General features: G+C 38.2%; 4 protein-coding genes and 1 pseudogene across 18 annotated transcripts; 3 read left to right on the forward strand and 2 right to left on the reverse strand.

Annotated features, from left to right (window-relative positions):
- Positions 1 to 22,095: 22,095 nt before the first annotated feature.
- On the forward strand, positions 22,096 to 25,611 carry LOC130462668 (uncharacterized). 15 transcript variants are annotated; one of them, XM_056831411.1, is made up of 6 exons: positions 22,096 to 22,315; positions 22,697 to 22,821; positions 22,916 to 23,054; positions 23,320 to 23,367; positions 23,810 to 23,885; positions 25,333 to 25,611. In XM_056831411.1, the coding sequence occupies exons 3-6, from the start codon at positions 22,924 to 22,926 to the stop codon at positions 25,405 to 25,407; spliced, it is 330 nt and encodes a 109-aa protein (XP_056687389.1). In that variant the 5' UTR covers positions 22,096 to 22,315; positions 22,697 to 22,821; positions 22,916 to 22,923; the 3' UTR covers positions 25,408 to 25,611. The 15 variants fall into 15 exon arrangements, 2 of the variants coding, with proteins under 2 accessions (XP_056687389.1, XP_056687390.1); XM_056831412.1 differs by lacking the exon at positions 22,096 to 22,315 and adding an exon at positions 22,340 to 22,563; XR_008923302.1 differs by lacking the exon at positions 22,096 to 22,315 and having other exon boundaries at positions 22,570 to 22,821; positions 23,810 to 23,912.
- Positions 25,612 to 55,598: 29,987 nt separating this feature from the next.
- Positions 55,599 to 57,031, forward strand: LOC110797488 (uncharacterized). The gene is made up of 3 exons (XM_022002598.2): positions 55,599 to 55,794; positions 55,971 to 56,024; positions 56,232 to 57,031. Exons 1-3 carry the CDS (start codon positions 55,599 to 55,601, stop codon positions 57,029 to 57,031), a joined length of 1,050 nt encoding a protein of 349 aa, XP_021858290.2.
- Positions 57,032 to 74,834: 17,803 nt separating this feature from the next.
- Positions 74,835 to 77,357, forward strand: LOC110797500 (stem-specific protein TSJT1). The gene is made up of 4 exons (XM_022002612.2): positions 74,835 to 75,172; positions 76,004 to 76,244; positions 76,360 to 76,480; positions 76,895 to 77,357. The coding sequence occupies exons 1-4, from the start codon at positions 74,952 to 74,954 to the stop codon at positions 77,086 to 77,088; spliced, it is 777 nt and encodes a 258-aa protein (XP_021858304.1). The 5' UTR covers positions 74,835 to 74,951; the 3' UTR covers positions 77,089 to 77,357.
- Positions 77,358 to 82,744: 5,387 nt separating this feature from the next.
- Positions 82,745 to 85,158, reverse strand: LOC110797499 (cytochrome P450 81Q32-like; annotated as a pseudogene).
- A 20,337-nt stretch (positions 85,159 to 105,495) lies between these two features.
- Positions 105,496 to 116,682, reverse strand: LOC110797498 (uncharacterized). Its single transcript, XM_022002611.2, has 12 exons — positions 116,301 to 116,682; positions 116,118 to 116,202; positions 114,513 to 114,643; positions 114,331 to 114,433; positions 114,191 to 114,205; positions 112,770 to 112,912; positions 112,469 to 112,670; positions 111,297 to 111,371; positions 109,849 to 109,962; positions 108,818 to 108,862; positions 106,247 to 106,345; positions 105,496 to 105,901 (listed from the first exon to the last, which is right to left on the reverse strand). Exons 1-12 carry the CDS (start codon positions 116,573 to 116,575, stop codon positions 105,881 to 105,883), a joined length of 1,308 nt encoding a protein of 435 aa, XP_021858303.1. The 5' UTR covers positions 116,576 to 116,682; the 3' UTR covers positions 105,496 to 105,880.
- Positions 116,683 to 144,179: the final 27,497 nt, after the last annotated feature.

The raw sequence follows: 144,179 nt of genomic DNA on the forward strand, positions 1-144,179 counted from the left end.
CTTCGGGCATCGCCTCTTCTAGGACATACTCCTTTTCTTCATGCATAAGAACTATTTGCAAGTTCCTTTGCTAGTCAAGGAAGTTTTTCCCTTTCAACTTCTCCTTTTCGAGAATTGATCGAATGTTGAATGAATTGTTGTTTGCCATATTTAAAACTACAATTGAAAAGAATAAACAAATAAATAACCATACACAGTTTCTCTTAATAAACTTAAATTCTAGCATACATGCATAATTCAATGTTCATTAAGCATTTTATTCAAGTTATGTGTTCCGGCAGGTGTGAATAAAATGATTCCAAGATCCTAAAATCATTGAAGAACTAAGCACAGTTTGTCGACTTAATCCTAAAACATCTTAGGTAAGCAAAAGCCTTTTGCTAATAGTCTAGAAACTATTCTTGGTTGATAGGTACGTCTAAGAACTTATTAGGTAAACCTATCGATTTTGCCACGACATAAAAGGACTCCTTACTTATATCGTTGAGTTTCACCAAAACTAACATGTACTCACAATTATTTGTGTACCTTGCCCCTTTAGGACCAATAAGTAACACCTCGCTGAGCGAAAACTATTACTAGATTGATGTAAAGGATATCCAAGCAAGTGTATATTTTGGCATGGCACCTTTTAACTCAATTTTTAAGTTTGGAACTTAAGGCTCTTACTATGTTGGTTAGATTTTAAGTGAACTAAAATCCTTAATCATGCAACATAATCAAGCTTTTGATCTCATGCATTTTAAGACATATTTAAAAGCAATAAATAACTTAAAACATGCATAAGATAAATGTGATCTAGTATGGCCCGACTTCATCTTGAAGCTTTAACTTCAAAGTCCGTCTTGAAAATCTCCGTGGGAGGCACCATTTTCTTCAAATAGAATAAGCTATAATTAAAACTAATTACAACTATTTGATGGTACGCAGACCATATTTGAATTGAAAAACAACTTTGGTACTTTAGACCAATTACATTCAAATTAATGGTACGCAGACCATATTTTCTATCCTATTTGGGCCATACTAGTCACTTCATAACCTGCAAAACAGTACATATACAATATATACCATTCACCCATTCATTATCATGAATGGCCCACATAGCTGGTTAGTAAAACACTTTATGCATCACATAAACATTTGCAGCAATTAATCAAGGGCACCAATAATCTACAAATTATTCAGTCCTTATTAATTCTAATCAAGTTGTTTTAACCTTAATGTTTTGTAGACCTAATCAAGAGTTTATGACTAAAAAGGGCTCCCACTTAAACCAATAAATTCATATGCTTTACTAATTTTAAACATAAAATTGTATTTCTAGTCTAACCGGAAACATACAAATTTAATTAAAATTTAAAGCTCATATAAATTTATAATTGAATCCAAAAAGTTTAATTTAATTTCAGTCGTATTTAAATTAATTCATGATTTTAATTTTACTAAAATAATTAGAATAAAAAAAATTTATTAAAATTACAATATTCAAAATTAAAATCCAAGAAAATAATTTAAATTATTAATTTTAAAATTAATTAAAATTACGTAAACTGAAAATTTCAAATTAAAAATTTCAAAACGATCTAATCGCAACGCAACAACCTCACGCATCGCACGCCCATGGGCCACACGCACACAGCCATCGCTGGCCATGTGCGCGCAGCCCATGCGTTGCGTCGCATCGCTGCTGCTCACCATCGCAAGGCATCACGCATGGTGGTGCTCGCTGCGCGCGCCAGCGCTCGACGCACGAGCATGCTGCCGCAGCCCATCGTTGGGCGCAGCGCTCGTCGCACGTCGCAACACGCACCCGCACGCCATCGCTGGGCGCAGCGCTCGTCGCACGCACAACAAGCACTCGCACGCCATCGCTGGGCGCAGCGCTCGTCGCACGCACAACAGCGCTCGCTGCGCGCGAGCGATCGATGCTTGGCGCAGCACTCGTGGCACGCGAGCTTGCGCTCGCTGCGCGCGAGGCTCCGCACGCTTGCGCTCGCTGCGCGCGAGGCTCCGCACGCTTGTGCGAGGCAGTGCACGCTGTGGCGCAGCTCGCTTGCTACCCACACGCGACTGCTCGTGCCTTGCTCTCGCCCTCGCCCATTCGCCCATTGCACACAGCCCACGACACAAGGCAGGGCTGCTGCCTTGTGCTCGTGCACCATGGCCTTGCTGATTGCTTTCGTACCGCATGGGCGACGAGCTCCCTTGCTCGTCGTCACATGCCCGCACTATACAACACCCCTTAAGGGTAACACGTAGCGTCCATTGCTTTGTGCGTGCAAGTTATATGAGCGAATCGCATAAAAATTTAAAATTTATATTCAAAATTAATGACAAATTAATAAATAATATTAATTTCATAATTTTAGGGCGAAAAATCGAAAATTTATTATTCAATTGATTTCCGATTAACATGGATTCAAGTCTAGGTCATAAAAATTTAAAATTTAACATAAATTTACAATTTTTATGGTGGTTTTTAATCATAGGTATCTAATTAAATTATAATTAATTATGAAAATCAAGTTAATTCTAAATTATTCCAATTTTCAACAAATTAATCATAATTACAAATTAGATTGCATAATTAACAAGGTTAGGCATTCAAACTTGTTAAACATATACAGTAGGTCAATCAAAAATTCAAGATTTATCAACAAGAATCGCAAATATTTAATTTAACATCTTAAATTTACGAAATTTTGCATTCGAAAAACTAAAACCTTCGAAAAGTCATAGTTAGGCTTCGAATTTGAGAATTCTGGGTTCGGCCGAAAAATACTTTTTTTGTCAAAATTTTAGAATGCCTTTTACATACGGAATTGACACAAAAATCACTCGATTTGTATGAGTAACGAAGAAACTGCTGAAAAACTGCGTACGTATAATTAAATAAACGCAATTTGCAATTAATTAACAATTACGAAAATTAATCACCCCTTTTAATTCTTGCAAATTTGTAATATTTAACCATGTTCATGCAATTTAGATTATGAAAATAATAAGAGGCTCGTGATACCACTGTTAGGTTATGATACATATGACAATTCATAAATCATGCGGAAAAACCATAAAGCCAGGAAAACATATTATTTACACATAATCATTTAGCATAGTTTAGATGCATACTCTTTGTTGCGTGCCTTCCCTAGCTGCGCCCGAACCGAACAAGAACAAGTCTTTAGGACTCCAAGTGTCGTCCCTCCGTAGATAGTCCACAGCACGTCCGGATCCGCCTTAAGATTGACCAACTAGAATCACCCTTAAGGTACTACTTATTTTCGGCTAAATGGGCAAGAGTTATGGCTGATTTTTTTGCTTAAAAATCCTAGCTTTGAATACTTGAAATCTTGTGTATAAATAATGACCCTAGGCCCTTATTTATAGAGGTATGGAAAAGGAATTGTAATCCTACTAGGATGTGGATTTGTTAATTAGAACTTTATTAGGACTCTAAATAACAAAGCAATTCTAATAAGATTAGGATTTTAATCTTCGCACGAATCCTAATAGAATTAGGATTTCCCGCACACGCATCGTACAAGTCGTGCACCCGCGCAGGCCTTGCGGCCCACGACAAGCGCACAGCCCATTTGCGGTGCTGCGTGCGCGCGCGCGCCCTTGGCTGGGCCTGGCCTTGCGCTGGGCCTGGTCGAGGCGTGCGTTGCTGCGTGCGGCTCGCTGGGCGATGGCCTGGCTTCGTGCTGGGCCTTCGTCTAGCGGGCCTCGTCCGATGCTTATTCGTACGATACGCTTCCGATTAAATTCCCGATTCCGGAATTCATTTCCGATACGAACAACATTTAATATTTCCGATTCCGGAATTAATTTCCGTTTCGAACAAATATTTAATATTTCCGTTTCCGGAATTATTTTCCGATTCCGATAATATTTCCGATTCTGACAATATTTCCGATTCCGGCAATATTTCCATTTCCGATAATATTTTCCGATACGTACCATGTTTCCGTTTCCGGCAACATCTACGACTTGGATAATATTTATATTTCCGATACGATCCATATTTCCGTTTCCGGCAATATCATCGTTTCCGGAGTATTCATTTCTTGCCTGTGACGATCTCAGCTCCCACTGAAACCAAGATCCGTCGATTCCGAATATCCATAGATGGAGTATTTAATGCCATTAAATACTTGATCCGTTTACGTACTATTTGTGTGACCCTACGGGTTCAGTCAAGAGTAAGTTGTGGATTAATATCATTAATTCCACTTGAACTGAAGCGGCCTCTAGCTAGGCATTCAGCTCACTTGATCTCACTGAATTATTAACTTGTTAATTAATACTGAACCGCATTTATTAGACTTAACATAGAATGCATACTTGGACCAAGGGCATTATTTCCTTCAACATGCGCGGCGTATGCACCCCCCTATTGGTGAAAAAAGGTATCCTTAGTCCCAACTCCCGAGGGAGCCGAGATTCGTTATGAGGTTCTGCCCGTTCACATTAATATGCTGATTTTCAGGTCGTCCCAACTTGATGGGGAAATAAACGCGGGGTAGGATCGTTTCACCCTTCGGCTATTTTGATTACCTACAAGCACGAGTATTTCCTTCACTATCCCCAGTGGAGTCGTCACTTGGAGGGGGTCGAAAAAGCACGAGGCTAATGCGTGACCTCGTCCCTCGTGGGTGTGACGATTCTTTTTATTCAATCAAGTGTAATTGGATTCCCTGTGAGTATACACCCAATTGACTAGTAATATAGGAGTCGCCATTCAGTTTTTAACGACAATGAGAAAAATTGACAAAACCCGGTTATCGTGACATAAAGGGAGTGCAATTATGTTTGACCACGACGGCCGTAGGTTCCCTTGTGATCCCTGGTGTGGGGATCTCTCAATATACACCCGCAAGGTAGAGATTGAGGGTTCGGGGGACTGTAACTACCGAGAGGAGTACTTTGCTCGTCGATAACTCCAGAGGCAGGATATCCTTACTAGCTCAGCATAAATAATTGAAGGGACATGCGTTAACTATTAAACTAATCTGAGTTGATTTTAGCAATATGCAACATATAATACTAATTCGATCGTGATTATCTTATTTAAATAGTATTAAGGGGCCTAGCATGATAATCAGATTTCCCAAAAATATTATATTTGTTAGGCGTGATAGAACAATCAGATTAGGTTAGTTTAACAGTTCATAAAAAGGGCGAGGAAAGCAGTTAATGTTAGGTTATGATTCATATGACAAAACATAAATCATGCGGAAGAACCATAAAGCCAGGAAAGCATATTATTTACACATAATCATTTAGCATAGTTTAGATGCATACACTTTGTTGCGTGCCCTCCCTAGCTGCGCCCGAACCGAACAAGAACAAGTCTTTAGGACTCCAAGTGTCGTCCCTCCGTAGATAGTCCACAGCACGTCCGGATCCGCCTTAAGCTTGACCAACTAGAATCGCCCTTAAGGTACTTAGAATTTTCGGCTATTGTAGGCAATTATGTGACTGAATTTTTGCTCTCAAAAATCACTTTGAATACTTGAATACTTTTTAATTGTATATATAAATTATGACCCTAGGCACCTATTTATAGAGGTATGGAAAGGAACTGGAATCCTATTAGGATACGAATTAATTAAACTAGAATCCTAATAGAATTCTTATTTAATTAATTCATCCTTTTAGGTTTAGGAATTTAATCATATGTCGAAACCTGATAGCTTTAGGATTCGTATAGCACACAAACACACACACGCACGCACAGCAGCCCACGAGGGGCGCCATGCGCGCGCGCGCAGCCCGCGAGCTCGCAGCCCATTGCCACGAGGCCCACACGCTGCCGCAGCTTTGGCGCGCGCTGGGCCTGCCTTGCGGTGGGCCTGGCGCAGCCTTGGCTGGTGCGTTGTGGCGCGCTGGCTTGCTGGGCGATGGCCCGGCTTCGTGCTGGGCCTTCGTCTGGCAGGCCTCGTCCGATGCTAATTCGTACGATACGCTTCCGATTAATTTCCCGATTCCGGAATTCATTTCCGATACGAACAATATTTAATATTTCCGATTCCGGAATTAATTTCCGTTTCGAACAAATATTTAATATTTCCGTTTCCGGAATTATTTTCCGATTCCGATAATATTTCCGATTCTGACAATATTTCCGTTTCCGGCAATATTTCCGATTCCGGCAATATTTCCATTTCCGATAATATTTTCCGATACGTACCATGTTTCCGTTTCCGGCAACATCTACGACTTGGATAATATTTATATTTCCGATACGATCCATATTTCCGTTTCCGGCAATATCATCGTTTCCGGAGTATTCATTTCTTGCCTGTGACGATCTCAGCTCCCACTGAAACCAAGATCCGTCGATTCCGAATATCCATAGATGGAGTATTTAATGCCATTAAATACTTGATCCGTTTACGTACTATTTGTGTGACCCTACGGGTTCAGTCAAGAGTAAGCTGTGGATTAATATCATTAATTCCACTTGAACTGAAGCGGCCTCTAGCTAGGCATTCAGCTCACTTGATCTCACTGAATTATTAACTTGTTAATTAATACTGAACCGCACTTATTAGACTTAACATAGAATGCATACTTGGACCAAGGGCATTATTTCCTTCAGTCTCCCACTTGTCCTTAGGGACAAGTGTGCATTTCCTAATTCCTTTGTCGCTCGATGCTTGCTCTTGAACATAAGGTAAGAGTTGTCATCCTTATTATGTCCAGAGGTGTTCCTCGGTTTCAGAGTTCAACTGATCAAATAAACAGATAATCATAGCCTATGATTCATCCGAGCACGGCCATGCATTTCACTGTTTCTAGCTCTCCGAGTGGCCTTGTACAACTTTTAAGCATCTCATCCCGATTTATGGGAGGACAATCCCAATCTTGCGATCTTGAGATTAGACTTCGTTTGATAGGTGATTACCTGAGCGTTGCCTTTATAGCCTCCTTTTACGGTGCGACGGTTGGTCAACGTCAAAGCAACCAGTTCTCAAACAAGTAATCTCAAATCACTCAGGTATTGAGGATTTAGTGTCTAATAATTTTAATGAAATTTACTTATGACAGATTTTCATCTCTTACAGTAAAATTTCATAGGTCTTGTCCGATACTAGTCTTCCCAAAGTAAGTATCTATGCAAATGATTATGACATTGCCATATCCACATAGTTCAAGAAACAGAACTACTAGTCATCTTGCATTCTAGTCGTCTAACGTTTTCTATGCATCCAATTTTATAGAAAACTCCGACCAGGGACCATTTTCAACTTTTGACATTCAAGTTCACTTGATAGACATTTCTTAGTCACAGGACTGGTCCTGACAGTCTATCTTGAATATATTGTCAAATTGAAGGGACTCATTATTTAATACTAAACCAAGATTAAATGGAATATGAAAATACATTTCATATATGATAAATGTTCAACCCCAATGTTTTACAACCATGGGCCTCAAACCCATCTTTAAAACAATTCATGGAATTCAAAGCTATGCTTGATTTCCGGTGCCACAATGTGAGTGTTGTTTCTCACTTGTTGCATAGGTTTAGTTATCATGCTTTGCCAATCTTAATATCCTTTTCATCGAATGTTGTTCGAGATAGATGATAAGATCTTTTCAGTTTGTTTATTTTGTGATCTAGTCTTTCTTGCTACAATAGTGGTTCTACGCATTTTTCAATGAAGAACTATTAAGTCAACAGACATGTGATCTACCCAAGTTCAGTGAAGAACTCTTTAACTTAAACAACCCTGTTTCATTGCTTCTTAGGCAATAATTACTTTTACTTCAACTGTATAGGTTGCTAGTGATGCTTTGTTTGGATTTGCTTATCCAAGCAGTTCAAAGATATGTGGAATACTTTCCAGCTGTATCTTAGAACATAGAAATTAATATTTCAATATCCCACGCAACAACTCATGGTCTCCAATCCATGTTGCCATTTCAAAACACGATGCTCTATAGCTCGTCCTTATCAATGGTTAACTCCAAAGGGTCTTGCTTGATCCTTTGCCAGTGTTTATGCGTGTAGCATCAATTATTTAGCATATCTTTATTTCCTTGAATCAAGAACTATTCCTATGTACCTTTTCAAGTACCATAAGTATTCTTAATCTCAATCTAGTTGATCTTCACTTAGATCAATAGAGATTGGTATATGTTCGTCATGCCTAAAGTCATACGATACGTTTTTGGCGATCCTCATATTATATCATACATGATAAATTCTTTTGCAGAATAATTTCCAATTTAATTCTATTCATGTAACTTTAGCTCATTCAATTTCAGTAGATACTGAATCCAGCTAAATTCTTTGATATATAATATAGGTTAAGAATCTTACTCAGATCCTTTGATGTTTAACTTAGTAAATGCTTATACATAGTTCAAACATTCTTTACTTAGATTTATTCACATGGGTCGTATATCTCCAATGGAGTATTTCGTGTTTGATTTAGTAAATGCCATTACTTAATCCAAAACAATAATATAAAATCTTTGTAAATAGATCTTAATACCCAGTATGTACTAAGTTCCGCCATGGTCCATCATTGATGAATAATCTCAAATCTAAGTCATTAGCATTTGAATGTTATTTCTCAATAGAGAGATATGTGTGTGATACACATAGGACCAAATAAGTTTTTATGTACTCCCACTAAACTTCTTATACATCTATAAGAATCATGTATATTTTATGAAACTAAAATGCTTATTAGCTTCACTTAAAATACAGTTCCAATTCCCAATTGCTTGCTTAAATCTGTACTTAGATTTTATAAGCTAGCTTTCCTTTTCAAGCATTTATTTGGATCCACAAATTCTCTGACATACCATGTACATAGTTTATTCCAACATTTGATTGAGGAATACGTTTTGTCATCCAATTGCTATATGTACCAATATGCAATCATTGCTTGAATTATAGACTTGAGCATTACGATTATGCATGAGGTTTCAACACAATCCACACCGTGAATTTGCTTGTAACTTTTAGCAACTAATCTAGCTTTGTGTTGTGAACACAATTCAATTTTTGATGGTTTTTATCCTTTAAAACAAACTTGCAACCAATAGGTGTGAAACTATTCTTGCAAATCAACAAAATTTCAATTTTGTCATCAAAACATTGAGTATGTTTTATGGCCTCTAACCATTTAAAACATTTGAGTCTATATATGGCCTCTAACCATTTTAGGGAATCTGGGTTTCGTCATAGCTTTCTTACAGGTCACAAACTCATTAATCTACATGATAATAGTTTGACTGCAAGTTGTAGGTTTCTTCACTATCTAATAGAAGAATTGCATAGTTTCAGTGACCTGATCTCTATGTTTCTTCACTATCTAATAGAAGAATCGCATAGTTTCAGTGACTTGAATTCTATGCCTACTTGGGTATAGAACATCAAACAATAGAATATCAATAGCCACTTGAAAGTCCTTTGAATATTCTGTTCTCCTTGAAGCACTTGTAAAGTCTTCTAAGAGATGTCTATTCTTTAAAGCCACTTGTAAAGTCCTTACAGAATAAGTTCGGATTTTCTAAAGCACTTCGAAAAGCCTCCGGAATGTCCGTTTATGTTTGTTGTTCGCCTCGAAGACTTTCGAGGTCTATTTTCTCCCACTTGTCATTTTGGAAACGAATCTCCAAAAGGACATTATTTCGAGCAAACAAACATTATGTTCTCAAAAATTCGTGGTAGAAACAATACCCTTGTGTTTCATTTGAATAAATCACAATGAAACATATATCTATACTTGGGCCTTAGTTTGTCGAATGACAAACACTAAGCTCCCACTGAGTTTTGCAACTCTCTAGATATATTTTATGAAAAGTTATTCTGAAATTACTTTTCAATAGCTTTGACGAATTTGGTTTAGTTTGGTGGTAGTTGAGCATTTTGTTTTAGAAATTATAGGAAAAGTCTTTATGATTCATCATTAATCGAATCAAGTACTAACTGACTTCGATTATTCCAACTAAGATATGCCATATCTTATGGACCTAGATTGTGAAATTACAACACACAATCATTGATGATCATATTTGGTCTCAAGTAATCATCAACATGATCTAACCTAGATCTTTATGATTTCTTGCCAAGTGGATTTTATACTTCTGACTCTTTGAACTAGCCAAACAGATTCAACTTATATCACATTTGAGTAAATAAACCTATATTCACTCAAATCCATGTGAAATAATAAAGTCATAAAATCTTTCTTTAGCTTTGAACTCTATTGTCTAGGCGTTCTAACAATAGTCATATCTTTTGTTACTTTCAACAAGTAAGACTAGTTGTCTTAAAATGATCTAGAAATTAATCAACTTTCAAAAGTCCATCAAAATAGAGCTTTTGAAAGTTAACTTGTTGATATGGTCTAAGCAACAATGCCAAAGATTAGTGGAACTCAAATCAAGGGGTTGATTTGAACCTAGTAAAGTTCTTTAAAGAGTTGTTTGTTTTAATCAAGCATATTGACTCAACCTGTAATTGACCATTTCATTCAAATAAACAAACAAACATTGTTTTTGTTTTTCTTGAATGTGAGTCTTTCTGTGTTTGAAAACAGAAATTTAGGTATGTTGATTATGGAACAAAATAGCCATTAAGTTCCAGCCTTTGAAAGGACTTAAAACAAACTAGATGACCCTACAACTAATGTAGCATTGCCATGCTTCATTTCCCACTTGTAGGTCATTAGTGTATCCTAGCTTCCATTGTTTGAGTTATTACCGAAGTAAGAACCTCAAGAGGTATATGATACCAAGGAAGTTTGATTCCTAGGTCACTTCTCTTTAAACATAAACTTATAGGTAGAAACGGAATTATAAATTCCTTTCATTTGTTCCTTTGTTTTCCTATTTCTTGTACCTTTTCTTATAGTCTTAAGAATTGAATTCTTTAGTGTTGACTTTTATACTTTGTTAGACATGTCCAATGTCACCCCAACAAGGTTCTTACCATTTAATTTATGTTGAATATTAAGTTTCAACTAGATGATCTTACCAGAAGCTTCTAAAGTTCTCTAAGCATCGATCTATTCGAATGTCTAGGGACTAGACTCATTCGAGAATTAAATGGACAAAGATATTAGGTTGTTAACCATTGGTAAAGCTGAGCGTATTAAACTCAATGCTTTATGATCTCAAAACTACAGTGTATTTTGAATTCACAAGCACCAATTGGTTTGCCATTCGACTTTGATACTCGAAAACAACCATAAAAGTCGCTAAAAGAAACGTACATTTTAAATTGCTCATTTTCTCTCATTTCCATGAATCGTTCTTGGATTCATTACCAATCGAGGAAATTTACTGTTACCCTTCTAAAAGGATTTATTGCAGTGCAAGATATTTAATTATAAACAATAATTAAAACATTCATTGAAGCATGCAAAGTCTAAACATTTATCATGAATAATAACTTGAAAATGAAAGCAATCATGCAATTTAAACAAGTCATTAGCATTTTATTCGAATTATGTGTTCCGGCAGGTGTGAATAAAATGATTCCAAGACCCTAAAACCATTGAAGAATTAAGCACAGTTTGTCGACTCAATTCTAAAACATTTTAGGTAAGCAAAAGCCTTTTGCTAATAGTCTAGAAACTATTCTTGGTTGATAGGTACGTCTAAGAACTTATTAGGTAAACCTATCGATTTTGCCACGACATAAAAGGACTCCTTACTTATATCGTTGAGTTTCACCAAAACTAACATGTATTCACAATTACTTGTGTACCTTGCCCCTTTAGGACCAATAAGTAACACCTCGCTGAGCGAAAACTATTACTAGATTGATGTAAAGGATATCCAAGCAAGTGTATATTTTGGCATGGCACCTTTTAACTCAATTTTTAAGTTTGGAACTTAAGGCTCTTACTATGTTGGTTAGATTTTAAGTGAACTAAAATCCTTAATCATGCAACATAATTAAGCTTTGATCTCATGCATTTTAAGACATATTTAAAAGCAATAAATAACTTAAAACATTGCATAAGATAAATGTGATCTAGTATGGCCCGACTTCATCTTGAAGCTTTAACTTCAAAGTCCGTCTTGAAAATCTCCGTGGGAGGCACCATTTTCTTCAAATAGGATAAGCTATAATTAAAACTAATTACAACTATTTGATGGTACGCATACCATATTTGAATTGAAAAACAACTTTGGTACTTTAGACCAATTACATTCAAATTAATGGTACGCAGACCATATTTTCTATCCTATTTGGGCCATACTAGTCACTTCATAACCTGCAAACAAGTACATATACAATATATACCATTCACCCATTCATTAACATGAATGGCCCACATAGCTGGTTAGTAAAACACATTATGCATCACGTAAACATTTGCAGCAATTAATCAAGGGCACCAATAATCTACAAATTATTCAGTCCTTATTAATTCTAATCAAGTTGTTTTAACCTTAAGGATTTGTAGACCTAATCAAGAGTTTATGACTAAAACGGGCTCCCACTTAAACCAATAAATTCATATGCTTTACTAATTTTAAACATAAAAATGTATTTCTAGTCTAACCGGAAACATACAAATTTAATTAAAATTTAAAGCTCATATAAATTTATAATTGAATCCAAAAAGTTTAATTTAATTTCAGTCGTATTTAAATTAATTCATGATTTTAATTTTTAGAAAAATAATTAGAATAAATAAAATTTATTATAATTACAATATTCAAAATTAAAATCCAAGAAAATAATTTAAATTATTAATTTTAAAATTAATTAAAATTACGTAAACTGAAAATTTCAAATTAAAATTTCAAAACGATCTAATCGCAACGCAAAAATCCCACGCAACGCACGCCCATGGGCCACACGCACACAGCCATCGCTGGCCATGTGCGCGCAGCCCATGCGATGCGTCGCATCGCTGCTGCTCACAATCGCAAGGCATCACGCGAGCTGGTGCTCGCTGCGCGCGCCAGCGCTCGATTTATGCGAGCCATCGCTCGCTGCGCGCCTGCCTTTCCCGCACGCGAGCTTGCGCTCATCGCACGAGGCAGCAGTATGCGAGCTGGCGCTCGCTGCGCGCGAGCCATCGACGCTGTGCGTAGCGCTCGTGGAACGCGAGCTTGCGCTCGCTGCGCGCGAGGCTCCGCATGCTTGCGCGAGGCAGTGCGCGCTGTGGCGCAGCACGCTTGCTGCCCACACGCGACTGCTCATGCCTTGCTCTCGCCCCTGCCCATGCGCCCATTGCTCACAGCCCACGACACAAGGCAGGGCTGTTGCCTTGTGCTCGTGCACCATGCCCTTGCTCGCTGCATTCGTACCGCATGGGCGACGAGCTTCCTTGCTCGTCGTCGCATGCCCGCACTATACAACACCCCTTAAGGGTAACACGTAGCGTCCATTGCTTGGTGCGTGCAAGTTATATGAGCGAATCGCATAAAAATTAAAATTTTTATTCAAAATTAATGAGAAATTAATAAATAATATTAATTTCATAATTTTAGGGCGAAAAATCGAAAATTTATTATTTAATTGATTTCCGATTAACATGGATTCAAGTCTAGGTCATAAAAATTTAAAATTTAACACAAATTTACAATTTTTATGGTGGTTTTTAATCATAGGTATCTAATTAAATTATAACTAATTATGAAAATCAAATTAATTCTAAATTATTCCAATTTTCAACAAATTAATCATAATTACAAATTAGATTGCATAATTAACAAGGCTAGGCATTCAAACTTGTTAAACATATACAGTAGGTCAATCAAAAATTTAAGATTTATCAACAAGAATCGCAAATATTTAATTTAACATCTTAAATTTACGAAATTTTGCATTCGAAAAACTAAAACCTCCGAAAAGTCATAGTTAGGCTTCGAATTTGAGAATTCTGGGTTCGGCCGAAAAATACCATTTGTCAAAATTTTAGAATGCCTTTTACATGCGGAATTGACACAAAAATCACTCGATTTGGATGAGTAACGAAGAAACTGCCGAAAAACTGCGTACGTATAATTAAATAAACGCAATTTGCAATTAATTAACAATTACGAAAATTAATCACCCCTTTTAATTCTTGCAAATTTGTAAAATTAACCATGTTTATGCAATTTAGATTATGAAAATAATAAGAGGCTCTGATACCACTGTTAGGTTATGATTCATATGACAAAACATAAATCATGCGGAAAAACCATAAAGCTAGGAAAGCATATTATTTACACATAATCATGTAGCATAGTTTAGATGCATACACTTTGTTGCGTGCCCTCCCTAGCTGCGCCCGAACCGAACAAGAACAAGTCTTTAGGACTCCAAGTGTCGTCCCTCCGTAGATAGTCCACAGCACGTCCGGATCTGCCTTAAGCTTGACCAACTAGAATCGCCCTTAAGGTACTTAGAATTTTCGGCTATTGTAGGCAATTATGTGACTGAATTTTTGCTCTCAAAAATACCTTTGAATACTTGAATACTTTTTAATTGTATATATAAATTATGACCCTAGGCACCTATTTATAGAGGTATGAAAAGGAACTGGAATCCTATTAGGATACGAATTAATTAAACTAGAATCCTAATAGAATTCTTATTTAATTAATTCATCCTTTTAGGTTTAGGAATTTAATCATATGTCGAAACCTGATAGCTTTAGGATTCGTATAGCACACAAACACACACACGCACGTACAGCAGCCCACGAGGGGCGCCATGCGCGCGCGCGCAGCCCGCGAGCTCGCAGCCCATTGCCACGAGGCCCACACGCTGCCGCAGCTTTGGCGCGCGCTAGGCCTGCCTTGCGGTGGGCCTGGCGCAGCCTTGGCTGGTGCGTTGTGGCGCGCTGGCTTGCTGGGCGATGGCCCGGCTTCGTGCTGGGCCTTCGTCTGGCAGGCCTCGTCCGATGCTAATTCGTACGATACGCTTCCGATTAATTTCCCGATTCCGGAATTCATTTCCGATACGAACAATATTTAATATTTCCGATTCCGGAATTAATTTCCGTTTCGAACAAATATTTAATATTTCCGTTTCCGGAATTATTTTCCGATTCCGATAATATTTCCGATTCTGACAATATTTCCGTTTCCGGCAATATTTCCGATTCCGGCAATATTTCCATTTCCGATAATATTTTCCGATACGTACCATGTTTCCGTTTCCGACAACATCTACGACTTGGATAATATTTATATTTCCGATACGATCCATATTTCCGTTTCCGGCAATATCATCGTTTCCGGAGTATTCATTTCTTGCCTGTGACGATCTCAGCTCCCACTGAAACCAAGATCCGTCGATTCCGAATATCCATAGATGGAGTATTTAATGCCATTAAATACTTGATCCGTTTACGTACTATTTGTGTGACCCTACGGGTTCAGTCAAGAGTAAGCTGTGGATTAATATCATTAATTCCACTTGAACTGAAGCGGCCTCTAGCTAGGCATTCAGCTCACTTGATCTCACTGAATTATTAACTTGTTAATTAATACTGAACCGCACTTATTAGACTTAACATAGAATGCATACTTGGACCAAGGGCATTATTTCCTTCAGTTAAATCATCGAAAAGGGATACATTACGACGCACCCTTGAGAGGTGCGTCTTGGTTCTCAGAAAACTAACCACTTTGACTTTGCTATTTCTCCTTTTTATTTAACGAATCTCAATTATGGGACAGGATATGTTCTGTTCGATTTATGGATCGATTGCGACAGAACGCGTGAACAGTTTCGCAGCGTGAGGCTTAGGCTAAGGGTTGGAGTCAATACTCAGAACATAATTATGTGTTGTTGTGTGTTCTTTTTCACGTCGAACTTAAGGGTCTATTTATAGGAAAGAGTGGCGTAGAAAGATAGTTTTTCAGGAATTTGAATACGAAACGTATTAGGAAAAGAATCCGTCCTAGGTATTTTCGGCGCCCAGCTCTGGGCGTTGGAATTTTCGGCGCCCAGGGCTGGGCGTTGGAAATAGGGTCTGGCAGAATTCTTTGTCAGATTGGACTCTAGAGTACGGAGTTCATTAAGATACTTAATCCGAGTTATTTGGTGCGTATCAACTTACGACGGAATGCGTCTGGGCCCTTTACGAACTCTAGGTTCGTTATGAGTTTAATTAGTACGTTAACTCTTTTATCGAACTGCGATAGGAATAGAATTCCTTTCATAATTTCTATCTCTTTTAGGATTTATGTTGGAGTGCAACACCTAATTCTGACAGGTTTCTATCTTTTTATTCTTACTACTTTTAGCAACTACCCTTTACGGCAGTTACTATTTTTAGCAGGTTTCCATAAATAGCAGGTTTCTATAAATAGCAGGTTTCGGGTGAAATGAAAAGGGGAATTGAGATTCGTTTATTTTATAGGAGATGCGTTGTCAAGTGGAGATTTATGCTTTCATCATCGAACCTTTCCCTTTCAGGAATGGGGACAAAAGTAGGTGTCTACAGTTCTTGCATTTATTTCTTTTTTCTCTTTTTTAGTGCTTTGATTTTGCTCGTATTTAAAATCACTTTTGGGGCTAATTCGGAGGCCCTTTTGACTGTTAGCGTGAGACGCATTTTTGTCCGGATTAATTTTTTCTATCCGTGACTCGAAACGGCTTTGAAAATGGAGTTAAGGTGTGGAAGATATGAAAATCTTTGTGTAGGCTTTTTGGGTGGATTGAGGTGCGCGTTGTTAGTGAAGGGTATGATGGAATTAGGTTTTATGAATCTGTTTTTTTTTTTTTTGGTAACATTTGCATTGTTTTGGATTTTGATTTCCTTTGATTTCTTTGGGTTGCATGGATTGACTCTTTATGATAACACTGGTTGACTTTCTAGGTTTTTGGGGATATGAATGGGATGGTGCGGTTTATTTTCGGGAACTGGTTCCCATGGCACTATTTCAAGACCGAGTGGGCCTCGTTTGTTGGACCTAGAGTGGGCCACCTCTTTATATTTTTGTATTTTGCAAGTACATTTGGTGTTCACTTAGTGTTAGAATAAAATTTTAGGAGAAATATTACGCCTTTATTAATTTGGAAAGTAAGGAAAACACACTGGAACAAACTTGACCTATATTCTAAGGGGTCTTTCACTACAACAAAAACATACAAACTTAGACGGAATAACATCGACGGTTCATAAAAGGGTCGCAGCAATTATTTGGGCACGGATATTAGTTTGCAAATATCGACGAACTAAATCGTCGAAACATATTAGGACGCTGTTGTGAGTCGCTATGTGCAAATAAAATACACGTGTCCCCCACGTATCAGCTAATCCCGCTAAACTAAAACTTTTTGCTTAAAATTTTAACCAACTCCCCCCTAATCCCGCTTAATTCTCCCATACCTGCTCCCAAATGACTTTTGAAATATTTTCAAAGCCGCTTAATTTTCTCACTCATGAAACCCTCAACTCATCTCTCTCATCTCAACTGACTCACCCCTGCGCCTTCACCACTTTCAACAAAATCCCAGATTGTTCTCAACAGATCGATCTACTCCACCCAATTAAGTATGTATTTCGCAAATTAATGTGATTGTAATTTTTGCAGATTTATTTGATTTTCGTAATTGCAATACCTTCATTTCTCTCGCCTTTTTCTTCATATTGTCTAGGGTTTCCTTGGTTGAGCTCGAAAGTTCAACTTCAATGGGTGGAGGAAAGAGACGATGGCATGATGTTGGAACTGTACACTCTATTGGCAGATTCAAGAAGAAAAGGTTTGTTCTTATTTTTATCTTTCTTTTTAAACTCAGTATATTTGCTGAATATTTTGTCTAATTTTTTTTTGCTTGGGTCTGAACTTAGAGGCAAGAATTAATTTTGTTTGCAGTAGATCTTCCTTTTTTTTCCCTTCTTTTTTGTTTTCTTGCAAATTAGGGTTTATTCGAAATGATTAGGATTTTAATCTCAAAATTTGCGATTTCAATGTTAATCCTATTCTCCGTACGAAATTACGATTTTATGACTCCCTCCGTCCCTTAATACTCGCACCGGTTTGACCTGTGCGGAGTTTAAGACACTTGAATTGACTTATTAAATTAATGGGTGTTAGTTGATAGTGGGGTATTTTTTTAATATAGTTAGTGGAAATGTGCTAGGGGTGGGGAATGGTGAGTGAGGAGTGTGAATTTTAAAATGATTTTTTGTAGGGAGTAGGGGTGTAGGTGGGGTAGTAAGTAAGTGTGAGAAATATTATAATATTGGTAAAAATTTCCATTTATAGAAGCGGTGCAAGTATTAAGGAACGTCCCAAAAAGAAAAGTGGTGCGAGTATTAAGGGATGGAGGGAGTACTTTTTATGTGTTAACTTCAATCTTTCTCTTAATCATGCTACTAAAAAGCTGGTTTTGTCTCTAAGACTCTGATAAGAAAAATATTCAGAGTAAACAAAAAAGACCTGTAGAATTGTGCTTGATGCTTGCTGCTTGCTGCTGTATCTTCTCTTGCTGAGTAGATTCGTTGTTTCTTAACATCTTTTTAAGATCCTTAGTCAGCCATCTCAATTGTTACAGTCTTTCTTTAGATAGGACATAGAAATGGTGGTTTCACCAAGAGTGATCTCCTTAAAACTTTTCTTTCTGTCAGAGGAGCTGCTTTGCTGGTCGAAGCTGCTGAAATGGGATATTTATTCGTATTCTTCTATCTGATTTAATTGTATGTTGTACCAGGGTGCTAAGGATAATTTTGAGTTGGCTTTAGAAGTTGACAATTCAAATACCAATGCACGCTACTGGTTCTCCAAGCTACACCTTAAATACCATGTCCCAGGGGCATGCAAAGCAGTGGGAGTTACATTCTAGACGTGATTACTTTTTAATGTGTTAACTGCAATCTTTCTCTTAATCATGCTACTGAAAAGCTGGTTTTATCTTCAAAACTCTGATAAGAAAAATATTGAGAGTAAACAAAAAAGACCTGTAGAATTGTGCTTGATACTTGTTGTTGTCTCTTCTCTTGCTGAGTAGATTCGTTGTTTCTTAACGTGTTTTTAAGATCCTTAGTCAGCCATCTCAATTGTTACAGTCTTTCTTTAGATAGGACATAGAAATGGTGGTTTCACCAAGAGTGATCTCCTTAAAACTTTTCTTTCTGTCAGAGGAGCTGCTTTGCTGGTGGAAGCTGCTGAAATGGGATATTTATTCGTATTCTTCTATCTGATTTAATTGTATGCTATACCAGGGTGCTAAGGAGAATTTTGAGTTGGCTTTAGAAGTTGACAATTCAAATACCAATGCACGCTACTGGTTGTCCAAGCTACACCTTAAATACCATGTCTCAGGGGCATGCAAAGCAGTGTGAGTTACATTCTGGACGTGATAACTTTTTATGTGTTAACTGCAATCTTTCTCTTAATCATGCTACTGAAAAGCTGGTTATATCTTTAAGACTCTGATAAGAAAAATATTGAGAGTAAACAAAAAACACCTGTAGAATTGTGCTTGATGCTTGCTGCTGTCTCTTCTCTTGCTGAGTAGATTCGTTGTTTCTTAACATGTTTTTAAGATCCTTAGTCAACCATCTCAATTATTACAGTCTTTCTTTAGATAGGACATAGAAATGGTGGTTTCACCAAGAGTGATCTCCTTAAAACTTTTCTTTCTGTCAGAGGAGATGCTTTGCTGGTGGAAGCTGCTGAAATAGGATATTTATTCGTATTCTTTTATCTGATTTAATTGTATGCTATACCAGGGTGCTAAGGAGAATTTTGAGTTGGCTTTAGAAGTTGACAATTCAAATACCAATGCACGCTACTGGTTGTCCAAGCTACACCTTAAATACCATGTCCCGGGGGCATGCAAAGCAGTGTGAGTTACATTCTAGACGTGATTACTTTTTATGTGTTAACTGCAATATTTCTCTTAATCATGCTACTGAAAAGCTGGTTTTATCTCTAGGACTCTGATAAGAAAAATATTGAGAGTAAACAAAAAAAAGACATGTAGAATTGTGCTTGGTGCTTGCTGCTGTCTCTTCTCTTGCTGAGTAGATTGGTTGTTTCTTAACATGTTTTTAAGATCCTTAGTCAGCCATCTCAATTGTTACAGTCTTTCTTTAAATAGGACATAGAAATGGTGGTTTCACCAAGTTCACTATTTTTCGGTTGAGCTTTGAGTTTCTTTAGTATGACATGTGAAGCCTTGAAGGGGTTCAAATTTGTTAGTTTTTTTTATTTTTTTTATTTTTTTATTTGTGATGAATTGAATTATTATTGCTTATAAGTTCGTGTGAAATCTTCAAAATGTGTTTCTATAATAGACTATACGAAGTATTTGTTTAAAATTTGACTTTAATCATTCTTGTTCTTAATGCCTTGCCAATAGTTTTATGATGTATGAAATCGAGAACGCTTTTATTCTTTGTGTAAAATCAGCTAGGTGTTTCGTCAGCTTTCAATGTGCTAATTAATTTGGGTGGATTTGGTTAAATGACACTGCTTTCTATTGTACTGAGGTAATTGGTTTTCGATCACAAAGTTGATGACTTGATTGGGTTTGCATATCGTAGACAGGTAGGCCGGACTCTGGAACACTATCTTGTTCTTGTGACACCTTTTTTGTTGTCTTCCAAGTGTTTCCAATCATTTACGTGGTTTCTTCTTGCGTTGGGTTGGGGTGATGGAATGATTTTTTTTTTCAGTTAAGCTAGAGCAAATTCTGCCATGGGTTGGCAGTGGAAGAAAGTTTAACTACTTTGGAATTACAAACATGAAAGATGCATTTGTAATAGTTACCATTAATCTTATACGGAGTAATTTTCTTTACTTACTCTAATATTTGAATTCTCATGTACTACGTGCCCTTGAGATATATACAACTTCTATTATCCCTAATAATGTCATCTGTTAAAAGGTTGGAGTTGTTTCTTGTGAGTTTAATGTGGGTAACATATAATGTTTTATAAACGTGTCTTGCTTATTTTCTTGCATAGAGCCTATATGTTATTGGTTTATCTTTGTTATTTATTGATCTGACCAGTGTATACAGTAGTCACTTGATTGGGAGTTAGCAGTTTAATTTTCAGTCGCTCAACATGGAAAATTAGGATATTTCCATTTTGTTGTTTTGCCTGCATTTTATGAGTAGTGACTCTAGTGAGTGCTTACGCTCTTCTTTGTCACTCTCTATATCAGGAGGCACTTGGACACACATTATTTACTTGTTATCAAGCAGAATTGTAGATTCTTGTGCATTTTTCCTACTTAATCTGAATACTAGTGTGGTGTTTTATAGTTGTGAGTTTTGGTTTCCCAATATAACATTGAAGATACTGAAATAAAGATGGGAGATTTTGGAGCATGAAATTAGATGGTTAGTTCATTTAAATCTATGGAATTTTGTGTGATAATGGCAGGCATGTTCGGAAACTAATTGAACTTCAATCAAAGCTTCTAAAAGTATTATAAGCAAAAATTGACACAATTGCATCCTGATACCCTTATACTTGGAGAATAAATTGTGTTATTTTTGAAGCAAATTCTTTAAAATCAGGGTCATTTGTGAATCTAATATGTTTAACAAGTTTGTTTCTTTACTTTGACAGGTTATTAAGAAGGATTTAACAAATGGTACTGAGTCTCTACTGTAACAAGTAAGATTGACTACTTTGTAACATTTATATGATAATTGATGTATCCATGAAAAATTTAGAAGTTTGACTGTGTAGCATAAGTATGGAATATGGAGGTCTCCATTTGAGCACGGTCATAGAAAACATTGTTATACCAGTGATATTTTTTTTCATATAGGTTCTGTAACCTGGAGAAAGAATTGATGGGGATATTTGGACGTGGGGAGGCCAAAGGGGGTATAGATGGGATGATGGAGTCTATTCAGGTGTAAGGTAAGTAGTGATCTCTTCCAATTCAGGTGGAGTCCATTGCATCCAGTTTGAGTACGATAACAATGGCCATGCTATTTGGTCTGACAAGTATGGTGGCAACTCTGGTACCAGGACTTCTATCAAATCTACTGTAGAGTTTTTCACCTTGCAAGAGTACCTTGTGGTTATTTTGACATAATTGCAAGCTGCTTAATGAGTTAGTTTTTGCTTGGATAAACTCTTATCCTGTGGCTGAAACATGTTGATTTCGCCACTTATGACTACCTTAAGACTAGGCACAATAATACCTTCTTTCGGCTGCACAGTGACATTATCTTGATCTTTGGATCCATAATGGTCTTGTGATTCAATCAGTCAGTATCCGTCATAGCCCCAACCAATATTCTTCAGAGGTTGAGAGACATTGAAACACCAGAGAGTAGCTTTCTGTTTCCTAAATATATAATTTTGATAAGTTATACTTTTTAGCTTAGAAATATGCTTAGGAGTTCCTAAAGGTATGTACCTACTTATATTGAAAATCCGCTTTTGTTTTATAGTCACAAAGTTTTAAAAATGTTCTTAGAAGTGATATTGTTTTGTTCCTGTTCTTGGTATACTACTTCTTACTGAAGCTAGAAAAAACGAGTATCTTAGAAGTAAATCATGCTATGGGATGACGTTGATAGTAGCTGTAGTACTTATTTGTGGAGAACTTATTCTGGAAGTCTATATAGTTATTATCCTATTCACAAGTTATTGTGGGGTGAGGACATTTTTGTTATTGGGTCTGCTTCCGACTTATTGCAGTTCCTTCTGCAGCCTACATGATATTACATTGGTATGCCTGTAGTGTTATCGTTTTTTCTGTGTTTACTGATGCTTTATGTATGTTGAAGGGTTCCGCTTTTGAGAAACAACTATGGTGAGGCTACCAAATCTAATTCTAGTGATTCTACCACCTTCCGCCGTCCTCTTTCGCCGCATCTACCCAATTCCCGTGGCTCTCTTTCCCAAACCCTAGGTACAATATTCTTCTCAATTTTCAATTCACGGACCCATATTTTTCAATTTCATATTTGCAAATAGTAACTTGTGTGAATTTTGTAATTTTCTAGGAGCCTTGATGTATTCACGGCGGAAACCGCAGCTCACCCCTCACCTTCTCCGTAGTTTGTTGGAGAGTTTTTCACATCATTATATGTTTTTGGTTCACCACCTCTATGATTCGTCGGGTATGCCAAAAATTTCTTCCAGGTTTGTTTTTTTTCACTTTTGTTTTTTAAATTTGTATACTTCAACTTTATTTCCTATAGATTTACAATATGTTTGAGGAAATTCAGTAGATTTATATGAAAATGCAATTCAACCTATTATTTTTATACTTTAAATTTAGGGTTTAGTTCTGTTGTACTTTTTTTGCTTTCGAGGGAAACCGTTGTTGTATTTTATTGATCTGGTTTTTTTTGTACTTTACTATATCATCTCATACAAGTAAATGCACATTTTTTTTGGCAATTAGGAATCTTACTGATGATCCTTACTTGAGCCTTTTCAGGAAGGTAAATAGGTAATTCCTCCTGTTTTTGTTACATTGGTATTGTTGCTCCTCATCTTATCAAGTAATTTACCTGTGCTGATTTCTCCACTTCTGACTCCCCTATGATCATGTGTAAAAACAAAAACAATTGCCAGTTGGGAGATGAAAATTGATTGCTCTTTAAGTCCTATTGGTCTTGAAATTAAATTAGTGAATATTTGTCATAGCTCATTCCAATACTCTTAGAAGTTTGAGAGACTTCGAAACACCATAGTGTAGTTTTTCCTCCTTCATAAATCTAGTATTTTTTTATTAGTTATAATCTATCAGCTTAGATATATTCTTAGGAATTCCTAAAAGTTGTACCTCCTTACACTATATTGAATGTAATGTATGCTTTTGTCTATATACGTAACTTTTTTTGTGCCATGAACCTTTGTTCTGATAACCCAAACTTTATATTCTGTTGCAGGTATAGTAGTTTAGAGTACTATCTTTCTCAAGCTAGATATTCCTATATTTTCTTCCTACCCAGTACCCAATCTATGGTATAATATGGCTCCCTTCTGTACAAGGTTTGTGTTGTTGTTTAATGAAATTGGAGTTCTAATTTTTTTGGTCGCGTACTAGGATGCATCTTAAACACACAATTGTCCCTACACTTATCTGTTTGCTATTTTAATTAATTTATTACATGGATGATGGACCTAATTTACTTTTTAAGAAATTCTTGAGAAAGTAAAACTAGACTCATGTCTGCCGAGTTTAAACAAATAATATTACAGCATTTGAGTGTTGTAGCAGCTCTCTGTTGCTGTTGCACTATCCTCTAGTTTAACGCTTCACTATTAGACATTTGATGAGTTGTCTTTTCTCTTTCATTGAATTAAAGCATATAGTTTTGTATGAAGACAAATTAGGTGGCAATGGAGAATCACTTTTGACTGCCAAAGTGGTAATTCTGACATTGTTGATATTTTTACTAATGAAAATGTTATATGTTCTTTGACCACATGGAGTACTGAGAGGATATGTCATGTATTTCTGTAGAGAGTTATGCCAAAGTGGTTGGTTTGTTCTCTTTAGGTTTTGGGTGAATATTGAACTTTATCCCTTCCTTTCATCTTATATGCATCTTCCCTTAAGTCCATATGATTTTAAGTGAGTATTGAACTTTATCCCTTCCTTTCTTTTATATTTATCTTCCCTCAAGTCCATATGATTTGGGTGAGTATTGAACTTTATCGCTTCCTATCATTTTATATTGATCCCGTTAGATAAAAGAAGACTCTAGAACAATGCCAATATACCAATGAGGTGTGCAACAAGAATTGATTGGATTTGTTTGATTATTGTCTTAAAAGGACAGGTCGTCACGTGAAAGATCCTAAATTGCTATAACAAATATTTATGGTATGTTTAACTTGAGTTACTTTTATGTAACCAAAGATTCAAGCCTTTTGAGAGAATGAGCTCAAGCACTTCTAAGTTCTAATAACACTGTATTAAAATTTAGAATTAAGGACTACAATTTCTTGTTTTGACATTTTTGTCTGTTGAAGAAAGGGGAATATATATGTGTAAGATACTAACATGGGTGAATATTTACACAATTTTTGTCTGCAGGAGTATCAATTTATGTATTCCTGCTTAATTTCTAGCTTAGAATGTTAAAATAGAGAGTTAGGCCGCTGGTAATCAACTTCATGGAATCCATATCTCTAGCTGTGATACCTAGACTTTTTTATTCTATGTTTCATTTTCTACGGAGATACCTGGACCTTTTTTTAATAATGTTCATGTATGATTGAATTTGTTGAACTATAAGTTATCTCATCATTCAAAGATCGCATATTGAATAAGTGTTTGCTTGATCTACCTTGAAAAATATAATTTGAGTTATTCAAATGATATTGTTAATTTTCCTTTGATTTTAAAATGTGTTCATCATGCTTTGTATATATATATATTTGACATATTAAATTTTCTTTGCAGATTATTGATGATTCAAGTGGTAATGGTATATGTAGATCAAGATCAACAAGTTATCTTGAAGCTAAGCTAGCATAGCAATAGGTTTACTTGGTGATTAGTTTGTACGTAGTCAAGAAGTAGTTTTTATTTAGTTTTGGACTATCTTGTAGACAAAATGATGTTAGGAAGTTGTTTTTGTTTTAACATATTCCTTTTATTTCGGTTAACTAGACTCTGGAAATTAATTTAATGTATGAATGATTTATATTGTTATATATCACTTTTTCTAAATTAATCAAAGCACGACGTTACAGTGTTTTATGATAACGTAGTAGAATATTCGATTATTATCATCTAAGGTCAATATATATTTTTATAAATAATTTGTGATTTTAGATTAATTGATATATATATATATATATATATATATGATGGAAATTGTGACGCTCCAAAGGGTCTAAATTATTTTGGAGGGAATGAGAACTCGCACGAAAGTAAACATATAGGGACTCTAATAAGAGTCTATATATTTCGGGTGTCTAAAGCGTCTCTATATGGTTTATAGTGGCGAAGAAATGTGTCTATAAGCGTGCAAATAGTGACGCTTTTTGCAGTCTAAATATTGCGACTATCTATAGAGTCCCTATATCCCAAATAGCGGCGGCGAAATACATCAATATTTTGCAAATTGTGACGCTCTAAAGCGTCGGTAAATAGAGGCCATGAAAATAGCGAGCCTCTCCCAAAGCGTCGCTATGTGAAATAGCGACACTCTTTAGCGTCGTAATTTGTCTCAAAAAGCGTCACAATGTGCCGCGTTTTTTTGTAGTGTTTGGACCATCTAAAGTCTTTATTACTTTTCTACCAATCTAAAGAACTACTAGGCGCTTTTTACTATGGTGCTCTATGTGGCTCAAGCCTTGGGTTTAGTCTCGTAAAACTTTGGTCCTTCACCGGTACTCATCTTGAATTCTATTCCTTTTGCATTGACCCACTGATATGTCTTCACCCATCTGTTCTCGATCTCTTCTGGTGTTGATGCAGGAGCGATTAACCGGGTTGGATCGAAACCTTCATCTTGTAAAGCTAGGGTAGTCGTCACAGTCTCGTCCTCCATGGGCCTCGATTCGTTAAACAATGTCCATAGAGCCTGGTCGTCCAATATTTTAGTTGTTTTAGACTTGGTGAGGTGGGGTGCCTCATCCAAGGTGTGGCAGTCATGGAAGATTTCAAATCCTGGTTTTAGCAAGCCATCCTGAACGAAGGGTTCAGGGAAATCACAGCATGGGTGTCCTTCTCCTTCCCGAACGAACATCCCGTTAAGGGTTCTTTGATATGGGGGAAGGAGGGTGGTTTGTTTTGTTAGGTTATGATACATATGACATTACATAGATCATGCGGAAACAACCATTAACCCAGGAAACATATTATTTACACATAATCATTTAGCATAGTTTAGATGCATACTCTTTGTTGCGTGCCTTCCCTAGCTGCGCCCGAACCGAACAAGAACAAGTCTTTTAGGACTCCAAGTGTCGTCCCTCCGTAGAAAGTCCACAGCACGTCCGGATCCGCCTTAAGATTGACCAACTAGAATCGCCCTTAAGGTACTCAGAAAATTCGGCACTTTTGGGGCAAGATGGGTGTTTGAATTTTCTCTCAAAAAAAACTCACTTTTGAATACTTTGAAACTTGTTGTGTATAAATTATGACCCCTAGGCCTTTATTTATAGAGTTATGGAAAAGGAATCGTAATCCTAGTAGGATGCGAATTAATTGGAATTAGAATTCTACATGAATTCTACTTAATCAATTTATCCAATAGGAATAGACATTTAATCATACACTGACTCTTGCAGATTCAGGAATCTCGCATGAGCTCAAACTCACACACACACGGCAGCCACAAGGGCTGCCCACGCATGCGAGCAGCAGCCCACGCAGCGCGGCCCACGCATGCGTGGCCTTGTGCGCGCTGGGCTGTGGCGTGCGTGCTTGCTGGGCGATGGCCTGGCTTCGTGCTGGGCCTTCGTCCGGCAGGCCTCGTCCGATGCTAATTCGTACGATACGCTTCCGATTAAAATTCCATTTCCGGAATCTATTTCCGATACGAACAATATTCAATATTTCCGATTCCGGAATTAATTTCCGTTTCGAACAAATATTTAATATTTCCGTTTCCGGAATTATTTTCCGATTCCGGTAATATTTCCGATTCTGACAATATTTCCGTTTCCGGCAATATTTCCGATTCTGGTAATATTTCCATTTCCAACAATATTTTCCGATACGTACCATGTTTCCGTTTCCGGCAACATCTACGACTTGGATAATATTCATATTTCCGATACGATCCATATTTCCGTTTCCGGCAATATCATCGTTTCCGGAGTATTCATTTCTTGCCTGTGACGATCTTAGCTCCCACTGAAACCAAGATCCGTCGGTTCCGAATATTCATAGATGGAGTATTTAATGCCATTAAATACTTGATCCGTTTACGTACTATTTGTGTGACCCTACGGGTTCAGTCAAGAGTAAGCTGTGGATTAATATCATTAATTCCACTTGAACTGAAGCGGCCTCTAGCTAGGCATTCAGCTCACTTGATCTCATTGAATTATTAACTTGTTAATTAATACTGAACCGCATTTATTAGACTTAACATAGAATGCATACTTGGACCAAGGGCATTATTTCCTTCAGTCTCCCACTTGTCCTTAGGGACAAGTGTGCATTTCCTAATTCCTTTGTCGCTCGATGCTTGCTCTTGAACATAAGGTAAGAGTTGTCATCCTTATTATGTCCAGAGGTGTTCCTCGGTTTCAGAGTTCAACTGATCAAATAAACAGATAATCATAGCCTATGATTCATCCGAGCACGGCCATGCATTTCACAGTTTCTAGCTCTCCGAGTGGCCTTGTACAACTTTTAAGCATCTCATCCCGATTTATGGGAGGACAATCCCAATCTTGCGATCTTGAGATTAGACTTCGTTTGATAGGTGATTACCTGAGCGTTGCCTTTATAGCCTCCTTTTACGGTGCGACGGTTGGTCAACGTCAAAGCAACCAGTTCTCAAACAAGTAATCTCAAATCACTCAGGTATTGAGGATTTAGTGTCTAATAATTTAATGAAATTTACTTATGACAGACTTTCATCTCTTACAGTAAAGTTTCATAGGTCTTGTCCGATACTAGTCTTCCCAAAGTAAGTATCTATGCAAATGATTATGACATTGCCATGTCCACATAGTTCAAGAAACAGAACTACTAGTCATCTTGCATTCTAATCGTCTAACGTTTTCTATGCGTCCAATTTTATAGAAAACTCCGACTAGGGACCATTTTCAACCTTTGACATTCAAGTTCACTTGATAGACATTTCTTAGTCACAAGACTGGTCCTGACAGTCTATCTTGAATATATCGTCAAGTTGAAGGGACTCATCATTTAATAAACCACAAATTAAATGGAAAAATGAATTCCTTTCATTTATTGTGAATGATTAACCAATAATGTTTTACAAAGATTTAAACTCTAAAACTTTAAAACATTAAACAGAGACATCAAAGCCATTCTCCAATATGCTTGATTCCCATAGCTGCAGTGTGCGAGTTGTGCTTCGCTTGCGGCAGAGGTTTAGTTAATGGATCTGATATGTTGTCATCAGTTCCAATTTTGCTTATCTCGACTTCTTTTCTTTCAACGAACTCTCGTAGAAGGTGAAATCTACGAAGTACATGCTTGACTCTCTGGTGGTGTCTAGGCTCTTTTGCCTGTGCAATAGCTCCGTTATTATCACAATACAGGGCTATTGGTCCTTTAATGGAGGGGACTACACCAAGTTCTCCTATGAACTTCCTTAGCCATATAGCTTCCTTTGCTGCTTCATGTGCAGCAATGTACTCCGCTTCAGTTGTAGAATCCGCAATGGTGCTTTGCTTAGCACTTTTCCAGCTTACTGCTCCTCTGTTGAGGCAGAAGACAAACCCAGACTGTGATCTGAAATCATCTTTGTCGGTTTGGAAACTTGCGTCCGTATAGCCTTTAACAATTAATTCATCATCTCCACCATAGACCAGGAAGTCATCTTTGTGCCTTTTCAGGTACTTCAGAATATTCTTGGCAGCAGTCCAATGCGCCTCTCCTGGGTCTGACTGGTATCTGCTCGTAGCACTGAGTGCGTACGCAACATCCGGGCGTGTACATATCATAGCATACATTATTGAACCAATCAATGATGCATATGGAATCCCATTCATTCGTCTACGCTCATCAAGTGTTTTTGGGCACTGAGTCTTGCTTAGAGTCATTCCATGAGACATGGGTAGGTAGCCTCGCTTGGAGTCCGCCATCTTGAACCTATCAAGCACCTTATTGATATAAGTGCTTTGACTAAGTCCAATCATCTTTTTAGATCTATCTCTGTAAATCTTGATGCCCAATATGTACTGTGCTTCTCCTAGATCCTTCATCGAAAAACATTTCCCAAGCCAAATCTTGACAGAGTTCAACATAGGAATGTCATTTCCGATAAGCAATATGTCGTCGACATATAATACTAGGAAAGCAATTTTGCTCCCACTGACCTTCTTGTATACACAAGATTCGTCCGCGTTCTTGATGAAACCAAAGTCACTGACTGCTTCATCAAAACGTATATTCCAGCTCCTGGATGCCTGCTTCAATCCGTAGATTGACTTCTTTAGCTTGCATACCTTTTTAGCATTCTTTGGATCCTCAAAACCTTCAGGCTGTGTCATAAACACAGTTTCTGTTAAAACGCCGTTTAAGAAAGCAGTTTTGACATCCATCTGCCATATTTCGTAATCGTAATATGCAGCGATTGCTAACATTATTCGAATAGACTTTAGCATTGCAACTGGTGAAAAGGTTTCATCGTAATCCACACCGTGGACTTGCCTGTAACCTTTCGCAACCAATCTAGCTTTGAAAACTTCAAGTTTCCCATCCTTGTCCTTTTTCAGTTTGAAAACCCATTTGCTTCCAATGGCTTGGTAGCCATCTGGCAAATCGACCAAATCCCATACTTGGTTTTCAGACATGGAGTCTAATTCAGATTGCATGGCTTCTTGCCATTGCTTGGAGCTAGGGCTCGTCATAGCTTGCTTGTAGGTCGCAGGTTCATCACTTTCAAGTAATAGAACGTCATAGCTCTCGTTCGTCAAAATACCTAAGTACCTTTCCGGTTGAGATCTATATCTTTGCGATCTACGCGGGGTAACATTTCTAGATTGACCATGATTCTCACCAGATTCTTCTAAAGGTCTCTGAGTTTCATCCTGAATGTCATCTTGAGCATTCTCTAGAGTTTGTTGTTCGACTCGAATTTCTTCGAGGTCTACTTTTCTCCCACTTGTCATTTTGGAAATATGATCCTTCTCCAAAAAGACACCATCTCGAGCAACAAACACTTTGTTCTCAGATGTATTGTAGAAGTAATACCCCTTTGTTTCCTTTGGATAGCCCACAAGGATACATTTGTCAGATTTTGGATGAAGTTTGTCTGAAATTAATCGTTTGACGTATACTTCACATCCCCAAATCTTAAGAAAAGACACATTTGGAGGCTTTCCAAACCATAATTCGTATGGAGTCTTTTCGACAGCTTTAGACGGAGCTCTGTTTATAGTGAGTGTAGCTGTATTTAGTGCATGTCCCCAAAATTCTAATGGAAGTTCGGCCTGACCCATCATTGACCTGACCATGTCTAGCAAGGTTCTGTTCCTCCGTTCTGACACACCGTTCCATTGTGGTGTTCCAGGAGGAGTCAATTCTGATAGAATTCCACATTCTTTCAGATGGTCATCAAATTCATAGCTCAGATATTCACCGCCTCTATCAGACCGCAGTGCCTTAATCTTCTTGCCTAATTGATTCTCTACTTCACTCTGAAATTCCTTGAATTTGTCAAAGGATTCAGACTTATGCTTCATTAGGTAGACATAACCATACCTACTGAAGTCATCAGTGAAAGTGATAAAGTAGCTGAAACCACCTCTAGCATTTGTACTCATTGGTCCACATACATCTGTATGGATTAAACCCAATAGTTCATTTGCTCTTTCTCCAACTCTAGAGAAAGGTTGCTTTGTCATTTTGCCAAGTAAACATGATTCGCATTTACCATAATCCTCTAAGTCAAATGGTTCTAGAATTCCTTCCCTTTGAAGTCTTTCTAAGCGTTTCAAGTTTATATGGCCTAATCGACAATGCCACAGATAGGTGAGATCTGAATCATCCTTTTTGGCCTTTTTGGTATTTATGTTATATACTTGTTTGTCGTGATCTAACAAATAAAGTCCATTGACTAATCTAGCAGATCCATAAAACATCTCTTTAAAATAAAACGAACAACTATTGTCTTTTATTATAAAGGAAAATCCCTTAGCATCTAAGCAAGAAACTGAAATGATGTTTTTAGTAAGACTTGGAACATGGAAACATTCTTCCAGTTCCAAAACTAGCCCGGAGGGCAACGACAAATAGTATGTTCCTACAGCTAATGCAGCAATCCGTGCTCCATTTCCCACTCGTAGGTCGACTTCACCCTTGCTTAACTTTCTACTTCTTCTTAGTCCCTGTGGATTGGAACATAAGTGTGAGCCATAACCTGTATCTAATACCCAAGAAGTTGAATTAGCAAGTATACAGTCTATAACGAAAATACCTGAAGATGGAACGACTGTTCCGTTCTTCTGATCTTCCTTTAGCTTCAAGCAATCTCTCTTCCAATGCCCCTTCTTCTTGCAGTAGAAGCATTCGGATTCAGAAGTGGGTTGACTGACCTTCCTCTTTGCAGATTTGGCGCCAGTTTGCTTAGTTGGGCTGGCCTTGTTGCCACCTTTCTTAGCATTCCTCTTCTTTCCAGATTTCTTGAACTTGCCCCCACGCACCATAAGCACATCCTGCTTATCACTTTTGAGCGTCTTTTCAGCGGTCTTCAGCATACCGTGAAGCTCAGTGAGCGTTTTGTCCAGACTATTCATACTGTAGTTCAGTTTGAACTGATCATACCCGCTATGAAGAGAATGGAGGATGGTGTCTATAGCCATTTCCTGAGAAAATTGCTGATCCAGCCGACTCATATTCTCAATGAGTCCAATCATTTTGAGAACATGTGGACTTACGGGCTCGCCTTTCTTAAGCTTGGTCTCAAGAATTTGCCTATGAGTCTCGAATCTTTCGACTCGAGCCAGATCTTGGAACATGTTCTTCAACTCACTGATGATTGTGAAAGCATCTGAGTTGATGAACGTTTTCTGCAGATCCGCACTCATGGTGGCGAGCATTAGACATTTCACATCCTTGTTGGCATCAATCCAACGATTGAGGGCTGCCTGAGTGATCCCGTCGCCTGGAGCTTCGGGCATCGCCTCATCTAGGACATACTCCTTTTCTTCCTGCATAAGAACTATTTGCAAGTTCCTTTGCCAGTCAAGGAAGTTTTTCCCGTTCAACTTCTCCTTTTCGAGAATTGATCGAATGTTGAATGAATTGTTGTTTGCCATATTAAAAACTACAATTGAAAAGAATAAACAAATAAATAACCATTCACAGTTTCTCTTAATAAACTTAAATTCTAGCATTCATGCATAATTCAATGTTTATTAAGCATTTTATTCAAGTTATGTGTTCCGGCAGGTGTGAATAAAATGATTCCAAGATCCTAAAATCATTGAAGAACTAAGCACAGTTTGTCGACTTAATCCTAGAACATCTTAGGTAAGCAAAAGCCTTTTGCTAATAGTCTAGAAACTATTCTTGGTTGATAGGTACGTCTAAGAACTTATTAGGTAAACCTATCGAATTTGCCACGACATAAAAGGACTCCTTACTTATATCGTTGAGTTTCACCAAAACTAACATGTACTCACAATTATTTGTGTACCTTGCCCCTTTAGGACCAATAAGTAACACCTCGCTGAGCGAAAACTATTACTAGATTGATGTAAAGGATATCCAAGCAAGTGTATATTTTGGCATGGCACCTTTTAACTCAATTTTTAAGTTTGGAACTTAAGGCTCTTACTATGTTGGTTAGATTTTAAGTGAACTAAAATCCTTAATCATGCAACATAATCAAGCTTTTGATCTCATGCATTTTAAGACATATTTAAAGCAATAAATAACTTAAAACATGCATAAGATATTTGTGATCTAGTATGGCCCGACTTCATCTTGAAGCTTTGACTTCAAAGTCCGTCTTGAAAATCTCCGTGGGAGGCACCATTTTCTTCAAATAGGATAAGTTATAACTAATTACAACTATTTGATGGTACGCAGACCATATTTGAATTGAAAAACAACTTTGGTACTTTAGACCAATTACATTCAAATTAATGGTACGCAGACCATATTTTCTATCCTATTTGGGCCATACTAGTCACTTCATAACCTGCAAAACAGTACATATACAATATATACCATTCACCCATTCATTATCATGAATGGCCCACATAGCTGGTTAGTTAAACACATTATGCATCACGTAAACATTTGCAGCAATTAATCAAGGGCACCAATAATCTACCAATTATTCAGTCCTTATTAATTCTAATCGAGTTGTTTTAACCTTAAGGATTTGTAGACCTAATCAAGAGTTTATGACTAAAAGCACTCCCACTTAAACCAATAAATTCATATGCTTTACTAATTTTAAACATAAAATTGTATTTCTAGTCTAACCGGAAACATACAAATTTAATTAAAATTTAAAGCTCATATAAATTTATAATTGAATCCAAAAATTTAATTTTAATTTCAGTCACATTTAAATTAATTTATGATTTTAATTTTAGTAAAATAATTAGAATAAATGCCATTTATTATAATTATAATATTCAAAATTAAAATCCAAGAAATTAATTTAAATTATTAATTTTAAAATCAATTAAAAATTACGTGAACTGAAATTTTCAAATTAAACATTCAAAACGATCTAATCGTAACGCAAACACCTACGCGTTGCACGCCCATGGGCTGTACGCACACAGCCATTGCTGGCCATGTGCGCGCAGCCCATGCGCTCGTTGCATAGCTGCTGCTGTTCCATACGCAAGCCTCCGCACAGCGCCCACCGCACGCGAGCTATCGCTCGCAGCGCGCGCGCGTTACCGCGCTCGCTGGTGCGCGAGATCGCTCGCTGGTGCGCGCGAGCCATCGCTCGCTGGGGCGCTGCATCGCTTGCTGGCGCGCGAGATCGCGCGCTGGCGCGCGAGATCGCTCGCTGGTGCGCGCGAGCCATCGCTCGCTGGGGCGCTGCATCGCTCGCTGGCGCGCGAGATCGCGCGCTGGCGCGCGAGATCGCTCGCTGGTGCGCGCGAGTGATGCTGGGCGCAGCGCTCGTGGCACGCGAGCTTGCGCTCGCTGCGCACGAGGCTGCGCGCTGTTGTGCGAGGCAGCGCGCGCTGTGGCGCAGCTCGCTTGCTGCCCACACGCGACTGCCTTGGCTCGCCCCTCGCCCATGCCCATACGTTCATTGCTCGTGGCACACGACACAAGGCAGGGCTGCTGCCTTGTGCTCGTGCACTATGGCCTTGCTCATTGCATTCGTGCCGCACGGGCGACGAGCTCCCTTGCTCGTCGTCGCATGCCCGCATTATACAACACCCCTTAAGGGTAACACGAAGCGTCCATTGCTTCGCGCGTGCAAGTTATTTGAACGAATCGCATAAAATTTAAAATTTATATTTAAAATTAATGACAAATTAATAAATAATATTAATTTCATAATTTTAGGGCGAAAAAATCGAAAATTTATTATCCAATTGATTTCCGATTGATATGGATTCAAGTCTAGGTCATAAAAATTTAAAATTTATCGTAAATTTACAATTTTTATGGTGGTTTTTAATCATAGGTTTCTAATTAAATTACAATTAATTATGAAAATCAAATTAATTCTAAATTATTCTAATTTTCAACAAATTAATCATAATTACAAATTAGATTGCATAATTAACAAGACTAGGCATTCAAACTTGTTAAACATATGCAATAGGTCAATCAAAAATTCAAGATTTATCAACAAGAATCGCAAATATTTAATTTAACATCTTAAATTTACGAAATTTTGCATTCGAAAAACTAAAACCTTCGAAAAGTCATAGTTAGGCTTCGAATTTGAGAATTCTGGGTTCGGCAGAAAAATACTATTTTTTGTCAAAATTTTAGAATGCCTTTTACATGCGGAATTGACACAAAAATCACTCAATTCGGATGAGTAATGAAGAAACTGCCGAAAAACTGCGTACGTATAATTAAATAAACGCAATTTGCAACTAATTAACAATTACGAAAATTAATCACCCCTTTTAATTCTTGCAAATTTGTAATATTTAACCATGTTCATGCAATTTAGATTATGAAAATAATAAGGGGCTCGTGATACCACTGTTAGGTTATGATACATATGACATTACATAGATCATGCGGAAACAACCATTAACCCAGGAAACATATTATTTACACATAATCATTTAGCATAGTTTAGATGCATACTCTTTGTTGCGTGCCTTCCCTAGCTGCGCCCGAACCGAACAAGAACAAGTCTTTTAGGACTCCAAGTGTCGTCCCTCCGTAGAAAGTCCACAGCACGTCCGGATCCGCCTTAAGATTGACCAACTAGAATCGCCCTTAAGGTACTCAGAAAATTCGGCACTTTTGGGGCAAGATGGGTGTTTGAATTTTCTCTCAAAAAAAACTCACTTTTGAATACTTTGAAACTTGTTGTGTATAAATTATGACCCCTAGGCCTTTATTTATAGAGTTATGGAAAAGGAATCGTAATCCTAGTAGGATGCGAATTAATTGGAATTAGAATTCTACATGAATTCTACTTAATCAATTTATCCAATAGGAATAGACATTTAATCATACACTGACTCTTGCAGATTCAGGAATCTCGCATGAGCTCAAACTCACACACACACGGCAGCCACAAGGGCTGCCCACGCATGCGAGCAGCAGCCCACGCAGCGCGGCCCACGCATGCGTGGCCTTGTGCGCGCTGGGCTGTGGCGTGCGTGCTTGCTGGGCGATGGCCTGGCTTCGTGCTGGGCCTTCGTCCGGCAGGCCTCGTCCGATGCTAATTCGTACGATACGCTTCCGATTAAAATTCCATTTCCGGAATCTATTTCCGATACGAACAATATTCAATATTTCCGATTCCGGAATTAATTTCCGTTTCGAACAAATATTTAATATTTCCGTTTCCGGAATTATTTTCCGATTCCGGTAATATTTCCGATTCTGACAATATTTCCGTTTCCGGCAATATTTCCGATTCTGGTAATATTTCCATTTCCAACAATATTTTCCGATACGTACCATGTTTCCGTTTCCGGCAACATCTACGACTTGGATAATATTCATATTTCCGATACGATCCATATTTCCGTTTCCGGCAATATCATCGTTTCCGGAGTATTCATTTCTTGCCTGTGACGATCTTAGCTCCCACTGAAACCAAGATCCGTCGGTTCCGAATATTCATAGATGGAGTATTTAATGCCATTAAATACTTGATCCGTTTACGTACTATTTGTGTGACCCTACGGGTTCAGTCAAGAGTAAGCTGTGGATTAATATCATTAATTCCACTTGAACTGAAGCGGCCTCTAGCTAGGCATTCAGCTCACTTGATCTCACTGAATTATTAACTTGTTAATTAATACTGAACCGCATTTATTAGACTTAACATAGAATGCATACTTGGACCAAGGGCATTATTTCCTTCATGTTTGGCCTTGTTAAGGCGTAGCCTAGACAGGCGGTCAGCAATATCTTCCTCCGTTGGTTCATAGCCTAAGCCAAAGGGAGTAGATTTGTTGGGTAAAGGATGGAATGTGCATTCCTTCTTCCTTATGCCCAATGGGGTTCCAGGGAAATAACCTTGAGCTAACAGCATTCTGGGGATTACTCGGGATGCATGCGGGTCTAGGAATGCTGGATCATAATCTTCGATGAACTGGATTGTTTCTTCCATTTGAAACCCGTAAAGGTCGTCTGCAGTTTCGGCCGTTCCAACCATAGTACAACTGACGTCGAGAGGAGGGGCACGGATTTCTAGTATTACCCTATTATGGTTAAGTTTAACCATTTGGTGCAAGGTAGAAGCCACACCTCCTAAGTCATGGAGCCAAGGTCTCCCCAAGAGGAGGTTGAAAGTGGGCTTGATGTCAATTATTTGAAACTCCGTGGTGCGTGCCACAGGCCCGGTTTGTATGGTGAGGTTGATTTTTCCCAACACAGGCCTTCGGGAGTTATCATAAGCTCGTACCCCTTGCGTGGAGGTATGGAAGTCATCATTTCCTAGCCCCAAGCAATGGGCGGTTCGCAATGGACAAACATTGACCGCCGAACCGTTATCTACGAGCGCTAGGGGGATGTTTTGTCCTTTGCATCCAACCACTGGATAAAGGGCTTTTTTGTGAGCACCCCCCTCCTTGGGCAAGTCTTTGTCAGTGAAAACTATGGCCTTTTCTCTGGCATCTCTCGTGACATGGCTAACCAGTGAGTCAGGTGTGATATCTGTAGGTACTGAGATGAGGTCGAGTGAGCGAATAAGCTTTTCGCGATGTTCCTTTGAAGTACACATGAGATCCCAGATGGTAATTTCGGCTTTGGTTCTTTTTAGTTGTTTCAAGAGAGGATTTTTAATGACTTCCGCGACGGTGGTGTGCCGTCCATTCTCAGGAGTTTGCCTAACTGGGATATCGCCCATAGGAGGTGGGTGAATATCCGGTTGGTATATTCTTCCGGATCAGGTGAGGTTGTCGACCTCGGGCTCCTGAGAGGTGGTGTCAATGAGAGCATACCCGGGCCAAGTTTCAGTAAAGAGGTCCTGGCCCGACGTTTGAGATAGGTAAATATCTTCGGCATCATCATCCCACACACCGCACACTTCTCTCTCGATTCGATCCATAGGGACCACAGCGGGTGGTGCACCTTGGGGCGTAATATACACCGTAGGGTCGAAGTTCTCATTTTCTGGTTGGTCGAGAGAGATGTGACAAGAGCCGAGTGGGCTCTTGTTGTTGTTGGGTTTGCCAACGTTAGGGAGAGGTATGACTTCATCCTCTATCATGTCCTGGATCGTATGTTTTAGATTCCAGCAGTTTTCGGTGTCATGCCCATTTCCTTGATGGAATTTGCAGTAAGTACCTTCGACCCAATATTTGTTCTTGACAGGAGGGTCACGGGTGGGGCCTATAGGTCTCAACTTTCCTTGATTGGTTAGTCTTTCAAAGGCTTGTACAAAAGTCGACCCGAGTGGGGCAAACTTTCGGTCTCGGATCCATCTTCCAGGGCTCCTTCGGGCGGGAGTCTCCTCTACGGCATGGACTTCTTGGGCTTGGGATGTGTTGCCCCTGTTGTAGGTATTGCTTTTGTATGCGGGTTTACTTTGTATTGTTTTTGCGAGATCATCCTCGATCTTTATTCCCACATCATAAACTCTTTTGAAAGTGTCAAGTCCCAGGTACCTAAGGTGCTGTCTGTAGGCCGGGTCCAGATTGTCAATGAATTTTTGGACCAATTCTGTTTCGGGAGGCCTATTGATTAGCTGGGCCGCCTGATCCCTCCATCTAGCAAAGTAGGTTGTGAAACCCTCATTTTTCTTTTGGAAGAGAACTTCCAGCTCGCGCATGGTGACTTGAAAATCCATGTTCGACGAGTATTGCTTGATGAAGACATTGACAAAGTCTTCCCAAGTGGGGAAGAGCTTAGGGTCCTGGTGATAGTACCATTTGAGCGGCACGGGTTCCAAGGACAAAGGAAAGGCAGGTAAATACATGGACTTGTCCACGCCTTTCAAGTTCATGGCATTCACAAAGCTCAATAGATGATCACGGGGATTATCCGTGGCTTTAAACTTTGGTAGGTCCGATGAACTAAACGTTTCTGGTAGTTTTCCAGGAAAAGGTTCAGGATCGAGGGAGAAATACTTGCTCCCCATGGTTTGCTGTAGGACCATTTTTTCAATCCTCTTCTCGTTATCGAGGTCGTTTTTGGCTTGCGCAGCCGCTAAGGCTTCGTTTTCCATTTTCAGTTGGCCCATGAGTTGGGTCATTTGAGCCATCTGCTCTTGCAATTCTTCGATGGACATGTTTGAGGGTGCGAATCGAGGTTGGGGAAACGGAGATCCTTGAAATGAGGGATAACGGACGGAGCTTGGGTCACTAAACCTGGTGCTGGCGATGTATCTTCGAGGCGCACTAACCGTTGATTTCCTGATCGGCACCAAGTGGCAGGCCCAGTTCTATGCATAAGATAAGCTAAAGTTTAGGTCCCAAAGTTTCAAGCATTACTTAGTCTAGACTTCGACTCTCTCTATCGGTTTTTCACTCTTTCTTTTGTTGGTACACTTTTTAGTTCTTTCTTTTGGTCATTCTTTGGATTTTCGAAACACTTGCCCGTGTGACATTCATAATTATTAGCATGTTCGGTTTTTAGTGCCGAGCATTGTCGTCGTAGGAGGCGTAACGACGACGCAAAGAGTTATTAATTTTTTACGAGTCGCTTTTAAAATCGAGTGCTTTTCTTACGCCCTCGTAGCAATTCTTTTTACGAACGTTTTTTTTTGTGCTACGTATTTTCCTTTTGCGCGGGCACCGAGGCTTCTGCGCCTCACCAGAAGGCCAAGCAGCAACTTCAGCGCCCAGCGAGGGGGGTGAGAAATTCTGGCGCCCAGCCAGGGGCGTTGAAAATGCGTCCCTGGCTGGTTCTCGTTTTCTGTTTGCGTCTACTTTTGTTTATGCGACTTCGATTTTGCGTGCTTGCCTAATAACGTCCTTTACGCGTTGTGCGGCGTTTGTGGGATTCGTTACAGGCCATCCCGAGCATCGCTTATTTTTGTGGCGATCGTTCGGGTTTGCGGAACACGAGTTTCGATATAACTCTTTGGCAAATTGGTTTATGAATGTTTGAACAATTTTTTAAGGTCGTTGGTTTTTCTAGGACAGTTTGTCACACACAATCATATATTTCGCTACACATAACTAACATTCCATCAGGAGGCACTAATGATATGTCATGTAGTTTATGATAGGCTTCTATGGGTAGTTATTTGCGCTTGGCTTGGTACCGCTTCTATCGTAGATCCAACACATGCCCCGGTCGAGGTAGTGTCTTCAGAAGACGAATTTCGCTCAAGAGGCCAACCCGCAAGTGCAAGCCAAGGGGCATGCAGGCGAGAGGGACCTAATGGGCGAGCGATTGGGTTTGGGACGGGTGTACTACTAGCGAAAGTGCCGAGTGGACAACATTCGAAGCGTATGCACCCCCCGGTTGGCGATGGGTATCCTTAGTCCCAACTCCCAAGATGAAACACCAAGGGAGCCAAGATTCGTTATGCGGTTCTGTCCGTTCACATTAATATGCTGATTTTCAGGTCGTCCCAACTTAATTGGGAAATAAACGCGGGGTAGGATCGTTTCACCCTTCGGCTATTTTGATTACCTACAAGCACGAGTATTTCCTTCACTATCCCCAGGGGAGTCGCCACTGTGAGGGGGTCGAAAAAGCACGAGGCTAATGCGTGACCTCGTCCCTCGTGGGTGTGACGCTTCTTTTTGTCAAATCAAGTGTAATTGGATTTCCTGTGAGTTTACACCCAATTGACTAGTAATATAGGAGTCGTCATTCAGTTTTTAACGACAATGAGAAAAACTGACAAAACCCGGTTATCGTGACATAAAGGGAGTGCAATTATGTTTGACCACGACGGCCGTAGGTTCCCTTGTGATCCCTGGTGGTGGGGATCGCTCAACGTACACCCGCAGGGTAGAGATTGAGGGTTCGGGGGAGTGTAACTACCGAGAGGAGTACTCGCTCTTCGATAACTCCAGAGGCAGGATATCCTTACTAGCTCAGCATAAATAATTGAAGGGACATGCGTTAACTATTAAACTAATCTGAGTTGATTTTATCAATATGCAACATATAGTACTAGATCGAAAGCGATTATCTGATTTAGATTGTTTTAAGGGACCTAGCATGATAATCCAATTTCCCAAGAATATCATATTTATTAAGCGTAATCGAACAATCAGATTTTAGTTAGTTTAACAGTTCATAAAAGGGCGAGGAAAGCAATTAAACCATGGAAAAGGGACACATTACGACGCACCCTTGAGAGGTGCGTCACGGTTCTCAGAAAACTAACCACTTTGACTTTGCTATTTCTCCTTTTATTTAACGAATCTCAAATTATGGGACGGGATACGTTCTGTTCGATTTATGGATCGATTGCGACAGAACGCGTGATCGGTTTTGCAGCGTGAGGCTTAGGCTTAGGGGTTTAGAGTCAATACTCAGGATATAATTGTGTGTTGTGTGTGTTCTTTTCACGTCGAACTTAGGGGTCTATTTATAGGAAAGATTTCGTGGAAAGATAGAATTGCAGAACTCTAATCCACGAGGAATCAGGAAAAAACACGTACCAGGTATTTTCAGCGCCCAGAGCCAGGCGTTGCAAATAGGGTCTGGGCTGTTTTTCTTAGTCAGATTCGGATTCCTAGAATCCGGAGTATTTGAGATTTAATTGAGTCCTTTAGTGCGTATTAACCTTGTGACGGGATGCGTCTGGGCCCGTTACGAACTCTAGGCTCGTTAGGATTTTAATTAATACGTGACTCTAACTTTCGAATCATATTAGGAATAGGATTCTCTTGCAATTTCTATCTCATTTAGGATTTATGTTGGAGTGCAACACCTAATTCTGACAGGTTTCTATCTTTTATGACTTGCCACTTTTAACAACTACCCATTACGGCAGTTACTATTTTTAGCAGGTTTCCATAAATAGCAGGTTTCTATAAATAGCAGGTTTCGGGTGAAATGAAAAGGGGAATTGAGATTCGTTATTTTATAGGAGATGCGTTGTCAAGTGGAGATTTACGTTCTCATCATCGAACCTTCCCTTTCGGGAATGGGGACAAAAGTAGGTGTCTACAAAGGGTCATCACTTAAAGTGTTAACACATTCCTCACGTGTCATTGGAATTTTTTAACTGATAGTATAGAAACTCCCTCACTTTGTCATTGGAAGTATCTAAAGATGTTTTCGAAATCAAAGCTATAAAGTGTAACTAGGCCTGGCAAAGCCCAATCACGAGGTAAAATGTTTTAAAGATTCTCATTTTCAAGGTTTGCTAAACGAGAAAATCCCCTTGTTTTTATAGGACGTAAAATGAAGGAAAATCCAGCACATCGCTCTTTTTTGGAAAAGCGGAAAACCAATCCTTTGATTTTTGGAAAAGGGAAACCATCCTTTGATTTTTGGAAAAGGGAAACCATCTTTTGATTTTTGGAAAAAGATAAACCATCCTTTGATTTTTGGAAAAAGATAAACCATCCTTTGATTTTTGGAAAAAGATAAACCATCCTTTGACTTTTGAAAAAGGGAAACCATCTTTTGATTTTTGGAAAAAGATAAACCATCCTTTGATTTTTGGAAAAGGATAAATCGGAAAAAATTTATCGCTGCAACGACTAAGGACCTACGTGGTTAGTGACGCAGACCCCGCCTGCTGAAGGTGGGCGAGCCTGTCCGCTGAGGGTGGACGCCCCGTCCGATAGAAGTGGACGAATCTGTTTTGATGTTTTTGAAAATAAGGACCTACGCGGTTTGTGACGTAGACCCCGCCGGCTGAAGATGGCGAGCCTGTTTTTGGTTTTGAAGAATTTATTTTCTTTTCATACATTTTCGAAAACTGAGGACCTGCGCGGTTTAGTGACGCAGACCCCGCCCGCTGAAGGTGGGCGAACCTGAATTCGTCTTTTCGACTTGAGACTCGCGTGGTACGTACCGCGATCTTGCCCGATTGAGGTGGGCAAGTCTCTATTTCATTTGTTCTTGTGATTTCTTTTGAGAATTTCTTTTTATTCATTCTTGTAAGAGCAAATTCTTTCGAGGGATGCTCGGATTTAGTTGCAACCTGAATGTGGGTCGACAACGTGCTTAGACGAACCATTGTCTTGTGGTCATCATCTTTCATGGTTTTGAGTTAGTCTTCACGGCTCAATTTTGCCACTACCTGGGTCCTTGATTAGGGGACTATGTATAAGTATCAACGGCGACCTTTGTCTTGAGGTCGTAATCCGGTTTTTATCTTTTGAGATTATCCAAACACGGGACTTCGTACAGCATAGTCTGGGAATATTGTTTTAACTTTGCATACTCTCTTTTGAAATATATATTTTCTTTCGAGCCCCCAAGCACTCGTGCTTGACGGTCATTTCTTGTCAAAGAGGTTCCTTGGGGATACGCTTTTTGTAATGTCCTTGATCGTGTTTGGGATCGTGCTCGTAAGTGCGAGCGATCTTTGTAGTGGTATGCTACTTTGATGAAGTCGTGGAGTGCGACTTCATTTTCCGGGCGACAAAGTTTGCTTCATTTTTCAATAATTGATACATCGAGCTTACTTTGGCCCGGATTGATCTTTTGACAAATAAACGCTTTTTAATTTGAGAAACCAACGACTTGATTTTTGTTTTTGTGTTTCGAAGAATGACCTTGATTTTTTTATTTTTTCTATATTGCCTTAAAAGATATACACATATTTTTTCCTTGGGATGAGTCTAAGTTTCGACAAGTTTTAACATTTGTTTTCACTATTCGGGCTCTAAAGGTGCTTTGGGCTTGATCTTGATTACAGCAGGGTCTCGTGTCTATTAACACGGTTTTAAGTCCTTTCCCGCCCCGCGTTTTGAAGGATCCAGGCCTTGGGCTACATTTCCGGCGCCTCAGGCCAGGCGTTAAAGATTTCGGCGCCCAGCCTTGGGCGCTGGAAGTTCTATTTTGGCAGTTCCCGGATTTTTTAGCGCGTTTCCGAATGGGATTGGTATGTCACTCGATGCTTTTTTGTATATATAGGGGTTAAGTACGTCATTCTTTTTCACCACTCTCAATCTTCCTCTTTTTTTTTTTTTGCAATTGCTTAGCTTTTATTCTTCACTGCTCTTGCCATGTCGATTCCTCCCTTCTCCCTCCAACGAGTTGTTAGGCGCTGGTTAAGAGCCCTTAATCCCACAGAAAAGGCTTTGTTGAAAGGATACCACTTAGAGGCACTCTTAGGCTTACAACAAATTAATATTGATTATAATTTTCTGTATGCAGCCCTGGACTTTTGGGATTCTGATCACCATGTTTTTGTCTTTCGGGGCAATGAAGTATGCCCTTTGCCAGATGAATTTGCCGCGATCCTTGGTTATCCTACCAATGCTACTCCTGCTACCCCTGGCACTGTTGAAGAGGGTAAAACAACCATAAGGGCTTTCCTAGGACTAGATGCTAATATGCTCGCTGAGATCGTTGTGGGTGATAAGGTTAATTTGGCAAAGCTTGTAAAACATCACTTTAGACCTAGTAAAAATATGACCGAACGGAAATTGAATATTCGAGCACTTGTATTCCGCCTGTTGAACAACTATTTACTGTCGAATAACAATGGCGAGTTCGGTGACATAAGGTTGATCCCCTTGATCAGCCAGATGGAGAGTTGTTATTCCATTATGCCGTTGGTTGTTGCCGAGACCTTACTGAATGCGGATGAGTTGAAAAAGGATGCCAAGTCTGAAATTTTTAAGGGGAGCCCCCTATTACTGCAGGTAATCGATCGTTTATTCGCGCAAAGTAATACGCCTATTTTTTCTTTTTCTTTTCTTTTTTTTCGTTTGCCTCGACAGCCCCCTGCATGGAGCTGATTGTCAGCGCCCAGAGCTGGGCGTTGGAATTTCTGGCGCCTGGTCCTGGGCGTTGAAAGTGCGCCCCAGGCGGGACTTTCGTTTATTATTTATTTTTTCTGATCGTACCCGTTTTTTGCAGATTTGGCTCATTGAACGACTTAGGCTTTTAGAAGCTCCTGCGGATCCTAAACGTTATCGCCCTATAGCCTTGGGTAACCGAAAGTATTTGCACCAAGGCCAGGACGAGGCCGAGTGGGCCTCCTATTTTACTCATGGCATATGCTCTATTAAGTGGGTGGTACCGTGGTGGGGTTTGACTAATATGACGGGGGGGTTCCGAGGCACTGGTTTATGTTTCTTTGTTGGGGCTATCTCGGCCTGTTTACATCTTTCCTCACCGGGTCATGGGACAGTACGGCTTAAGGCAGACTATCCCATTTTCCGATACGGTACCACCTAAAGTAGCGGTCTTTTCCGAAGCACGGGTTCAAGCGTGGGCTAAGTATTATGGTGGCCTCCCGCGTTGGATCGTGGCCAGAGATGGCTTTGGGGTCTTTCCGAAAACTACAAGTTGTGGATGAGTTCCGATGATAAGGCTGTGAGAACTAAGGCTCGAAATGAAGAGACGGCCGAGCTTTTGATACCTCGAGGTAGGGCTAAGTATGAGAGTCGTGATACTGCTAATCCTCGCGACCATGCTATTAAGACTGTAAAAGCTCGTCCTGATCGAAAGCGAAAGGAAGTTCCTCCCCGTTCCAGTTCTAGGCCTAAAAAGGTGCCTAACACGAAGGGGCCTGTCGTTCACAAAAGAAATGCAAGCTCTCGCGGAGATCGTCGCCGGAGTAATGTATGGGTTAGGAAAGTTCAGCCCCTAGTAGAACCAGTGGCTAATCCAATTGATGTTGATAATCCTTCCCCTCCCATTGTTTGTGCCCTTGAGGCTGAGCGGGCTATAGATGTTCAAACTGAAAATGTTTCTGAGGCCTTGGCATCCTTGGAAGTTAGTGTCAAGGAGCCTGTTCTTATGGAGATTGATATAGGGGCAGCGCAGAAGCCTGTGGAGGTGGAACCTGCGAACATTGCCCACTACAAAACTTTGTTTGATGATCCGGAAGAACTCGAGTAGTGTAGTTCTTGTTAGGGTGTAGGTGCCCTTTGTTCATTTCAGTTGTGTTTGTTTTTCATTCCTTAGCACTTTTGTTTTCCTTCTTATTTTTTTTTAAATATTAATGAAGGCGTAATTTTATTTTTCTTGTTTTCCTTTTGCTTCTCTCCCTCTTTTTTTTTGCTCATTTCCAACACTTATGCACATTATATTTTTTATTTGATTGGACCGAATCCATAAATAGGATTGCCTACGTATCCTTGTTAAATAACTTTAACTTAGAATCAGGTACCGCTCGTAGTTCTAGCTAGAATGAATTCTAGGATGCCGAATTTGATAAGTACGTTCTGAGATGGAAACATATTATTCGAAACGGTAGAGTAAGTGAAGCTTAATTATTATTTTAATCTGATGCTTTGCCGTAAGCCAAGAATTTGTTTTATTTTTTGAGTACATGTATTTGCACAAAAATCTTTTCATGTGTTTTTTGGTACGTATATCTGAATACGTGTTGTACCCCCCCCCCCCCAAGTGTTCGTTATTTTTCCGTGTATGTGCGGATAAAATGACGAGCACTTCTGGGCAAAGTTTGGCAAGCAGAGAGAATCAGCGCCCGGGCTGGGGCGTTAAAGATTTCAGCGCCCAGCTCCGGGCGTTGAAAATTGATTCCTGGGGAGTCTTGGCGCGTTGCTTCACATGTTCTTGCATTTATTTATTTTTCTTTGTTTCATTTTATTTTTTATTCGTCATAAATCAATTTTGACGCTATTTCGGAAGCTTTTTGGACTGTTATCGTTAGACGCATTTTCGTTCGGATTAATTTTCTCTATTCGTGACTCAAAACGGCTTTGAAAATGGAGTTAGGGTGCAGAAGATATGAAGATCTTTGCGTAGGCTTTTTGGGTGGGTTAAGGCGCGTGTTATGAATGGTGGGGATGATGGGTTCATATTTTATGAATTTTTTTTTTTGTTGAGCAACATTTGCATTGTTTGAATTTGATTTCTTTTGATTTCTTTGGGTTGCACGGGTTTGACCTTTATGTCTTGGAAATATGAAGGGGATGGTGTGGTTTATTTTGTAGATTGGTTTCGATGTCACGACTCAAGACCGAGTGGGCCTTGCTATTGGGCCTACAGTGGGCCGCTTCCTTACATTTTTTGATATTTGCAAGTATGATTAGTGCTTATTTATTGTTAGAATAATATTTTAGGAGAAAATTTACGCCTTTATTAATTTGGAAAGTAAGGAAAACACACTGAAATAAAATTAATCAATATTCTAAGGGTTTTTAGGACCATATCTAGAGTTTTATTCTTTCTATTATCTAAACAACTACTAGGCGTTTTGCTAAAGTGCTCTCTATGGCTCAAGCCTTGGGTTTAGTCTCATAGAACCTTGGTCCTTCGCCTGTACTCATCTTGAACTCTATTCCCTGACATGTCTTCACCCACCCGTTCTCGGCCTCTTCTAGTGTTGATGTAGGAGCGATTAACCGAGTTGGATCGAAACTTTCATCTTGTAAGGCTAGGGTAGTCATCACAGTCTCGTCCTCCATATGCCTCAATTCGTTAAACAATGTCCATAGAGCTTGGTTGTCCAATATTTCAGCTGTTTCAGTCTTGGTGAGGTGGGCTGCCTCATCCAAAGTATGACAATCATGGAAAATTTCAAATCCGGGTTTTTGAGGGGTGGTGTCAATGGGAGCATGCCCGGGCCAAGTTTCAGTAAAGAGGTCCTGATCCGATACTTGAGATAGGTAGACATCTTCCGCATCATCATCCCACACACCGCACACTTCTCTCTCGGTTTGATCCATAGGGACCATGGCGAGTGGTGCATCTTGAGGCGTGATATACACCGTAGGGTCAAAGTTTTTATTTTCTGGTTGATCGAGAGAGATGTGACAAGAACCGAGTGGGCTCTTGTTGTTGTTGGGTTTGCCAACATTAGGGAGAGGTATTACTTCATCCTCTATCATATCCTGGATCGTGTTTTTTAGATTCTAGCAGTTTTCAGTATCGTGCCCATTTCCCTGATGGAATTTTCAATAGGTGCCCTCGACCCAATATTTATTTTTTAATGAAGGATCGGGTGTGGGGCCTATGGGTCTTAGATTTCCTTGATTGGTTATTCTTTGGAAGGCTTGTACCAGAGTCGACCCGAGTGGGTCAAACTTTCGATCTCGAGTCCACCTTCCAGGGCTCCTTCGGGTTGGGGTTTCTTCTACGGCATGGACCTCTTGGGCTTGAGGCGTGTGGCCCCTGTTGTAGGTGTTACTTTTGTATGCAGGCTTGCTTTGCACTGTTTTTGCGAGGTCATCCTCGATCTTTATTCCTACATCATAAACCCTTTTGAAGGTATCGAGGCCCAAGTACCTAAGGTGTTGTTTATAAGCTGGGTCTAGGTTGTCAATGAATTTTTGGACCAATTCAGTTTCAGGAGGCCAATTGATTAGTTGGGCAGCTTGGTCTCTCCATCTAGCAAAATAGGTCGTGAAACCTTCATTTTTCTTTTGGAAGAGGACTTCCAACTCGCGCATGGTGACTTGAAAATCCATGTTTGACGAGTATTGCTTGACGAAGACATTGACAAAGTCCTCCCAAGTGGGGAAGAGCTTAGGGTCCTGGTGGTAGTACCATTTGAGTGGCACAGGTTCCAAGGACAAAGGAAAGGCGGGCAAATACATGGACTTGTCCACACCTTTCAAGTTCATGGCATTCACGAAGCTCAAGAGATGATCACGAGGATTGTCCGTGGCTTTGAACTTTGGTAAGTCAGATGAACTGAACTTTTCCGGTAGTTTGCCGGGAAAAGGTTTAGGATCGAGGGAGAAATACTTGCTCCCCATGGTTTGCTGCAGAACCATTTTTTCGATCTTCTTCTCGTTATCGAGGTCATTTTTGGCTTGCGCAGCTGCTAAGGATTTGTTTTCCATTTTCAATTGGTTCATAAGTTGGGTCATTTGGACCATTTGGTCTCGTAATTCTTCCATGGACGTGTTTGAGGGTGAGAATCGAGGTTGGAAAAGCGGAGATCCTTGTAAGGGGGAATGGCGGATGGAGCTTGGAGTTACTAAACCTTGTGTTAGTGATGTAGCTTCGAGACGCACTAACCTTTGATTTTCAGATCGACGCCAAGTGGCAGAACCAGCCCTATGCATAAGACAAGCTAAAGTTTAGGCCCAAAGTTAAGCATTACTTAGTCTAGACTTCAAACTCTTTCTATTGGTTTTCTATTCTCGCTTTTGTTGGTACACTTTTTGACTCTTCTTTTGGTCATTCTTTGGATTTTCGAAACATTTATCCATGTGACATTCAAAGTTATTTTAATTAGCATGCTCGGTTTTGGTGCCGAACATTGTCGTCACAGGAGGCCTAATGACGACACAAGGAGTTATTTATTTTGTAAGTCGTTCTTAGAATCGAGTGCCTTTTTTCATACGTCCTCGTAGCAAATTTGTTACGAATTTTTTTTATTGCTACGTATATTTTATTCGCGGGTACCGAGGCTGTTGTGCCTGACCAAAAGGCCAGGCAACAACTTCAGCGCCCAGCTCTGGGTGTTGAAAATGATTGGCGCCCAGCCAGGGGCGCTGAAAATGCGTCCCTGACTGGTACTCGTATTCTATTCGCGTATCCTTTTTCATATGTACGACTTAATTTTGCGTGTTTGCCTAATAACGTCCTTTACGCGTTGTGCAGCGTTGTGGAATCCGTTACATGCCGTCCTGGGCGTCGCTTATTTTTGTGGTGATCGCCCGGGGTTGCGGAACACGTATGTTGGTATAACTCTTTGGCTAATTGGTGTTTATGAATGTTTGGGAAATTTTTAGGGTCGTTGGTTTTCTAACATTATTTGTCACGCACAATCACATAATTCGCTACACATAACTAACATTACAACATGAAGCAAAATAATATGTCACGTAGTTTATGATAGGCTTCTATGGGTAATATTTGCGCCGGCTTGGTACCGCTTCTATCGTCGATCCAACACATGCCCCGGTCGAGGTAGTGCATTCACGAGCGAATTTTCGTCCCAAGAGGCCAATCACGATGTAAGCCAAGGGGGCATGCACCAATGAGAGGGACCTAGTGGGCGAGCGATTGGGTTTGGGACAGGTGTACTACTAGCGAAAGTGCCGAGTGGACAACATTCGAAGCGTTTGCACCCCCCGGGTGGCGATAGGTATCCTTATTCCCAACTCCTGAGATGAAACACACCAAGGAAGCCAAGATTGGTTATGCGGTTCTGTCCGTTCACATTAATATGTTGATTTTCAGGTCGTCCCAACTTGATAAGGAAATAAACGCGGAGTAGGATCGTTTCACCCTTAGGTTATTTTGATTACCTACGAGCACGAGTATTTCATTAACTTCCCCAGTGGAGTCGCCACTGTGAGGGGGTCGAAAAAGCACGAGGCTAATGCGTGACCTCGTCCCTCGTGGGCGTGACGTCGTCAGATCAAGTGTAGTTGGATTTCCTGTGAGTTTACACCCAATCGACTAGTAATATAGGAGTCGTCATTCAGTTTTTAACGACAATGAGAAAAACTAACAAAACCCGGTTATCGTGACATAAAGGGAGTGCAATTATGTTCGACCACGACGGTCATAGGTTCCCTTGTGATCCCTGGTGTGGGGATCGCTCAGCGTACACCCGCAGGGCAGAGATTGAGAGTTCGGGGGACTGTAGCTACCGAGAGGAGTGCTCATCGATAATACTCCAGAGGCAGGTTATCCTTACTAGCTCAGCATAAATAATTGAAGGGACATGCGTTAAACTATTAAACTATTCTGAATTGATTTTAGCAATATGCAACACATAACACTAAATCGATCGTGATTATCTTATTTAGATTGATTTAAGGTACCTAGCATGATAATTCAATTGTCCAAGGCATTATCCTATTAGGCGTGATAGATCAATCAAATTAATAGTTTGACAATTTTATAAAAGGGTGATGAAAGCGATTAAATCATATGAGGGACACATTACAACGCACCCTTGAGAGGTGCGTTGTGGTTCTCAGAAAACTAACCACTTGGCTTTGCTATTTCTTCTTTTATTTAACGAATCTCGGGTTTCTAAGCAATGTTCCAGTATTTAGGCTTAATTCATCAAGCGACAAGGGGCAGGATGCGTTCTGTTTGACTTTTGGGTCGATTGCGACAGAACGCTGGATCAATTTCGCAGCGTGAGGCTTATGCTTAAGGCTAGAGTCAATACTCAGGTTATGCAATTGTGTGTGTTTTTCACGTCGGTTTTGAGGCTGTATTTATAGGAAAAGGGTGTGTGGAAAGATAGATTTTAAGATACGGATCCAAAAAGAATCCTGAGATAAAACGGCCCCAGGCATTTTCAGCGCCCAGGGCTGGGCGCCGAAGATTTTGGCGCCCAGACCCAGGTGTCGAAAATGGGATCTGGGTCGAGTTTCTTTGTCAGATTTGGATTCTTAGAATACGGAGCTTTTGAGATTTATCCGAGTCTTTTAGTGCGTATTAATTTAATGACGGAATGCGTCTAGGCCCGTTACGAACTCTAGGTTCGTTAGGAATTTAATTAATACATAACTCTTATTTTCGAATTATATCAGGAATGCAAATTCTATCTCTTTTAGGATTTATGTTGGAGTGCAACACCTAATTCTGACAGGTTTCTATCTTTTATGACTTTGCCACTTTTAACAACTACCTTTTACGGCAGTTACTATTCTTAGCAGGTTTCTATAAATAGCAGTTTTGGCTGAAATGAAAGGATGACTGAGATTCGTTATTTTATAGGAGATGCGTTGCCAAGTGGAGATTTATGTTCTCATCATCGAACCTTCCCTTTCGAGAATGGGGACAAAAGTAGGTGTCTACAGTAATAACTTGAAAATTAAAGCAATCATGCAATTTAAACAAGTTATTGGCATTTTATTCGAATTTATTGTTCCGACGGGTGTGAATAAAATGAATCCAAGATCCTTAAATCATTGAAGAATTAAGCACATTATGTATTTAGACACAATTCTAAAATATTTTAGGTAAGCAAATCATTTGCTAATAGTCTAGGAACTACTCTTGGTTGATAGGTACGTCTAAGAACTTATTAGGTAAACCTATCTCATTTGCCACGACATAAAAGGAATCCATATTTATATCGTTGAGTTTCACCAAAACTAACATGTACTCACAATTATTTGTGTACCTTACCCCTTTAGGATCAATACGTAACACCTCGCTTGAGCGGAAAACTATTACTAAGATTGATGTAAAGGTTATCCAAGTCAACTATTATTATCTTAGTAGCTTATTTGAAAGTCAACCATAAGATAATAATTCCACCTAATACGAAGTATTTAATAGAAGCAAAAAGCCCATTGACTCTAAACATCTTGAACATACAAAACCAATACGGAGTATTATTGTTAGGAAAGTAGAAAACAAGGCCCATTAACCTTACCAACCCAAACCTACAAAATAACGTAATTCTAGTAAAGGCTTAAATGTCATCTTCAATACTTACTTTTCGCAAAGCAGAGAAACAGAGAAGGAATAAGGTAGTCAGACTGCTAGCTGGTCGCTATTCAGTCGTACGAGAAGTACGGCCGTGTGGCGAGGTGGTGGCAGCAGAAACGCCGGCGGAGGGTGGTGACTTGGTGGCTGATGTCGGGATGGAGCCGCCGCGAAGAAGGGAGGCAACTGTATGTCAAATAGAGGAGGGAAGAAAGGAGAGTACAGGGCTACGAGATTGGTGAATTTTAAGGGTGGTTGATTGCGGTGGTTCCCGATCGAAGGTGGGAGGCGGTGGTGTTAATGATGGTGAGTTACAATTAATTTGTTCAAAGCAGAGAGATTTGAATTTATTAAGAGGACTTATGAATTTAGAAATTGGATGGCTCATCTGTTTTGTACTTTGTCTAAGATAACTGATCAGCTATTTATAGGAGCAATGGTGTTCTCTGGGTGCAACAACTCATATTGTTGGTAGAGACAAGTATAAGAGATTTGAGCCAATATATTGATGATTAGGATTAGCTAGTCTAATTTTAGGTAAATAGGTTTGATGAATTAGCAAGAAGAATGAATTATAATAGAGACACATGGATAGTCATGGGTTTGAGCTTCATTGAAATGGTGACACGAAAAGAGAAGAAGAAAGGGGTTCAAGAACCTGGTTTTCAATTTCTTTGACTCTAATATGGGTATTTTGGTAATTATATGATTTTAGGTTTTTAATTATCCTTTTTCTGAAAATTTTGCTAATAAAATCAACTTTTAACATAATTTCTAATTAAATCATAAAACCTGAAAATAATACTTATCATTAAAATATTTAAAAATCTTCATTCACTACTACATTTCTAATCAAATGCAACGGTTTAAGAAGGTGTAATGCGACACTTCACGTAGAACCGTCGCAATAGATGAGGCTAATGCGACGGTTTCCTCTATAATACACCTTGAAGTTTGACTAATGCGACGGTTGTGATAAACCGTCGCATTAGATTGTCTAATGCAACGCCTTTTGAGGCTAATGTATCGCCTGCGAAAATAAATATTACCACACATTAAATTGTCATAATATTACTCTTTTCCCTCCCATTGTTTTCCAAAATTTTAAACCCCCCTTGTATTTTTCCCTCAAAATTTTAAACCCCCGCCGTTGTAAAATATCACCCAAAATTTTCATACCCAAAATTTTCATACAACTTGAATTGTTACCAAAAAAAAAAAAAAAGAAATGGCAAACAGAAATTAAAAAACACAGAGACTAATTATTCTAAAGAGAGGAGGGAGACTCGAGAAATTCATGAATTTGGTCGACGCTCCTTCTTCGCAATTCAGGATTCGCAATCGCAGTCACATTTCTAGGGTTTACAGTATCTGCAATTCGCAAGTGAAGGGTTTAGAAGAACTGCAACTTCACCACGAAAAAGGAAGAGGTCATCCCATTCAAACTGTATTCCCGTACATCAGATTCAAAAACTCCCGCAAGGTTTGTTATTTCGATTAAATTTATGTCCTGAATTGCGTTTAGGGTTTTCTATTTTGATTAAATTTCTGTCCTGAATTGCGTTTAGGGTTTTCTATTTTGATTAAATTTCTGTCCTGAATTGCGTTTAGGGTTTGCTATTTAGGATTTTGATGATTTGCAATCATGGGTTTTAATCTGTCATCTCTTTGCAATTTCAATGGGTTCACTTTATTCAAGGATGAATTGATTTTCGCATCCTTTGTGCTTCAACGTTGTCAGATTATGTTTTTTGTTTTTCTTGAGCAATTTAATTTTACTTGATTATGTTTTTCGTTTGCAAAGTTTTCTTTTACTTGATTCGTAATTTGGTTCTGTTTTTTGTTTTTTCCTGAGCAGTGTGTTGGTGTTAAAGTTGAGAGTTAACTTATGTTCAGGTTATTCTTATTGTAGAGTTTCAATTTTAGAAGTTTATTCTCGTTCTTCAAGCTGTATTTCCTATCCTTGAATGGGGAAGAGGTTATAATCTCAAGAAGTTTAGAGATCTCAAGAAGTTTAGAGGAGACCTCATTTCTGGTCCTCACTATTGCTAGTCTCTGTATCCCTCATGTATGCAATGAAATTCCATTGTTTCCGGTCCAAAAATCATCTGTGACTCTCTTTGTTTTGTTGGTGTAACAGGATATAGCGTATTCTAAACTTGCAAACTTAGACCCGCAATATGGATTGTGTAAGCTCTACTGGCACAACTCTAGTTTTTGTTTAGCAGTCAGGGTGCAAATATGCGATATTAATTAATTAAATTTAGTTCGTGCTTTGTCTATATACAACTGAATTACTTATATAGTATCTCTTTGAGCCAAGGCGGTTGTAGCCTTCAACATTTGCTCAGTTGGGGTCTTGGGGAGAATCAAAGGAATTGCCGTTGTCTATAGTTTGTGTTTGCTGTTTTGACTAATGAGGTTAAATTTTTTTAAAAAAACACAAATCTTATAAAAAATACTCCTAATATGATAATCAGGCAATCATTTAGATTATTCTTCTTGATATTGATTGATTGGAGCTTCGGAGTTCTTGAAAGTTATAAACAACAGATGAATTGCCAGGTGAAATTTCTTACCTCTAATCAACTGTCATTTCTTCTGCCTTATTTGCTATCAGATTAGAGGAAGAGAGGGACTCAGCTTGATCAAATCTAGAGAGAATGATTCTGAATTAACTAAGAGAGTCTTTCTTAGGGTTAATTGGATCTGGAGAGCGGGATTCCCAATTAACTAGAGTTGGTTTTTTAGGGTTCGAAGTTCGTAATACGGAAATCTCAACTCACCGGCAAAGAGTTTTTTTTAGAGTTCATCGAATTTCTTGCAAGAGCTCATTTTTCTGGAATTTAATTATGATCGGCATCTCTTGGAATATAAGGGGACTGAATGCAAGAATTAAAAGAAGTTCCCTACGAAATCTCATATCGTCTCATGATCCCCACTTTGTTTTTATCCAAGAAATAAAGATGGAAAATTTCAACCCAAAAATTATCAAATCTTTATGGAATGATGGGAATATTGGGTGGCTCTTCTCCCCTTCTACGGGGAACTCGGGGGGTCTACTGACAATGTGGAAGGAGGACTACTTCAATTTGAACTCATCTAGGTGCGAGAATAATTGGATTGCTATTTGTGGCCGCATACCCTCGCTAAACTTCACAGGTAGCCTGATAAATATCTATAACCCTTGTGTTAGGGAAGTAAGAACTATGACCTGGGAATCTCTTTCGGGTTTCTGGCAATCCATCAACATCCCGTGTCTCTTCTTTGGAGACTTTAATGAAGTTTTGGACCCTCTTGAAATGGGAAGTAACTTGGTGTTGCAATCTGGGATGCAGGACTTCCAAAACTTTATCAACAGCTTCATCTAACCGAAATCCCAGCCTTCAACGGTTGGTTCACTTGGCACCGAGGGCAAGCCAAAAGCAAACTAGACCGCCTACTAGTAAACCCAGAATGGATCACAGCAATTCCATCTCTATATGTCTCAATTTTGAAAAGGTCAATCTCAGGCCACAACCCACTCTTGATCAAGCTGAATTAAAACAACTGGGGTCCAAAACCCTTCAGGTTTCAGAACTGTTGGTTAACACATCCAGGATGTATGCATATTATCAAAGAAGTGTGGCAAAAGCACTCATCATGCCACTTTGGAGGGAAATTGAAAGAAATCAAAAGCAGGTTGAAGGAATGGAATGCCTCGGAATTTGGCCACATCGATCACAGTATTGCAACTTTAAAGGAAAAAATTCACGAATTGGATTTGATCTCCAACAAGAAACAGCTATCTGATACTGAAATTGCTGATAGAAGAACCGCCCAATCTGATCTGTGGACGTGGTTAAAGAGAAAAGAAACCTTTTGGGCCCAAAACTCAAGGTCCAAATGGTTAAGAGAGGGTGATAAAAACCCAAAATACTTCCATGCCCTGGCTTCAACTCGGAAAAGAAAATACCGAATGTCATCCTTATCTGCTAATGGTATTACGGTGGAGGACCCTGCAAGCATCCAAAGGGAGGCAGTCTCTTTTTTCAAGAAAATCTTCCACGAGGAGTTTTCACACAGACCTATTTTCAGTGGCCTCAACTTCAAAATTTTAACCCCAACTCAGGTGGAAGGCCTAACTGCCCCCTTCAGCAGAGCCGAAATTGACGAGGCCGTAGATTCATGTAACGCCCAAAAAGCACATGGGCTCGATGGTTTCAAATTCCAATTTATTAAGGCTGCCTGGGAGGTGATAAAAAACAATATTTACGACATCCTTGATACATTTTGGTCCACTAGCAGGCTTCCCAAAGGCGCAAACGTGGCTCTTATTGCTCTTATAGCCATATGCGATAACCCGGGAGGACTAAAAGACTTCAGGCCAATCAGTATGGTTGCTGCATTTATAAAATAATCGCAAAGGTTCTGGCAAGAAGGTTACAAGGGGTAATGAACCATCTCATAGGGCCGCATCAATCATCCTTTATTGTCGGGAGAAAGATTCTAGATGGGGCTCTAGTGGTCGGAGAACTCATTGATTCATGTAAAAGATCAAAGACCAAGGCAACAATTATCAAGCTAGACTTCCATAAGGCCTTTGACAGTGTGGCTTAGAGTTTCCTCGAATGGACCTTAACCCAAAAGGGGTTTCCAGAACTATGGAGATCTTGAATAATGGCTTGTGTATCTAGTGCGGCAGCCTCAATCATAATAAATGGCTCCCCCACGGTTCCTTTCAAGCTTCACCGCGGGCAGGCGACCCGTTATCCCCGTTCCTCTTTGACTTAGTAGTGGAAACCCTAAGCCTTGTGATCCAAAAGGCTACGGGACTTGGTCTTTGGGAAGGGGTAGAAATATCTCGTGATGGAGTTAAACTCACCCACCTCCAATACGCGGATGATACAATAATATTCTGCCCCCCTAACCTGGACTACCTCCTAAACATTAAGAAGACACTAATTCTATTTCAACTCACCTTCGGCCTTCAAGTAAAATTTCACAAGAGCTCAATACATGGTATTCACTCGGATGAGCAATGGCTTCAAAGAACTGCAAAGGCTCTGCTATGTAAAATTGGAAGCCTTCCGATGACTTATCTTGGTCTACCTATTGGCGGTAACTCGTCAAGAATGGCATTATGGGACCCCATCATCAAAAGAATTTAGCGAAAACTGGCCACATTAAAGGGAAGGCTCCTCTCAATTGCCGGAAGAATCACACTCATCAAAGCCTCAATCGCGAGTCTCCCACTATATTTCATGTCCATCTTCCCTGCTCCTAAGGGAGTGATGTTAGGTTATGATACATATGAATAAACATAAATCATGCGGAAAAACCATAAAGCCAGGAAACATATTATTTACACATAATCATTTAGCATAATTCAGATGCATACACTTTGTAGCGTGCCCTACCTAGCTGCGCCCGAACCGAACAAGAACAAGTCTTTAGGACTCCAAATGTCATCCCTCCGTAGATAGTCCACAGCACGTCTGGATCCGCCTTAAGATTGACCAACTAGAATCGCCCTTAAGGTACTATAAATTTCGGCTAAATAGGGCAAGTGTTTGTGGCTGATTTTTGCTTGAAAATCTTACCTTTGAATACTTCAATTCTCGATATAAATATGTGACCCTAGGCACCTATTTATAGAGTTATGGAAAAGGACTAGGAATCCTATTAGGATACTAATTTATTTAATTAGAATCTTATTAAAACTCTATTAAACAAATTCTATCTTTATTAGGATTAAGATTTAATCATAGAACAAATTCCATTAGCTTTAGGATTTGTATTGAAACACAAACGTTGCACGAGCACGAGCATCGCATAAACCCGCAAAGGCCTTGCGGCCCACACGAGCTGGCGCTGCTCGCAGCCCACTCGTCGCAGCCCCGCGTGCGCGCCAAGGCTTGCTGGGCCTGGCCTTGCGCTGGGCCTGGCGTGGCTTGGCAGCGTGTGTTTGGGCGCTTGGGCTTGTTGGGCGTAGGTCTGGCTTCGTGCTGGGCCTTCGTCTAGCAAGTCTCGTCCGATGCTAATTCGTACGACGCGCTTCCGATTAAATTCCCGATTCCGGAATTTATTTCCGATACGAACAATATTTAATATTTCCGATTCCGGAATTAATTTCCGTTTCGAACAAATATTTAATATTTCCGTTTCCAGAATTATTTTCCGATTTCGATAATATTTCCGATTCTGACAATATTTCCGTTTCCGGCAATATTTCCGATTCCGGCAATATTTCCATTTCAAATGATATTTTCTGATACGTACCATGTTTCCGTTTCCAGCAACATCTACGACTTGGATAATATTTATATTTCTGATACAATCCATATTTCCGTTTCTGGCAATATCATCGTTTCCGGAGTATTCATTTCTTGCCTTTGACGATCTCAGCTCCCACTGAAACCAAGATCCGTCAATTCCGAATATCCATAGATGGAGTATTTAATTCCATTAAATACTTGATCCATTTACGTACTATTTGTGTGACCCTACGGGTTCAGTCAAGAGTAAGCTATGGATTAATATCATTAATTCCACTTGAACTGAAGCGGCCTCTAGCTAGGCATTCAGCTCACTTGATCTCACTGAATTATTAACTTGTTAATTAATACTGAACCGCATTTATTAGACTTAACATTAAATGCATACTGGACCAAGGGCATTATTTCCTTCAAGTGATTGATGCAATCAATAAACTCCAACGATAATTCCTTTGGAGCGGTGAAGTGGGTAATCCATCTATGGCACTTGTGGCATGGGATAGAGTGGTCTTGCCTAAACTCTTTGGGGGGATCAATTGTGGGAATCTCCTACACAGAAACATCTCTCTCATGTTTAAGTGGATTTGGAGATTCCTAAACGAACTTGATGCTTTATGGCGCAATGTAATTCACCTCAAATACGGATACTCCCCCCGTCTGGTTGCCCACGAACTGAGCATCCCTACCAAGGGTGGGCCATGGAGGAACATATGTGTAAGTTTGCTGAAACATCCCACCATAAATGAAATGTTGAAATCTAACATAAGGAGGGCTGTGGGAAATGGTCTGCATATTATGTTTTGGCAGGAAGTCTGGCTGGGGCATGCTGCTTTGAAAAACAGATTCCCTCGACTATACTCTATCACATTGAACAGGCATGCTACTATTTCATCTCTTGGATATTGGTCTGGCCCTGATTGGTACTGGAATTTTTCATGGAAACGATCATTCAGGCCTTGGGACAGCCTTCAATCATTATTAAGTAACGTATGTTTATCCACACACATCGAAGATTCATATGTGTGGACTCCGGCTAAGTCTGGGAACTTCTCTGTGAAATATCTCTCTTTCGAACTGGCTAAATCATCAGCTTGTTTGCTGCAACAACCCGTATGTAATTGGAGAAAGCTCTGGCAAGGTCTGATCCCCCCTCGAGTTGAGGTGTTCACAAGGATGGCCTTATTGGGGAAAATAAACACAAGATCGAAATTGGCACAATTAAATATTATCTCACCAGCTGAAAATATTTGTGCTCTATGCCACTCTCCTGCCGAAACACCGGAACACCTGCTTCTGCATTGCTCATTCGCATATAAGTTATGGAGTTGGTGGCTTGGAATATGGGGACTACATTGGGTATTTCCATCGAATCTACCTAATGCCTTTGATCAATGGGTGTACATTGGAAAGAATGGTCTTTTCAAGAAGATTTGGGTCGCTATTTTCCCAATCATCCTCTGGTCTCTATGGAAGGAGCGAAATACGAGAATATTCAGCAACTCCTCATGCAATGCTAACCAAATGCAAGAATTGGTCATAGTCCGCCTAAGCTGGTGGATTAAAGGGTGGGGGATACCCTTCCCGTACTCTACAGAGGAGATACTTAGAAACCCCTCATGCCTCTCGTAGTCCTCATTATCAGTCCATAAGCCTGCCAAACAACGGGCTACACTTTGTGCATAATGGCTGCCACTGCCTGCAGAATCCTTAAAATGGAACGTGGATGCCTCGGTTAACCCATCCCATGCCCAATCAGCAATCGGTGGAGTGCTGCGTAACTCTAGTGGGTCTTCCGTATGATAAATTCAGCTGAGGTTTTGGCAATCTTTCGGGCCACGCAGATTGCAAAGACAGTTGAGAGTATCAAAAACAACAGTTTGATCATCGAATCTGATTCGGCAAATGCGGTTGGGTGGTGTAATGAAGACCAGGGAGGACCTTGGAATCTAAACTTCCAGTTGAACTATATCCGCAATGCAAGGAGATCATGGTTGTGCCTCAAAATCGCTCACAAAGGAAGGGAATCCAATGCAGTTGCTGACACAATAGCCAAACAAGGCCTATCTCGAGATGATGAGTTCTTGGCATGGCTCTAAGCATTTGTATTGCAGACTTGTGTTTCGATTGGATGTAACCATGCAGTAGCATAGAATTCTTATCTCCTACTTCTCAATTGCCTGTAATTGGACCGAAATACAAATGGGCTGGACCGAATTGGAACCTATGCCAAAGTCAATAAAACAACAACTAAATTATCAAAAAAAAAATCAAAATTAAATTATTTCAGTTAGACCCACTTAAAAAACCATTTACTCCCTCCGTATTTATTTAAGGGATACACTTAGCCGGACACGGGTATTAAGAAGAATAATTGAATGAAATAAAGTAATAAAATAAGTGGGATTAGATAGATATTTTAATAAGTAAAACAAATAGGGACCATATCATTTTAGGGGGTGGGGTGGGGTGTAGTTCTAAAATTATTTGTTTAATAGGGTGGTGGGACAAATGATATATTATATAGATTATTTAATTAAATTGTGAAGTTGATAAGTTACTAAAAATGACAAGTGTTTCTCTTAAATAAATACGGCCGGAAAAAATAAGTGTATCCTTTAAATAAATACGTAGTGAGTAGTAAAGATCTAAGTTATCTTGGATCCAATTAGGCCTGATTCCAACTTAATTTATATCCGACATAAACTTTGACCCGATCTATCTTAGACCCGGCTTGTCATACGTCAATCAAAACGTTTACCCGAATTGACACCATTACGTTACCTATCCGTAACTTGAACCGCTGAAAGGAGTTATTACTCCGTACAGTCCATTGTAATTAGACCAAACGTGGTAACACGTCAATGTACCTTGAAAAGTAAAGAATGTGGGGTCGGCCTTATCCACATATGAGTCACATGGACCAAAGTTGATGGGGCTGAGTCAGATCTCAGTCATTTTCCGTATTTCCTCTGTTATCGTACGTGTGGATAAACTCTAAATTCGACAAGGAATCATATTTTACAATTATCTATGTCAGTCTCGTACAACTCGCCGCGGTTTTAACTTTGGATTTATTTTCAAAGCGGATTTATAATATTCTCCACATCATCATCATCAAGTGAGGCATTATTTTATGTTTATTTTTTTTTTGACAAGAATCAAGTGAGGCATTATTGAGGCCAAGTCGGACGAGTTGGATGGACGTTTACGCTCTGTTTGGTAAACACTTTCAGTCACCTTAAATAATTAAGTGTTAATATTATAAGTCACTTTAAATGATTAGAAGTGTTTGATAAGTAGCTGAAATAAAATATAAGGTAGAAAATTTGACTGATTTTGAAAACGTAACGGAGAGTAACGTCTGCATTTCAGCAGCTGAAATTATGTTTGCGAATGAAATATTGTAGCAACAACTAATCATTTGATTGGTAATCTGCATGTTTATACCTTTAAGTTCCACATGTCCCTACTTTAGCCAATAGTATAACACGTATTCAGTTATCCACTATACTTTATGCTCATATAATTAATTTAGTTCCTTCATTTTATTCTCTTTCATATTGTAGATTGTATGTAGTATTGGGTAACAAAAAAGTTACAAAGAATAATAAATTACTACTAGATACTTCCTCCGTTTTAAAATGTTTGTTACGTTTGGATTTTGGCACGTTTATTAACGTATAATTAAGATTTTTTTTAAAATTTTAAATGTTCTAGATTCCATCATAAATCTGATTTCATCTTTCCCAATTATGACATTTATTACTCTCTTTGAATATAGTGCAAATCTGCTTTCATATTTTATTTTAAAAAATATACCTCAATCCACTAATCAATGAAATTAAACAACCAATAAGATTGTTTTATTATCAAAATGAACCAATAATTAAAAATCATACGGATTGCTAACTTGTCATAATGTGACTTTTGGTTGCATGAGATTTATTGAGTTGAAAAGTTGGACCAATTAGAAATAAAAGTTGGCTCAAAAAATAATAATAGTAACAAGTTTATAAATAGAAAGATTCTTTATGTAACAAACATTTTGAAACACTATTAAAGGAATATGTAACAAACATTTTAAAACGGAGGGAGTAGCATATATATACATCACATTAATAGAATTATCGTTCATAATAATATATAGCACTATAGCGACATTTTTAAAATCATAATTGTATTTATATACGACAAAAATAAATTGATTAAATTAGTTTGTTGATAAACAAGGCAAATAATAAAAGAATATTTTCTTAACAAGTGTCCGGGGACTCTCGTTAGCAATTACATTATTCTTACAAAGAAAATAGTTATAAATGTTATAAAATATACTTTGTATATAGAATGCTAATTAAATTACTGAAAATTTCAGATACTTAAGAAACTAGTTCTACCAAACATGTAACACAAATAGATACCTTATCAGTTTCAGGTGTTAACTTATCAGTTTCAGCTACTTATCATTTTCGGCTCAATTTCAGCTAGCGTTGCCAAACAGACCCTTAATTGTTTCGTTTTTACCTTTACTCCATCCGTTCTCGAATAAACACGAGTTTAAACGTAACTAGATTTAAAACTCGTGCAATTTATGGATTAAATTCAATTTTTTTTTCCAACTTCAAGCGATAATTAGAAAAGCGATTATTTTTATAATCAATGACAATGAATATGATAGTGCGAGTCTACAATGACCACCGTTCATTCTCTAGGCCAAAGGCTGTAAAAGAATTCAAAGATTATCCATATATAGATATATTAAAGATTTGATATTTTGAATTCTCATCCAAGGACACAACATGTATTCATATACATGTTACAAGCAAAACATTTCTGGAAGAGATTAATCACTAAAAATCCAAATAAAAGTTTACAAATTACCTACGTGAATGTTGAAGTAACTAAAGGGAGAAGGAGGGGGGGAAAAGCTAAAAACGCGAGAACAATTTTAGTAAGAAGATAGAAACGGAGGAAGTGCATTATTCACAAGTCGAACTAGCCGATAATTAGCTTAATGTTAAACTATAGACAATAATATTTATTGACAATGGTATAACTTAATGGCTTAATTATAACTTGGTTACATCATTGGTTTATATAGGAAACCATAACATAACTATATTGGGTTTAGGACTCCATTAGATTCATAAACTAACACAACTCTAATTTCCTAAACATAGTAGAACCCTAGATATACCATAACTCTAGCACTCTCCCGAAATCGCAACGGCAGTAACACGAACGATACGATTGAATGAAGTGTAAAATCATGACGACGGAAACTATCAATCTGATGTTGAGACAAACCGGTATACTCCTGTTCCTTTGCTGCGTTGTGCTCTCTGCAATAATTGGTGAGGAGTTTGGCGATGCTAGGACACGTCGAGCACCAACACAAACGCAAGTACATTCATGCTTTGTATTCCCCGCAAAACCAATGAATAAGTACACTCCTTGTCCGATTGAAACTTGCGCACCACATCAACGATTAGTCACACTGCACACGCGATTGCAAGTACACTCTTGCATGCGCACAAAAACCAACTCAACCGGCCAAATAGCAAGCCACCAGACCAACAACGACAAAGAAAAAACGCACCAATAAACCTGCCTATCACTGTCAAAAATATACCGTGTACATTAAAAAATCTCAACTTTTGAGAGGCTCACAAATTCGATCGGTGGGTTTTTAACTCGATCATACCTACCGGCCGGAGACTTTTGCGGAAGCGAAGGACAAATCCAAAATTATGGATAGCTCCTACCATGTTAAACTATATACAATAATATTGATTGACAATAATGTAACTTAAAGGCTTAATCATAACTTGGTTACACCATTGGTTTATATTTGAAACCATATCATAACTCTAGTAGGTTTATGACTCTATTAGATTTCTAAACATACTAGAAACCTGAATATACCATAACTCTAATAATTAATTAGCTTTTTGTTATTTTAGTTTCACTTTTCTCTTTGTTTAGGGGCTTAATTTTGTCCCCCTTTTCATATATATATATATATATATATATATATATGTATATATATATATGTATATGTATATATATATATATATATATATATATATATATATGTATATGTATATATACATATATATATATATATATATATATAGATAGAGAGAGAGGAAGGCTCTCGTGAGAACACTTCCTTACGGTGAGAACACTTTTTCATAATGGCATTTTCGTAATTATTATGATTAAATATCCCAAATTAATTATTCATTCACTGTATTTGTTTCATTTTTCCGGTGCACTTTCTCTCTCTTCAATTCCCCCCCCCCTCTCTCTCTCTTTTTCGGATTCAACGTCCGGCGTGTCTCGCCGGTTTCTGTTCGCCGCTCTCCGACGCTCTCTGGTCTCCGTTCTCTGATCTCCGCTCTCAGGTCGTCGGTGATTTTGGTGGCCTCTCGCCTCCGCCGCTGCTACAGTTCCTTGTTCCGCCGCCGCCGCTCTCTGATATACGTTCTCTGATCTCCGCTCTCAGATCGTCGGTGATTTCTGGTGGCCTCTCGCCGCCGCCGCTGCTACAACTCATCTCTCGCCGTTGCTACAACTCATCTATCGCCGCTGCTACAACTCATCTCTCGCTGCAACTCGCCACTCGACACTCGCCGCTGCTATTATCTGGTAAGAACATCTGCCTCCTCCAATCAATCAACACTTCTCAATTCGCAATCAATTTCAATCAGAGATTTTCAATCGATTTTTCGAAATAGATTTTTCAATCGACATTTTTAATTAATTGTTCGAAAATTTTGTAATCGAATTTTTAATCGATTCTTCAAAATCTAAATTCAACAATTAAATTCGATTTTAATTGATTTCTGAATTCCAAAAATCAAAATCGATTTCAATTTTGGTGTGGCGAATCATATCTGCGGTTGTGGTGATGTACTGGTGGTTTCTTATGGAGAGAGACTGAGAGACGACGGTGGAGATGGAGCGAGTCGACTCAGTCGAATGAGGGTGGAGCGGCAGCGAAGATGGAGGTAGATGTTGAGGAGAGAGGCAGAGAAACCGCGGTAAACTGATTGCAAATTAATTCATTCGAACCAGAAATAATTCAAGAGGACAGATTTTAAAGTTTTGGTTGATTTTTATTTTGTAATTCTTCTTAGATTTGTTTCAAATGTATTATTCCAAATTTTGGTTTAATTATCATTTTTGTAATTTCAATAACTTATTTTATTGATTTATGTGGTTGATTTATTTTTTCAATTCGCATTATAATTTGATTGAACCTCTTGATAATTAACTTATACCACTTTTATTGTGATAGGAAAGCATATAATAAATTTAGAACATGTTTGAATAAACTTAGAACATGCTTGAATAAATTTAGAACATGGTTGAACAAATTTAGAACATCGTTGAATAAATTTAGAACATGCTTGAATAAATTTAGAACATGTTCTTAAAGATTTAGAACATGTTCTTAAAGATTTAGAACATGATTGAATAATTTTAGAACATGAGCTTACAAATTTAGAACATGGTTGAACAAATTTAGAACATGGTTGAACAAATTTAGAACATCGTTGAATAAATTTAGAACATGCTTGAATAAATTTAGAACATGAGCTTACAAATTTAGAACATGGTTGAATAATTTAGAACATGCTTGAATTAATTTAGAACATGGTTAAATAAGTTTAGAACATGGTTGAATAAGTTTAGAACATGAGTTTGAAAATTTAGAACATCTTTGAATAAATTTAGAACATGTTTGAATAAATTTAGAACATGCTTGAATAAATTTAGAACATGCTTAAATAAATTTAGAACATGAGCTTACAAATTTAGAACATGGTTGAATAATTTTAGAACATGCTTGAATTAATCTAGAACATGAGGTTAAAAATTTAGAACATGGTTGAATAATTTTAGAACATGCTTGAATTAATCTAGAACACGAGGTTAAAAATTTAGAACATGGTTGAATAAAATTAAAGCATGCTTGAATAAATTTAGAACATCGTTGAATAAATTTAGAACATGAGTTTGAAAATTTAGAACATTGTTGAATAAATATAGAACATAGAGAGTGTAAAAGTGTTCTCACCATAAGAAGTGTTCTTACATAAGGAGGTGTTCTCACCGGATCCCTCCCCTATATATATATATATATATATATATATATATATATATATATATATATATATATATATATATATATATATATATATATATATATATATATAAACTAGCCGTGATAATGTACGAGATATATGACATACTCCCTCTGTCCCTTTAATACTCGTCCCGGTTTGACTGACACAAAGTTTTAGACAATTTAATTGACTTATTAATTTATTGGGAGGTACTCCCTCCATTCCTAAATGTTCTTCCCGTTTCTATTTCGGGCGTTCCTAAAAGTTCTTCCCATATCTATTTTTGGCCATATATTTTTTCCCAAAATACCCTTATATCCCGTTCTAATTACCAAAATACCTAAAGATTCTACCCAAATTCGAGGGCGGCGTGCCACATATCAGATATGTTTCTATAAAAACATATCACTCCACTAAACGACAAAATAGGTATAAGACAAACATTAAAATATGTGCCATTTTTCGAAGAACAAATGCCATTATGGAAAAACAGATGCCATTATGAAAAAATGGATGCCATTTTTCAAAAACGGATGCCATTTTCCAAAAAACTTGATTTAGTCCTTTAGCGTTTATCTTTACCCTATTTTGTCGTTTAGTGGGGTGATATATATTTTTGTAAAAACATATCTGATATGGATTTATACTTTCTCCCCAAATTCCCACCTAAATTTCTCAACCCATATTATTTAATTCTTTTCCCTTCCCCATATATTCACTCTCTCACCTCCTTTATCACTAATCATTATTAATTCTCTCTCTTACCTTATTTCTTTATTATTTTCTCTCTCCTTTATTTATTCCAATATCTTACATACAATCATTTCTCTTACACCTAATCATTACACTTATACCCATACATACAAAGATTCCAATTTTCGTAAAATCCACTCAATTTCAACAATGGGAAGAACTTAGAGGAACAGAGGGAGTAGTTGATAGTAATGTATTTTTTTAATATAATTAGTGAAAAATGTGTCAAAAAAAGGGGTGGGGGTAAGGTGGGTTGAAAATTTCATGTTCTTTTAAGAAAGTAAGAATATATGTGGGTCAAAAGGTAAGTGAGAGAAATGATGTAATATTTAGTAAATGTATATCATTTATAGAAACGAAGCGAATATTAAGGAACGATTTTATAAAGATAATGTGATGATTATTAAAAGACGGACGGAGTATATCCTTTGTGAAAAATAAAAAATAAATTTGAGATAGTTCCTCCGTATTAGGGTAGATAATCTTATTTGTATAAGGGTAGGTAGTTATTGTTGGAAGTTTCTGTTATTGGTCGTTTTGTACGACGTGAGGTCGACGCGGGAACAAGTCATCGCAAGTCAGTCCGTCCTCGGATCCTATTAAGGAAGCAGTCAAGGTTGGTTCCTATATTCAAGGAGCCATCATCTCCACTATATGCTTGTTGAGAAAGGTCAAAGAGGCTAGCAAAGGTCAAGCAAGCAGTTAGAGGAGATCAAGGAGTCAGTTGAGCAATTCAAGGAGCCACTAACGGCATTATTCTGCTTCCTATGCTTGACCTAGGACTATATAAAGATCATCAGTCTATAACACCAGGGGAGGCGAGAGACACACCCAAAAAACACCTAAGATGAACCCCTCATCCATCTCCTCCAGACAATTGTCCATTGTAAACTAAAATACCTACTGCAATTACTCTCAATACCCACGGTGAAGCCATACCAATATCAACCGCTTGCCTTACCCCTCTTTAATGGAGAAGCCATCTAATGCCATATTCCTTCCCGTAGTCCCTGCCAATCATAAAGAAGTTTCTTTCCTAACCCCCACAAAAGGTCTTACCCATTATTGTTAATCATTATTATGCTTAGCCAAGACATTTCGTAAAGTTATTACCCACAGATATTTACCTTAAACCATTACCGTCCTCATCGCTCCAATACCATATACTTATGCTTCATTGTTTACATTCAGATACACGCAATAAACGTTGTACTTGTATTCACCTAGGCTATTTATGCCGACAACATAGTGGATTGGTGGCCTCATTGCCACCCGCGGTTTTTATCCCTTTCGGGTTTTCCGCGCGTCACCATCTCTTGTCTCGTCTCTATTTATTTTCTGTCATTTATTTCCTGTCATTTGCATAGTTAGTTTATCTAGTCGTCTATGTCCCAACCAAAGGTCGTCCATACGAAATTTGGCATAAACAGTTTGGCGCCGTCTGTGGGGAGATGGCTAGATTTATCTTCAAACACATATCCACAAATATTCTCTCAAACACAATATCCGACCCACTTGGGTTCACCAATAAAGTTGGCCAGGCTATGGATTGTTGTCATACTTTGTCGCCACCATGAGATGGAGCTACGTCAGGGCGCATGTCGTCAACATGACAGGTGTCGTCGACGGGTCAGGTGTCGTCGACGGTCAGGTGTCGTCGACGGATCAGGTGTCGTCGACGGGTCAGGTGTCACCGACGGGTCAGGTGTCGTCGACGGTCAGGTGTCGTCGACGGGTCAGGTGTCGTCGAAGGTCAGGCGTCGTCGACGGGTCAGGTGTCGTCGACGGGTCAGGTGTCGTCGCCAGGCTCGTTGGTCGATGGAATATGGAATGATGTCAGGGTACATGTCGTCGCCAGATCAGGTGTCGACATCAGCAGGTGTCATCGCTAGAAGTGACGCGTCTGAGTGGTCGAATTCAACCTAGATGATGCATATCGTGACAACAACGACACCAACGCTTGATGACATCGAAAATAGGTACTAATATTCATAATATTCAATTCTAATCATTTGGCCTCGTTTTCGAATACATGACAGGTTTCGGTCTAGACGTCACGGGCCATCATGAAGATGTCACCACAAACAAGATACAATATGAGTTGTCTCCTACCTTGACAAGCTCTCGAGACGATTGATCACTTGATGTCGTGAAAAGTATGGTATAAAACTCAACCCCGATGATTTTAACTAATATTGTTTCTAGTCCTTGTTGTCACTAAAACAGATGCGAACACGTGACGTCATCCACCAGTGACATGACGTCAACATAGTTTCGTCCAACGTCACCTCCATATCAGTCGACGACGTCTCCACAAACGAAGGAAACAAATGGAGATTCAACAACAAATTGTCGGCAATACTAGATTTTGTGCCTAACTTCAGTCCAAGTATCAAATAGGAGAACTTGTAGTTGTCCTGAAGTCGCCACAGGGGAGCATATAGTATACTCTATCTCATTTAATTTTCATATAGTATACTTTACTTGATTTTCTTTTTATACTTTGCTTGTTTTAATTTCCAAAAGCACTTTGAAATATATGCTATACGTTGTTATCTCACTTTTTGTACTAACGTCATCACCACTTGTCGTTCGATCATGTCGTGTCGCCAAGTATTGTCTTGTCTATAGGTATTGACGTGTCGCTTGGCTAGGTCATGAGTACATCAGGCGACCGACGTTAGAATGCAGGTGACAAGGTATTGTCTTGTCTAAAGGTACTGACGTGTCGCTTGGCAAGGTCGTGAGTAAAGCAGGCGACCAACGTTAGAAGGCCTGTTACACGAGGTCACGACACGACATGAGGTCACGACGACACAACATGACGCCACGACAGCAAGTCACGACAGCAGGACGTGACCATTCTGGTTACCCCTATGACGACAAGAAGTTTCTTGGCGTTAAACATGATCGTGAGGGTCATCAACACAATCGAATGATTACCTTGATCATGACGGTATGCCCCGACACCACGAGATGGCAATGACCGATGACACGACGCCACTAGACTACCGAGAAAGCTAAGGAAATCGAAATGTCGAATAATCATCATCAATGACCATGATGACACATGAGTAACTTCTAAACTATTTTTCACACACTTTCTCATTTCAATTCATTCATTGTTGTTCTCTTGTATTAATATGTCTCGTATTCAACGTTCATCAAGTTAACCAATAATTTTTTGCATCGCACCATGAATGTCTCAATTTCTCTAATGACTAAACCATTTTATCAAATTGTTTTGAGGTAATTTGACTTGACAGGACGTTTAGAGGTTGCATCATGCTGGCACGCATGTACGGCGTCAAATATAAACGAATGTCATCATATCTGTGGCTGACTTCAGTCATGATATCTTCCTAAAGCCGCCACAGGGGGGCAAGATAGTACATACTCCCGTTCAGTTTAATATACTTGTTACAACTTTGAAATTTAACTAACGATGTGATACAATTTATTTTCATGATGATCTTGTCGTAAGATTTTGGTAACAGGTACGACGCTAAGACAAATGTACGAACACTGGGGGCTCAACCACTATCACATGTCGAAATAGGCGGATAAATAAAAAGTCATTGGGTTTCCCAAAGACGACAAGTGATAAGACGTCAACCGATTAACAAGAAAGGTAATTTATAAAGAGTTCACATGTATTTGAATTTACGATATATTGTAATGTAAGTTTGTCAAATGATTTTACCAAAGACGTTAAAGAAAAAGTCCACTTAAGACAGTATAAAGAATTCACATTAACCATATGCTCCTTCTTGTGCCACATTGCGAGGATCAACCAATAAGTCGACCAGCGTTGGAATGAATAGTGTCAAGACCAGCGATGCATCAATCTCATTCAACGTGACGGGACGACGCCAGATGTGACGACGATGATACAAGCGATGACAATGATCTCAGGAACGAAAACAAGATCGGCGACGAGAGGTGCCACGACATCAGGAGAATGTTGTTGATTGTAGAATCGTCATCAAGGGACAGTCAGCGACACGACGTAATTTCGTTACACGAGCCCATATTAAGTAATATCTAACACTTACTTCGTGCGTTAATTAATTTATTACATTTTTCACTACACTGCGATTAAAGTTCAATTTCAGTTTTTGTCATCTGTCGCTTTGAATATCTCTTTCCAAACGCAATTATATTATATTTATGTTTCATCTTATTTGTTTGAAAACCAACACTAACATCGCATCAAGAAAACGTCCACCTCTACCTTTTGTATTTTCTACGGATCACTTCTTAACGATATCACCAACGGAAACAGCAGCGAACGACGTCATCAGAAGACGACATCAACGAACGACGCCATAAAATGCAAGCGACGACGCCTCCAAGGTCACGACCCTTAAACTAATTGGATCCCAACGATGACATGTCGCTTCTAAGCGCGAATACTACAGACGACCCAGGTACTATTTATGCGCACATAACTTCGTTCTTTGAGTACCTCACAGGTGACATCTATTCCACAGCGAACAATAGAGACAGCGTCAAAGCTACCGACATGTATGCACACCCGACGCTTGTCCAAACGCCTAACCAATCGCCAAATACAAAATAGAAAAACACATGTCTTTCCCCCTCAACACTGACAAAAAACAAAGCAAGCCAAGAATGCTCAAAACCTACTTAAATTGCTGTTCTAAAAATCCCATAGGCTAAAGTCTTATGCCATAGACTACACCATCAAAACATCTTATCCCTTGTCCTCATGTTATAGGAAACCTCACAACCCTTCGAATCTTCTTGACATTCGTCATAAGGTTGCTTCGAATCATTCACTTCATTCACCTGTAACTTCAACTTAGTCTCCTGCTTCCTACCCTCACACGACATTACATCCGACTAAAATAATTCGACCTTATGCCCAATCGACGCAACTTCCTTCTCTAAATTCTTCGCATGACTACGAACAAACGAAGAGGATTATATCGCATGCATACCATAGATGTCACACAACAGCGACAATAGAGGCACGCCTGTAAACATCAGATGACCGACTGAGATACAACAGTTGGCCATGACGCCTGTAAACATCAGACGACAAACTAAGATACAATCGTTGGCCATGACGCCCGTAAACATCAGACGACGGACTAAGATACAATCGTTGGCCATGACGCCCGTAAACATCAGACGACAGACTAAGATACAACAGTTGGCCATGACGCCTGTAAACATCAGAAGACAGACTAAGATACAACAGTTGGCCATGACGCCTGTAAACATCAAACGACGGACTAAGGTACAATAGTTGGCCGTGACGCCCGCAAATATCAAACGACAGACGAAGATACAAAAGTTGGCCATGACGCTAGATACCTAACTAACGTTGTGTCTTAACATATATGTTTTCGCACAGGTTTTTTGAGAACTACATTCTGTTGTCTCACGCTCGTTAAGAGGAACGATTCTTTCACAAGATGTCAGGTTTACACCTAATTAAGCTAAGGACACCAACGCCGACATGAAGACGCCAATATACGCATGATGACATCAAGTGCTGTCAAAAATCATGGATGACACCAAGTTGCGACGCCACTGATCGAGATTAAGTATGGAAGACGACGGACAAGACGAAGACAATGACAGATTAGTATCGACATCAAATGCACGCGGTGACAGACTTTGAAGATTATTTTCCTAACTTTCGACTCGCTACAATTAGGAAAATGGGGGCTATTGTTATTGGTCGTTTTGTACGACGTGAGGTCGACGCGGGAACAAGTCATCGCAAGTCAGTCCGTCCTCGGATCCTATTAAGGAAGCAGTCAAGGTTGGTTCCTATATTCAAGGAGCCATCATCTCCACTATATGCTTGTTGAGAAAGGTCAAAGAGGCTAGCAAAGGTCAAGCAAGCAGTTAGAGGAGATCAAGGAGTCAGTTGAGCAATTCAAGGAGCCACTAACGGCATTATTCTGCTTCCTATGCTTGACCTAGGACTATATAAAGATCATCAGTCTATAACACCAGGGGAGGCGAGAGACACACCCAAAAAACACCTAAGATGAATCCCTCATCCATCTCCTCCAGACAATTGTCCATTGTAAACTAAAATACCTACTGCAATTACTCTCAATACCCACGGTGAAGCCATACCAATATCAACCGCTTGCCTTACCCCTCTTTAATGGAGAAGCCATCTAATGCCATATTCCTTCCCGTAGTCCCTGCCAATCATAAAGAAGTTTCTTTCCTAACCCCCACAAAAGGTCTTACCCATTATTGTTAATCATTATTATGCTTAGCCAAGACATTTCGTAAAGTTATTACCCACAGATATTTACCTTAAACCATTACCGTCCTCATCGCTCCAATACCATATACTTATGCTTCATTGTTTACATTCAGATACACGCAATAAACGTTGTACTTGTATTCACCTAGGCTATTTATGCCGACAACATAGTGGATTGGTGGCCTCATTGCCACCCGCGGTTTTTATCCCTTTCGGGTTTTCCGCGCGTCACCATCTCTTGTCTCGTCTCTCTTTATTTTCTGTCATTTATTTCCTGTCATTTGCATAGTTAGTTTATCTAGTCGTCTATGTCCCAACCAAAGATCGTCCATACGAAATTTGGCATAAACAGTTTGGCGCATTTCAAAATATGTCAAGACAAAACAAAATCGCAATTGCTAAATGAAGAAAAATAAGTCATTTTAAATCAAAATATTATTAAGTTTAAATAAGTCAGATCTAGTTGTAGAAGTTGGAGCATTTCGAAATCAGATAAAAATAAATAACTTCAGATTAGTAAAGTTCGGGTAAAAGAGATCACTCGTTACTAATTTTAATTCATAAAAAACGTAAATTATTTTATACTGTAATAAGATAAATGAAAATAAGGTAAACAGTACTACCTAGTCTGGCATCTACAGCAAACTCTATCACTTCACCTTAAAAAATATGACTTTTTTTTCTTTTTACAGAAATCCTCGGTGATTATGACCTTATCCACAATAAAAATGGTCCTACCAATTAAATATTTTGTTTCTTTCTCTCTCCTCGTTAGTATTATAAATACTCAACCTTCAATACCACAAATATCTCATTCTACTCATTCACAAATCTCACATCATCCCATTTCAAATTTCCAATTTTCGAATTTTATTTGAGAGTTATTGATTTATTATTTTCGATATAATATAAGAGAAAATGTTGGCAATATTCAACAAAGGATTGGTGGATCCACCAAAGGAGCTCAACAGCCCGGTTTCACACCCATCCGGGCCGGGTAACAAACCCAAGTACCCTCAAGATATTGTGAGGATATTTCAGCAAGCTTATTCCAATAATGCCCCTCTTTCTATTGGTTTTGGTAATTCTGCTTTTCTTGCTTACTCCTCTTCCAAGGGACCTCAACTTCACCAAAAAAGGTACTTATTTTACCATAAACTTTTCAATTAACTACCTTTTGTCTATTTAAAATAGTCATGTGAAGGGTGTAATTGAATTGAGTGATCAAATCGATTAGTCGTGTTAATGGTGTTATTTGAATTGAGTGATCAAATCGACACCTAATAAAGTAACATGTTAAAAATTTTATTGCTGCAAATTAACCACAAAGACAACCCAAATATATGATTTATATGGCTTATCGTACATATATTTTCAATCTTATCACAAAATTAAGACATCATGGGTGGGAAATTGCTAAATAACCTTGTAGATGGGCGAAATATGTAAAGTGGCAAATTTGTAAACATACCAAGTGATAATTTCGTAAATATATTAAACTAATATACAATCTGAAAAATGTAATTGATATTTTATTTAAAATAATGAAAATAAAAGAAAAATAATTTTTATTATTAAATTAGACGGTATATTTTGAAATTTTATTTACGAAAATACCCCTTAATAGCCGATCTTTGAAGATTAACTGCGGGGAGTTGTTATTGGTGTAACATGTACTACCTCCGTTTCAAAAAATCTTTACAGTTACTATTTGCACGAACTCCAATGCAATATTTGACTACTAATATATCCAATTTCGTATGTGAAAAAATTATAAAAAATTGATATTTTGAAAATACATCCCGAGACCAATCTAACAAGATCTTACATGTAACATTTTGATGTATATAATGGTGATAATTTACGGTCAAAGTTTTTGTACTTCGGACACATTTTCCAAAGCGTAAAGAACTTTATGAAACGGAGTTAGTAATAAATAATAACGTGGTTTAATGTTTTCTGTTGACTAGGATATTCTGTGGGATGGACAACATGTACTGCATATTCTTGGGGAATTTGAACAACTTGAACACGCTGATCAAGCAATATGGTCTAGGGAAGGCTACCAATGAGGCCATGTTTGTAATTGAAGCTTACCGGACCCTCCGAGACCGGGGTCCGTACCCGGCTGATCAAGTTCTTAAGGATCTTGAAGGCTGTTTTGGGTTTGTCATCTATGACGGAAATGCTGGAACTGTTTTTACTGCTCTGGTAATTAATCTTGGATTAATCACTCAATTAATAAGTAGTTTTTAATTAATCACTCGATTAATTTTTTGTTAAGAAAATTGGCTGAATATTTTTTAAAATGTGTGTTGAAATACAGGGGGCGGATAAAAGAGTGCAACTTTTTTGGGGAATTGCTGCTGATGAATCTGTGGTTATCTCTGACAATTTGGATGTTATTAAAGCAAGCTGTGCTAAATCTTTTGCACCCTTCCCATCTGGTAAGTTTTATTTTCTTTAATTAATCATCTGCGGGCCAAAATCGCCATAAACAAGCCCGGTTAGCCTGATTATATGCAGGCCAAATTTGACAATAATGTAGCCCACCTCCCAACCCGACTATCCCGGGTTTTGGTCCACCCTACCCAACCCGGCCCGATCCAACCTAATCAGACTCCAACTTGGCCTAACAAACAATTTGACGTGACAAATGACCATTTCAAATCACGTTACTCAAAAGTTTCATTTCTAACTTAAGAATTTCTTGTAACGCCTAAAACACAAGAATACGATTGTTGCTAGACACTCCAAATTAGACCAAAAAACGCGTCTATTTCAACTGATAAACGCGTGAATTTCAAGTAATAACGATGATTTTACACTAACTCGGTCGTGATTTGTGTATGATTTTGCAGGATGTATGTACCACAGTGAAGTAGGGCTAACTAGCTTCGAGCACCCAAAGAACAAAATGAAGGCAATGCCAAGAATAGATAGTGAAGGGGCAATGTGTGGAGCTAATTTTAAGGTTGATGTCAGCTCAAAGAAAGCCAGCATGCCTCGGGTTGGAAGTGAAGCTAATTGGGCCTTTTCGGGTTCTCAAGCTTGAATTATTTCCATAATTTGGGACCTTTTTATTTGCCAATCTTATCGAACTTAGGGTCCATTTTAATTATTTCAATTGTTATTTTTTAATTTTTAAAAGCTCTTCTTCGAGCATTCCTCGTAGTTTAAGTATTTCGGGACTTATTTTGTAACATGACTTACATTTGAGCCTCCCACTCTTCATGAGGGAAATATATTCCTACTCCCTTATGTAGTTATGTGTACAGTTTACTATCTGAGTTATGTTTTAATGGAAAAGGAGAAGTTTATGAATGTTTTCCTGCTTTCTAAAGACTTACGAGTAATCTCAAAATAGGAATCAATCTCTTTTAGGCCCGGTTAGTACATGCTCTACTCGGACCTACAAAAAAGGCCCAAAAAATAAAGTTCGGTAGGTAACACTGCTGATATGATTTTGCTCAAACGGACTTAAACTAACAATTTGATCATACAGACCAAACTAGAAATTTTAGTATGGGTGAATAAGCATCTCACCTATGCTCATAAGATTTAACTCAGAACTCTATTAATCTCAATCACTCTGTAATGAAATACTACGTAACAATGTAAGACCCTTTATATATGCAATATAGGAATTTTAAATTACGTAGGAAACAAACACCTAATTAAACTAGAACTAATAATAAATAAAATACATCTTTTTTCTATAGGTAAACTCCAATCCTTAATGGCCTAACCAAATTGTATAGAACTCCTATTAAAACATTAAAATATACTTCCTCCATTTATTTTTACTCGCAACGTTTGTAACTTTCACACATGTCAATGCACAACTTTGATCATTAATATCTTTAATTCTCTTTTAACAAAATTTATGAAAAATTAATATTTTGAAACACTAGTGAGAAACTCTTCATTTGCGTCACTGCATTTGCCGTTAATTAAATCGTTAAATATGCTGTTAATTATATTATGTCGTTAACTAAATTATGTCATTAACTTTATTATGCCGTTACGTTAATTATGCCAAAATTTTTGTTAATTTATTCGTTCAATAAATTATGCCATCAATTATCTCGTTAATTCCAATTAAGTTATGCCGTTGCTACACAATAACAACATTAACAACATTAACATTAATAGTTCTAATATTATTAAACTAACGTCAATAACACAAATAATAATAATAATAATAATAATAATAATAATAATAATAATAATAATAATAATAATAACAACAACAACAACAACGTTACACAATAACAAGCCCTCAAAAAATAAACTACATAATGTTATTCGAATATGTTATAACATTAATCTAACATTTTATTAAACAACACTACAAAATAATTACAATTAACAAAAACACAATTTCAATTATATATTCATAAATTTAGAAAAATTAAAAAAATAATTAATTGTAATTCGAATATGCTAAAATAATTAATTCGAATATGCTAAAATAATTTTTTTAAAAAAAATACAATATGGGCGGTTAATAATAATTAAAATAAATAATTTATTTTTTATTTTTTTTAAAAACAGAGAGTGCCGCCCAAAAATGGCGGTTGAAACAATGGTTGTGCCACCCTCGAATAGCGGTGTCGGCCATGGTTCAGCCGCCCAAGATCTGCGGTTATACCATTGTCGCGACCACTACTCTGAACTGACACAACCATGGCTCTGGCCGCCATTTTTGGGCGGCACAGGGGCAAAATTTTTAAAAAAATCGAAAACTAACCACTCGCGGCTGCGAAGCAGGCGGAGGATTGCACGGCGGGGCCATTGTATTCCTCTTTGGCGGCATCTCCGGGAGGCAGCAAGAAATCGACGCGGTGGGTTGGGGGATTTGATTTGGGACGCAATAACAAGATCTCGAGCAGAGTAGCAGCGTGGTCCTCGGGGTTTAAGTGCAGTGTGTGTGGTGAGGGTGGTGGTGGTGTAGTGCGGTTTGCGATGGTGGTGGTGGTGTGATGCGGTGTCGTGTGGTGGTTGTGGTTTGGTGCGGTGAATGGTGGTGGTGGTGATTTACAGCAGGGAAGTAAAGGGGCTGAGGTGAGAGGGGAAGGGAGGGAGGGAGGGGAGGTTAGTTTTTATAGGGGTAATAGTGTACTTTTACCTTTGAAATGAGCGTATTTTTAGCGTAATAGGACGTGGAATAAAACCCCCCTAAATTAGTACGTGTAATAGTAATATTAGCTACACTCGAAAACACGTACTCCCTCCGTATTTAAATAGGAGTCACTTATGGTCGGACACGGGTATTAAGGAAGAATAGTTGAATGAAATAAAATAATAAAAAAGTAGGGTTGAGGTAAATATTTTAATCAAGTAAAAACAAGTGAGACCATTAAATTTTGGAGGAGTGGGGATGGAGGGTTTCTAAAACTAACTGTTTAATGTGGTGATTGGTCATAGGGTAAATTAGATATATTATTTAATTAGATGGTGCGGTAACGTAGAAAAGTTACTAAGGATGGAAGTGCGACTCCTATTAAAATACGGCCGAAAATGGTAAGTGTGACTCCTAATAAAATACAGAGGGAGGAGTAATCTGTAATATTCAGTGCACCTACAAAGTATGTTAGGAATTAAACACAACTTAGTTAAGTCGACAAGAAAGGAAACGGAGTTGGAGTCAAATATAAGTCTTGTTTGGATTATATGTTGTTTCCTAGTTTAATTAGAATTGTAATTAGGAAACTAGATATGTTTTGGTATGTAACAATCTCTAGAATTATTTAGACTTGGGGAGCAAGTATAATTCTAGTAGACGTGGGTTTCTAGTTTAGCTTATAAAAGGGGGTTTAGGCTTAGCTAGAAAATAAGAGGGAAAAATACATCGGTGAGAGGAATCATCAATTCAGGGGTTATTGTATTATTTTGCAGGAACTTAATAATACGATAATATTCGAGGGGAGGAAATCTAAATTTCCTCACAAATACTTGTGCCTTTTATTATTGTTTTTGCTATTTGTTCTATATTAGATTTGTGGGTTTGTTCCTAATTGTTCGTGGCACGCGTTTGGTTATAACAAACTGGTATCAAGAGCTAGGTAATAGCCATGAATGATTTCGGGAACAAGTACAAGTTAGCACTTTTTAATGGGAAGACAAATTTCTCATTATGGCAAAGTACAATTAAGGATATTCTTATACATCAAGGTCTTCACAAGACTTTGGAGGATAAGAAACTCGATTCGGTGGACAAGGACAAGTGGGAGGATATGCAACTACGGGCTACTAGTACGATTAGATTGGCTCTTGCACCGGAGATCAAGTACAATGTCTTAGAGGATAATAATCCAAAAGAGTTGTGGGACAAATTGATTAGATGTACGCATCTAAGTCATTGGCCAACAAGTTGTTCTTGAAAAAAGACCTTTATTCACTCGAGATGGAGGAAGACAACGCACTACAAGATCATCTGAATAAGTTTAATGGCTTGATCACCCAATTGGCGAGTTTAGATGTGAAAATCGAGGAGGAGGACAAAGCAATTTTTATTGTTGACATCTCTCCCTAAAAGGTATAACTTTGTGATAACTAGTTTACTTGTAGGGAAGACAACAATTGCTTTGGACGATGTTGTGATGGCGTTATTCGAGGCGGAGAGGTTCATGAAGCAAGGGGGATCATCATCAATCCATGGAGGAGCAGGATTGGTAGCGGAGGGTAGCAATAACTGGAAAGGCGAGAAGAAGGCGAGCAATACAAACCTAACATCAAGTGTTGGTACTGTGACAAGGTAGGACATATACAATCAAAGTGTCCTAGGTACAAGGAAGACTTGATGGTGTTGAGGAACGGTAGGGTTAGAGGCGCTGCTACTATTGCTATTGATGAGGATATGGCTCTTATGGTGGAGGAGATTAAAGATCCAAAGGAGTGTTGGATTTTGGATTCGTGATGCTCACAACATATTTGTTGTAGGAAGGAGTGGTTTACTTCTTATAAACAAAGTGATGGGTTGTGTGTTACTTTGCCTAACGGGGAAGAGGCTAAGGTTGAGGGTATAGGTGAGGTTGAGATCAAGACACATGAAGGGAAGACTCAAAAATTACGAGAGGTGAGGTATATTTCGAGACTTGATCGCAATCTCATATCTTTGGGTCGTTTGGATGACTTAGGTTATGCTATCCATATTGAGGGAGGTCGTTTGAAGGTCACCAAGGCTAGGAGTGTGATCTTGAAGGGACAAAATCTCTTCATACTCGTAGGAGGTATGGAGGGACAAATTTTGGCTCAAGGGAAGGAAAGCTCCGAAAGTTATTCGTTGGCTCGCGAAGATACTAAGTTGAGTTTAAGGGAAGGTTTGTTAGGAATTAAAAACAACTTAGTTAAGTCGACAAGAATAGGAAACGGAGTTGGAGTCAAATATAAGTCTTGTTTGGATTATATATTGTTTCCTAGTTTAATTAGAATCAATCCCTAGTATTTAAAAAACATAACCACCTTAATTTCAAAGACACGTAAGCAACAACATTTTGAAGACACGTGGTGGACACGTAAAGAACAACATTTTGTAGACACATGACACATCCTATATCTATACTTAATATTTATCTTTTGTCAATTTGCGTATTTTTTCAAAAATTTTTTTGAAGAAGTTCTTCAGCTTATCCTTGAATCTCCAATCCTGCCTTTCAGCTTATATGACCACCAAATTTAATTCAATTTAATTCAATGAATTAATTTCTTCAATTCCTAATAATATTCTCCTCTTCTCCCTCCACCTTCCCTTCCAATGTAACTGAAATCAGTTTGTCATTTAACTCATAACATCTCTTATAAGTACCTTACTTTCAGATACTCACTCGGATTGTATTTCTCATCCAAACTATGAAGGCGCAATTGAACTTTGCCGATTGCCTCAAGATCTCTGGTGACTTTCTATCTCTTTCACTCTATATTAAGTTGAATTCCATTTATATGTATATATGAGCAGTTGATAGTTGATATTTTACTGTTAGCTCATGATTATTATTGAAATCAATGTGCAGAATTCAACAATAAGATATTCTATCAAAGGATTGGATTATAAGGTGAAAAAGGGATCAACATGAAGTATTGAAGTATTGGACAACTGTTTGGCCACCTCAAGGGTTCACATCCTCCAAAAGAGTGACAAGTATCAAACCCATGTCTCACCAAAGAAGAGATCTCATTTTATATTCGGCTGCTTCCATTTAACATTTGGACTAAGCATATAGATTTATTAGCATAACTGACAACCATGTTAAACAAGGGGGTGATAGGTAGGTGATCAATTGGATTACAAATTTAAAATTTTGGAAAATGGTTTCAGTTATGAAAGAGTATTTTCTACAATTTTAAACAGCAAAATTATTGATCCATCTTTGATGAAACCATTCTTTTACGGACTTAAATTGACATTTCTTTGTAAATATATGCATCCGTAGGTAGATTGCCGTAGTTATGGCTTTTAAACACTGTAATGGCAGCTTGTGCAATTGTGCTTATCATTTGTTTGAAAAATTGTAGTTTCTCCCTAAAACAATAGTATCAAGTGAGTAAAAGCCCGTGTAAAGAACGGGCCCACAAACTAGTTGTAATTAGGAAACTAGATATATTTTGGTATATAACAATCTCTAGAATTATTTAGACTTGAGGAGAAAAAGTATAATTCTAGTAGACATACGCGTTTGGTTATAACAAAGTATAAACCCCATGCCTCGTCAAGTCATCACTCTCATAGTCTCATGCCTGAAATTCGGAGGTTGTACAAACTGTCTAGGGCCTCGATCACGATTTGTGATCAAGCATCCATTTAATGTTACATATTCGAGGCGACGACATTGATCATGCTTCTACGTGCTCTACACATAGCTACAAGTGGTTCAGCCTTAGGCATTGTAAGTCCAACACCTTCAGCTAAATCCACATTCTTGTCATCAACCCTTTCCCAATCAAAGCATTGAATCAAAGTCGCCAAAGTTATTCCTATCACTCTATTAGCAAGTGTTGCCCCAGGGCACGACCTCCTCCCTAGTCCGAATGGGATAAAAGTGAATCTATAATCTTCGCTCTTTAACCCTTCAAACCTCTCTGGCTTAAACCTCAATGGGTCTTCCCATAAACTTGGGTCTCTGTGAATTGCCCACGCGTTTATCAATATTGTTTCACCCTTTGTAATGTGGTACCCTGAAATGGTTACATCCTCGGACGCTTGGTGTCCGACTAGTAATGGAGCTGCTGGGAAGAGTCGTAGTGTCTCGTTGATGATGCATTGGAGGTAAGGAAGCTTTGGGAGATCAGCTTCTTCTACGAGTTCATCGTTGCCTTTATAGTTGTCTATTTCTTCTCTTGCCTTTCGAAGTACATTGGAGTGGTTAAGTAATAAGGATAAAGCCCATTCCATTGTAACAGATGATGTATCTGTTCCTGCTATCAACATTATCTGCAGCCATCCAAAGTAATCCATTGTATATGGAGAACACAACATGGTTAATCAGTAGCATCCCATTCCCTTACATGGTAATGGCCCCGTTCATTATTATTTTTTGTTTCCACTTTTCTATTTTTTACAAAACTAAAAATAAAACTATGAAAACCGCAAAATGTAAGGCTTGATAGGTATCGTTTTTTTTATTTTAAGCTTTCTGGCTTTTTTACAAACTAAAAACCATAAAAAAAAAACAGCTTCCAATTTTTTTTTGTTAGTTTTCAAAATCTAACATGATTATCATAAGTGTGATTATTTTTTGGTTCCCGATTCAATCAATCATATGACTTACAAAACCAAACAACCAAAAACTGGAAATTGACAGTTTTAAAAATCAATAAGATTGTTATATGGATGTAAACTTTTAAGTTCATAATTCAATCTAAACATGCATTTGAAAATCAAAAAACCAAAAACAGAAAACTGACAGTGATATCAAAGGGTGCATAAATCTCCCTAAAACAAAAACAAAAAAAAGTGTGTAATCATGATCATATTCAAATTCAAACTAGCTATGCCAAACAAAAAAAAAGGGGATTAATTTTAATTTTTTACAAATAAAGAAAGAAACATACCATTATCATGCCCTTGATTAATTGATCAGAGTAATTAGCTGGCTCAAACTCCTGCAAATCCAGCAATTTATAAATCATTGCTATTTTCTTCCCTCCATTTTGGGTCCTGTTCTTCCTACACTCTTCTATTAGACTAGCTAGAAAATCATCCATCTTTTTCCTTGCTGCCACCATTCTTCCCTCGACGTTTCGAAAATTGATCCACTTGAATAACGGCAAACAATCAACCATATTCGACACTCCATTAAGCTCCAAAACTTCCCTCATTAATCCAAGAAACTTATCAGCTTCTTCATTAGCTCCATTATTATCATTTTCATCACCAAAAAATATGTACTTTTTCCCGGTTAATACCCTAGTTATAATGTTTAAGGACAACCCTGCTAATCTCGACCTCATTTCGACTCTAGCGTAGTAATTTTGTTTGCTACCTCCAAACAATCCTTTAACCAAGGATCTAACTTCTTCTAGTCTTATACCAGCAAAGGTATTCATCCTGTTAGTCGAGAACAACTCTAGGGTGGCTAACTTACGTAGGCTTAGCCATAATGGACCATATGGGGTGGCTCCAAGGGTGGTCCACTCATAGTGAAGGTGCTTTCCAACGAGTACTCGAGGCCTATTGGCTAAAACCATGTCGTTTTTTGTGAAACATTCTTCGACTGCAGTTGGTGAAGAAATGATAACGAAGGGAAGAAACCCGAGTTTTAGAGCGTAAATGGAACCATACTTTAAGGAAAGATCGATGTTGTAAGGTACGATGAATGATGGGGTTTTTGAGTAGATGAAGGTGGCCTATTATGGGAAGAGATGGAGGACTTGGTGGTAGACTTTTGTGGCTGTTTTTAGTTTGTTGTATGAAGAAAAAGAAAATGAATATTAATGGTAAAATGGGAGTGAGAAAGAAGAAGACATATAGCCATGTTTGATCCATTTTCTTGCTCCTGGGCTATACCACCTGTTGTCTTTCTAAAGCTGTCAGAAGATAGAGTTGTAACTTAGTGTTAGGGAACAAATTTGAACAATAACCACTTATATTTCTGGTGGGCACAACATCTACAGATGTGCTAATAGAGAGTGCATGGTAGATTTTAGAGGATCGATTATACACTCGGGTCCAATTGAATTATATCCATTCGAGAAACAAGACAAGAGTTAATTATAAACTCGGGTCTATTCGAGAAACAAGACAGGACTCAATTACGCACTCGGGTTCATCCATTCGAGAAACAAGATAAGATTCAATTATACACTCGGGTGTATTCGAGAAACAATATAAGACTCAATTATACACTCGGGTCTATTCTAGAAACAAGACAAGAGTCAATAGGTACTTAAAACAAAAATTTACGAGGGAGTATAAAAATTGATACAGAGTTATTTAGAAATTAATGAACAATAACCACACATATTATTGGTGGGAACAAGATCTGTAGGTGTGCATTATGCATCAGGGTGGTAGATTATTTTTCAGAGGATCAAATTATTGTTTATTATGTTCAAAGGGTGGTAGATTTCAGAGGATCAAATTATGCATCAGGGTCCATTCGAATTATATCCACTTACTTGTTCAACAAACAAGACAAGATCGAGTCCATAGGTACTTCAAAGAAATAGGAGTTAAATAGATGGTCGTACATGTTATCTAAAACCACAAACCTTACTTACTGTTTAGTTAATCCTAATACACTTTTAGTAATCTTACTTTAGTATCGGAGGGGATTCTCGAACTACACCCGATGCTAGTTAATTCATTCTATAGAAGCTCATAATTCTACAGACAGCGGTTCTTATTTCACACCCGGAACAAATGTTGAAGACGGTTATGTTACTACGTACTGAAATGCTTAAACGCGTGTTATTTCAACGTGTGACTTTCCTCAATCCAAATATGCGTACAAAGACGGAACAGAAACGAGAAGTACATAATTTGTTAATATGGCAAAAATGTCGAGAAATAGTCATTTAGTAGAGTAGCTACCCAAAACTGATTCCTTAAATAGCATAAGTGCTAGCTGTTGTTATAAACTCGGACTATTTGGTCTGCTAGGAATAGGGGTGAGTACAATAGGATACCCTGTTAATTAGGAACCGGAACCTGTTGCAACAGGTTCTTGAAAATGGGAACCGGAACCGGAAATGTTGCAACAGGTTCCTAAAAATGAGAACCAGAACCTGAAACTGTTCCAACAAATTCCGATTCAGGGTACCTGTCATTTTAAAATTTTAAATAAATTATTGCTAATTTCTATTGAGGAAAAAAAATCTACTTTATAGTTTGGGCTTTGATTGGTTTATAGCTTGGTCTTAAATTGTAGGTAGTAATTTCATATTTATATTTTCCAAAAAGTAACTTGGATTGTTTTATTATTTTAGGCATAGGAAGCATTTTTCTCAGGCCCGAACCCTTATTTTGGGTAATTCATATTAAAATTGGTGTGTACAGGGTACCCGTTCCGAAAAATTGAGAACCGGAACCGGGACCTGTTTAGACAGGTTCCCAATTTTGTTACCCGGAACCGGAACTTGCACAACAGGTTTCGATTCCGGAATCGCATGTTCCTAACAGGTTCCGGTTCCGATTCAGGGTACCCTAACTTTTTGCTCACCCCTAGCTAGGAACACAAGATATGTACGTGTTGTTATACACCAGGCTTTGTTTTGCTAGTCTGGTCTGATTAATTTACTTTATGTTTTGATCTGGTCTGATGTTATTATTTTTTGTAAGTGTGTTGGTAATCAAAATATTTTGATATTAAAGAAGAAGACAAGAGATTGAAATTGATATTCTTTATTAATTGTTGCAATGTATAAATTAGGTACAGAGTTGTATTTATATTATCTCCGTTTTAGAATAATCTTTACACTTTCTGTTTTAATCCATTTTATAATGTTCTTTACATTTTGCTTTATTCTATTTTTTGACATGAAAATTTACAAATCCTTCTTACCCCACAATATTTACAAATTTCTCATTCACTTTCTCTTACTTTATTCATTTTGTTTTCTTACACGAGTTACACCCATCCACTTTTTTACACATTTCTCTTACTTTATCAATATTCTGTTATATTTAACCAACTTTTCTACTTTTGTCTTAATATTTGTGCAAATAATAACCGTAAAATTTATATGAAACGTAATAGCAAGACAAATATAATTAATTACCTACAATTCCCATATAGTGCTTTTTTCTTTTATAATCTAAATTTTCTGATCTAAAAAGCAATAAGAACAAAGCTATAGTAAATTTTTTTTCCATTCGACTTAGGAGATTAATGTCAAATATGTTATGATTATTACTTTGGGAATTGATAGGTCGTTGACTCCACAGGCGGAAAATTTGGTAAAGTATTTTTTCTTCCGCCCCTACGTATAATTTTATAAATCTCATATTATAATATACTCCATCCGTTTTTAAATATGTGTCCACTTTGAAGAACTGCGCGATAATTAATAAAATTGAATGTTGTGTAAGAGTTAATGATTGGGAATGTTTTTTTGGGGAAAGGAAAAATTAGATAATTGTTTATTGTATAAAGTACAAAAAGTAATCATAAAAAAAAGGAGAGAAAATCAGAAAAGTACAAAAGTGCCAACTCAGCAATCCACTAACTCCAAAACCAACAAATAGAATTCTGATTCCAAAATTCAACAGCCAATAGGAAAACAGCAATATAATTACAAGGATCAGCCAACAAAAGTGGGGACATCTCACTTTTGGGGGGAAATTTTTGGCAGAAAAGGGACTTTCCCCTCCAAATTTTTTTATATACATCAGGAGAGAGAAAAGTTTGTCCAAAAACAAACCAAAAAATACACAAACACAGAGCATTTATTAAAAAACACAGAGCTTCATTGCACTTGGCTTCTTCTGCTCAGACAAAATGGAGGAAGATGCTGAATGGGAAGATGCTGCTTGGAACATTAATGATGCGTGGGTACCAGAATCAGATGATGATGGTGACCACATTGACGAGGAGGGGACTTTTTTCGACTTGAATGAAACAGCAGAGGAAACAGGGGTCATGGAACACATAGTTTTTCCATTTGATCTCAATGAGACACCAGAGCAGCATCAACACAATTTTCAGCAACATGGAGGAACACGGGGTCATCAACGCAAGAAGAAGCCAAGGCTCAGCTGTGACACAAGGCTGCAAATTCTGATGTGGTTGTTGAACAACCATCGCAAAAGGGACAAAGACAAACCATATTATGGAGCATATATACATGTTGCTCAAATGTACAATGTGCATCCAAGAACAGTCAGAATAATTTGGAAGCAAGCAAGGGCACAAAAAGAGGCATTCAGAGATACAACATGGCAACAAAGGCAAAAAATGCTGGCAGGAAACGCATTGAAGTTGAACAAGACACAATCACAAGCCTAACCATGGGGGACAGAACATGCATTAGGGATTTGACAGAGATGCTAGATATTGGACCAACAACACTTTGGAGAATGATAAAAAGGGGTGATGTTAGGGCACACACAAATCCCCTACATCCGGGGTTGCAAGACCCCAACATGCTACAAAGGGTCAAATGGGTCCTAGATTTACTACAAGGGGACAGTCCACAAACAAAGAGGCAATACCAACCAATGTTTGATTTTGTGCATATTGATGAAAAGTGGTTCTACTTGAGCAAAAAAACAAAAAGGGTGTATTTGGGGAAGCATGAAAGGGGCAAATACAGATCGGGAAAATCAAGCAGATTCATACCAAAGGTAATGTTCACAGCAGCAGTTGCAAGGCCTAGATTCAATGCTCAAAATGAATGCACATTTGATGGCAAATTGGGGATCTTTCCATTCACTTATCAAGAAGCAGCAAAGAGGAATTCAAAAACAGAGACAAGGGGACAATGGTGACTAAAGTAGTTGAATCAGTCAGAAAAGAAGAGACAAGGGACATGCTCATCAATCAAATTGTTCCAGCAATCATGCAAAAATGGCCTCCAAGTGAAGGCCCAAAAACAATGTTCATACAACAAGACAATGCAAAAACACACATCACTCAATTTGATGCATTATGGCAACAAGCACATCAACAAGGTGACTTCACTTTCATTCTAGTCCAACAACCACCAAACAGTCCGGACTTGAACATATTAGACTTGGGTTATTTCAGAAGTATTCAAAGTTTAATGCACAAGAAAATGCCAAAGGATGTTGATGACATGTTGGATGTAGTTAACCAAGCTTATTATGAGTTAGAGGCAAGAACACTTGGAAATGTTTGGTTATCATACCAATATGTGATGAATGAAATACTAAAAGACAAGGGTTCAAATGATTATGATCTACCACATGTGAACAAGAAAAGACTTTTTGCTCAAGGAATTTTACCAATTCAAGTTATTGCACCAATGTGGGCAGTACATGATGGGTGGGACATGTTGTATGGAACACAAAATGGGCAACACACTGAAAATGCACAAGATATGCAAGAGGACAACAATGCACAAAGAATTACAAGTGAGGCAGTAATGACAGACATTCCAGAGAGCTCAAATGCACAACAAAACAGAGGCAATCAAGCATGGGAAGACATTCCAGAGAGCTCAAATGCACAAGCAAACAGATCAAGTCAAGAATGGGAAGTTTGGGAAGACATGCCAGAAACAAACAGAGAATCAAGGGGACTAAGGATCATGGGTTGATCAAAGAATACAACACTTTTGTGTTTTGGGAACATGTATTTTTTGGGGGACAAGTAGTCACTTTTGGAAGCTTGAATGTAAGGAATACATGTATGCAAAATATTTTGTAAGCAAAGTAACATTTTGAAATGAAATGAATGAATAGTTTGTTAAATTGGTTTGGTTCAAGTAATATCATTGCATTAAAAAACACATTAACATGCACATTCACATATCAACCAGAACTCAACATGAATGATAACAAATGAAAGAGTCATCATAGGTCAAACAACATAAGATCTCAGATTGTCCCCAAGCATCATTGACCGAACCCTTTCCCATAATACTTAGCTCCTGAAAAGCATCATTGATGCTAATGGTGCACGAGTATTATTGAAAAATAACAGGGTTCCAGCCTCAGCAAAAGAAGTGTCATCATAGATCACACATAAAACCAATAAAGGTAGTAATATCAAACAAACATAAAATTTTTTTAGAACTCAAGATGGCAATTTCATTTAGTCAAATGTTGTGGACATATACACAAAAGGATCTCAAAATGTCCCAAAGCATCACAATCACAAATCCAAGAAACAAACACTTAGTGCCGGAGAAGCATCGTAATTGATATTAATGGCAGCAAATGAAAGACTCATCATTGATCACACACAAAGACAAATAAAGGGGACACAATCGGGAATCAACATAGAAATGAATAGGTTTCCCGGTCTAATGCCAGTTTATATGTGTTACGAAACTATCCGTTTCCTAAGACATGAAAACTGGCAAAAGATCGAAAACCTAAACAAATCAATTAAACATGGTCAAACATATTCAATCACAATTTGTAACACAAAAGGATCTCAGAATGTCCCCAAGCATCACAGTCACAAAGCCAAACTACAAACACGTAGCGCCGGAGAAGCATCGTAATTGATACTAATGGCAGCACGAGTGTTTGAAGTTAATTGGATTTGTTTCTCAGCAATTGAAAGACTCATCATTGATCACACACAAGGGCAAATTAAGTGGACACAATTAGGAATCAGTTTAAGGATCTCAGGTGTCCCCTAGCCTCATTGAAGCACATTATCTTGGCTTCTCAGCAAATTGAAAGACTCGTCATCGATCAACACAACAGGGTCAAACAGGGGACATTTCTTTATGGTTAACACAACAAACCAAACACATCAGGGACATTTCTTCATGGTTAACACAACAAACCAAACACATCAGGGACATTTCTTCATGATTAACACAACAGACCAAACACATCAGGGACCAATTCATCAACAAAATCTCAAAAAGGGACCAATTCATCAAGTAAATCTCAAACCATAGACATTTTTACAAGCTAAAACAGGGACAAATTCATCAACTCATTTCAGCATTTCATATCATCATTTCATTTCATCAATTCATCTCATGATTTCATCATTTATCATGTCATCATCATTTTTTCATTTCATCAAGTTCATTTCATCAAGATCAAATGGGGACCCATTTAACATTTGTCATCAGTTGTTCATTTCATCAAGATCAAATAGGGACAAATTCATCAAGTAAACATCATGTAAACATCAAGTAAACATCATTTCTCATGCATCAAACAAACAGGGGCGAATAACAATGATTGAAAATCAATAAAACCCTCCAAACTCCACATGCATCAACACATTCTCCTTCAACAACAACAAATCCAACCCTTGCCAGCAAGAGATCACACTTGCTGGCCTACAATCATCAACAACTAAACATGCATGCTAAAAGGAAAGCCATAAATAGAGAGAGAGGGAAGAAGAGAAAACTGCCCCTTGTAGACATGCAACACCAACAAAGCTAGGACCTTGAACATGCACCATCAGAGTTTGAGCCACTGTTATCGGGATCGCATTTCCCTTTGTCAGCAATTAGGATTTCAGACCCCCCAACATCGACACCATCAGGGGACTTAGGTGAAGGTTGATCAACTTCATCATCAGGAATTAGGGTTTTAGATCCGCCAGGGGACGGTGGCGGTGGCGGTGCCGGTTTACCCTCCACCGTTTTTTCAGATCCGGTGGAAGGAGAAGCACAGAAAGAATTATATCTTTGGCGTAAATAATTGAGATATTCACCAGTATAGCTGTGATCGCCTTCACAATACTCACCAAGATCGCAGTGCTCATCGGTGCACTGATACTCAAATGACTCCGTCTTGCCGACGTTATCATTGGAAGAGGAAAACCCATGAAAACTCTCCGTTTTTTTTTGAACCCATCAAACCAGAAACTCAATCAAATAAACAGAAAACCCAGAAATGCAACCAAGAAACCCAGAAACTCAACCCAGAAACTCAACCCAGGAACTCAACCCAGAAACTCAACCCAGAAACGCAACCAAGATCAATCAAAACCCAGAAAAACGCAAAAACTCAACGATCGAATAAGATCTTCAACCCAGAAACTCAACAAGATTCGAAAAAAACCCAGAAAAACCCAGAAACTCATCAAAGAATCAAGATCTTCAACCCAGAAAAACCAGAAACTCAAAGAAAACCCAAAAAAACGCACATGCAAACACTTTTTTGAAAACTCAGATCACAAAAGTAACCCAGAAGCCCTAGATCTTCCAGATCTTCAACCAACTAAACCCAGAAAACAAATAAACTCAATCAAATGCCAGAAAACAACCCAAAAAACGCACATGCAAACAATTTTTTAGAGAGATCTAAGCAAGAAAACATCAAAATCAATAGAGAAACCACTTTTGTTAAGGTTTTAATCTCAGAAAATCCAAAAAACTCAAGAGATTTTTTCGAATTCTAGAGAGAGAAGGAGAGAAACCAGATAAACAGAGTGAAGATTTGAGAGAGGAAGATGAAGAAATGAGAGGAGAGAGAGGGAAATACGGGTGATACAAGGGGTGGGTGGGGGGTTATATGGGGGGGACAATTAATGGTCCCCATTAATTCCCCAACTCCCCATGTCTGACTCCCCTCTTTTCAAAAAAAAAAATTTCATTTTTTTTTTATTATTTTAATCTTTTTTCGAATTAAATAATCAATAGAATTAGGTAATGTTTGTAATTGTTTAGAACTTTAGGGGTATATTCGGAAAGATTTTATGTCGAAAAATAGGAAGTGGACACTTAAAAGGGAACGCCATATTTAGGAAGTGGACACTTATTTAGGAACGGGGGGAGTAATGTTTATTTTTTCAATTGATCTGCGCCCCTTAGCTAAACTGTTCAAATTTCGTCACTGATTGGCTGGTCTTTCTACTTCTAGCACTGGAGGATTGCTTCCCACGTTCAAAAAGTGAGTAACTAAGATGCACGTAGTACTCCTAAAGTTGCAAATGAAAAAGAAAAGAAAATAAAAAAAAAGTCAACCATAAGGATTGAGCCTAGCTTGAGGCCTCACCTGAGCTGCTATATATATAGTGCTTCACAAATAGCAACCATATATATATATGATATTAATTACAGAAAATGGGGCAGAAGAAACGGTCATTGATCATCATGGTTGTTGCTGTAATTGCATTACTCACAAATAATATATGCGTTAAAGCCCTATCAGTCTCAGTCGAAGTGAATGGGCGTATCAATGTTGATGTCGTTGTACCTGCAGGTTCAGGTTCAGGTTCAGGTTCAGGTTCAGGTTCAGGTTCAGGTTCGCCAGAAACAACAGCCCCGTCGTCTGATCCTATTGTTGGTGGGGGAGGAAACGGTTATGGGGATTACTCTGACTACGGGAATTGATAGAATGATTGATATAGGTCGTGATTAGGTTATTACATGTCTGATGTCTCTCCATTCTTGATCTCTCTTCAAAATCTGCATCTCTTGTTATCATATATTTACATATTCATGTATGACTAGGTGATGTAAGTTCGTACTTTTGTACAGTACATATGTAGTTTTACTTAGATTATGTTTGCTCTTGTTTTACAACATAAATCATTTATGATGGATTGAGTAGTAAGAAAATTAGATTCTCCCTGGATGGCTGGATGCAACTTTGTTCGAAATAAATAAAATGTGAGAAATATCACTAATAGCCAAATGAAATAGAACAAGCTTATGTTTATTAGTGTCGTGGCATGACCAAAATATCACTGCCCTAATTAATGTTGGTATACCATTATGAAGAATCTGAAAATGTTTAGAAGAAGCAGAGAGAAATTTTTGATAGATGAATTATCGAATAACTGCTTACAACCTAAGCTAATGCAAGAGGAAAGATATATATGTCAGCATATTTGTTTCTAACTAACTGATAACAGAATTCAGTTAGTAATTGTATTAAAATAATATTATATAAAATAAATATTTCCTATACTCCCCCTTCAAGCTGGACTTTGGATAAGAGGCCAAGCTTGGCATATAACACATGATGATGAGAGGAATCAAGGGGTTTTGTGAGCAAGTCTGCCAATTGCTGAGAGCTAGGCACATGAGAAGTTTTGATGAAACCAACTGCCACTTGCTCTCTTATGTAATGCATTTATCTCTTGAGATGTTTGGTCTTGTCATGATAAACTGGATCGTGTGCAAGATGCTCAGCAGAAGTGTTATCACAATGAAGAGTGATAGGAAGTGGAACATTAACTTGAAGATCCTCAAGGAGACCTTGCATCCAAACCAATTCACTTGCAGTGGCTGACATACTCCTGTATTCAGCTTCTGCAGATGATTTACTGACACTCTTTTGCTTCTTAGTCTTCCAAGAAACAAGATTAGAACCAAGAAATACAACATATGCACTAAGAGATCTACTGCTGTACTGACAAGAACTCCAGTTAGCATCACTGTAAGCTGAAAGCTGGAGATCACAATTAGAAGAATACCACAGTCCATGGTCTAAAGTGCCTTTAAGATACTTAAGAACATGTAGAGCATCACGCAAATGTGGTACCCTGGGAGAATGCACAAACTGACTTAAATGTTGAACACAATAAGACAGATCAGGTCTTGTGATGCTTAAGTACAATAATCTCCCAACAAGCCTTCTGTAAATGTCTGGTTCATCTAAGTTATCACCAACTTCTGTTGATAGTTTCAATCCACAAGATAGAGGAGCAGGAGCAGGTTCACAATCTAACATACCAGCATCAGCAAGAATGTCATTGATGTATTTCTTTTGTGAAAGAAAAATACCCTTATCAGTTCTGTGTATCTCAATGCCTAAAAAATAAGCCAACTGGCCCAAATCCTTGATTGTAAAAGCTTGATCCAATGCAGATTTTACTTCCTCCATTTGAGTCAAAGATGTTCTAGTTAACATAATATCATCAACATATACCAAAAGTACCAAAAATTCACCATCAAGACTTCTGGTAAACAAAGAATAATCCTGTGTTGATTGCTGAAATTTCAACACCTTCAGAAACTTACTAAGTTCTTTATTCCATTGTCTTGAAGCTTGTTTCAAGCCATAAATTGACCTTTTAAGTCTGCAAACCTCACCAGGTTTAGCCTTTGTGTAGCCAGCAGGAGGCTGCATATATGCTTCTTCTTCTAAGAAACCATGCAAAAAAGCATTATTCACATCAAGTTGACACAGATTCCATCCCTTTGCAACAGCTAAGGCTATAACTATTATCACAGTAGCTAATTTAGCAACTGGAGAAAAAGTTTGAGTGAAATCTTTGCCTTCAACTTGTTGATAACCAATAGCAACCAATCTTGCTTTGTGCTTATCAATGGAATAATCAGGATTTAGTTTGGTTCTGTACACCCACTTGGAGCCTATTGCCTTCTTATCCTTTGGTAAAATTGTTAAATCCCAAGTATCATTACTTTCAAGTGCAATGATTTCCTTTTCCATGGCTTGTATCCAATTCACATCATCTTTAGCTTGATGATAGGTTTTGGGATCATTAGGAGAAGCAAATACAGAAAAGGCAAGTGAATCCCAAGTCTCAAAGTTATCCAAGGCTAATCTTAACAACCAATTGTCATCAGATTGAAAAGAAACTTCTTCTGTATGAGTCAAAGAAGGTGCCACAGAAAAAGAAAGAGATTCACTGGAATGTGATTCTAGATTGGCCGAGGAATATAACCCCCAACAAAATTCTTTAGAACCACATAAGGTTTAATGGGCCTACTAGATTGTCTTTGGACAGGAATAGGATTTTCATGTGGTATAAGAGCATGATGAGATACATGAGTATCAGAAGTAACAGAATCAGAAACATATTCTGAAGAATTAGAAAATGTGGATTGAATAGGGGTTATAGGAGAATTTTGAGTAGGAGATTCATTGTGATGAGTAGGAGAAAAAATAGGAGAAGAATTGTGAGAATGAGTGGATGAAACAGGAAGTGAAATGGATAATTGGTAAGATTCAGTGCTGAAATCAACCAATGGAGGATTGGGAACAACAGAAGCAATTTTGGTAGGAGATAATTTGAATGGAAAAATTGTTTCAAAGAAGATTACATCCCTGGAAACAAACACTTTGTGAGTGTCAAGATCATATAGCTTAAAAGCTTTATAACCAACAGGATAACCAATAAACAAGCATCTCTTGGTCCTGGAATCAAACTTGACTCTGTGAACATGAGAGTTGTGAGCAAAACAAAGAGTTCCAAAAACTCTGAGATTATCATAAGCAGGTTGTGTGTTAAACATAACCTCAAAAGGTGTTTTTCCATTCAAAACTTTAGAAGGAATCTTGTTGATCAAATGAGTGGCAGTCAGAATACACTCACCCCAGAATTTTTTAGGAAGATTTGCATGAAATCTTAATGCTCTAGCAATTTCCAGCAAACTTCTATGTTTTCTCTCAACCCTACCATTCTGCTGGGGAGTATATGGGACACTCTTTTCAAGCAAAATTCCTTTACTAGCAAACATACTTCTGCAAGATTCTTTAACTATCTCAGTTCCATTATCAGTTCTTATTTTCTTAATCCTTTTACTGAATTGAGTTTCAACCATTGCAAGAAACTCAGAAACAACTTTCTGAACCTGTAATTTGTTGTGAATCAAGTATGTCCAAGTAATTCTGCTATGATCATCCACTATGGTTAAGAAATATGAGACTCCATCCAGATTTCTTATTCTATATGAACCCCAAAGATCAATATGTATCAAATCAAAACATGCAACAGCTCTGCTATCACTCACAGGAAAAGGAAGTTTATGATGTTTAGAGCTATAACATGCATCACAGTTATATTCAGTAACACCTTTGCAAAATTCAGCATTTACAAATCTCATTTTTGACAAAGAGGGATGTCCCAACCTAGCATGTAACAAATCCAAATGATTTCTAGAATCACCATCAGATTGAGAAATACTGGTAGCAGTTTTATTAGGCAATCTAGTCATATGTACATCAACCAATTGATCAACAGTGTTGCAACTAGGCACCTTAGAGGATATACCTTGACTGACATCAACTTGAGTCTTGACAAAATAGTAGAGTCCATTTGTCCTTTTTCCAGCACCAATTATCTTGGAATTAGAGGGGTCCTGGAAAATATATCCAGTTCTGGTAAATGTTACAGTTGTACCAGTGTGTTCAATCAATCTCCCAATAGACAATAGGTTGTGTTTAAAACCTTTGACTAGCAACACATCATGTAAAATCAGATCATGACTCAGTACAATATCACCCAATTTCTCAACTATCATCTGAGTTCCATTAGGCAAACCAACTTTGATAGGCTGAATAAGAACTCTTATGTTGATCAATATACTCTCATCATAGGTCATATGATCACAAGCACCAGAATCTACTATCCACACATGATCAAAACTGCATGTAGTTGTAGTACAATTAAAAGAATGAGAAATTGTACTTGCATAGTTTGCATAAGAACAACTAGCTGCATTATTGTCACCATTCTGTGGCTGTTGTCCTTTCATCACCTTCATAACTTCCTGACAAATACCATTAAGCATTGCACTATTCATCACACCAGCATCACCAACAGCATTATCAAGAGGATCATCAGAGATATCAGTTGTAGAATTGACATGAGCAGCAAATCTGGCACCATTCGAATTACTGGCTTTGGATGCCTTGATTGAGTTATACCAATCAGGATAACCAATTATCTTGAAACATTGATCTATAGTGTGACCTTTTCCTCTACAATGAGTGCAAATCCTACTCAGTTTTTCCTTCTTTAGATCTTTCCAGTCTTTCTTTCCATGATTTCCAGTATATTTCTGAACATAACTACCATTGTGAGATTGTGCAGCCATGGCACTACTGCTTATAGCACTATATTCAGCAGCAATATTACTAATTTCCTTCTGTTTTTCAATTTGCTGAGTAATTGCAAAAACTCTATTCAGGTTAGGCATAGGATCCATAGCCAACACATTAGTTATGGTGCTGTCAAAACCTCCATTCAAGCCAAGCAAAAACTTCATCATTTTGTCTTCTTCTTCAAACTCAGCCACTTTCTTCAGAAATTGACAACTACAGGTCAACATTACACCACAAGTACAAGTAGGGAATGCTCTTAGAGTCTGCATTTCATCCCACAGCTTCTTCAGCTTACTGTAATATGACACTATAGTCATATTTTCTTGAGTTAGATTCTCTATTTCCTTCTTTAACTGATAGATTAATGGGCCATTAGATTGTCCTAATCTTTCAGTTAATTCATGCCACAAATCAGCAGCATTATCAATGTAACCAAAATCATCAGCCAGATCATGATTCATAGAACTCAGATTCCAGCTCACAACCATGAAATCAGATCGTTTCCATTTCATGTAATCCTTGTGATTAACAGCAGGTTTAGTCAATTCACCATTTATGAGACCTTCTTTATTCTTAGCTATCAAAGCTCTCTTCACATTTCTACTCCAGCGAACAAAATTCACACCAGAAAATGGAATTGCAACTAAAGTAGAAGTAGGATTATCTGAATTAGCTATGAAATAAGGATCAAAATTGTTGTTACCTCCAGAATTTGATTGAGAGCTGTCATTGTCATTGCTTTCAATCGCCATTTTCAGTAATCAATTCTTATAAGAATCAGATTCAATTGATTTTGTGTAAGAAATTTCGCAACAGCAAGAAATTTCGTAACAAAAAATTCAGCAGACCTTTAATATCAGATAATCTTCGGTTCAGAAACTCACTAACAATCAATTCTCGAATTTTGAGAAGAACCTCAATCTCTTACTAGAGATTCAGCTCTGATAGCATGAAGAATCTGAAAATGTTTAGAAGAAGCAGAGAGAAATTTTTGATAGATGAATTATCGAATAACTGCTTACAACCTAAGCTAATGCAAGAGGAAAGATATATATGTCAGCATATTTGTTTTAAACTAACTGATAACAGAATTCAGTTAGTAATTGTATTAAAATAATATTATATAAAATAAATATTTCCTATACATTACTATGGAAATCGATAGAAAAAAAGGTCGTCAAGCGTATGCAGTTGAGTGCAGTGATGACTTCAGGATATTGAGAATATTGTGTCACCGACTCATCGTCGTCTACAAACTGACTCATATCAATCGATAACTAAAATATGAATAACAAACTTAATTCACGTACAGACGTACACCGTACTTTACAATTTCGGTCACAATCGCAATAAAGGTGGCATTATCCAAACTACAATTTCAGTCGTAATCACAGTAATGTTTCCGACTTCTGATTACTCGTGAACAAAACTTTTAGTTTTCATATGTTTCATAAAGTGGTAATTCACAACTTTATGGGTTTGGTAAGGGAAAGATTGAGGAAAAGGGTGTTGGAACATTTATAGAGTAAATGGGTTTATGAGTTAAATGTGAATGTGTATTATACTAGGAGTTGAGGAGGTAGTATAATGTTTAGAGTTTATTCCAAGCGGATGCAACGGTTATTTGGGCGCCCGTCGGACGACTTTCTCCAATCGTCCGCCGGGCGAAGATCCGCCCACCGGGCGAAAGGAGAAAGTTAAATGTTTGCACGCGCGCCCGACCGGGCGAAGCTCGCCCGTCGGGCGAATGGAGAAAGTGTCCTTTTTGAGCGTTTTTGTGACGGTTGCTTGGATGTAACCGTTGGATATTATTTCCAATGGTGACTCTTCATTAAGAACTCTATATATAGAGTACTTATGACACATTTAATATAATTGTTAACATATTAATATACTTGCATACTTTTGAGAAATCTTCTTGCAAATTATTTCTTCAAAGTGAGACATTTGAGTGCTTAACACAAATTCTTGTTGGATTGATTTTGTGAGAACACACAAGATTAATTGATTCTTCATTGTATCTCAACAGTGTTATCGTGAACCTGATTGTTCCTTTGTGGGTCGACAAAATACTATTAGGAAAGCGTTCTATTTCGTACCTTGAAGATTTTATCCGGTCTCCCCACAGTGATATTTCTAACAATCTAATAGTATTTTATCCTTTGGATAATGGCGTCTTCATTGCGTGATATGGCTACGAATTTCCAGAAGCTGGACAAGTTCGAGGGTGCGGGTTATCGCCGTTGGCAAAAGAAAATTCACTTTCTTTTAACCACATTGAACGTGGTGTACGTGCTAACAACTCCCATGCCAGATCCTCCCGCCGATGGAGAAGAAGAGACTTTGGAGAATACACGGCGTAGAACCAAGTGGGAGAACGATGATTACATTGTCGTGGGCACATATTGAATGCGTTGGCTGACCCGTTGTTCGATCTGTACCAATATGAGGAGAGTGCAAAGAAACTTTGAGACAAACTTGATTCCAAGTATATGGCCGAGGATGCTTCAAGTAAGAAATTTCTTGTTAGCAATTTTAATAATTTTAAAATGTCTAATGATAGGCCTATTATGGAACAATTTCATGAAGTTCAACATATTTTGAGTCAAATTAGATTGCATGGTATGGTAATGGATGAGGCTATAGCGGAAACATCTATTATTGATAAATTGCCATCTTCTTGAAAAGATACAAAGAACTCCTTGAAACATAAAAAGGAGGAAATGACCATGGAACAATTGGGTACTCATCTTCTTGTTGGGGAGGGTATTCGGGTTCAAGATGGTGTTAACGAGGCTAATGTCAATGACAAGATTACTCCGGGTTCTTCTATCAACATGGTGGAAGAAGGGCAGTCTAGTGGGACTAAAAAGTTCAACAAAAGGCCATATAAATCCAACAACAAAAGTGTTGCAAACAAGAAGGATAAAAAGACAAAATTTGTTTCTTATTGGGAATGTAACAGTCCTCATTTCAAGAGGGATTGTCCAACCTTCAAAAAGAAGAAGGCTAGCAAGGGTCAACATAACAATGTTGACAAGAACCAAGGTATGGTTGTTGCACATGATGCTACAAATATAGAAATGAATTTTGTGGCTATGATTTCTGAAATCAATGTTGTGCAGATTGATGACTCTTTGTAGATTGATACGGGAGCCTCTAGACATGTGTGCAAAGATAGGAATTATTTCAAGACTTTTGAAGATTTGGAGGATGGTCCAATTTTGTACATGGGGAATGATTCTATGGTCAAGGCTAAAGGATTAGGCCAAGTAGAATTATTGCTAACATGTGGAAAAACTCTAACTCTTAGGGATGTAGTTTTTGTACCAGAAGTTAGGAAAAACTTAATGTCTGGAGGTGTATTAAATAAGTATGGATTTAAGATGGTTTTTGAGTCTGATAAGTTTGTATAAGTAAGGGTGGTATTTATGTAGGACAAGGATATTATTGTAATGGGATGTTTAAATTAAGCATTAATAATAATGTTGTAGATTCTATTTACTTGCTTGATGTTTCTTCTCTATGGCACAATCGTTTATGTCATGTTAATTATCGCCGTTTGTATGACATGTCTAAAGAAGGATTGATTGTAAAACATGCATGTTAAATAAAATTACAAGAAATCCTTTTCCTACCGTGCAAAGACAATTAAAATTGCTTGAATTGTTGCATAGTGATTTATGTGATTTTCATAGTTCACCTTCTTTAGGAAATAAGAAATATATTGTAACTTTTATTGATGATTATTCAAGATGGTGTTACATTTATTTTTTATCTTCTAAAGATGAAGCTCTTGATAAGTTTAAGATCTTTAAAATCGAAGTTGAATTGCAAACTAATGAAAAAGTTAAGAAACTTCGAACGGATAGGGGTGGAGAGTATTATGATCCAAGTTATTTTCAGTCTATTGGTATAATCCATGAAATTACCGCACCATATTCTCCTCAAAGTAATGGGGTTGCGGAAAGAAAGAATATGATTCTAAAAGAAATGGTTAATTCCATGCTTTCTAATTCGGGTCTTAGTGACGGTTTTTGGGGTGAAGCTATGTTGACAGCTTGTTATGTCTTAAATAGAGTTCCTACCAAAAGGAATAAGACTACCCCATATGAACTTTGGCACAAACGAAAGCCTAATCTCAATTACCTTAGGGTATGGGGATGTAGGGCTATCGTTAAAGTGACGGAACCCAAAAGGAAAACTTTGGGTGAAAAGGGAATTGATTGCATCTTTATAGGCTATGCTGAACATAGCAAAGCCTATAGGTTTTATGTCATTGATTCTAATGACTATGTCTCTACACACTCCGTGGTAGAGTCAAGGGATGCAATTTTTGATGAAACTCGTTTTTCATCACTTCCAAGACCAAAGGATATGTTACCTAGTACTAGTTCCGGTATAGTAGATGATATTGGAAAAGATCATGATACTATTGTACCGGAAATAAGGAAAAGTAAACGAATTAGGAAAGAAAAGTCTTTTGGACCTGATTTTCAGTTGTACTTAGTTAAAGGGTCGAGAAAGACAGTTTTAACTCTATCTTCATATTGCTATAATGTGGAGGAAGACCCTAAAACTTTCAATGAGGCGGTCAAGTCTTATGACTCTTCCTTTTGGAAGGAGTCAATTGATGATGAAATGGATTCTTTAATGGGCAATAATACTTGGTTTTTATCTGATTTAGCCCCCGGTTGCAAACCACTTGGTTGTAAGTGGATTTTCACAAGAAAAAAGAAGATCGATGGAACCGTATTAAAGCATAAGGCCCGGTTGGTGGCCCAAGGCTTTAGGCAAAGATATGGTATCGATTACTTTGACACTTATGCTCCGGTGGCAAGAATTGCCACTATAAGGTTATTAATTGCATTAGCTGTGATTCATAACTTGGTAATTCACCAAATGGATGTTAAAACGACATTCCTTAATGGTGAATTGGAGGAGGAAGTGTATATGAATCAACCAGAACGCTTTGTTGTTAAAGGACAAGAGAGCAAGGTTTGCAAGTTAATTAGATCTTTGTATGGGCTAAAACAAGCACCTAAGCAATGGCATCAAAAATTTGATGAAGTTGTCTTGTCTAATTGTTTCAAAATAAATCAAGCCGATAAGTGTGTATATAGCGTATTTGATGATAACGGTAAAGGAGTTGTAATTTGCTTATATGTGGATGATATGCTTATCTTTGGGACTGATTTGGAACAAGTTGAAACGACCAAAGTTTTTCTCTCTACTTGTTTCTCCATGAAGGATTTGGGAGAAGCGGATGTTATTCTTGGAATTAGAATAATAAGAGAAAATGGAGCAATATGTTTATCACAATCTCATTATATTGAGAAAGTGATTGAGAGGTTTGGTGAATCAAATTGTTCACCGGTTTCTACTCCTATGGATCCAAGCATTAAGTTGGTTCCGAGTAGTGGTACTCCAGTTTCACAATTGGAGTATGCAAGCTTGATTGGAAGCTTGATGTATGCTATGACTTGTACTAGACTGGATATAGCTTTTGCTGTTGGAAAGCTAAGTCGATTTACTAGTAATCCTAGTATGTTTCATTGGCAAGCTTTGAGGCGAGTACTAAAGTATTTGAAGAAAAATATAGATTATAGTTTGACTTATACGGGAGAACCTTCGGTATTAGAAGGTTACTCGGAAGCTAGTTGGATCACAAACCAAGAGGATTATTCATCTACAAGTGGCTGGGTGTTTATTCTTGGAGAAGGTGCCGTTTCATGGGCTTCTAAGAAACAAACATGTATAACTGATTCAACTATGGCATCGGAGTTCATAGCATTAGCTTCATGTTGCAAGGAAGCGGAATAGCTAAGGGATTTGTTGAGAGAGGTAGACTTATGGGTAAAACCAATGTCTCCTAATGCTATACATTGTGATAGTGCTTCAACAATAGCTAAGGCATATAGCCAAGTGTACAATGGAAAATCAAGGCATATTGGGGTAAGACACAGTTATGTGCGTGAATTGATTAAGGATGGAGTCATTACCATTGATTATGTACGGTCTAATCTCAATTTGGCTGATCAGTTTACTAAACCGTTGCCAAAAGAGTTAGTGTACAAAATTTCTAAAGGGATGGGTCTTAAGCCTATTGGAAAATCACAAGTGAAGGAAAACTCAATTTAACGTCTAATAAAACATTAGATCTTAAATTCAATGAGGATACTACTTCATTTGATGATTTGAAGCACCCAAATAATAAGCATCCCAAAGGTGAGTGTCTTGTGACTGCAATGTTAAGAGGTTGAATTAATTTGCTTAATAAATCTTTGACATGGGTGCTCAAATTGCAGGACCATACTTCATGAAAGATTTACCTATATGAGTAACAAGTTTGGCCGCTTCACCAAGTTTAAGGCTTAACTTGGAAGACTCACGAATGGATATGGACACCATGGCTTCAAAGGTGTCGAGGAAACAAACTTGTTTGTGTTATGCTTGTGTGTATAATATCTTCAATAGTTCAAAGTGATTGTATGATTCAAAGCTTAGTCTATCATTACAATCGGAATTGTTGTAAAGAATATTTATACTAAGTGGAAATTCAATCGTTAGATATTTTCATTATGCATAAGTATGATCTTTTATGTCTAAGGCAAGTGATAAACCATTCAACATTTATTATATAAATGGAGGAGGATTGTTGGAACATTTATAGAGTAAATGGGTTTATGAGTTAAATGTGAATGTGTATTATACTAGGAGTTGAGGAGGTAGTATAATGTTTAGGGTTTATTCCAAGCGGATGCAACGGTTATTTGGGCGCCCGTCGGGCGAAACCCGCCCGTCGGGCGACTTTCTCCAATCGCCCGGTGGGCGGATCTGGAGAAAGTTAAATGTTTGCACGCACTTCGCCCGTTGGGCGACTTTCTCCAATCGCCCACCGGGCGGAACTCCGCCCACCAGGCGAATGGAGAAAGTGTCCGTTTTGAGCGTTTTTGTGACGGTTGCTTGGATATAACCGTTGGATATTATTTCCAATGGTGACTCTTCATTAAGAACTCTATATATAGAGTACTTATGACACATTTAATATAATTGTTAACATATTAATATACTTGCATACTTTTGAGAAATCTTCTTGCAAATTATTTCTTCAAAGTGAGACATTTGAGTGCTTAACACAAATTCTTGTTGGATTGATTTTGTGAGAACACACAAGATCAATTGATTCTTCATTGTATCTCAATAGTGTTATCGTGAACCTGATTGTTCCTTTGTGGGTCGATAAAATACTATTAGGAAAGCGTTCTATTTCGTGCCTTGAAGATTTTATCCGGTCTCCCCATAGTGATATTTCTAACAAAGGGAAGATGGAGGAAAGATGGAAAAGTGGCTTCCCTTCCTTTCAAATGGAAAATGTTTTTCCACCAAATTATTTTACATCCCTTGCAAACCAAACAACGCGCAATGATTGGAAATAAAAAATCATTTTTCATGAAAATGTATTACACCGTACCAAACGGAGCCTAAAGGTTAAATTTGCCACACGTTTCCTATTAGCAAAATCAAACTATTAGAGATTATTAAGTCCAAACAAAATTTGAAAGTGCTTCCTTGTAATTCAAATAGATTAAATGTAAAACGCCTAAAACCTCTTTGCAAACTATAGTGAGGGAAACCCCACGTTGTTGTCAAAGTCGTTCCATTGGATTTTGGTAAAGAAACCGGATTAAGGAGAGTAAATCTGTTTTGGCTGGCTTACAATATAAGCTCGTTATAAATACAACTTCTCGGTTACTGGTTATATCTAGAAAAAGCTCTTTATCTTTCCACTCTGAACAGCTCCTTAGCAGAAGAAACTCTCTCTAGATTCGGCTCTACAAGAATACACAACGTCTTCAGACTACTAACAGAATTCCATCTTGTTCAGGTCACTGAATAATCTATCAACAACTCATAGCTCATCCATCACTTGTGCCGGAGTTCAATCCAAATCAACAAAAATCTACAGCAAGATAAATAACAGTCAACTAATGTTGAAACCCTAAGATGTTTCCGCAAGTGCATTAGCAAAGAATTGAGATTAAATAGGAGGATTGACAATCATTTTATATGAGCAAATATACTGCACTATAAGGCTAAACATTATGAAAGTTTATGCCAGACATTAAATGATTACTAGAGTTAAATGGCATGCACGTCCAGCTTCTCATTCAACCATTTCTATTACAAGACCTACATTGTCTCTCTAGGTCACATGAGCATTTGATTTTTAGAAAGGCGCAAACCATGAATCAGGATTTTGATGGTTGAGTAAAAGAGAATATGAGACCTGTTTCTAATGACATACCTCTAAATCCGGAAGAGGCTCATAAGTCTTCTTCTCAACTGAGTCAAAAACTGTTATCCCTGTGATTTTCTGGACACCGAGTTTAGTCGAAATCAGGTTCTGCAATACAAACCACATTAATTAGAAAATTTTGTTTTCTTCAAATAAATTTAGCTGCCTTATTCGAGTCAATTTGTAGCTCAAAATTGCTCTACAAACTTTTATATAAAGCGGTCTTACACAAAAGTACACCTTGGTGTCATATAAGTTAAGCAATGAAACCAATTAGTTAAACAATTGAACCAATTAGCTAAGCACTAGAACTAATTAGTTAATCACTGATACTAATTGGTTCATACTAATTAGTTAAGCAATGAAATCAATTAGTTAACCACCGAAACTAATTAGTTAAGCAATGAAACCAATTTGCAAACTATAGTTACACAAAAGTTGCCGAAATTGCTCTAACTAACAGGAAATTGAGATAGAATTTGCTTTATTTAGCAAACTGTGTTCAGACGGAATTTATTAAGAAGTGGTTTCTGAGCAAAGTTTATACATTTGTCCCCATCACAAATACTTTGGGCAAACCATACAAAAATTGCTCCACGTTTGTGACATTCATTAATTTCATTTGCCTTTCCCTCAAATATACAACACTGTGAAAGCCTTAATCCCAGTGATGGGGTCGGCTACATGAACCAAGACTTTATCTCCTATGCGTGGAATTAAAACCCGGCCGTTCCGTTACGTAACGGCCATTCTATAACCTGTTTTGGATTTGACGTTCCGCGAAACCCAGTTACGTAACGGTTCGACAAAAATCATGTCTTTCTCCCTGCGTCGTCCGTTAGGTAACGGTGGCTCGCCGCGTTAGAAGTTTTTTTCCCCGTTCTTTTACACAAATTGACCAAATTTTTTTTGTAATTAGTTATGTAGTTTATGAAATATGATATTTCGAGTGCTTATTTGTTCACAAAATATAATACTCACTCGTATTATGATAGATTTGGTTATATTGTGTTGATATAATACTTTTTAGACTTAATGTAATGATAAGGTTTAGACATGCTAATGTGAGTTTTTTCAAAAAAATACACATCGTGTCAGCTGCGATCCTTTCTATTCATCCGTTATAAGCAGTTTCCGCAACAACGTGACCGTTACCGCGAACGCGACCACAACCGCGTTTTTTCTATGCTCCTATGGTTGTCAACCATGATTTTGTCCCTCTATTCCCTTCTATCTTCTGTCATATGCTCTTGTAAATAAAAACACTTCATATCGTTCTTAACTCCTTCAATCCAAGCCATCTTCAGTGTCCCATGGCTTCTCCTAAAATCCCCATTATCCAAACTCTACTTCCTTACCGGCACATCTTTTGGTTTTTGTTTCACATGCCCAAACCAACGCAATCGGTTCCTCCTTATTCTATCCCCAATATCCGTAACTCCAACTTTCCTCTTAAAACTTCATTCCTAATTCTATCGTTTAAACTTCATACGGCACACTACGGCCACACAATACCCAGCGCTGTTATCCATTTGAGCCACCCGCCCACCCTGACTTAATCCTGTTGGTCACATTTTGGTCAATTTCAAGGTACTTGAACTTTAAAGCACTGACTCTTGGGCAACTCCTTACCATCTAATGCTTCTACATCCTTGCTTGCCCTACCTAAAACTAGATTTGTTTTGTCTTTTGACAACCCTTCCAGTCTTCCATATAACTTCGTGGTACATCTGTGAGGCTGTGGCTGCAAATATAGATCATGAAAATATTTTGACCCAAGTTCACTACTCTTTTTGACAAAGACAACCATCTATTTTGGAAATCAGTAGTCTTTGAGAACAAATTTAAACCACTAGCTTTTCTTTGATGTATTGCAATTTATTGTACAGAAGTCGTTGAATTTTCTATCTTCATAATTTGAATATGTGTTTTTTTCCGAACTAATGATAGCATTGATATCAGAAGTCACAACAGCTAATACACCTGAAACTATCCAAGACATTTAAGCCAATTGTCCTCAATTCAGTAAGATAGAAAGCACTTTTCTTGCATGGTAAGAGGCTCAAGACCTAAACAAGGCACCATCAAAACTAACAGAGCAAACATCAGCCTAAAGGTCCTCCACAACGATCATGTCTAATCAAAACAAACCCACACTAGGACATTGAAACAAAGGTGGAACCAGTGAAGCACCAACAATTTTGTCCAACCCAGTGTGCTCTTCCTGACCCCAGATATGTCGTACAACATCAGACTATCAGATTGATGTCCTACTATTAAATTATTAAACCATCCGTATCACTTCATGGCTTCATGCCCACAGAAACCAGACAATACCACCCAAACCTTTTGGGTTCCTATGCCAATTATTGGCATGAGCATTACATTTAAAGATTTGTATGTTAACAAGAAGAAGTTACATTATCCAAGAAGGAAAAATGCCAAAACGGGACATCCTTTTAGGATCAAATGTCAGAGGTACTATAAAGTGCAAGCACAACATGTTAACTAAAATAGAAGTGAAATTTAAGAACAATACAGTGTACTTGTGAATAAAAATAGCACAGTGAAGCTGTTTACCATGTTTAAGTCAGTGGAAGTAAGTGCCCGTATCTCTGGCAAAGCCTGTACAAATGTAACAAAATATCCAAATTATACTCAATAAAGTGCTTGCAGGCTCCAAAAACATGAAGTAAGAAATATGGCTAGTCCAAAAGCTTATCAAATAAAGCTTCAGGAAAAGATTCAAAAGGCTATCCGTTTTATCAAGTACTCCCTCCATCCAGAAATAAATTTCCTGTTTGACCTCTGTAGTGAAATTTTAGTAAAATTTGGCCATTAATATGTCAAAAATACCAAGTCAAGAATTATCTCTAAAAGTACTTTCATTAAAGTATCTCCTTAGTACTTACACTATTTACTAATTCAAAGAATATAAGAGAAATAATGGTCAAAGTTTAGTCTGGAAGAAAAAATGCCAAAAAAGTTTATTTTGGTACGAACGGAATACCACATAAATGTCAAATAACCAGGTCTGTAATCTTGGTATATAAAATATAGGGGGGTTGCCACTTTGCAAAAAGCAAAACTCAAGCAACATTTTGGCATTTAGAAAGAGAGACAGCAAAAAAAAAATACACCCACAGGAGTTGACGCAAGTACAACAATTTCCTAATTTACCCTCTTATTACCAACCTTTTATATTCACAAAATTAATTACTTATGATATTGCTATAATTTTCTTCATATTTCTTAAGAGTATATATTACAATATAATAATAGAAAAATGGTTGAAAGGGGGGAAACTACAGTACATACTCTTAATTAAGATGACCTTAGGCATTAGTCTTCGTCCACTTTTTCTACAAACCAAATGTCACTGGATATTTCTTTATACCAATATTGAAAAACCTGTTATTTTTATGTACCAGTCTGGTAACTTCGCAACCTATAAATAGGTGTATGTACTATAAAGGCCAAAGGAGGGATGTCGATATAAGTACAAATGTTATTTTACCAATCATAGAAACATCTGAAATATCTTTTACGAAAGATATAAATTACATCAACTTTGAAGCATGATTTACTTTTTGTTCCCAGCCAAACCTTACCATAGTCTGGAGGCCATTAACCATGAACGCCAACTCCCCATTGGCATCACCTGAAAACCAGATCTCAAATGGCCCCAGGGCCCTCTCAGTCTGGTTTGTGAGACGTAGTTGCACCTGAAAGAGAATCTGGATCAGCAAACAAATATCTTCACATCTCGCACCCACACCCCCAACTCCACCCTCCAAAAGAATAAGACGTCCACTCTTTTTTCTCTCTACTTTCCTGTTTTCCAAAAAGTATATAGTTTATACTACTGCTATGAGATAGTAAGTCCATTATTTCCATTGCATATATGCCGTGCGAAAATGCGCAACATAGAAGGTGGACCATGGTGCACAGTGAGCATGGTGCATTGGTGCACCTTAAGAACATTAGTATATAATTAAAAGAACATCTGGTTACTTTAAAACAACATGAATATATTTTTATTTTTTATTTTTTATTTTTAATAAATAGTGAAATTATATGTTATTTTTTATAAAAAAAAAAAGTGAAATATTATATCGCATGTTCTTTTGTCATAGTGTCATTTTTTTTTGCTTATGGCAGCCTTATGCACCTATGTTCTCTTGGTGCACCATGCTCACTGTGCACGTCCACGGATTGGCGAAAATGGGATATGCTTTTGAGATGGATGACCAATAAAATACAACACACCACATGCAATTGGAATTAAATTGAGCAATCTGTTCGTTTATCCTAGGCTCCTACGTCCTACCATGGGCATGGCCAGGGAAAGTCTAAATGCACATGCAGACAAACAAAAGACCTGACACCTAAACTTCTCCCTCTACCATATGAACTACACTGGTAGCCCGTGCCATGCACGGGAATAAATTTTTGTTATAAGAAAATTATACTTCTTTGTTGAAAAATAAAAGGTTTAGAGTTCAAATTAAAACGTGTGAGAAGTAAAAAAAAAAATTGATTAAACATTAACATCCCCTCCATATTTTTGTTGGTTATGGTAGACATAAAAATTTAGGAAAATAGGAGATTGAACAGAGTTCGTGGGGTATGTGTAAGAAATTGTAGGAAAAAGAGTGAAACAAATGGGGTTTTGTGTAAAGAGAATATAAGAGAAAGTTTTGTAAGTGGGGTTTGTGTAAGACATTAAAGGGTAAGTTAGTGATAAAAGTTTATCAAAATAGGAATAAGAAAAAAAAAAAAAAAAAAAAAACAAGAAAAAAGCGGATGAAAATGGAAAGTATAACCAACAAAAAAGCCAGAGGGAGGAGTATGAAAAGATTAGCTGGGGTTAGTAATCTTGGGTACTTTCTTTATTATCGAAGGCTCTTGATATTTTCTACCAATACAAAAATACAGTTCTATAAAGAATGCAGATAGCTGGTTCTAAAGTATGACTAAAACTTCAATAAGTCCAACAGACCAATTCACATGGCTTCCAATTCACAGTGACACACTACAGCAGCAAAAACATAGTCACCTCAAAGGGTTTGTGCATGATTATAGCCGGTGGAATCTTCACCACTTGCAAGTCGATCTCTTTGCGAGGAACAGGCTGTAGACAAGACAAATCAGTAGCCATCATAGGATCAAGAACAAAGAAACTAAATTAACAAGCGAGTTTAGTGACATTTATTGAGAGAAACTCAATTCTAGTCATATAGTATGCCTAAGCAATTTTACGATTTCTCAGATGCGCATACATACTCGTGACTCAACAAATACTACAGAAAATATTACAGGGACAAAGCTGTTAAATCCTAGTGTTATAACAATCAACGTCCCCAACTTCAAAGAACAGAAATATAACAATATCTTCTGTTTTCTGCATGGCATTTGCATAACTATTTTCTAAAACATTTTCTATAGACAGCAGCACCAATGCAAGTCCTGCTGTCTTGAACCTCCTTTCTCTGGAGGATTGTCCTCCCCCAAAAGCAAAAATGATTACTTACTTTTAATTGAAAAAGGGGCTTGGTACTCTTTCCTGTTTCTTCTCTTTTTTGCAATGAATACATAAAACAAACAAATCAAAAACTTTATTGTATAAATTGAAGAACCTCAAGGGAATGCTTTCTTCCCCAAGCCCAGTTTACCTATAGCCCTTTAAGGTTAAAAAAAACATGAAAACTAAATTGGCCTGTTTTAGCCAGTAGAATGTACTGCCAAAAGAGAAAAAATAAAGGGCTCGTCCCAAGGCAAAAATACCCTGATTTAACCAACTTTTGATAATATTTTCCACACCTCGCTTTATTCAGGCTAAGGAGACTGTTTTTCATATAATTCAAGAAATCAGCACTTTTCAGTCCTTGAGGCTTGAACCATCAAAAGGAAGAGAACAATAAAAAGAAGGCAACTGATGATCTTCAATCCATAATAGTGAACCTTTTATGCTGAGATTCAATCCATACTTCAAGACAGGAGTATGTGAATGTTACAAAGCTCTTCCACGTACATCACATAATCAAAAGTAACCACGTCAGACACATTTGAGATGTTCTTATCTACTAAGGTAATGCCATAATGGTCAGTTTTGCATAAGAAGAAAGTACAGCATAAAGTACAAAGCAGAAAACTGGTGAATGGCCAAGCTAATGAACATATACAACATGTTAGCGGAGTAGCATAAGTATACGTTACTCAAGCACTTACACTGCCAAGAATGTGTTGTGTCTGCAAGCGGCCAGGCTCCCCCAAGTTTGTTCGCCACGTTATTTGAAGTTTACCAAGAATATTGCTTCCCTCAATTCTCGTCTGTGTAGATTCTTGTGAAGACAACTTCAACTGATATAAGAAATTGTGAATTCCACCTCCAGATTTTATCAAAACCGGTGGCTTAAATATTTCTCTGTCACTACAAAACATTCAAAGTAAACAGCTGAAAAATAACTGAAGGAAAGAAATTCATTAAAAAAATATATCTAAAGAGCTCTAACAAAGTCTTCTAACCAACCTAGTAAAATTCTTTTCGTCAAGACTCATATCAGCTGTAAGGACTGTCGCGCCCCAATTCTGAGCTGGCTGGAACTCAACTTGGTCCATATAAAGATTTGCTTTGGTGTGATTTTCAATACAAGCCTCCAAAAAGGTGAGATCCTGAGACACAGTAGAAAAAAAAAATCCTGCTATAAGGAGTAGTTATCAATCAGAAAAACCTTCTTCTTTTTCATGACCCTGATCCCATACATTTCAGAAGTTCTGTAAAATTAGGAACAACCTCGAGAAAATAATTCAGCGTAAGTTGTTGATTCATCAAGTTGGTTAGTAGCAGGAAGCAATACGATGACAGCATAACTTTGACTACATTACAACTTCATACTAAACTTAAATTGACAAATGTATGTACTAAAATTCAATTGATAAATGTATATACAGAGTCCTTCTAATAGGAGAAAGAATTTCATATAATTCCAAAAAAGTGAGTGTTCTGAGTAAGAGGAGAACCTGTCTCTCAATCTAAAACTTCTGTTACAAATAAACCCAGTTTCCTGATTCTTCAAAACAAGTACCTCAAAAACCCAAAGCGTGCTAGCACACAAGGAAGCTAAATAGATTACAGTATTCCGAAGCAAGTCACACAATAAATTAACTCCCAACACGAATTTCAACAACAATGAACTTAACACCTAGTATAATTCAAGTCAAAACAGAGTCTAGGGAGATAGTAATAATCAAATGCATGAGAGAATTTTCATCAAAGCAGCATGGCGCAGCAAATTACAAAAACCTAGAGTAACGACCTGAGTCTTCATCGCCATAATAAATACTCCGTAATTGTCATATTATCATGTTTTGCATCATTCTTGTTGCGCATTATCACCATTTAATTTGTTAAACAAGACTTGTTATTTGCAATCACGACTAATAAGACAAGGTTTTTCTCAAATTGGTTTTAGGTTCTTTAATTGAATTCTAAATATAGTGGTCACCATTTATGATTGCTTTTTCTCAACGGACATTTTATAACGTTTGGACACCAAAAAAGGAACACGGGATGGCATAATCTTTACGAATTTGTGCTTAGTATTATAAGATGTCAGTTGCCGTAGCTTTTTCAGTCAAAGAACAATTAAAAAAGTTCCTATATCTAAACCTTTTCAACTAAGCACAATAAGGAGAAAATGAAAAGGGGTAAACAAGACACGAAAGTTTTTATCCCACTTCTAGAACTTACTATTCCTAATTGGTTTGCCTATCCTCTGAGCTGCTCATCCTAATTTCTCAAGCTCAATTTTTTTGGCAAAATAAGATAGTTATACACACCAAACTTTCTTACTTGCAATGACAACTAGAAACAAATAATATATTCACACATTAAAAGGGAGTTATGAACTTACAATCTCCAATAATGATAAGGAAGATCGACCTACCTACCTTGACCATACGGACCTGAAACAGAAAATAACTTGAACATAAGAGCCAAGATAACGAACATGAAAAATAAGACAGAGATAGGAAGTAATCTAGAACACAAATCAGTTGCACATTTGTTGAAGAAGACGACAAGATGATACCTTTGTCCTAACTGAAAGTGGATTGGCAACAATGAACTTGAAAAACTGGGGCAGATATTTGCGTTCACCATCACCGTCATTGTACATAGCAGAGCATACCAACCTAAAGATGACAGGGAAAAGAAATAATTAACACTAGCAACAGCAGAAGATAATCAGCCAACAGAAGTAATCAAACTTACGTGTGAGCCCCCAGTTCCTTCACATCATGTTCAACAATAAAATCATAACGTCCCCCCGCTCGTATTGTTTCAACAGGTGATTTGGAAGTGTCCAATAGCAGTATCCTCTGCCTTTCTGTTTGGATTTCTGCCTGCAACCAGTAACTGAGATCAGGAGATAATATTGAGCTAAGTTCTGACTTCTGACAACATGATTCCTCAAAGCGGATAGAACTTATAGATGGACTAATAGAGAGGAACAAAATACTTTCTTGTTTTGTCTATAGCAATCACAACACCAACTTTCTCTCATCAAAAACTACCTACATAGGACAGCCATAAGCATTCGTTTTCCTTTCCCTTTCCTTTCTGCCTCTACGCCCCATATCCCAGACAATCCACTACTACAGTCATATATTCTAAAGGCAATCAGACACAAAGAACTCGAAACCAACAAAACTAGAATCACCAAATGGGACAAAAGCAACGATTTACAAACTCAGAAATAAGGAAAATTTCATCATTTATACCATAACAGTAATCAAAATGTCCCATGACTTAAAGAAGAGAATTTTCAAAAGAAACAAGATCAGTTGCTATGAACTAGAAACAAGGATCAAAATCATCAAACTCCAGGACATATAGAACAATTTCAAGGGTAATACAATTCCTTAAATTAGAACCGCCTATGTTGTGCATTCATAAGAATATAGTCTCCCATCTAAGACTGAAATAGTACTGGGCAATGTGCATATGCATACTAGACGTTATTTTATTTTATTTGACGTAGAGAAGCACCAAATTGAAACAAACCGTACAAGAACTTCTAGTTCAAACGTTATATAGCCAGTCCCAAGAAATCATACGCTGCATTTAATCTGTAGACAATATCATAATATTACATAAACAGCCAGTTTGGTAGCAGGAAATAAATTACGGCAATGGGAATGAATTTAAGTGTGATTTAACAAGGAAACCAACATCATAATGTCCATGGTAATGCAATCTCATTCTTCCAAACTGTGTTTTTCTTCATAATTTTCCATTTCCACTCAATACCACCCCCACTTTGTAATGGATGGTAATAAAATTTATGAAGAGAATGAAATAATTGAGGTGGATTAGCATTACCATGGGGATTGAAATATGATTTTCCTTAAAAATTTACAATACAAATCCATTCTCATTAAACCATTCATTACCGCCTAAGAAACGAACTGAAACTGTTCAAGATCAAAGATCATACTTGCTGAATTTATAGTTGAAATCAACTATTGCCCAAAACCAGAAACTAACACAGCATTAGCATGGCAATCATTATTTAACCAGCTAAAAGACCAAGTTTTGAATAATAAAATCCGCTGTTAAGCAACACAAATTTGGAGTCATCAAAAACCACCAAATTACATAATTTAATTAAAATTCCAATCATATATCTCAAAGTCAAACGTTCAGTCGTTGTAAAAACAATAGCACTTCATCAAACAAATTCCGCAAAAAATATACTGATATGCTAGAGAAAACTGATATGCTAGAGAAAACTGATATGCTCTAAACATAGCATACGAATCTAAAAGTAGAAAATTACGCATTAACTAAACATTATTAATGTGCAATTCGACTAACCTTAATAACAATCTCTCGAACCTCAAAGGTGGAACTATTATTAATGCTAATGTAGCTACAGAACGTCTCTCCCAGATATATCGCCCTAGCAATCAAACAAACTACTCAATCAATAAAAATCATAAGAATTAGAGTAAAATTAACAACAGTTAACAATAAATTTTGGAGAGGAAGGGAGAGAACCCGAAGGATTGGGGGAGAACGAGGAGGCCGGAGAGGCCGGAGGCGGTGGAGGGATCAGAGAGGAGGAAGCGAGAGCGGAAGGAGAGATCGGCGCCACCGTCTTCGGAGGAGAGAGACTCGGAAGGGAGGAGAGAGGAGGAATCGTCTTCGCCGAGGAGAAGATCGGCGGGGTCGAAGAGGAGAGGGGTTTCGACGTGGAGGGATGGGCGGCAGAGTCTCATTACTCTGAAAGCGAGAGAGTGATTGGCTTGTGCTCCGCCGCTTGTTCCGCTCATTTTGGATTTTTTCACGGTGGTTTCCCGGTGACTTGACTTTTTGGAGAGGTGAATTGAGATTGTGATCAGTCTAGTTTAGTTTCAGTTTGACGAGAGGGAAGAAGGTCAAATGTTTTCCCTTTGTAATTTCTTTTTTTTTCAATGGATTGAAATTGATTTTCTTACTGAATTATTACTATTATTATTGTTATGAAAGAAAATTAGACGGAAAACCAGAAACATCTTTTCGGATTAATTAAACTCAATTATTACGGTTGGAATAATGAATAAATAAATAATAATAATATGGGCACACATTAAGAAAACAAATTCCCTACTAAATATTTACTAGTTTTAGTTAGGTTAAATATTTGATATGTCTAAAAGGTAGGTTAAATTTTACTCCGTACTATTTTTAATGTTGATTTATTTTTGCCAACAAAAAAAGATTTCATTACTTTACATATCAAATATTTAACCTACCTTTTTAAACTAGTAAATATTCCTCTAAATCAAATATTTAGTAGGGGATTTGTTTTCTTAATGTGTGCCCATGGGCACACGTTAGAAAAACCCAATAGCCTCGATCCACCATATTTCCAAAATAAATTTGGTGAATAGACTACAAAGGTATACGATTAACCTATCAGTAGATAGTAACTCTCTCTTCTCAAGAAGCAACCAAACCCAAACCAAAACTATGACAACCTACACTAATACAAAGATCTATAAATTAACAGAAAAATTAAACTACCTACTGTTACGTTATGATACATATGACAAAACATAAAATCATGCGGAAAAACCATAAAGCCAGGAAACATATTATTTACACATAATCATTTAGCATAGTTTAGATGCATACACTTTGTAGCGTGCCTTCCCTAGCTGCGCCCGAACCGAACAAGAACAAGTCTTTAGGACTCCAAGTGTCGTCCCTCCGTAGATAGTCCACAACACGTCCGGACCGCCTTAAGCTTAACCAACTAGAATCGCCTTTAAGGTTGCTTAGGAATTTCGGCTATTATGGTGCAAGTGTTTGGCTGATTTTGCTTAAAAACCTTACCTTTGAATACTTCAATTGTATCTATAAATTATGACCCTAGGCACCTATTTATAGAGATATGGAAAAGGAATTATAATCCTACTAGGATGTGGATTTATTAATTAGAATCCTATTTGAACTCTAAATAATAAATTTAATCTATTAGGATTAGGATTTAATCAATACACGAATTCCGATAGGATTAGCATTCGTTACGAACACGAGCGTCGTATGGCCACGAGCATCGCACCACCCGCGCAGGCCTTGCGGCCCACACGAGCAGTCGCTGCTCGCAGCCCAACAACACGCTCAGCGCGCGCGCGCCAAAGGCCTTGCTGGGCCTGGCCTTGCGCTGGGCCTGGCGAGGCTGTGGCAGCTCCGTGTTTGGGCGCTCGACTTGCTGGGCGCGGGCCTGGCTTCGTGCTGGGCCTTCGTCTAGCAAGCCTCGTCCGATGCTAATTCGTACGATGCGCTTCCGATTAAATTCCCGGTTCCGGAATTCATTTCCGACACGAACAATATTTAATATTTTCGATTCCGGAATTAATTTCCGTTTCGAACAAATATTTAATATTTCCGTTTCCGGAATTATTTTCCGATTCCGATAATATTTCCGATTCCGACAATATTTCCGTTTCCGGCAATATTTCCGATTCCGGTAATATTTCCATTTCCAATAATATTTTCCGATACGTACCATGTTTCCGTTTCCGGCAACATCTACGACTTGGATAATATTTATATTTCCGATACGATCCATATTTCCGTTTCGTGTAATATCATCGTTTCCGGAGTATTCATTTCTTGCTTGTGACGATCTCAGCTCCCACTGAAACCAAGATCCTTCGATTCCGAATATCCATAGATGGAGTATTTAATGCCATTAAATACTTGATCCGTTTACGTACTATTTGTGTGACCCTACGGGTTCAGTCAAGAGTAAGTTGTGGATTAATATCATTAATTCCACTTGAACTGAAGCGGCCTCTAGCTAGGCATTCAGCTCACTTGATCTCACTGAATTATTAACTTGTTAATTAATACTGAACCGCATTTATTAGACTTAACATTATATGCATACTTGGACCAAGGGCATTATTTCCTTCAGTCTCCCACTTGTCCTTAGGGACAAGTGTGCATTTCCTAATTGCTTTGTCGCTCGATGCTTGCTCTTGAACATAAGGTAAGAGTTGTCATCCTTATTATGTCCATAGGTGTTTCTCGGTTCCAGACTTCAACTGATCAAATAAAAAGATAATCATAGCCTATGATTCATCCGAGCACGGCCATGCATTTTACAGTTTCTAGCTCTCCGAGTGGCCTTGTACAACTTTTAAGCATCTCATCCCGATTTATGGGAGGACAATCCCAATCCTGTGATCTTGAGATTAGACTTCGTTTGATAAGTGATTACCTAAGGGTTGCCTTTATAGCCTCCTTTTACGGTGCGACGGTTGGTCAACGTCAAAGCAACCAGTTCTCAAACAAGTAATCTCAAATCACTCAGGTATTGAGGATTTAGTGTCTAATAATTTTAATGAAATTTACTTATGACAGATTTTCATCTCTTACAGTAAAGTTTCATAGGTCTGTCCGATACTAGTCTTCCCAAAGTAAGTATCTATGCAAATGATTACGACATTGCCATGTCCATATAGTTCAAGAAACAGAACTACTAGTCATCTTGCATTCCAGTCGTCTAACGTTTTCTATGCGTCCAATTTTATAGAAAACTCCGACCAGGGACCATTTTCAACCTTTGACATTCAAGTTCATTTGATAGACATTTCTTAGTCACAGGACTTGTCCTGACAGTCTATCTTGAATATATCGTCAAATTGAAGGGACTCATCATTTAATAAACCACAAATTAAATGGAAAAATGAATTCTTTTCATTTATTGTGAATGATTAACCAATAGTGTTTTACAAAGATTTAAACTCTAAAACTTTAAAACATTAAATAAGGACATCAAAGCCATTCTCCAATATGCTTGATTCCCATAGCTGCAGTGTGCGAGTTGTGCTTCGCCTGCGGCAGAGGTTTAGTCAATGGATCTGATATGTTGTCATCAGTTCCAATCTTGCTTATCTCGACTTCTTTTCTTTCAACGAACTCTCGTAGAAGGTGAAATCTACGAAGTACATGCTTGACTCTTTGGTGGTGTCTAGGCTCCTTTGCCTGTGCAATAGCTCCGTTATTATCACAATACAGGGCTATTGGTCCTTTAATGGAGGGGACTACACCAAGTTCACCTATGAACTTCCTTAGCCATATAGCTTCCTTTGCTGCTTCATGTGCAGCAATGTACTCTGCTTCAGTTGTAGAATCCGCAATGGTGCTTTGCTTAGCACTTTTCCAGCTTACTGCACCTCCGTTGAGGCAGAAGACAAACCCAGACTGTGATCTGAAATCATCTTTGTCGGTTTGGAAACTTGCGTCTGTATAGCCTTTAACAATTAATTCATCATCTCCACCATAGACCAGGAAGTCATCTTTGTGCCTTTTCAGGTACGTACTTCAGAATATTTTTGTGTTAGGTTATGATACATATGACAATTCATAAATCATGCGGAAACAACCATTAAGCCAGGAATACATATTATTTACACATAATCATATAGCATAATTTAGATGCATACTCTTTGTGGCGTGCCTTCCCTAGCTGCGCCCGAACCGAACAAGAACAAGTCTTTAGGACTCCAAGTGTCGTCCCTCCGTAGATAGTCCACAGCACGTCCGGATCCGCCTTAAGATTGACCAACTAGGATCGCCCCTAAGGTACTATAAATTTTCGGCACTTTTGAGCAAGATGTGTGACTGAATTTTTATCTCAAAACTCACTTTGAATACTTGAATAACTATAAATTGTGAACCCAGGCCACATATTTATAGGGGTATGGACAGAGAATTGGAATCCTATTAGGATACGAATTAATTAAATGAGAATTATAATAAAACTCTTATTTAATTAATTTATCAAATAGAATTAGGAATTTAATCATTAAACGAATTCTGCATGTTTCAGGTTTCGTATGCGAACACAAACACTTACGCGAGCATGACCCGCAAGCGTGCAGGCCATGCCCGCGCACAGCCCACACGGCCGCACGGCCCACGCGAGCTACAAGCCCACGCGAGCTGCAGCAATGCTCGCAGCCCACTGCTCGCAGCTACGCGCGCTGCGCGCGCTGTGCGCGCTGCCACGGCCTGCTGGGACTGGCCTTGCGCTGGGCCTGGCGTGGTCTTGGATGTTCGTGTGGCGCGCTTGGCTTGCTGGGCGATGGCCTGGCTTCGTGCTGGGCCCTCGTCCGGCAGGCCTCGTCCGAAGCTTATTCGTACGATACGCTTCCGATTAAATTTCCGATTCCGGAATTTATTTCCGATACGAACAATATTTTTAATATTTTCGATTCCGGAATTAATTTCCGTTTCGAACAAATATTTAATATTTCCGTTTCCGGAATTATTTTCCGATTCCGATAATATTTCCGATTCAGACAATATTTCCGTTTCCGGCAATATTTCCGATTCCGGCAATATTTCCATTTCCGATAATATTTCCCGATACGTACCATGTTTCCGTTTCCGGAAACATCTACGACTTGGATAATATTTATATTTCCGATACGATCCATATTTCCGTTTCCGGCAATATCATCGTTTCCGGAGTATTCATTTCTTGCCTGTGACGTTCTCAGCTCCCACTGAAACCAAGATCCGTCGATTCCGAATATCCATAGATGGAGTATTTAATGCCATTAAATACTTGATCCGTTTACGTACTATTTGTGTGACCCTACGGGTTCAGTCAAGAGTAAGCTGTGGATTAATATCATTAATTCCACTTGAACTGAAGCGGCCTCTAGCTAGGCATTCAGCTCACTTGATCTCACTGAATTATTAACTTGTTAATTAATACTGAACCGCATTTATTAGACTTAACATAGAATGCATACTTGGACCAAGGGCATTATTTCCTCCAGTCTCCCACTTGTCCTTAGGGACAAGTGTGCATTTCCTAATTCCTTTGTCGCTCGATGCTTGCTCTTGAACATAAGGTAAGAGTTGTCATCCTTATTATGTCCAGAGGTGTTCCCCGGTTTCAGAGTTCAACTGATCAAATAAACAGATAATCATAGCCTATGATTCATCCGAGCACGGCCATGCATTTCACAGTTTCTAGCTCTCCGAGTGGCCTTGTACAACTTTTAAGCATCTCATCCCGATTTATGGGAGGACAATCCCAATCTTGTGATCTTGAGATTAGACTTCGTTTGATAGGTGATTACCTGAGCGTTGCCTTTATAGCCTCCTTTTACGGTGCGACGATTGGTCAACGTCAAAGCAACCAGTTCTCAAACAAGTAATCTCAAATCACTCAGGTATTGAGGATTTAGTGTCTAATAATTTTAATGAAATTTACTTATGACAGATTTTCATCTCTTACAGTAAAGTTTCATAGGTCTGTCCGATACTAGTCTTCCCAAAGTAAGTATCAATGCAAATGATTACGACATTGCCATGTCCATATAGTTCAAGAAACAGAAATACTAGTCATCTTGCATTCAAGTCGTCTAACGTTTTCTATGCGTCCAATTTTATAGAAAACTCCGACCAGGGACCATTTTCAACCTTTGACATTCAAGTTCATTTGATAGACATTTCTTAGTCACAGGACTTGTCCTGACAGTCTATCTTGAATATATCGTCAAATTGAAGGGACTCATCATTTAATAAACCACAAATTAAATGGAAAAATGAATTCTTTTCATTTATTGTGAATGATTAACCAATAGTGTTTTACAAAGATTTAAACTCTAAAACTTTAAAACATTAAACAGAGACATCAAAGCCATTCTCCAATATGCTTGATTCCCATAGCTGCAGTGTGCGAGTTGTGCTTCGCCTGCGGCAGAGGTTTAGTTAATGGATCTGATATGTTGTCATCAGTACCAATTTTGCTTATCTCGACTTCTTTTCTTTCAACGAACTCTCGTAGAAGGTGAAATCTACGAAGTACATGCTTGACTCTCTGGTGGTGTCTAGGCTCCTTTGCCTGTGCAATAGCTCCGTTATTATCACAATACAGGGCTATTGGTCCTTTAATGGAGGGGACTACACCGAGTTCACCAATGAACTTCCTTAGCCATATAGATTCCTTTGCTGCTTCATGTGCAGCAATGTACTCCGCTTCAGTTGTAGAATCCGCAATGGTGCTTTGCTTAGCACTTTTCCAGCTTACTACTCCTCCGTTGAGGCAGAAGACAAACCCAGACTGTGATCTGTAATCATCTTTGTCGGTTTGGAAACTTGCGTCCGTATAGCCTTTAACAATTAATTCATCATCTCCACCATAGACCAGGAAGTCATCTTTGTGCCTTTTCAGGTACTTCAGAATGTTCTTGGCAGCAGTCCAATGCGCCTCTCCTGGGGTTGACTGGTATCTGCTCGTAGCACTGAGTGCGTACGCAACATCCGGGCGTGTACATATCATATCATACATTATTGAACCAATCAATGATGCATATGGAATCCCATTCATTCGTCTACGCTCATCAAGTGTTTTTGGGCACTGAGTCTTGCTTAGAGTCATTCCATGAGACATGGGTAGGTAGCCTCGCTTGGAGTCCGCCATCTTGAACCTATCAAGCACCTTATTGATATAAGTGCTTTGACTAAGTCCAATCATCTTTTTAGATCTATCTCTGTAAATCTTGATGCCCAATATGTACTGTGCTTCTCCTAGATCTTTCATAGAAAAACATTTCCCAAGCCAAATCTTGACAGAGTTCAACATAGGAATGTCATTTCCGATAAGTAATATGTCGTCGACATATAATACTAGGAAAGAAATTTTTCTCCCACTGACCTTCTTGTATACACAAGATTCGTCCGCGTTTTTGATGAAACCAAAGTCACTGACTGCTTCATCAAAACGTATATTCCAGCTCCTGGATGCCTGCTTCAATCCGTAGATTGACTTCTTTAGCTTGCATACCTTTTTAGCATTCTTTGGATCCTCAAAACCTTCAGGCTGTGTCATAAACACAGTTTCTGTTAAAACGCCGTTTAAGAAAGCAGTTTTGACATCCATCTGCCATATTTCGTAATCGTAATATGCAGCGATTGCTAACATTATCCGAATAGACTTTAGCATTGCAACTGGTGAAAAGGTTTCATCGTAATCCACACCGTGGACTTGCCTGTAACCTTTTGCAACCAATCTAGCTTTGAAAACTTCAAGTTTCCCATCCTTGTCCTTTTTCAGTTTGAAAACCCATTTGCTTCCAATGGCTTGGTAGCCATCTGGCAAATCGACCAAATCCCAAACTTGGTTTTCAGACATGGAGTCTAATTCAGATTGCATGGCTTCTTGCCACTGCTTGGAGCTAGGGCTCGTCATAGCTTGTTTGTAAGTCGCAGGTTCATCACTTTCAAGTAATAGAACGTCATAGCTCTCGTTCGTCAAAATACCTAAGTACCTTTCTGGTTGAGATCTATATCTTTGCGATCTACGCGGGGTAACATTTCTAGATTGACCATGATTCTCACCAGATTCTTCTAAAGATCTCTGAGTTTCATCCTGAATGTCATCTTGAGAATTCTCTAGAGTTTGTTGTTCGACTCGAATTTCTTCGAGGTCTACTTTTCTCCCACTTGTCATTTTGGAAATGTGATCTTTCTCCAAAAAGACACCATCTCGAGCAACAAACACCTTGTTCTCAGATGTATTGTAGAAGTAATACCCCTTTGTTTCCTTTGGATAGCCCACAAGGATACATTTGTCAGATTTTGGATGAAGTTTGTCTGAAATTAATCGTTTGACGTATACTTCACATCCCCAAATCTTAAGAAAAGACACATTTGGAGGCTTTCCAAACCATAATTCGTATGGAGTCTTTTCGACAGCTTTAGACGGAGCTCTATTTATAGTGAGTGCAGCTGTATTTAGTGCATGTCCCCAAAATTCTAATGGAAGTTCGGCCTGACCCATCATTGACCTGACCATGTCTAGCAAGGTTCTGTTCCTCCGTTCCGACACACCGTTCCATTGTGGTGTTCCAGGAGGAGTCAATTCTGATAGAATTCCACATTCTTTCAGATGGTCATCAAATTTATAGCTCAGATATTCACCGCCTCTATCAGACCGCAGTGCCTTAATCTTCTTGCCTAATTGATTCTCTACTTCACTCTGAAATTCCTTGAATTTGTCAAAGGATTCAGACTTATGCTTCATTAGGTAGACATAACCATATCTACTGAAGTCATCAGCGAAAGTGATAAAGTAGCTGAAACCACCTCTAGCATTTGTACTCATTGGTCCACATACATCTGTATGGATTAAACCCAATAGTTCATTTGCTCTTTCTCCAACTTTAGAGAAAGGTTGCTTTATCATTTTTCCAATTAAACATGATTCGCATTTACCATAATCCTCTAAGTCAAATGGTTCTAGAATTCCTTCCTTTTGAAGTCTTTCTAAGCGTTTCAAGTTTATATGGCCTAATCGACAATGCCACAGATAGGTGAGATCTGAATCATCCTTTTTGGCCTTTTTGGTATTTATGTTATATACTTGTTTGTCGTGATCTAGTAAATAAGTCCATTGACTAATCTAGCAGATCCATAAAACATCTCTTTAAAATAAAACGAACAACTATTGTCTTTTATTAAAAAGGAAAATCCCTTAGCATCTAAGCAAGAAACTGAAATGATGTTTTTAGTAAGACTTGGAACATGGAAACATTCTTCCAGTTCCAAAACTAGCCCGGAGGGCAACGACAAATAGTAAGTTCCTACATCTAATGCAGCAATCCGTGCTCCATTTCCCACTCGTAGGTCGACTTCACCCTTGCTTAACTTTCTACGTCTTCTTAGTCCCTGTGGATTGGAACATAAGTGTGAGCCACAACCTGTATCTAATACCCAAGAAGTTGAATTAGCAAGTATACAGTCTATAACGAAAATACCTGAAGATGGAACGACTGTTCCGTTCTTCTGATCTTCCTTTAGCTTTGGACATTCTCTTTTGTAATGGCCTATTCCATCACAATAAAGACAGCTTGATGTGGACTTGTCCTGCTTTGATTTAGCATTGCCCTTGGACTTTCCACCTTTCTTGAACGGTCTCCTTCTAGCCTTGAGTAAATCTTTGGCTTCACAGTCCAGTATTATTTCAGCCTTTTTGACAAGGTGAACAAATTCTGCAACTGTTTCTTCTCTTGGTTCACTTAGGTATAGTTGCTTGAAGCGACCAAACCCACTGTGTAGTGAATTGAGCAAGATAGAGACTGCCATCCTTTCGCTTATTGGTGTTCCTAGTAGACTTAGGCGATCAAAGTATGAACGCATAAGATCCACATGGAACCTCAGTGGGACGCCTACCCTCTGTTTAGTGCGAAGGAGCTGAACATGTGTTTCTTGGACCTCCATCCTATAACACCTGTTGGGAGAACTAACCTTTAGACCAGACATTGATTCAATCAACTCATGGACGTTCAGGTCCCTGTCCTCCGTGCTTCCACGACAGATATCCCTCAGATTTTTGATGAGCGTAAAAGGTTCATAGGCTACAAACCTTCTAGCCCAATCATCAGGGGTATTGTTCAGCATGAGACTCATAACCTTTTTGAGATCCGCATCCCAGGCGTAAAATCTCTCAGGGGTCATGTCTCTGGCATAGTAGCTTGGCATGGGATGTGATAGTACATACTCAAGTCCATTGAGTTTGACTATTTCAACTAGCTTAGCTTCCCATTCAAGAAAATTTGCCAGGTTCAGCTTGACCATAAGCTCAGAACCCATGATGATGTTTTGATTGTTGTTTGCCATATTAAAAACTACAATTGAAAAGAATAAACAAATAAATAACCATTCACAGTTTCTCTTAATAAACTTAAATTCTAGCATACATGCATAATTCAATGTTTATTAAGCATTTTATTCAAGTTATGTGTTCCGGCAGGTGTGAATAAAATGATTCCAAGATCCTAAAATCATTGAAGAACTAAGCACAGTTTGTCGACTTAATCCTAAAACATCTTAGGTAAGCAAAAGCCTTTTGCTAATAGTCTAGAAACTATTCTTGGTTGATAGGTACGTCTAAGAACTTATTAGGTAAACCTATCGATTTTGCCACGACATAAAAGGACTCCTTACTTATATCGTTGAGTTTCACCAAAACTAACATGTACTCACAATTATTTGTGTACCTTGCCCCTTTAGGACCAATAAGTAACACCTCGCTGAGCGAAAACTATTACTAGATTGATGTAAAGGATATCCAAGCAAGTGTATATTTTGGCATGACACCTTTTAACTCAATTTTTAAGTTTGGAACTTAAGGCTCTTACTATGTTGGTTAGATTTTAAGTGAACTAAAATCCTTAATCATGCAACATAATCAAGCCACAATCTCATGCATAATTAAGACATATTTAAAGCAATAAATAACTTAAAGCATGCATAAGATAAATGTGATCTAGTATGGCCCGACTTCATCTTGAAGCTTTAACTTCAAAGTCCGTCTTGAAAATCTCCGTGGGAGGCACCATTTTCTTCAAATAGGATAAGCTATAATTAAAACTAATTACAACTATTTGATGGTACGCAGACCATATTTGAATTGAAAAACAACTTTGGTACTTTAGACCAATTAAATTCAAATTAATGGCACGCAGACCATATTTTCTATCCTATTTGGGCCATACTAGTCACTTCATAACCTGCAAAACAGTACATATACAATATATACCATTCACCCATTCATTATCATGAATGGCCCACATAGCTGGTTAGTAAAACACATTATGCATCACGTAAACATTTGCAGCAATTAATCAAGGGCACCAATAATGTACCAATTATTCAGTCCTTATTAATTCTAATCAAGTTGTTTTAACCTTAAGGATTTGTAGACCTAATCAAGAGTTTATGACTAAAAAGCGCTCCCACTTAAACCAATAAATTCATATGCTTTACTAATTTTAAACATAAAAATGTATTTCTAGTCTAACCGGAAACATACAAATTTAATTAAAATTTAAAGCTCATATAAATTTATAATTGAATCCAAAAATTTTAATTTGATTTCAGTCGTATTTAAATTAATTCATGATTTTAATTTTAGTAAAATAATTAGAATAAATAAAATTTATTATAATTACAATATTCAAAATTAAAATCCAAGAAAATAATTTAAATTATTAATTTTAAAATTAATTAAAATTACGTAAACTGAAAATTTCAAATTAAACATTCAAAACGATCTAATCGTAATGCAAACACCCTACGCATCGCACGCCCATGGGCCACACGCACACAGCCATCGCTGGCCATGTGCGCGCAGCCCATGCGCTCGTCGCATAGCTGCTGCATCTTCCCATCGCAAGCCATCGCACAAGTGGTGCTCGCTGCGCGCGCGCCAGCGCTCGATGCACGCGAGCCATCGCTTGCTGTGCGCGCTCGCCAGCGCTTGCTGCGCGCGCTCCAGCGCTCGATGCACGCGAGCCATCGCACGCTGTGCGCGAGCCATCGCTTGCTGTGCGCGAGCAATTGCTCGTTGCGCGCGATCAACGCTGGGCGCAGCGCTCGTGGCACGCGAGCTTGCGCACGCTGCGCGCGAGGCAGTGCGCGTTGTGGCGCAGCTCGCTTGCTGCCCACACGCGACTGCCGTGCCTTGCCTTCGCCCATGCCCATTCGTCCATTGCTCGTGGCCCACGACACAAGGCAGGGCTGCTGCCTTGTGCTCGTGCACTATGCCCTTGCTCATTGCATTCGTGCCGCACGGGCGACGAGCTCCCTTGCTCGTCGTCGCATGCCCGCACTATACAACACCCCTTAAGGGTAACACGAAGCGTCCATTGCTTTGTGCGTGCAAGTTGTATGAACGAATCGCATAAAAATTTAAAATTTATATTTAAAATTAATGACAAATTAATAAATTTATATTAATTTCATAATTTTAAGGCGAAAAATCGAAAATTTATTATTCAATTGATTTCCGATTATCATGGATTCAAGCCTAGGTCATAAAAATTTAAAATTTATCATAAATTTACAATTTTTATGGTGGTTTTTAATCATAGGTTTCTAATTAAATTATAATTAATTATGAAAATCAAATTAATTCTAAATTATTCTAATTTTCAACAAATTAATCATAATTACAAATTAGATTGCATAATTAACAAGGCTAGGCATTCAAACTTGTTAAACATATACAGTAGGTCAATCAAAAATTCAAGATTTATCAACAAGAACCGCAAATATTTAATTTAACATCTTAAATTTACGAAATTTTGCATTCGAAAAACTAAAACCTTCGAAAAGTCATAGTTAGGCTTCGAATTTGAGAATTCTGGGTTCGGTAGAAAAAAATTATTTTTGTCAAAATTTTAGAATGCCTTTTACATGCGGAATTGACACAAAAATCACTCGATTTGGATGAGTAACGAAGAAACTGCCGAAAAACTGCGTACGTATAATTAAATAAACGCAATTTGCAATTAATTAACAATTACGAAAATTAATCACCCTTTTTAATTCTTGCAAATTTGTAATATTTAACCATGTTCATTCAATTTAGATTATGAAAATAATAAGAGGCTCTGGTACCACTGTTAGGTTATGATACATATGACAATTCATAAATCATGCGGAAACAACCATTAAGCCAGGAATACATATTATTTACACATAATCATATAGCATACTTTAGATGCATACTCTTTGTTGCGTGCCTTCCCTAGCTGCGCCCGAACCGAACAAGAACAAGTCTTTAGGACTCCAAGTGTCGTCCCTCCGTAGATAGTCCACAGCACGTCCGGATCCGCCTTAAGATTGACCAACTAGGATCGCCCCTAAGGTACTATAAATTTTCGGCACTTTTGAGCAAGATGTGTGACTGCATTTTTCTCTCAAAACTCACTTTGAATACTTGAATAACTCGTTATAAATTGTGAACCCAGGCCACATATTTATAAGGGTATGGAAAGAGAATTGGAATCCTATTAGGATATGAATTAATTAAATTAGAATTATAATAAAACTCTTATTTAATTAATTTATCAAATAGAATTAGGAATTTAATCATTAAACGAATTCTGCATGTTTCAGGTTTCGTATGCGAACACAAACACTTACGCGAGCATGACCCGCAAGCGTGCAGGCCATGCCCGCGCACAGCCCACACGGCCGCACGGCCCACGCGAGCTACAAGCCCACGCGAGCTGCAGCAATGCTCGCAACCCACTGCTCGCAGCTGCGCGCGCTGCGCGCGCTGTGCGCGCTGCCACGGCCTGGCCTTGCGCTGGGCCTGGCGTGGTCTTGGCTGTTCGTGTGGCGCGCTTGGCTTGCTGGGCGATGGCCTGGCTTCGTGCTGGGCCCTCGTCCGGCAGGCCTCGTCCGATGCTTATTCGTACGATACGCTTCCGATTAAATTTCCGATTCCGGAATTTATTTCCGATACGAACAATATTTAATATTTTCGATTCCGGAATTAATTTCCGTTTCGAACAAATATTTAATATTTCCGTTTCCGGAATTATTTTCCGATTCCGATAATATTTCCAATTCAGACAATATTTCCGTTTCCGGCAATATTTCCGATTCCGGCAATATTTCCATTTCCGATAATATTTCCTGATACGTACCATGTTTCCGTTTCCGGAAACATCTACGACTTGGATAATATTTATATTTCCGATACGATCCATATTTCCGTTTCCGGCAATATCATCGTTTCCGGAGTATTCATTTCTTGCCTGTGACGTTCTCAGCTCCCACTGAAACCAAGATCCGTCGATTCCGAATATCCATAGGTGGAGTATTTAATGCCATTAAATACTTGATCCGTTTACGTACTATTTGTGTGACCCTACGGGTTCAGTCAAGAGTAAGCTGTGGATTAATATCATTAATTCCACTTGAACTGAAGCGGCCTCTAGCTAGGCATTCAGCTCACTTGATCTCACTGAATTATTAACTTGTTAATTAATACTGAACCGCGTTTATTAGACTTAACATAGAATGCATACTTGGACCAAGGGCATTATTTCCTTCATTTTGGCAGCAGTCCAATGTGCCTCTCCTGGGTCTGACTGGTATCTACTCGTAGCACTGAGTGCGTACGCAACATCCGGGCGTGTACATATCATAGCATACATTATTGAACCAATCAATGATGCATATGGAATCCCATTCATTCGTCTATGCTCATCAAGTGTTTTTGGGCACTGAGTCTTGCTTAGAGTCATTCCATGAGACATGGGTAGGTAGCCTCGTTTGGAGTCTGCCATCTTGAACCTTTCAAGCACCTTATTGATATAAGTGCTTTGACTAATTCCAATCATCTTTTTAGATCTATCTCTGTAAATCTTGATGCCCAGTATGTACTGTGCTTCTCCTAGATCCTTCATCAAAAAACATTTCCCAAGCCAAATCTTGACAGAGTTCAACATAGGAATGTCATTTCCGATAAGTAATATGTCATCGACATATAATACTAGGAAAGCAATTTTGCTCCCACTGAACTTCTTGTATACACAAGATTTGTCTGCGTTCTTGATGAAACCAAAGTCACTGACTGCTTCATCAAAACGTATATTCCAGCTCCTTGATGCCTGCTTCAATCCGTAGATTGATTTCTTTAACTTGCATACCTTTTTAGCATTCTTTGGAACCTCAAAACCCTCAGGCTGTGTCATGAGCACAGTTTCTGTTAAAACGTCGTTTAAGAAAGCGGGGTTGACATCCATCTGCCATATTTCGTAATCGTAATATGCAACGATTGCTAACATTATCCGAATAGACTTTAGCATTGCAACTGGTGAAAAGGTTTCATCGTAATCCACACCGTTTGCAACCAATCTAGCTTTGAAAACTTCAAGTTTCCCATCCTTGTCCTTTTTCAGTTTGAAAACCCATTTGCTTCCAATGGCTTGGTACCCATCTGGCAAATCGACCAAATCCCATACTTGGTTTTCTAACATGGAGTCTAATTCAGATTGCATGGCTTCTTTCCATTGCTTGGAGCTAGGGCTCGTCACAGCTTGTTTGTAAGTCTCAGGTTCATCACTTTCAAGTAATAGAACGTCATAGCTCTCGTTCGTCAAAATACCTAAGTACCTTTCTGGTTAAGATCTATATCTCTGCGATCTACGCGGGGTTACATTTCTAGATTAACCATGATTCTCACCAGATACTTCTAAAGATCTCTGAGTTTCATCCTGATTGTCATCTTGAGCATTCTCTAGAGTTTGTTGTTCGACTCGAATTTCTTCGAGGTCTACTTTTCTCCCACTTGTCATTTTGGAAATGTGATTCTTTTCCAAAAAGATACCATCTCGAGCAACAAACACCTTGTTCTCAGATGTATTGTAGAAGTAATACCCCTTTGTTTCCTTTGGATAGCCTACAAGGATACATTTGTCAGATTTTGGATGATGTTTGTCTGAAATTAATCGCTTGACGTATACTTCACATCCCCAAATCTTAAGAAAAGACACATTTGGAGGTTTTCCAAACCATAACTCATATGGAGTCTTTTCAACAACTTTAGACGGAGCTCGATTTATAGTGAGTGCAGCTGTATTTAGTGCATGTCCCCAAAATTCTATTGGAAGTTCGGCCTGACCCATCATTGACCTAACCATGTCTAGCAAGGTTATGTTCCTCCGTTCCGACACACCGTTCCATTGTGGTGTTCCAGGAGGAGTCAATTCTGATAGAATTCCACATTCTTTCAGATGGTCATCAAATTCATAGCTCAGATATTCACAGCCTCTATCAGACCGCAGTGCTTTAATCTTCTTGCCTAATTGATTCTCTACTTCACTCTGAAATTCTTGAATTTGTCAAAGGATTCAAACTTATGCTTCATTAGGTAGACATAACCATATCTACTGAAGTCATCAGTGAAAGTGATAAAGTAGCTGAAACCACCTCTAGCATTTGTACTCATTGGTCCACATACATCTGTATGGATTAAACCCAATAGTTGATTTGCTCTTTCTCCAACTTTAGAGAAAGGTTGCTTTGTCATTTTTCCAAGTAAACATGATTCGCACTTACCATAATCCTCTAAGTCAAATGGTTCTAGAATTCCTTCTTTTTGAAGTCTTTCCATGCGTTTCAAGTTAATATGGCCTAATCGACAATGCCACAGATAGGTGAGATCTGAATCATCCTTTTTGGCATTTTTGGTATTTATGTTATAAACTTGTTTGTCGTGATCTAATAAATAAAGTCCATTGACTAATCTAGCAGATCCATAAAACATCTCCTTAAAATAAAACGAACAACTATTGTCTTTTATTAAAAAGGAAAATCCCTTAGCATCTAAGCAAGAAACAGAAATGATGTTTTTAGTAAGACTTGGAACATGGAAACTCTCTTCCAGTTCCAAAACTAGCCCAGAGGGCAACGACAAATAATAAGTTCCTACAGCTAATGCAGAAATCCGTGCTCCATTTCCCACTCGTAGGTCGACTTCACCCTTGCTTAACTTTCTACTTCTTCTTTGTCCCTGTGGATTGGAATATAAGTGTGAGCCACAACCTGTATCTAATATCCAAGAAGTTGAATTAGCAAGTATACAGTCTATAACAAAAATACCTGAAGATGGAACGACTGTTCCGTTCTTCTGATCTTCCTTTAGCTTCAAGCAATCTCTCTTCCAATGCCCCTTCTTCTTGCAGTAGAAGCATTCAGATTCAGAAGTGGGTTGACTGACCTTCCTCTTTTCAGATTTGGCGCCAGCTGGTTGCTTAGTTTGGCTGGCCTTGTTGCCACCTTTCTTAGCATTCCTCTTCTTTCCAGATTTCTTGAACTTTCCCCCACGCACCATAAGCACATCTTGCTTATCACTTTTGAGCGTCTTTTCAGCGGTCTTCAGCATACCGTGAAGCTCAGTGAGCATTTTGTCCAGACTATTCATACTGTAGTTCAGTTTGAACTGATCATACCCGTTATGAAGAGAATGGAGGATGGTGTCTACAGCCATTTCCTGAGAGAATTGCTGATCCAGCCGACTCATATTCTCAATGAGTCCAATCATTTTGAGAACATGTGGACTTACGGGCTCGCCTTTCTTAAGCTTGGTCTCAAGAATTTCCCTATGAGTCTCGAATCTTTCGACTCGAGCCAGATCTTGGAACATGTTCTTTAACTCACTGATGATCGTGAAAGTATCTGAGTTGATGAACGTTTTCTGTAGATCTGCACTCATGGTTGCAAGCATTAGACATTTTACATCGTTGTTGGCATCAATCCAACGATTGAGGGCTGCCTGAGTGACCCCTTCGCCTGCGGCTTCGGGCATCGCCTCTTCCAGGACATACTCCTTTTCTTCCTGCATAAGAACTATGTGCAAGTTCCTTTGCCAGTCAAGGAAGTTTTTCCCGCTCAACTTCTCCTTTTCGTGAATTGATCGAATGTTGAATGAATTGTTGTTTGCCATAATTAAAACTACAAATGAAAAAGAATAAACAAATAAATAACCATTCACAGCTTCTCTTAATAAACTTAAATTCTAGCATACATGCATAATTCAATGTTCATTAAGCATTTTATTCAAGTTATGTGTTCCGGCAGGTGTGAATAAAATTATTCCAAGATCCTAAAACCCATTGAAGAATTAAGCACATTATGTATTTAGACTCAATTCTAAAATCTTTTAGGTAAGCAAAAGCCTTTTGCTAATAGTCTAGAAACTACTCTTGGTTGATAGGTACGTCTAAGAACTTATTAGGTAAACCTATCGATTTTGCCACGACATAAAATGACTCCTTACTTATATCGTTGAGTTTCACCAAAACTAACATATACTCACAATTATTTGTGTACCTTACCCCTTTAGGACCAATAAGTAACACCTCGCTGAGCGAAAACTATTACTAGATTGATGTAAAGGATATCCAAGTAAGTGTTTATTTTGGCATGACACCTTTTCACTGAATTTTTAAGTTTGGAACTTAAGGCTCTTACTATGTTGGTTAGATTTTAAGTGAACTAAAATCCTTAATCATGCAACATAATCAAGCCACAATCTCATGCATAATTAAGACATATTTAAAGCAATAAATAACTTAAAGCATGCATAAGATAAATGTGATCTAGTATGGCCCGACTTCATCTTGAAGCTTCAACTTCAAAGTTCGTCATGAAAATGGATTGAAAACTCCGTCTTGAATTTCACCGTGGGAGGCGCCATTTTCTTCAAATAGAATAAGCTATAATTAAACTAATTACAACTATTTGATGGTACGCAGACCATATTTAAATTGAAAAACAAATTTGGTGCATTAGACCAATTACATTCAAATTAATGGTACGCAGACCATATTTTCTATCCTATTTGGGCCATACTAGTCACTCCATAACCTGCAAAACAGTACCTATACAATATATACCATTCACCCATTCATTATCATGAATGGCCCACATAGCTGGTTAGTAAAACACGTTATGCATCACATAAATATTTGCAGCAATTAATTAAGGGCACCAATAATCTACCAATTATTCAGTCCTTATTAATTCTAATCAAGTTGTTTAACCTTAAAGGATTTGTAGACCTAATCAAGAGTTTATGACTAAAAATGCTCCCACTTAAACCAATAAATTCATATGCTTTACTAATTTTAAACATAAAAATGTATTTCTAGTCTAACCGGAAACATACAATTTTAATTAAAATTTAAAGCTCATATAAATTTATAATTGAATCCATTTATTTAATTTATTTCAGTTGAATTAAACGAATTTAAATTAATTCAAGATTTAATTTTAGTAAAATAATTAGTATAAATAAAATTTATAATAATTATAATATTCAAAATTAAAATCCGAGAAAACAATTTAAATTACGAATTTTTAAAATTAATTAAAATCGTTTCTGAACTGAAAATTAAAATTAAATTCAAAGCGCATCAATCGGGTCAAGACGAGGCCATGGGCTTGCGCCCATGCCCCGTCGAGTCCACGAGGCAGCATCGCCCCTCACGAGTGATCGCACAGCAAGGCACGAGCAGCAGCCACGTGCAAACGTAGCAAGCCAAGACACGCTTGCGCGCAGCATTGCTCGCTGGCTTCGTAGCGCAGCAGCTGTTTGGCGAGGCTGGGCGAGGCAGCGCTCGTGCTGCGAGGCACCCCTCGCTGCCCGCGCGCGCGCCTGCCATCACTCGCTCACCTTGCTTCTTCGCCCATCCGCCCATGCATCATTGCAGCACTCGACGTAAGGCAGGGCCACTGCCTTGTGCTCGCGTGCCACTCACCTTGCTCGATGCATTCGTACCGCATAGGCGACGAGCTCCCTTGCTCGTCGTCGCATGCCCGCACTATACAACACCCCTTAAGGGTAACACGTAGCGTCCATTGCTTTGTGCGTGCAAGTTTTATGAGCGAATCGCATAAAAATTAAAACTTTTATTTCCAAAATTAATGACAAATTAATAAATCATATTAATTTCATAATTTTAGGGCGAAAAATCGAAAATTTATTAATCAATTAATTTCCGATTAACATGGATTCAAATCTAGGTCATAAAATTTTAAAATTTAACACAAAGTAACAATTTTTATGGTGGTTTTTAATCATTGGTACCTAATTAAATTATTAATTAATTATGAAAATCAAATCAATTCTAAATTATTCGAATTTCAACAAATTAATCATAATTACAAATTAGGTTGTATAATTAACAAGGCTAAGCATTCAAACTTGTTAAACATATACAGTAGGTCAATCAAATATTCAAGATTTATCAACAAGAATCGCAAATATTTAATTTAACATCTTAAATTTACAAACTTTTGCGTTCGAAAAACTAAAACCTCCGAAAAATCATAGTTAGGCTTCGAATTTGGGAATTCTGGGTTTCGGCAAAAAAATTATTTTTGTCAAAATTTTAGAATGCCTTTTACATGCGGAATTGACACGTTAGAAAAACCCAATAGCCTCGATCCACCATATTTCCAAAACAAAATTTGGTGAATAGACTATAAAGGTATACGATTAACCTATCAGTAGATAGTAACTCTCTCTTCTCAAGAAGCAACCAAACCCAAACCAAAACTATGACAACCTACACTAATACAAAGATCTATAAATTAACAGAAAAATTAAACTACCTACTGTTAGTGTAGACACCTACTTTTGTCCCCGTTCCGCAAGGGAAAGGTTCGATGATGAAAGCATAAAAACTCCACTTGACAACGCATCTCCTATAAAATAAACGAATCTCGATTCCCATTTCATTTCACCCGAAACCTGCTATTTATGGAAACCTGCTAAAAATAGTAATTGTCGTAAAAGGTAGCTTCTAAAAGTGGCAAATCATAAAAGATAGAAACCTGTCAGAATTAGGTGTTGCATTCCAACATAAATCCTAAATGAGATAGAAAACTGCGAGAATCCTATTCCTAATATGATTCAGAAATAAGAGTTACGTATTAATTAAAATCCTAACGAGCCTAGAGTTCGTAACGGGCCCAGACGCATTCCGTCATAAAATTGATACGCGCTAAAAGACTCGAATTAATCTCAAACTCTACGGATTTCAGGAATCCGAATCTGACTAAAGAAAACAGCCCAGACCCTATTTTCAACGCCTGGCTCTGGGCGCCGAAATCTTCGGCGCCCAGGCCTGGGCGCTGAAAATACCTGGGTACGTGTTTTTTTCCTAATTCTTTGTGGATTAGAACTCTGCAATTTTATCTTTCCACGAACTCTTCCCTATAAATAGCCCCCTAAATTCGACGTGAAAGAACACACAACAACAACACATAATTATATTCTGAGTATTGACTCCAACCCTTAGCCTAAGCCTCTCGCTGCGAAACTGTTCACGCGTTCTGTCGCAATCGATCCATAAATCGAACAGAACGTATCCTGTCCCATGATTGAGATTCGTTAAATAAAAAGGAGAAATAGCAAAGTCAAAGTGGTTAGTTTTCTGAGAACCGTGACGCACCTCTCAAGGGTGCGTCGTAATGTGTCCCTTTTCGATGATTTAACTGCTTTCCTCGCCCTTTTTATGAACTGTTAAACTAACCTAATCTGATTGTTCTATCACGCCTAACAAATATAATATTTTTGGGAAATCGGATTATCATGCTAGGTCCCTTAATACTATTTAAATCAGATAATCACGATCGATCTAGTATTATATGTTGCATATTGCTAAAATCGATTCAGATTAGTTTAATAGTTAACGCATGTCCCTTCAATTATTTATGCTGAGCTAGTAAGGATATCCTACCTCTGGAGTTATCGACGAGCGAAGTACTCCTCTCGGTAGTTACAGTCCCCCGAACCCTCAATCTCTACCTTGCGGGTGTATATTGAGAGATCCCCACACCAGGGATCAAAAGGGAACCTACGGCCGTCGTGGTTAAACATAATTGCACTCCCTTTATGTCACGATAACCGGGTTTTGTCAGTTTTTCTCATTGTCGTTAAAAACTGAATGGCGACTCCTATATTACTAGTCAATTGGGTGTATACTCACAGGAAAACCAATTACACTTGATTGAATAAAAAGAATCGTCACACCCACGAGGGACAAGGTCACGCATTAGCCTCGCGCTTTTTCGACCCCCTCACAGTGGCGACCCCGCTGGGGATAGTGAAGGAAATACTCGTGCTTGTAGGTAATCAAAATAGCCGAAGGGTGAAACGATCCTACCCCGCGTTTATTTCCCCATCAAGTTGGGACGACCTGAAAATCAGCATATTAATGTGAACGGGCAGAACCGCATAACGAATCTCGACTCCCTAGGGAGTTGGGACTAAGGATACCTTTTTTCGCCAATAGGGGGGTGCATACGCCGTGCATGTTTCCTACTCGGTACTTGTGCAGGTAGTACACCTATCCCGAACCCAATCGCTCGCCCATTAGGTCCCTCTCGCCTGCATGCCCCCTTGGCTTGCACTTGCGGGTTGGCCTCTTGAGCGAAATTCGTCTGTTGAAGACACTACCTCGACCGGGGCATGTGTTGGATCTACGATAGAAGCGGTACCAAGCCTGGCGCAAATAAACTACCCATAGAAGCCTATCATAAACTACGTGGCATATTTAATTTTCAAATCCATGTTTGTAATGTAGTTATGTGTAGCGAAATATATGATTGTGTGTGACAAACTATCCTAGAAAACCAACGACCTTAAAAACTACCCAAACATTCATAGACTAATTTGCCAAAGAGTTATACCGAAACACGTGTTCCGCAAACCCGAATGATTGCCACAAAATAAGCGACGCTCGGGATGGCCTGTGACGAATCCCACAAACGCTGCTACGCGTAAAGGACATTATTAGGCAAGCACGCAAATCGAAGTCGCATAAACAGAAGACAGAAAAACGAGAACCAGCCAGGGACGCATTTTCAACGCCCCTGGCTGGGCGCCAAAATTTCTCACGCCCACTGCTGGGCGCTGAAGTTGCTGCCTGGCCTTTTGGTCAGGCACAGCAGCCTCGGTGCCAACGCATGAAGAAAATACGTAGCAAAAAAAAACTTTTCGAATTTTTTTTTGCTGCGAGGGCGTATGAAAAGGCACTCGATTCTAAAAGCGACTTGTAAAAAAATAAAATAACTCTTTGTGTCGTTGTTAGGCCTCCTATGACGACAATGCCCGGCACCAAAACCGAGCATGCTAATTAAACGACCTTGAATGTCACATGGGCAAAGTATTCAAAAAATAATGTTCAAATGGAGTCTTCAAGGAAAAATAATGTTCAATAAATCCGAGTCTAGACTAGGTTATGCCGAAGTACAATCTAAATCCTAAGTCTTAGTCGTCTTATCCATAGAATCGGTCCTAATACTTGGTGTCGTTCTGCAAACTAAAAGGTTAAACCATATTGAGTCTCCCTTCCTAACATTTAAATCAATGAGCACCCATATGTAATTGTCATCCCTTGCTAGGAATCCACGGCCTCAATACTCTCTCACCCATAAAAAGAATATGTTATGTATTTGCAAAATGGAAACGGTCACATTCTGAAAAATCATTCCCACATAGTCGCACAACCCCCAAAGTGAACCTAAGGTATCAACACCATTGGCAAAGAAAAAATTAATGGCCTCAAGGCTTATAATCACATTGGGTCACGACTATCATAGTCCTCTCGAGTCACTCGCTCCTTGAAATACTACTAAGTACGGACTAAAAGATTTTCCATGAATGCAACATGACCAACCATGAAAATACCCAAATCGGCATACCATAAGGCTACCATTGGGGCAAAGCAATACACACTAAGAGAGAAGCCGCATTAATGATTCTAGTCTTGCAAAAATAAAAATTCGATCTCCCCAATTAACTACCTTGCCAACATTAAGCAAAATGGCGCATGACAAATGAACACCCAAGGGTTAAAATCTAAAGTGTCAACCAACGAAAGTTATGGTCCAATTAGCCTAAGTCTGAGAGTCGCTTGGTCAAGTGTTATAGGCTTACGCCACGTCATTATTTTGAGTCTAGGCCACCTCCTTGTATTCATACACGGGTTATAATCAGAAAGATTAATGAAAGTTCGAGTATAAATCACAACTTCCAATTAAATCCCAGAAACTGGAGTCTGAAAAGAAACAAAAAAATTATTTTCGATGTAATTCTTTCATTAAATTTCAATAAGGTAAAAACAACATTTTGAATCTACGCTATTTGCACATTTTTAAGAAACGACTAAATACGCTTGCAAAGTAAGACAAAATTAAAGGTCCACTATAGGCCTACCGTACGAGGCTCACTCAGTCTCGCCTCGTGACTCAAAGACCACAACCATTTACCTTTTAGCCCAAACAAAAAATTGATTGAATGATTTATGTTGGGGAGAAATCCCGAGCAAAAAGAAACAATAGAAAAAGAAAAGGGAGAGCGAAAAGAGCAAGCCATGAAACACTTAGCCCGTACCTCCCAAAGTACGAAATCTACCCAAGTAAAACGAAGGGAAAGAATTGAGGTCAACCAATCCAAATCATAAAATTCTACGATGTCTACCCCTTCCAATCCTTATGTTCTTAGACGCCTTCACTCTGGGGTCCCTGTTCAGCTCATTTAACCCATCCATGTTCTCATAACCCAAGAAACCATTACCTCGACTCTTGTTCTTGAACTTGTTGTCAACCGCAAACCACGCACGGCCATTGACACGTGCGTCATACCCGTTGTTTCCAAAGCCCAAACCCATTCTTACGCCACCATTAGCATAATGACCATATAACTTGTTTGGATACATCCTATTGATATACCCTTGAGCCGTCCCCATGCTATTCATTGGCCTTGGTTGATGTAATCCTCGTGCTTGACTAATACCTATACAACTCATTCAACCCATCTTTCAAGCCGTCTTGAGTCACAAACAAAAAAAAGGAAACAAATGAAAAGTGCAAAAAAAATAATAAAATGTGAATAATAAAAAAGAAACTTTGCAAAAGCGCCTCTAAAGTTAGTCTAAAAAGAAAAATAAAGAAGCATTCAGCGCACCAAAAAGATCCGCCCAGAAATAATTTTCAGCGCCCACAGCTGGGCGCCGAAATCTATAACGCCCCAGCCTGGGCGCTGAATCTCTTTATTTGCCAAATTTTGTCCAGAAGTGCTCGTCATTTTATCCGCACATGCACGGAGAAATAACGAACACTTGGGGGGTACAACACGTATTCAGGTATACGTACCAAAAATGAAAAGATAAAAAGAAAATACATGTACTCAAAAATATAAAACAAATTTTTGGCTTACGGCAAGGCAGCAAATTAAAATAATAATAAACTTCACTTATTCTACCGTTTCAAATAATATGTTTCCACCTCAGAACATACTTGTTTAAAATCGGCATTCTAAGAAACCATTTTCTAGGCTAGAACTACGCAAGACCTGATTCCAAATTAAATCTATTTAAGGCGGATACGTAGGCAATCCATGATTCGGTCCAACCAATTTGCAAATGTTAAAGCCTATAGAATAACAAGAATAAAAATAGAAGTCCCTTACTGAAATTTAATTACTTGCAACCCAAGTCGAAAGAAAAATTTAAATCAAAGGAAGAATCCAAGTCACCAAGATGCCAAAATTAATGAGCACACATCGAAAAATAATAAGGGTACGTACCCTTGCCAGAAGGAGCACTCACACTCCTAGGCACTTAGCCCAGACTCAAAAAAAAAAAAATCGCTTTGCCTCAATTGAATAGGGGCTAGCGCAAGCGTCCATGACCTCTAAAGTACTCGACTTGACCCTCCCTAAAGCGAACTAACTCACTTAAAGACTTTCTTTCACCACTAGACATAGTCGTTCGCTTAAAGACCTTCTTTCACCACTAGACACAGTCATGATCGCCAACAAGTAGTAAAGACAGTAAGCTTGCAATGGAAAAGATTGTTCTACGGCATCGCCCCATCGTTCCTTCGAACTCAGGGCACCCGTTCATGGTAATTCAAATGCTTGCTAATTCCCTTTGAAAAAAAAAAATCAGAAATTGTCAATAGGACTTGGCACTTAACCAAGGCTCACTCTACTCAGACATATGACACGGGCGTCTAAAAATCGAAATATGAAAGCATCATTAATGGGAAGACCTAATAGCAACTGGGGGCTAAAAATTGAAATGAAAGAGCTAGGGAAAGAACTAAGTATACCTTGACCTTTTGTACGGACATACACCAAGTAAATCTAAGTCGATTTGAAACGGTTTATATTCCCGCAATTCTGGAAAAGATGGCCCTAAAAGCCTGAAAGCATATGCCAAACGGGCACAAGTATATCTTGACGCCTGCACCCTGGCTTCCAGCAAATCCTTAGACAGCATTCCAAAAAACGTAACAGTATTTTGATTCACTCATATAACCCTTCTATAAGTCAACTTACTTAGGACACCTCGGATTGTACACAGTAGGACTCGGATTTTAAATAATTTTTAAATAATTTTCAAAGACTTTTTCGAACTTAATAAAGTGTCGTTGGTTTAAGCTTAGTATGCGTCTATCTCAACGTTGCAAGTGAGTCAAAAGATTTTTAAACATGATTATGGGTAAAAGAAAGGCACCTAACTTTTGGTCAAGGCACACTTCGACATGTGACTACCTTGACCATAAGCAATGTCGCACAATACGACATCTATAAGAGAAGTAGCAAATCACTACTCGAACGTACCTCGCACTAAACGAGTCTGGTTCAAACTATTCATGATCCACGTCACCATGAATGCATAAAAGACGTATGCAAAGTATTATAGCACCAAGCCAATCCCGTAGCTACAATTGGGGGCTTGAGAAAAACACTCTAAAAATGCTCGAAATGACGATTTTATCGCAAATTCTCGACGCTAATGCTATACATACATCATAGGGGCACGATCCTAAGGTCTAATCATGTAAAACGAACCTTAGAATGGCTACAACCCCTCCCAAATTCTAAGCACTACTTAGAATATATGAAGTCACCCCACTATCAAGGGTAACTGTAAATCGCGAGTCACCAAAACTCCGATCAAACTACTGCACATAGCGCTCGCCCTACAAGCGCCCGTTACATAGTCTACCTCGTTCCAAAGCAAAAGCGAAAGAAAAAAAAATCAAGGATAAGAACTGTCAAAATATACCCAGAAATCATTTTCAACGCCCAGGGCTGGGCGCCGATATCTTTAACGCCCCAGCCTGGGCGCTGAATCTTTCTGCTAGCCAAGTTTTGCCCAGATATAAAAATAAGAAAGAAACACCTATGAATTCTCGCATCGAACGAAGTAATAAGCCGTGCAAACCCACGCAGATGGTGCTACACTTATTCGAGCACCTGAACAAGGCATGATGAAATACTCCAATGCAAAAAAATAATAATGATATCCCAACACCTGGAGGAATGTTCTAAGACACACCGTTAGGCCACACAAGCCTACGTCGCACCATAAAGTTTAACCATCCCACAGTACAAGTCTAAAAAGACAGTAAGGCATATTGCACTAATGTAGGCACGACCAAGAGCATGTGTAAAAGAGGCAAAGACTACTTATCGCCCAAATTTAAAATGCAAGCCACACTACTTCCATATTAAGGATTAAAAGTAGCAAAACATTACCTACCACGGAAGGGATAGCTCGCACCTACACGAGTGGAACCCCAAGGCATCTTTCTCAAAAGAACCTACAAAAATCGTACGCCAAAAGGAAGCAGCCCAACATGCATACTTGGGGGCTCCAAGCTACGAAACGACTATAGCAAAATAAAAAAAAATAAAAAAAAATTGAAAAAGCAAATGTTTGAACAATCGAAAGGGTACGATGTTTGAGCCCGCTTCATGAATAGGCCTAAACCCTATAAAGCTTTTAAGAAAACTATTCAAAATCAGTCATTGCTCAAAAAAAAAAATATGATTCAAGCAAACTGATTAATGGACCGCACACAACGGCCATTCTATGAACACTCGTTCGCACATACATATCATCATTCACGAACGCATTCAAAAGAAAAAATATATATACTAGAGCGATCAAAGTCTTACGCCTCAAGGTATGTTCCTCGGGCCATATAGACTCGCCCAACTATTGCAATAACTGTACGCCTTAAGAGCAACAGTTCCTT

Source organism: Spinacia oleracea, chromosome 6 (genome assembly GCF_020520425.1).
Source record: "Spinacia oleracea cultivar Varoflay chromosome 6, BTI_SOV_V1, whole genome shotgun sequence".
Lineage (NCBI taxonomy): Eukaryota > Viridiplantae > Streptophyta > Magnoliopsida > Caryophyllales > Amaranthaceae > Spinacia > Spinacia oleracea.

Excerpts from the sequence above, each read along its gene's own strand:
- LOC130462668 (XM_056831411.1), top strand. The coding sequence starts at position 22,924 with ATGTATTCACGGCGGAAACCGCAGCTCACCCCTCACCTTCTCCGTAGT. Across the intron at positions 23,055-23,319 it reads ATGCCAAAAATTTCTTCCAG|GAATCTTACTGATGATCCTT; the intron begins GTTTGTTTTTTT and ends TTTGGCAATTAG. Across the intron at positions 23,368-23,809 it reads CTTTTCAGGAAGGTAAATAG|GTATAGTAGTTTAGAGTACT; the intron begins GTAATTCCTCCT and ends ATTCTGTTGCAG.
- LOC110797488 (XM_022002598.2), top strand. The coding sequence starts at position 55,599 with ATGGAAAATTTCAACCCAAAAATTATCAAATCTTTATGGAATGATGGG. Across the intron at positions 55,795-55,970 it reads ACCCTCGCTAAACTTCACAG|GACTTCCAAAACTTTATCAA; the intron begins GTAGCCTGATAA and ends TCTGGGATGCAG. Across the intron at positions 56,025-56,231 it reads CGAAATCCCAGCCTTCAACG|GATGTATGCATATTATCAAA; the intron begins GTTGGTTCACTT and ends TAACACATCCAG.
- LOC110797500 (XM_022002612.2), top strand. The coding sequence starts at position 74,952 with ATGTTGGCAATATTCAACAAAGGATTGGTGGATCCACCAAAGGAGCTC. Across the intron at positions 75,173-76,003 it reads CCTCAACTTCACCAAAAAAG|GATATTCTGTGGGATGGACA; the intron begins GTACTTATTTTA and ends TCTGTTGACTAG. Across the intron at positions 76,481-76,894 it reads TTTTGCACCCTTCCCATCTG|GATGTATGTACCACAGTGAA; the intron begins GTAAGTTTTATT and ends ATGATTTTGCAG.
- LOC110797498 (XM_022002611.2), bottom strand. The coding sequence starts at position 116,575 with ATGAGCGGAACAAGCGGCGGAGCACAAGCCAATCACTCTCTCGCTTTC. Across the intron at positions 116,203-116,300 it reads GTTCTCCCCCAATCCTTCGG|GGCGATATATCTGGGAGAGA; the intron begins GTTCTCTCCCTT and ends TTTGATTGCTAG. Across the intron at positions 106,346-108,817 it reads CTTCCACTGACTTAAACATG|AACCTGATTTCGACTAAACT; the intron begins GTAAACAGCTTC and ends TTTGTATTGCAG.